We start from the raw sequence: 121,896 nt of genomic DNA on the forward strand, positions 1-121,896 counted from the left end.
CTTTTTCTGTCTGACTTATTTCACTTATTTTAATCTCAGGTCCATCCATGTTGTCACAATGGCAGTGTGTCATCTTTTCATATGGCTGAGCCAATTACACCTTTTAAGCAAGATATCACAGAACTGGTCCCGTACTCTTCTCATTGCATCCTGTGACATGACCCACGGTTTTGATGTGTGCAGTTACTGATGGTGTTAACATTGATTACTGCAGGCTGTATCAGCAGGGTTTCTCCTGTACGATGTTCCATATTAACTTTTGAATGAATTAGTCTTTTACAGTAAAATACTCTGACGATGTGAATATTTCTGTTCCTCATCAAATTTTTATTTCTTCATACACTTATCAATATGGATTTATGTATTTTTTTATTCAATGAGTCATAATTAGTTAATATTTAATTTTTTTCTTTTTCTTTTAGAAATATTCTGTAATGGCAATTTCAGACTTATAAATAAGTTGCAAGAATAATACAAAACATTTCTGGGGACCATTCCCCAAATGTTAACATTTTACTACATTTCTTTATGCTTTCTCCCTTCTCCTCTCTTTCTAGATAAATATCAATGCAAGTATATAATATGTATAACATATGAACCATTTTTTAGTGGCAGACATGATGCCTCTTTATTCTTAAATACTTTAGTGTATATTTCCTAAGAATAATAAAGTATCTTACATAACTACAGCATAATTATCAAAATCAGAAAATGAAAATAGGTTCAGTATTAATATTCAACCTGTGGACTCTATTCAGATTTTTTCAATTGTCTCAAATAGATAGGAAAAGAAATTCAAGGTGATGTGTTGAGTCCAGTTGTCCTACTTCTTTAGTCTCCTTTAACCTGGGACATTTCTCGAGTCTTCTTTTGCCTTTCATGACATGTACATTATGCCATCATCCCTAAATGATATGTACATTTTGAAGAGTATAGATCAGTTATTTGTAGACTTTCTCTGTTAAGGTTTGTAGTATGTTCCCTCATAAGTAGCTTCAGGTTATGTCATTCAAGCAGAAATGTCATCCAAGTGATGCAGAGATCTTGCCAGTGCAGCAAATCTGGAGGAACTTCCGTGGTTCCGCTACTGGCAATGTCGATGTTGATCATGTGATTGAGGAGTGTCTGCCAGGTTTGTCCACAGTAAAATCACTATTTACTCTTTGTATTTCACAAATGTCTCGTGTAGATTTATTTTGAGACTCTACATATTTGGTTAGTCTTCAAAAATTTCTCCCAATAGATTGAGCATTTATTGATGATTCTTGATTGAATTAATGATTACAATGATGGCCAAGTGATGATATTATTATTCCATTATTCCTTCTATATTGATAAACACATAAAATTAAACCAAACCAACAAACAAATGTGGGATAAGAGAAAGCATATATTTTTGTGTACTTAAATTATCCCAGATGTGGCCAGTGGTAGCCATTTTAAGCTGACTTCATGTCTTTTTGACATGTCCCCATTATTCTCTGAGCCCTTTCTTCCTCTCTAGTCAAGATGTTCCAAGCTCGTCTTGCAGTTTTTTGACCCAGCCCTGGAATCAGACATTTTCCATAGAAGCCCTGATTACTTTCATGGGACACAGATATTTAGAAACCAAGATCTGGGCACTAGTTGTGGTGGGCATGAGTATTGCTATTGGGGTTGTCATTGCTCATGGGCTCCCTCAGGGAACAGCAGGGAGTTATATGTGCATACATAAATACACATACAGACACGCACACATTCATCTATAGTTCTGTATCAGACTCTACTGGTAACCATGAATTGTTACTAATTATTGCAACTCTTTCTAGTTTTTTCTTGCAGAATTTGTTATCACCCTTTTCTGACAGTAAGCTGGTTCTCATCCTCAGTATCTTTACTTGTTTGTTCATTCTTCTTATGTAACCAGGCTCTGTTGTCCCTACCCCTTCACATATGTCCTCTTCACTGCAACTTGTATTCCAGCACCTCGCATTGGGTTGCCACCACTGTTGTCTCTCCCAATGTGTACCCTCTTTACTCCATCCTTTCTCAGAAACCCTGTGCCAGGGCACCTTTTCTGCAGATGATTTACTCTCATTGGGCTCTCAAAACCCATGCTGGGCTGTCCTTCTGTCCCTGTATAGGTGCCTCCTGATCTTTCTGAGTCTTTGATATGTCATCCTTTGATGCTCACCTTTCTGGGTTGCTCTGATTTGAGCTCTAACTCTGTGCAGTGTGGCCTTCCCACACTTATATCTTCCTCTTTCCATCCAGGCTCCAACACCTCATTCTGGGTCACCATAGAACCCTGTTTTTGTCCTCATGCTTTTGAACTGCAATATTTGAGAAGAAAAACAGAAAGAGTGTAAGGCTCTACATACCTTTAATAATTATCAATTTCTACGAATTTAAAGCAAGGATTTTGATTAGAATCGCATTGAGTCTATAAAGAAACTGGAGAAAAGCCATTTATAATATTGAGTTCTCCAAACGCAATAAATATTTTAATAGTCTGCCTGAATAACTCTTAATGTTAAAAATATTTCTCATAGAGGTCTTGCATCTATTTTTAGATTTATTCCCAGTTATTCGATACTTTTGATCCTACTATAATTTTTAAATAAAAATCAATTTTAAGACTTGTTTGTTGCCACCCTGTAGAAATAACATTGATATTTTACATTTTGAGCTTGGTTTCAGCTTCTTGCTAAATCTCATATTTTTTCTAACTTGATTGTTATATCTGCAGTTTCTTGTGGATTTTCTTCATGTACAGACATATAATCTCTACACAGTGACAATTTTTCACTTTCCAATTCCTAGAGTTTTAATTTCTTTTTCTTTCTTACTGCAATAACGTGTTTGAATAAAAGCGAGGATAGTAAGTATCCACATCTGTTGAATGCAAAGGAGAAGCAAAATATTTCTCCCTTATTATGTAAATAGTGGGTTTTAAAAGCAGATGTCCTGTATTAGTGTATTAGTTTTCTATTGCTGTGTAATAGACCACCACCAACTTAGCAACTTAAAACCACACATGTTTATTATGTCACAGTTTCATGGGTCAGAAGTCTGGGCATGGTTTAGCTGAGTCTTTTGCTCAGGGTCTCACAATTGTGGCTGTAGTCAAGGTGTCAACAGGGCTGCTTTGTCCTTTGGAGCCTCAAATGAGGAAGCAGCTGCTTCGAAGTTCATTTAGTTTGTTGGCAGAATTTATTTCCTTGTGATTGCATGACTAGCATTTATTTCTCAGTAATTTGCTGGCTCTCAGTTGGAGGCTACCCCCAGGTCCCAGTGGTGGCTGGCAGTTCTTACAAGGCTTGTCTTAGTCCAATTGGGCTGCTATAACAAAATTTGATAAAGTCATAAACAACAGAACTTAATGTATCACAGTTCTGGGGTCTGGAAAGTCTCATATCAAGGCAATGGCAAATTCACTGTTTGGTGATGGCCCACTTCCTGGTTCATAGAGTGTGGTCTTCCTGTGGCACATGGCAGAGAGGCAAGAAGTATGTCTCTGTTCTCTTTTATAAGGGCACTAATCCCATTTCTGAGAGCTTCATCCTCATGCTCTTTTATCTCCGAAAGTCTCCACTTTCAAATACAAACACACTGGGCATTCTCATTTAACATATGAATATGGGTAAGAGGGGAAAAAGCCAAAGCAAGGCCATTCATGGTTCTTGGCCCTGTGAGTCCACTCAATACTGCTGCTCGCTTCACGAGGCCAGCCAAGAGAATCTCTCACTCCAGGGAGGGCTCAAGTCTTCTTTTAAGGGTTTTCACCTGATTTAGTCAGGTTCACCCAAAATTATCCCCTTTTGATTAACTCAAAATTAACTGAATTAATTAGATCTGCAACATTCCTTTCCATTTGCCATATTCTAATGGCTAGGGGCAAATCACAAATCCTGCCCGCATTCAAGGGAAAAGGGTTATAAAAGGTGAAAACGCTCATAGGCAGATATTATGTCATCCTTGGGTCTGTCTGCTACAATTATTTTAGTATAACTTGTATAACTAGTATAAATTTCCCTTATACTAGTTATCAGAGTTTTATCATGAACGAATGTTGAATTTTAGTTGCTTATTTTGCATATACTGAGATGATAATTTTTTAAAAAATTGTTTATGTGAATCGCGTTGTTTGCTCTATTAAATCAATCTTGCATTTCTTAGATAATCTGAATCTGGTTATGATATTTTCTTTCTGGTTTGTTTTTTACACAGCTACTCTTGGTGTGCTAATGTTTTTGCTAGGACTTTTTCATCTCTGTTCATGAATAAAGAGAACAAAACATTTTTAAGTCTTTAAGTCCATTTACACTTCTCCAAACTTACATGTATTATTCCTTTCTGTTTGAATTCTGTCTTGTATTTTTTTTTGAAAAAAAAAAACAGTTATTTACTATAATATGTTCAAAATCATTATTCTATCAGAATATAAATTATAAATCAAATTATTAAATGTTTTATATATATGAATTAATAACACTGTGGCAAAACAGGAATGTTCACATAAAACTGGTGAGTAAAAATTAGGACGATTCTTAAGGCTAATTTGTGAAGTTGCAAATGGCAGAAACTCAGCTTGAACTAGCTTAAGCAAAACAGGATTTTCAGGTTCACTAACTGGATTGTTATTTAGTGTGATTCCGTAATCGAAGTTCTGAAATTGTCCATTCAGGCCATATTGCTGATTAGTTCCAGGAGTTGTTTTGGTGATTCTTTCAAATGTTCTCCATAGATGATCAAATCATTTATGAACTAAAACAGTTTTGTTTTGTTTTGTTTTTCTCAGTCTGTATATTTATTTCCTTTTTTTTTTCTTATTGCATTAGCTAGGATTTACAGTATGATGCTGAAAAGGAGTGGTGAGAGGGGATAACCTTGCCTTGTTTCTGATCTTAGTGGGGAAGCTTCTAGTTTCTCACTGTCAAGTGTCATTTAACTGTAGATTTTTGTAGATATTTTTTAACAAGTCAAGGAATCTTCCCTCTATTCCTAATTTACTGAGAGCTGTTATCATGCATGGGTGTTGATTTTTGTCATATGCTTTTTCTGCATCTATTGATAAGATCGGGTGATTTTTTTAGCCTGTTGATGTGATGAATTACATTAACTGATTTATTTTCTTTTATTTTATTAATTTCAAGTATACATTGATTAGACATTAATATAGTTTATAAAACAATCTCCCTAACTGCTATATCTCTCCTCTGACTCTCCACCTAGCCATTCCATTAATGCTAAATGCATTCTCTATGTCGTGCTCTCTATCCCTGTGACTATCTTTCAACTACTAACTTGTACTTCTTTAACCCTTCACACCAGCACAATTCCAGCCCCCCCCCCTTCGACACCCCTCCCCTCTGGCTGTAACCAGATTGTCCTCTATATTTGTGAGTCTGTTTTTAATTACTTTGTTCTTTTTGTTCCTCAGATTCTGCATAAAAGTGAGATCATATAATATTTATCTTTCTCTGACTTATTTAACTCAGCATAATAACCTCTAGGCCCATTCATGTCATTGCAAATGGTAGAATTTCATTTTATGTGTGTGTGACTGAGTAATATTCCATCGTATATATGAACTATAACTTTTTTATCCAGTTGTCTGTTGATGGGCATTTAGGTTGCTTCCATATCTTGGTTATTATAAATTGTGCTGCCAAGAACATAAGGGTGCATAGATCTTTACAAATTAGTGTTTTGGTTTGCTTTTGATAAATACCCAGAAGTGCAATTGCTGGGTCGAAAGGTAGATCCATTTTTAATTTTTTAAGAAATCTCCAGACTGTTTCCCATAGCGGCTATACTAATTTGTGACCCCACCAACAATGTATGAGAGTTCCCTTTTCTCCACATCCTCACTAACACTTGTTGTTCTTTGATTTGATGATAGACATTCTGACAGATTTCAGGTGATACCTTGTTGTGGTTTTAATTTGCATTTCTCTGATAATTAGTGACCTTGAGCATCTTTTCATATGTCTATTAGCCATCTGTATTTCTTCTTTGGAGAAATATCTGTTCAGATCTTCTGCCCATTTTTTAATTGGATTGTTTGTTTTTTAGTTGTTGAGTTGTATGAGTTCTTTATATATTTTGGATATTGACCTCTTATCAAATGTATCATAAGTAAATATCTTCTCCCAATCAGTTGATTGACTTTATTTTGTTGTTGATGGTTTCCTTTGCTGTACAGAAACTTTTTAGTTTGATGTAGTCCTAGTTGTTTATTTTTCCTTTTGTTTCCCTTGCCCAGGGAGATATATCTGAAAAGAAATTACTGTTAGCAAAATCAGAGAGTTTACTGTCTATGTTTTTTTCTACAAGTTTTATGGTTTCAGGTCATACATCTAAGTCTATAACCCATTTTGAATCTATTCTTCTATACAGTATAAGAAGGTGGTCCAGTTTCTTTCTTTTTTCTTTTTTTTTTCTTTTTTTGCATGTATCTGTCCAATTTTCCCAACACATTTATTGAAGAGACTGTCTTTACTCCATTGTATATTCTTTCCTCCTTTTTCATATATTAAGTGAGCATATAGGTGTGAATTAATTTCTGGGCTCTCTCTTCTGTTCCATTGATCAATGTATCTGTTTTTATGCCAGTATCATGATGTTTTGATTACTGTAGGCTTATAACATAGTTTGATATCAGGTAGTGTGACACCACCAACTTCGTTGTTCTTTCTCAAGATTGCCATGGCTATGCAGGGCTTTTTATGACTCCATATAAAGTTTATTTGGATTATTTGTTCTAGCTCTCTGAAAAATGCCATTGGTATTTTGATAGGGATTGCATTGAATCACTAGATTGCTTTGAGTAATATGGTCGTTTTAACAATGTTGATTCTTCCTACCCATAACAGGGTATATGCTTACATTTATTTGTATCTTCTTCAATTTCTTTTCTCAATGACTTATAATTTTCTAAAAACAGGTCTCTTACCTCCTTGGATACTTTTATTCCAAGATATTTTATTGTTTTCAATTCAATTGTAAATGGGATTGTTTTCTTAATTTCTCTTTCTGAAAGTTCATCATTGGTATATAAAAATGACACTGACTTCTGAATATTAATTTTGTAACCTACTACTTTACTGAATTCATTGATCAGTTCTAACAGTTTTTTGGTGGAATTTTTAGGGTTCTCTATATTTAGTAACATGTCATTGGCAAATAACGATAATTTTACTTCTCCCTTTCCAATTCAGATGCCTTTTATTTCTCTTTCCTGTCTTGTTGCTGTAGCTAAAACTTCTAATACAATGTTTAAGAGGAGTGGTGAAAGTGGGCATACTTATCTTGTTCCTGATTTTAATGAAAATGCTTTTAGCCTTTTTCCATTGAGCATGATGTTAGCTGTAGGTTTGTCATATATGGCCTTTATTATGTTGAGATATGTTCCCTCTTTTCCCACTTTACTGAGAGTTTTTATCATAAATGGATGCTGGATTTTGTTGAATGCTTTTTCTGCATCTATTGATATGATCGTGTTGTTTTTATCTTTCAATGTGTTAATGTTGTGTATCACATTAATTGATTTGTGGATATTGTACCAATTTTGCATCCCAGGAATAAATCCAACTTGATCACGATGTATGATATTTTTAATGTATTGCTGAATTCGACTTGCTAATATTTTGTTGAGGATTTTTGCATCAATGTTCATAAGAGATATTGGCCTATAGTTTTCTTTTTTTGTAACATCTTTGCTGGTTTTGGAATCGAGGTAATGGTGGCCTAATAAAAGGAGTTAGGGAGGCTTCCCTCTTCTTAAATTTTTTGGAATAGTTGAGAAGAATAGGTGTTAATTCTTCTTTGAATATTTGGTAAAACTCACCTGTAAGTTTTGAATATTTGGTAAAACTCATCTGGTCCAGGACTTTTGTTTTTTGGGAGGTTTTTGATTATTGATTCTATTTCATTGGTGGTAATCAGTCGGTTCAGATTTTGTTTCTTCTTGACTCAGTCTTGGAAAATTGTATGTTTCTAGGAATATATCCATTTCTTCCAGATTGTCCATTTTGTTGGTATATAATTGCTCATAGAATTTTCCTAAGATCTTTTGTATTTCTGTGGAGTCTGTAGATTTTTTTTCTCCTCTTTCATTTCTGATTTAAATAATTTGAGTCCTCTCTCTTTTTTCCTTGATGAGTCTCATTAAGAGTTTGTCGATTTTGTTTATCCTTTCAAAGAACCAGCTCTTGGTTTCATTAATCTTTACTATTGTTTTCCTAGACTCTGTTTCATTTATTTCCGCTCTGATCTTTATTATTTCCTCCCTTCCAGTCACTTTGGGCTTTGTTTACTATTCTTTTTCTAGTTCTTTTAAGTGTAACATTAAATTGTTTATTTGAGCTTTTTCTTGTTCCTTGAGTTAGGGCTATAATGCTATGAATTTCCCTCTTAGGACTGCTTTTGCTGTGTCCCATAGATTTTGAGTCATTATGTTTTCATTTTCATTTGCCTCTAGGTATCTTTTGATTTCTTCCTTGATCTCATTGATAACTCATTCATTGTTTAGTAACCTGTTATTTAGGCTCCATGTGTTTGTGTATTTTCCAGTTTTTTTCTTGTAGTTGATTTCTATTTTTATACCATTGTAATCAGAGAAGATGATTGATATGATTTCAGTCTTCTTAAAATTTATTGAGACTTGTTTGTGTCCTAACATGTGACCTATCTTGGAAAATATTCCATGTGCACTTAAGAAGAATGTACATTTGGCTGCTTTGGGGTAAAATGTTCTGAAAAAAACTATTAAATCCATCTGGTCTAATGTGTATTTTAGGCCCATTGTTTCTTTGTTGACTTTTTGCCTGGAAGATCTGTCCACTGGTGTCAATAAGGTGTTAAAGTTTCCTACTATGAGTGTTACTGTTGATATCTCCTTGTATGTCAGTCAATAATTGTTTTATGCATGTAAGTGCTCCTATGTTGGATCCATATGTGTTTACTAGGATTATGTCCTCTTGATTTATCAATCCTTTTATCATTATGTAATGCCCTTCTTTGTCTCTTATTATAGCCTTGTCTTGTATCTTTTAAAAACACTAGACATGTTTATAACTTCTACATGACACTGAAATGTTCATTTCAATGTACCTATGTATTTAACTCTTTCTTTCTACTATTTTTTCTTACATCTCAGAACATTCTTCTGGGGTCATTTTTCTGTTTGTAGTATACATTTTTTTAGAATTCTCATCAGTGAGAACTGCTTGAAAGTGAATCTCTGTTTAAAAAATATTTTTATTTCTTCTTACTCGTGGCACATATTTGTAGTGCATACAGAATCCTCAGTTGCTATTTACTGTCTTGATGACATGTAAAACATCATTTTGGCTGGTTATGGGCTTCTATAATTGCTGTTGAGAAATTTGTTCTCCAACTGTTCCTCCTTTGAACATAATATATTTCCCACCCTGTCCCTGTTCCCCGTAATTTTTGGTTACTTTTAAGACATTATTCTTCATTTTAGGTTCATGAATCAGAAGCAAAATAATATTCAGAGACTAGGGCTTTTGTAGAGCCAGGACAGGAGGGTTCATGTTCTTATAACTTTGCAATGGCCTATTTTGTGGCATGTGATTGTGGAGACTTTTTTTTTTTCAACTTGTACCCTCCCATGCTCCCTGACCAACACTTTACATCTCAGGCAATGTGAGATTTTATAACTGGTGAATCCCTGGGAAGTGACTGTTATTATACAATCAATGCTGGGACAAATGCTGGTCTTAAGCTACTTACTGGTATTTGATCACGGGGCCTAGCTTTAGAATTTGGACTACTACAGTTTTATTTTTTAGCTGCACTTGTATTTAACATGCTTCACAGAGTCTCTATGGACAGCAGGCCATTGGGGTCTGAGTAACAGGGGAAACTGAGGCAAGGATTCTTATTTTTAAAAGGGCATCTTGGTTAGGGATAATTATTTGCTACTTTTACATCTAAATTTTCAACAGGTCTACAGGCCAGAATTTTAGTGCAATAAATGCCATACCTGAGCTTAAGAATTAGTATGTAAGTAAACTTTAAATGTGTGTACAGGTGTGGGTGGCTGCTCCTCTTTTTAAAGTGTTTTCAACTGAATTCAGAGCCAAGTGAGTAATCTATGGGGGGTGGGAGCAACCCGTGGATACACATAGTTTATAAACAAGATTTTAAGAGTCATTCCCCACTTTTTAGTTTTAAGTTGGCTATAGATTTGTTAAGTTAGATAAACTCTGATCATGGTTTTAACTTCTGAGATTTAAAATGTGATTTTGGCCACAGAAAGGTGGTAGAATTTAAAAAATAAAAACCACATCAGTGAAGCTGCAATAGCCTGAAGGCCCAAAACAATTAATAAAGCCTGTGCCAGCAGGGCTCACTTTCAAAAAATCAGCTTTGCTTAGGAGAGCAAGGAGAAACAAGTGTGGTTTGTAAAGTGTACTCCAACCTTGCTATAAGAATAAGTGCAATAGAATAATAACAATAACAAAATTCAGTTTATTTTAGAAAGAGGAAGTAAAAGATTTCCTTATGAGAAAAGCTGGGATTTTGAGGTTAGACTCAACAGATGTGAAGGGCAGCTGGGCTCCGTAAGGTCAGGAAAGACAGATGTGGATGATCTTTCTGCTCTTAAGAGGGTGTCAGAAAAGGGGTTGTGTTTTCATTGTTACTAGATCAGAAAGAGTGACTGGGCCCCATACGATTTAGAAAGGAAGAGAGGCAGGATCTCAGCTGATAAGAGTGATCACGGAGAGGGTGGTCCAATAGCTCAGAAAGATCCCCGGTAAGAGCAAGGAGGAACTTCCAATCAAATATTAGAACAACAATGTGAATTGGTTAGAGTATTGAGACAGGTTTGAGAGGGGAAGTTGGGGCGGATCAGTGTAAAAACTCAAAAAAGTTAGTGACTTTTAAGGTGACCGCTTATTGAATGCTGTAACTTCATAAAATGAAGGTTAGGTTTTTTTGGGAAGGCACTGAAAAGATGAGCTGCATTGGACAGAGGAAGGTGGAAGGAAAGACTATACTATTAGCTGATTTTGTACTAGACGTTGGTCTATTGATGGAAAGATCCCTTCCGGGGGGGTGTGGAGGGATTATGTAACCCCGAAAGCCAAATGTGGACAAAATTTGTTTAAACAGCAGATGTGTTTGGCAGACCTCCAACTTGCTGTTTTTACATATCCCACTATGTAAATTGCATAAAACAAAATCTAGAGGAATATATTAGAAAATCCTATGTGGCAAAGAGCAATAGGAAAGAAAAAGAAAGTCCTTAGATCTGGTAAATATCATGGCCCTACTTAGTAGAGAAGAAAAGAAACCTCTCAGTTAGGTTAAACAGCTGCATCTTTCTGAAAATACTGGAATAGAAAGCTAAAACAGAGGCATATACCCTAAAACTAAATAGCGGCATATACTCTAAAGATGTAGCGGATAGAGGATGTCAGGGACATCCAAAACCACAAACTTTTCTCTTGAGTAGTAATGACACAGAAGGCCATTAGGGGCACAAAACCAGCTTTATTCCAGAACTTGCTGTGATCCTCCGGCTGAAACTGTTCTTGATACGAAGCTGTCAGGAGAATATTCCCTGAGAAGCAGGTGGCCCAGTCCTAAACAATTCCATCATGAATAGCAGCAGCCACTGTGGCTCAGAACCACAAATACTGGTTCAGAAAAGAGAGTGGAGACTGTGTCTCAAAGTGGAGCAGCACACAATGCAGGAATAGAATTATAAAAAGTGGGCAATGTGGAAGTCAAAAATGAGATACTGAGAAGCATGAAGGAGAGAGGGGTCCTCTTGATCTTTCTCTTTAAAATTTCGACAAATTAAAGAGCTATAAACCAATAGAAAACACCCAGCCTAACACACAATCACATCTGAGAAATCTGCATAGCAGAGCACCTGATGGCGGGACAAGTGGGCAAACAAGGGAGGAGACAAGGGAGAGGAGCAGAGACCTGTGCTGCGGACTTCCCCTGGTGCTCTCTGCAGGTCTCAGGTAAGGGAGAAATTAGGTGGTGGTGTGCACTCCCTGAGCCCAGAGCATTCCTGCCTAAGCGATCAGTATATACAACTTACACTACCTGATTTTAAAAATGAATATAAAGCTCCAATAATCAGGACAGTGTGATTTTGGCTTTAGCATAGACAAGCAGATTAATGAACAGAAATAAAGCCACACATAAACTGTCAATTGATCGTTGTCAGAAGTGGCAAGTTAATCCAAATTAATTAATGAAAGGATAATCGTTTCATTATTGATGCTGGGACAATCAGATAACTATTATGGAAAAGAAAATGAACTTCTTTCCATAGTTCCCAGTTTTATGGATCAAGAGTAAAGTTAAAACTATTAGCTTTGAGAAGAAAACAGCTGAATCTTTTTTTGTAATCTTGGAATAGGCAAAGTTTTCTTAAAGAGGACACAGAAACTACTAACCAAAAAACAACAACAAAAGAAGACAGAGGACGATACGGAAAAGGAGAGGAGAAGAAGAGGAAGAGGAAGAGGAAGAGGAAGAAGGAAGAGGAGGAGAATATAAATTGGATTTCAAAACTTTAAAAACTTCAGTCTATCAAAATACACAATTAAGAAAATGCACAGGAAAGCCCCAGACTGGGGGAATAAGTAAGTTGAACTTTCACATAATAATGCATATAGGAAGTACAATAAAAACAGTATTTCATTACTACTATAATAAACAGAATGCTTGAATTTAAAGCATAAGCTTATAATAATGAAATAAAAGAAAAAATATCTACAAAGTTACATTATATACTTGATCATGTAGACCATAATAAAGATAACATTTCCTAATTTAGTAAAGATATTTTAATGTAAGCCTAATTAATTTTTCTCAGGATATTTTAAATAAAAGTAAATACGAGATTTCTAAGCCAAGGAAACATGACTTTGTTTTCAGTTTATTGACGAATTTTAATCATGTATTTTTATCAAGTCAAATTGGGGTAATCAAGAATTCTATAAAAGGTTTAGAATACTGGAAAACAAGGTAGGCTATGAGCAGCCCTAAAGAACATAACGAGACACATAATCTTAAAAAATGTGCTGAAGATGCACACTTTAGCTGCAGAAAAAAGACACATCCCTATTATTATTGAAAATGCACTTTGTAACACTGGGTAGCCTAGAAGATACAATGTCTCACTTGCTTTTTGGCCGCCTGAAGGTTTAGAACTAGAAACAAATGCTTAGGAAATGTGTGCAGAAAAACAGAAAATCTACAAAAGGACAAGATTAATCATGGATATGTAATCAGGACTCATTACTCTTATAGTCACAGAAGCAATAGGAAAAGTTACCCACAAGGAACACAGTGGATGAAGAATTAACAATAAGGAAATAATGATCATAGATGATGATGAAACAATATTTTGAATAGTGTTTTCTAATACTGCAGAATACTGATCAAAATACAAGAATGCCTTTGTATACACCAGTAGGGGACTATAACACTTTTCAGCCAAGTCTGGTAATAGGAATAAGGCCATCTTCTTATTGGTTGAAGAAGAAACACCCATGGTCTGAATTAAGGCCCAGGAAGAAATAATTTCATGTGATAATGAAATATTATTATCATGCATAAAAAGTGGAAAATCCATAACATTGGAAATACTGTTCATAAAGCATTCTTTTACATCCATGTGGTCTATTATCTTTTACATGTTGCACATATTCTTGTGACCAAAATCCTGTGAGATGTGTATGTGCATAGTTTGCCAGACATTTTCCCAGTATTTGCCTAGCATCTTCATCCCAGCAGGCAAGGATTTCAGTAACAATAACAGTAGCCCTGGGACCATAATCTAAAAAATACTCTTCATTTCTATTAAAACATGATGCCATTTAGGGATCATCACTTGCCATATTCTAAACCTTCCTATCCATGGAAACACCTAGATATACTGCATAGGCTGTACAAGATGCCTAGAAGCACCTGCAAACACTTGGACTCTGCTTGTGACCAAAGGGCCAAAACGTTCTTCTAGAGCATCAGAAACACTCTTTCTTTTCTGTAATACATTTCTGAAAACTCACAAAACAGAATAGCAACAATTGGAATCTTTTCTTCACAAATGATAGATTGGAAAGGCAGTAGGTACTCTTTCCACTAGATGGAAAACTTATATTGTTATTAAGGAGAAATGATTCCTAGTTAATAGCATTTTAGATTCAGGTGTATATGAAACTTAAATGTATAAAACCCCAGTGGTTGTGTTCCTATGTTATAACGTGAGGGTTTCATCCCAAGAAATTTTCCAAATTTATTACTAATTGGTCCTTAATTTTTAAGTATAATCTTTCATGACTTATTTCAATATTATATACATATATATATCCTTTAATTTGATTATTTCACTTGTTATAAGGATTTTGTTCAGAATATCTAATGATGTCTATGTTTAATAATTGTATTATGTTAATATAATCTACACTACTTGGTGTTGGTAAATTCATTTTAACTTTTCCACCCAATTTTATAAGGGCAAAAATATGATTAGCCAAATATTGGCAAAACCATTATTCAGACAAATGTTGTGACACTGCTCCAAATGAACTGTTAGTAATATTGTTATTCTTGAACTGGTAAATGTCATCCAGACTCACCTTTGGAAAGACAATTGAAAGATTTGAGTGACAGATTCAAAGTGAATTACAAAATAAGTGTACTGAAAACGAGGATCAGCTATAATAATACTGTTACAGTTTTCACAAATTAACAAGTGAATACATTACCAAGTAAAAGAATAGAAAGACCCTTTTGGGCTATTCTGGATCAAATAAATTGGTGAAGGCAAAAGAAGCAAGCTTCCTTTCTTTATTTATATATACTGAATAGAGAAAAAGTTCTCTATGTTCACAGGCCTGATTTAAAAATCAGACAGGTGCAAAGTATATTTTAATATTTTCAATTTGTTTTTGGTCTAAGGTAACCACTGTTCTATGTGATGGATTTTGAGGTTAAAAATAGAACATTTTTAAAGTATAAAAGTTATCTTTGGAAACCAAGATTTTACATGCTTTTATATCTTATAAATAAAAATGAATAAATTTTGCTTCATTAGGGTAAGTAAAGTTTATTTTCTCATTTATGATTTTTGCTTCTCCTAAGATTTCTGCCTCTTATATATCTGGTTTTCTATTTCAGGGCTCATGTGAAAGAGTAAAAACTCGGCCAACTTCCAGGGATATCTGAAGGGAACCAGGTGCTGCCCACCAGCAACCTCTAAGGTTGGAGATGACTGGGCCTTGCACACGTGCTCTGTGTACTCTTGGTCGGTGGGCCTCTGTGCGCATGTGCAGTGACTTCACCCTCTGACAAGCACACATTCACTCCTGTCTAGACGCATTGCTTGGTAACATTTGTAGCTAAAAGATTCTAAACCTCCAAACTGCCCTGCTGGAATGTTGTGGCAAGAAACGGTTGGCTTATCTGGAAGCGCCTTTTGAGCTCCGGGGTGGAGAATAGGAGAAGAGGAGCTGAGGTGTATCTGAAGCTCATAGACTCGACAAAGACTGGGACATGAAGAAGATTTTTGGATTTGAGAGTTGGAAGGGCAAGTCACCCTTTGGATCCCTAACCAGCCAACAGAAGAACAACACAGGCCTCACTCCTGAGGCTTGTAATAGTATCACCTCTTGGAACCGGTACCACATCCGAGATAAAGATCTCAGAAAGATCCACAGAGTTGCCAGCGTAGGCGATGCGCAGGAAATGGAGGAGATTCTTTTGAAAAGTTTAAGGCACTTAAATGATAGAGACAAAAAGAACAGGTAATGGGGACTGTGAGACCAGTGGCCAGGGGTGGACCTGGGAGAAGGGCTTGCCTGCCCAGGCGCAGCCAGGTGGAGTCAGCCCTCCCATCATGGAGGGTGCTGGGCTGTCCTCCCTGCCCAGGCTCAGCCCCACAGTGCCTTGGCGGTAGGGACCTTACCTGGGGCCTAGCACCCAGGCGAACTTGATGAGCAGCAGTAAGGAAAACTTTAGGACGCACTCATAATTCCTTTATCGAGCACTTTACTGATGATTTTAAAGGAATTTAACTTAATGTGAATAATAGAGATAAAATTAAGTATACATGGCATTTTATTTTTGTTGTTCAGATTTTTATACTATAATGTTATGTAAAATAGAAAAGTGCATAATATAGAAAACAGATCCCATAATAGATCAACTCGCGGGCTAAAAGCTCTTCAGATAAAATCCAATGTCTATTTTATAGCAGTGCACACCTATGGATGTAGGGTCTTTATGGAGGGACCTTAGAAGGGAACTTTGAAGTGGGAAGATGGCTGTGGTCTTGAATAGAAAGACTCATTTTCTCAAAATGTGTGGTCATTCTACATTTATCATTCTTACATAAACCAATAATATCATGGTGTTAAATTTTTGGGGTTACACACACTGCGTTTTTTTTGTTGTGATGAAATTAAGACAAATTTTGTATAATAGACAGAAATTTGCACTTCTAGATACCAACATGTGCTTTAGATATCCAGAAATTAATTTGTTTACTAATAGCTGAAAGGACAGAAAAATGATTGGAACAGCCCAGAAAATGCCCAAACACCCAAATATATATATATATATATATATATATATATATATATATATATATATATATATATATATATATATATATGTAAGTCTTTAAAACTTGTTACTGATGATATTTCATGTTAGTAGAAAAGATGAATTACTCATAACTGGTAAATAAATAACTGTTAAGCATTTGGAGAAATCTAGCTCAATTTTTATACCACAAAAAATATGTTTCAAATAAAATATAGGTTAAAATTTTAAATATAGAAAATGAGAAAAGTTCTGGAAGAAAACACAGCTGCCTATTGATACTTTTTATGTTGACAAAGACTTCAAAAGCAAGAATTCGGAAGGTCAATTGAACAATACAAAAAGTCGAAATCCTCTGTATATCAAAAAATGATACTAACAAAATAAAAGAAAATGTTCTAGTGAAATATTTACCATATATATATATATATATATATATATATATATATATATATATATATATATATATATATCAAAGGGAAAGTATATCTTCATTTTCCAGAGAAATCTTTGAAATCATCAAAGAAAAAATCTATAATTTGAAAGTGAACAAAGCACTTTTTGTATACCTACATGTGACTAGTATACATAGGAAAAAATATTTAGTGTCTCTGGTAAGAAAAGAAATTTAAATTAAAAGAGAAATAAAATAATGTTTCTACCTACAACATTTGTGAAGACATGGGGTCATTGAAACATAGTGATCTTTCTAAATTACTTAAGTTCAAGTAGCTTTTCACTTTTCAAATAGGCAGTTTGGTGATAACTATCACATATTTAAAAATACATATTCCCTCTACCCATCAACTCTATTATTACTAAAGTATATTCATGAAATAATTAGATAAATTGCATACAATTGAGTTTTCTCAGCACTGCTTACCATAACAACGTAATAAGATGAACTCATAGAAATGAGTTTTATAAGTAAATTGGAGTGCATCCACAGGATGAGATAATATGTGACTATTAAAGGTGGTATAGACCACAGATGTATGTTGTCACGTAACGATGTACTTTGGTAGATCAGAAATGAAGGAAAGAATTGGTTTGATTATACATGCACCCTAACTGACCATGACCTTATGATAGCTGAAAATATGTACAAAATGGGATAAAATGTATTTCTGAGCAATTGTATTATAAGTGAAATTTTCTTTTTCTTTTTTAAAAATCTGAATTCTACAATGAACATATATATATATATATATATATATAATATATATCTCCTAGTAAGTTTATTATTAATGAAATAATTCTTGAGAAGAGCAGGAATATAAATCTTGCACAGATGAAAATGATTTCTCACTTTCTGTTTTTTGAAGTTTTTTGATGAATTAACATCTTCAGAAATAAAAAGAATCCTTTTATTGGTGCCTGTAGAGTTTGTGTATATATTTCAGCACACACATATTTGTTTTTTATTATATGTGGCCTTATTACAAATATGAAAACGATTATAGATTAATCATTTTAGTTGTGTCCTTATGACATAAAAATCAATAAGAGCAAATATAAGTGATTACCATTGTTTCAAAAGTATTGCTTTACATTTAAAAAAGTTTTATTTATGAATATTGAACTCTGCAACTATAGTTATCTATTCTGTCAATCCATTTATTCATCAAATATAATCTAAATACCTATTTCGTAGCAGACATAGTCTTCTCAAGACTTTTCAATCTGTCTCTCAGGCCCTATTCATCCTTCAAATTTTCATGCTGCTCAGTATAAACCAAATGAGAAATTTTAAATTATAGTATTAGGACCTAATCTCAACTTGACGCTTTTTCTCCCACCTTTGAAAGGTATTTCCGAAGGTAGATAATTATAAAAGATAACATTTACTGGCCCTTTTGAAAGTGTATAATCGTATTAAATACTAATGTTGATCATTGAAATTTTTGATTTTTATATAATCTATAAATCCAGTTATTGAATAAAATGAGCCATCCCTATTCATTTGAATTCTGGGCTCCCTTTCACTTAAAATTTATTGACAAAGTAAGAATTACTTGAAAAAAGTGCTTTCCCTCTTTTGTTGTTTTAGTCGTCTTTCCTCATAATGCTTTTAAGAACTAAAATTTACTTCAGTACCAACCAAATATCTGGAACTGCAATAGGTCTGTTGTATAAACCATTATTTCACTTAATGTAAGGCACAATGGATTATGGTATGATGCCCACTCTTTTATGCACTGGTAAGAGAGTGTTAGAAATGCTGCCAATTGTGGATGAAAGGCATCTAGAATTATAAATTGCGTCTTAGTGTCAGAGGTGTTAAAATGTAAGAAAATAAGCATCTTAGCATCATTGAAACATTGTGTTCTTTCTAATTTTTAAGACATAGCTGCAAATAAAGGCAGGATGATATCATGTTACTAAATTGAAATGTCTTTCTAAAGCAGTAGTAATGGTAATAATTATAATTTATCTAACAATTATTGAGCTGTATTTTTGTGCTAGGAACTGTAGCAAACACTTTGCATAGGTTTCATTTAAGCAAATAACAATGTCCTGTGAAATAACCACTATTTTTATCTCCTTTTTGTGGATGGGGAAATTGAGGCATAGAAAAGCTAAGTAACAAAGTTAAAACAGGATCAAAGGCAAGTTGAGCTGAATGCCCAGGTCATGCTCTCTCTATAGGCTGCTCTTTTATTAATGTGGTGAGTAACATGAGCTAATAAATATTGTACATTCTCCAGAAGAAAACTAAATACTTGTTTTGAAGGCATAGGAATAGCACTTAATAATTACAATTATATGAATAATTATATGTTTTGAGATAGTGCCCTCCAGTTTCCTAAAACATCCTCTCACTTTCATAGGACTGCTCTACATTTGGCCTGTGCCAATGGCCATCCGAAAGTGGTAGCTCTTCTAGCAGACAGTAAATGCCAGCTTAACCTCTGTGACAATGAAAGCAAGACAGCTCTGATTAAGGTACATACATAGTAGCCAACACTAAAATGTGAGATGGATTTGATTTAATTATGGATATTTAGAATGAATTTATCTCATTTAAATAGAACGACGTCATAAAACTAGTGTAAGTTTCACTTTGAATTCCTAACGCTTCCCATCTGTTTCTGGGGACAATACCGACAGGCCGTACAATGCCAAGAGGAGGAATGTGCAACTATTCTGCTGGAACATGGTGCTGATCCAAATATAATGGACATCTATGGCAACACGGCTCTGCACTATGCTGTCGCTGGCCATGATATGGATATGGCAGCAAAGCTGCTTTCATACAAGGCCAATATTGAAGCAAGGAACAAGGTATAGATCAACTAAATTTATTTACAAAATATTGGAAACATATGCTTTTTTGTTTATTTTTTCAGCTACAAGCATTATATTTCTAATACATATACTGCATATTATATACATCAGGCCCTGTCACCATAAAAAGAACTCCAAAGCCAAGTCGGAGAGGGATGGAGAGACGTGGTATCCACGGAATGAGCAAAGCTCTGTCTCCTGGCTACCACCCTTCCGCCCCAGAAGAAAGAACTTCCTGCTAGTACCTGGGAGCGGGTGATAGGCTCAGAGCCCACAAAGGACTGAGGGCCTGCGGGGAGTGAAGCGATGGCGGAGGATGGCTGCTGCGCAGGCAGGGGCCTAGGAAGTGGGTTCCTCTGGGCAGGGGGAGCTGTGTGAGTGCCAGTGGAAAGGGGAAGCAGCAGGCCACATGCCCTGAACAATCCCCCAAGGTTCTGAAGATTGGGGCAGGAGAGACAGGTCAAGTCTGGACCTCCAGCAAGGGCATTCATTTGTGCTCATAGCCTCTTTGCCAGCCATTTAGCACCTTGGGGTCTTCTACCTCACAGTGCTGCTCCTGCTCAGCCTCCCAGAGCTTATTCATGGGGTTGCAGTTGTACAGGGAGTGGGTGATGACAAAGCAGTCACCTGCTTTTTGCTTCTAGACACACTTTACCTCTAGTCACTGCAACACTGACAGGAAGGTCCTCGATTGACATAGGTCAGGTCAGTTTTACATATTAGGAAGCTCAAGCAATCTCTGAATGACAACATTTTGAAAGAACTTAATTGTCTAAGATTTTGGTTTACATAAGAATACTTCTAAAGAAGTAGTGGAGGGTACAGCTCTCTTTTATGCACTTACGGCAAATATTTATGAAAACATTTGTCAAAGGCAATTTTTTTTTAAATATATTTTCCATCCTAGTTTTTTCTCCTAATTAATGTAAATAATGCAGGAAAGCAAAAATTTTCCTTGAATATAGGCTTTACCTTAAAATATAAACAAAATAAAAATATATTTTCCATATAATAGAAATCTTGCTGCTGTTGATTAAGTCCCTATAACATAAAAAAAGTTACTTATCTGTCGTTGGCCAAAGTTTACAAGGAAAATAGGATCTGGGGGAGAAAAAAGAATGATTAATCAAAAATTCACAGGCCAATGTGAAAATTTGGTAATTGAGTGGAAATAATAGGTTTTTTGTTTTTGTTTCTTTTTTCTTCATTTTAGATATTTAGGGAAGGTGCTCTTCAAGTTTCAAGGATAGTAATTCTTTGTTTTGGAGAGAGAGTCAGGGAGTTGCAAACTTGCCTGGAGATCAGCTTGAGGAGGTCTCTGAGGCCACCAGATTGGCAGCGAACAGGTGGTGATAAGTAGGAAGAAGAAGAAAGGACATGTAACTGACTGACATTTTATTCTATCCTGGCAGAAACTGCCCCTTAGATACAAGGCTAAACTCTGCTCTGAAATCAAGAATGTCATGATGGTGTTTACAAATAATGAAATGAAGCGCATTTTGAATTTATTAGTCCCTCTTCCACCCCTACCCAGGAAGTTAAATGTAGTTTAGATAAGTGACTCATAGCTCTGACACTTTTATTTTTTGGCCAAATCCAAAGGAAATGACAAAGAAAATTGGCTCTTCCCTGAAGATTTTGCTTGAGTAAATCTAATAAGGCCTGGACATATGTTTTTAGAAGTATTTCCTTGAGATTCTGATACAACTCTTGGTTCTTGGTTAAGAACTACTGAATGGACAAGTGTTATGTGCAAAATCACAGATTACAAAAACTTCATAAATGTCCAGATGACTTGGAGTTTGGTAGGAGATACTCCCTCCAGCACTGTCCTTTCCAACACCATTAGCCTGAGTTTCAAAGGTCTCTACCCTAGCGCTCCAGGGGTTAAAGGGGATATCTTTGGCCATATCCGCTGTCTTAAAGAGGAACACCCCTTTTTTCCCACCATCGATCATTCACTGGCACTCAGAGAATCTTTTGAAACTTGCTTATGGGTAGTCTATAGATAAATAGAATTAGACCGTTTAAGAATTTTGCATATTTTCATCATGTTCAGGTCATTATAATAACACATGCTTACTACAAGCAGGGTTTCCCTGCAATAATAGTAAATAATCAAACTATAAAGTTGAAGCTGTGCGATAGACTCAGTATTTCTCAGTATGTCTGTTCAATTCATAGAACACTGGCTTAACCAAGACGGCAATTTTAAACCTTAGGATACCAAAAACCACAAAGTTAGTGATGAAGCCAATGAGAATTGTTTGAATAATTGAGTTCCAGCAGTCCTTTGAAGTAATTATCCATTTGATTAACAATCTGTGAGAAATAAATACAAATAGATTGTATTTTTATTAAGTTTTGGAAAAATTCTGTAGTATGAGTCTCAATAACGGTATTTTTTTTTATAAAACATATGATACTAAAGAAAAGAAAGATCTTACATTCTAATATTTGCTTTAAACACAACCATTCTGAAACACAGCAAGTAGAAAAACGCAAGTGGACTACAGACTAAATGTGGCCCCTGGATGTGTTTAATTTGCCTCCATGAATTGAGTCAACATTTAAAATTTAGGTGGCTCATGTAGAAATTTGGATTTCAAGCTTCTCTTAAAGAATCAAATCTGTACCCTTGAGCCCATCATACTGTTTGTGTGCTGTGCCGAGGCTATCCCTTACATATTAGACCTGTGTTCTCTAGTTTGCTACTGTCCCCACCTCGCTTCTTCCCTTACTTGGGTCACCTACTTACTTTGCTTCCGTAAGCAATGGAGTTCGCAATTTCTGTTTTATAGTATATTTTGGTAAAGATCTCAAGATTTTCAAGACAGTTTATATTAATTTATACTGTATATTTTATGTTTTGTTGAATCTCTGAAAAATAGGGTTGAATTTTTCAAGTTACAATTTATAAGTTGTTTTTTAAATATATATATGTCCTAAAAATAATTATATTCCCACTGAAATTTCTATAAGTCTAATGAAGTTAATTATGGTTTTAGTTGTCTAGGTTATGCATATTTCACACAGTTTTATATCTGTCTCCTCAACAATTACAGTATTAAATTTTCTCCTTATAAAAATGTAAATGATTTAGTTCCTTTCACTATGCTAAAAATAATTCAAATAAATCAGTACTGAAATATTTATTGATAAGTCATTATATTTTTACTTCTGAATTAGATTTTGCATAAGATATAAAATGTTCGTTAGTAGAATCGAAACGAAACCAGAATAAAACTGGTTTTAATAAAAGTAGATACTCATTTCGGTCCCAAGATTAGCCTTATAAATGAGAATAAAATTTCATACTGTGCTTTGTAACAGCTAAGATAAAAATCTATGATCTAATAATCGTAGAAAACCCATGGACCATTTAGTAATAAGCAATCAAAGTTTATTTGAAGCCCATGTCTGTTTAATTTAGAATCCATTTCCTCGGTGACTCTTTTGGAGCAGGGGTGCCTGAAGCTGACACCCGGGGTCCTGATAGCATTGATAGAAGAGAATCCAGCACATTTGATTAACCTGGGGAATCCTTCATATCTCTTGGAAAGCTCTCAAAACTGTATCCCCGAGATAACATTTTCTCAAAAACAAAAACACATTTCTTTAGTACTAGGCATATAAAGCACATTCTGTATTACTTCTCAAACACAGGTGATCTTTCTGGAATCTTTCTCTTGGGGCACAGTACTTCTGGTAGATATTCTTTGGACTATGATTTGAGAAACACTACACTTTTTAGAGAAACACTGTTTAGTATATTAATTCAGTAAAAGTACTTAAAATGTTTCCTGCTATGATTTAGTGCTTGGAGCTATAGAGATGAAAAAATAATAATAACCTCTGCCCTCAAGAAGCTCTCGGTTTAGATGGGGAGCAATACAATAACTACCAAATACTATGAGATACTGTGATAGGAGCCAGGATTCTTGGAACCAATACTATCAATGCTTGGAGTGAGTTTTGGAGAACAATGCTGCAGCAAATCTGTTGAAGTGTAGAGAAGGGTATTTTAAAGAGAAGGAGCAGCAGGGGAAAGCCCAGAGGGATATTTTTTTACTTTCTATATCACATGCTTAAATTCACATTATATTTTATAAGTTTTAAAACTCTATTTCAAAATATGTAATCTCATAAGTTATAAATGGTTTTTTCTCTTTTACAGGATGAACTCACACCACTTTTACTTGCTATCACTGAAAACAAACAGCAAATGGTGGAATTTTTAGTAAAGAAAAATGCAGATACATATGCAGTCGATAAGATGAAAAGGTATAGCTGTTCATTATTTTTTTTTAACCTTAATATTGTTCTAGAGTGGTAACAATCACTCAGTTTGGAAGTTTTAAATTAATAACAAGAGGATTAACTTGTAATCCTGTAGTGAAAGATATCAGCCCATCACCAGTTAAGTGGAAAAGCAATTCTTCTGACTGGGCAACTGAGAGAACAGTACACTGCAGTATTTACATTCATATTTATTTATAATACTGATAGATGCCTTTTGTAATTTGATTTTTTATCATATGCTCTTATATTAGTCAAAGGGTTTTGTATTAGTTTTATTAGTTTTATATTGTATGGACTCTAACTTTTACTTATGATACGATATTAAACTTAGTCTCTCTTATGGTAGTGTTAAACTTCTACTTTGTTTACTTTTTCCTTAAAAAGATGCATATTAAACATAAATAGGTGTTGGTTTTGTCTTTTGGATGGCTCTTTGCTTTATTGCTTTCTTTGAAGTATACTGATGTTATTAGTTTACCCCTAATTGACTATGAATTACTACCAGATACTATGGGATCATCAGTTTCTATTCTGTTTCATTTCTGGTATAGTTTGATTGGTATAGTAGAAGGAAGAAAGGTAACTTTAATGAATGGACTTTCCCTATAATGAAAACAAGTTATCAGTGAGTGATAAATAAAAAAAGAGATGGCCTTTCAATTCACACCAGATTGGGTGCGACGCCTAGCTTTCCTACATGCCAGATGTATGACCTTGGGAACATCACTTATCATCACCAAATATGTATCCTGATATGAAAATGAGGACAAGAACATATCCCGCAAGTGTAGTTCTGCGTAAGATTATCCAGCATTTAATTTAGTGCCCAACACATGCTTATCAGCATCATTAAGTCTATGACTATTATTATTATAATTATTAATATTATTGCTTTAAGCCTGCAAAACACCTTTTAGTCACCTGACTTCTAGCTGACTTTGAGGTACAATATATCAGACTAAGGATGAAACAAGAAGTTCTTCATTTAAATTTTCACCCACTTCAGATAAGGTTCTTCAGCATAGTTTCTTGTTTATTAAAGGACTTTAAATTTACAACTTCTATGTAAACCCCAAGAGGGGCCAGTGGCTTCCTTTTTGTCCCTTCCTTTTAGCCTTGGAGTTAATTTACAAAGATGAACATTTAAACACATAACCATGTAAACGGTCAATTCTACATAGACAAGGATGATATGAACTGGTAAATTAGCTGTTTAAATAACTTAATTGATGTTCCTAAGGGTGAAGTTATCCTTCTGTTACTTTAGAACAGCCCTCATACTTGCTGTAAATGATCCATCCTCAGATATAGTCAGGCTTCTTCTTCAGCAAGGCGTTGATGTCTTCGCTAAAGATAACAATGGATGGACTGCGAAAGAACATGCTTTAAAGAGAGGTTTTAATTTGTAAGTATTTACATTAAAAATGCCAGTTATCAAAAAAACTGATGTTTGCAATAATTTAACTGTTACTTCTTACATAACAGGCGAGATGTCACATTTCAGCTCAGGCAGTTGGGGAATGGCAGTGACTTAGTGACCATCCTCAAACAGAGACCAAGCAAAAGCCTGGACAAATTAGAAATAGCAATGGGCACAGTTTCCTTATTCTAAAACTTTTAAGAACTTTGTCTTTCATTCCAAGTACAAACCCTATGTATGGAAAACAAATAATATCTCTTCTCTGATTTTTCCAACTCTCTATTTTGAGTCTTGAAACGTCAGTTTAGCAGAAACTTCTGTATTTTCTGGGACTTATCTTTTATACTCTCCCCCTTGAATTATTCAAGAAGCTAAAGGGTTCCCTAAGTCCAAGGGAGACAATCTTCTCTCCTTTGTCAGATGGAGGGGTAAAGGAGGACATGCTGATCTATGGTTTACGTTGATTCTATTGCTGCACAGTGGCTGATTGAATCTGGTCCTGGGGTCATGATTGACCTTTGATCCCAGGTTGCCCTTGCTGATCCAGATTCCTCAGTCTTCATGGTGATCCACACCTGGACTTCCAAGTTACAACTATTTTTAGGTTATATACATATGCGTTTTTGCTCAGCCACTATTCCAAAGTATCAGCATCTGGCAGCTGGACCTCCTTCGCCCCACACTCAAAAATCTGGGTGCAGTCCACCTCTTAGCACAGGTCTTCAGGGTGAGTTACACTTTGAGCATCTTGTTTGAGTTTTCTGCTAGCACATGCTAGTTGAAACCACTTTAAGTTGTCAGAAAGGTTCAAATGATGCTGCAGGAAAAGATCAGGCTCCTTAATTACCAGATCGGCACCCCAAGGCCACTTGATGTCTTGTAGAGCATCTTTTCTTAAGTGATGAAAAGTCTCATAGCACCTTTCCCGGAGTAGACACCAACGTGCTTGAGATTTCATAATTAAAGTTGGCCTCTCAAATGGTCTATGAAAATATACCAAAAATAAGAACCGTATGATTATATCATAGATGAAGAAAAAGCTTTTGATAAGATACAGCATCCATTTATGATCAAAACACTTAACAAAATCGGTATAGAAGGAAAGTACCTTAACATAATAAAGGCCATATATGACAAACTCTCAGCCAACATTATACTTAATGGTGAAAAACTAAAAACCTTCTCTCTAAGATCAGGAAAAAGGCAAGGCTGTCCACTATCACCACAGTTGTTCAATATAACATTGGAGGACCTAGCAAGTGCAATCAGGCAAGAGAAAGATATAAAAGACATCCAAATAGGAAACGAAGAAATCAAACTGTCACTATTTGTGGATGACATGATTCTCTATATGGAAAACCCTATAATAGTAGTAACAATAAGCAAATACAGTAAAGTTTCTGGACACAAAATCAACATTCAAAAATCTATAGCGTTCCTTTACTCTAATAATGAAGTGTCAGAAAAAGAAATAGAAAAAATAATTCCTTTCGCAATTGCAACAAAAAGAATAGAATACCTAGGAATAAATTTTAATGATACATGAGAATGACCTATATAATGAAAACTATAAGACCCTATTAAAAGAAATTGAAGAGGATACAAAGAAATGGAAAGATATTCTGTGTTCATGGATTGGAAGAATCAACATAGTTAAAATGACTATATTGCTTAAAGCATTATACAGATTTAATGCAGTTCCCATCAAAATCTCATTGGCACTTTTTAAAGAAATAGAACAAAAAAATCATCAGATTTGTATGGAAGCACAAAAGACCCTGACTTGCCAAAGCAATCCTGAGAAAAAGAACAAGGCTGGAGGCATTAATCTGCCTGACTTCAAATTATACTACAAAGCAACAATAATCAAAAAAGCATGGTATGGCAGAAAAATAGACATATAGACCAGTGAAACTGAATCCAGCGTCCACAAGTAAACCCATATTTATATAGACAAATAATTTTTGACAAAAAGCCAAAAACATACAGTGTAAAAAGGGAAGCCTTTTCAATAAATGGTGCTGGGAAAACTGGAAAGAATGAAAGTAGATTGTTGTCTATCACCACACACCAAAATTAATTAAAAATGGATTAAGAACCTCAATATAAGACCTGAAACAATAAAATCCATAAAGGAAACTATTGAAACTAAACTCGTGGACCTTTGACTTAAAGAGGATTTTATGAATTTGACCTCAAAGGCAAGGGAAGGAAAAGCTAAAATAAATTATGGGACTACCTCAAACTAAAAGGCTTCTGCTCAACAAAAAAAATCATCAACAAAGTAAAGAGACAACCATCCGAATGTGAAAATATATTTGCAAGGAACACCTCAGATAAGGGCCTAATATCCAAAATATACAAAGAACTCATACAACTCAATAACAACAAAAAAACAAATGATGCAATCAAAAAATGGGCAGAAGGCCTGAACAGATACTTCTCCCTAGAGGACCTACAAATGGCCAACATTTGAAAAGATGTTCAACATCACTAGCTATTAGGGAAATGCAAATCAAAACCACAATGAGATACCATCTCATACCTGTTAGAATAGCTATAATCAACAGGACAAGTAATAACAACTGTTGGAGAGGATGTAGAGAAAAAAGAACCCTCATACACTGCTGGTGGGACTGCAACTTGGTACAGCCAATATGGAAAACAGTATGGAAGTTCCTCAAAAAACTAATTTTATTGATTTTGATCTACCATAAAATCCAGCAATCCCTCTACTGAGTATTTAACCCAAAGACTTGAAAACCCATATATGGAAAGATATTTGCACACTGATGATCATAGCAGCATTATTCACAGTGACCAGGACATGGAAGCAACCAAAGTGTCCTATGATAGATAATTAGCTAAAGAAGCTGTGGTACAGCTAATATTCCATATATACAATGGAATATTACTCAGGCATAAGAAGAGATAAAATACTGCCTTTTGCGACAACATGGACGGACCTCGAGATAATCATGCTAAATGAAATAAGCCAGACAGAAAAAGTTAAAAACCACATAATATCATTTATATGTGGGATATAAACCTAGAAGTAACAAATGAATAGGACAAACAAACAGAGACTCAGGAACATGGACAATAGACTAGTGATTACCAAAGAGTAGGGGGTAGGAGGAGGGGGAAGGTAGACAGGCTAAAAGGGGTCAAATATGTGATGACAGAAAGAAATTTCACACAGTGTAAATATATATATGCTTATTGTTAAAGTGTACAGCTGAAACTTATTGGATTTCTTTAACCAATATCACCATAAAAAAATAAATAAATGAAAATCTACCAAGTATCTTGAATCTACCTCAGGTTATAAAATATTTATAATTGTGCCTCCCATGGAAGCCATGCAACAGAAAGCTCTGAATCTAAAGTAGGTTGTTTGTCATCAGAGTAGCTAAGCCTCATGTATAACTCATCAATATCCATGTACAAATGCAGGATTATATCTTCCAAGTCAGTTAGGGAAGGACAGTGTCAGCATCCTTCTAAAAAGATCTGCTGTTTCAGAAATTGAGTACTCAGTAAAAGCGTAGTAGTAGTACAAGCCAGGTCTTGACCTCTATTAGGTTTCTGTCTTTAGTGTGGTTAGCTACAATCACAGGGGACACTTACGTCATCTGACTTAATGAGATAATATATTTATAAATATATTTAGTTACATATTATAAAACAGCCGAGATGCCCTGAATTACAAACCACATTGAAGGACAACTAATAACCTTCTTACTCTAATCATGTATAACTCATAATCAAAATTAACAATGTGTTTGTTTTTTCGGTTTTTTTTTTTTTTGTTGGTGAAGCAACCAAGTTGATCTCACAGATTACAAGGACCTTGTCAGCTTACGATCCCTTATTTTTTTTTATTTTTTATGCCTATAGCACCTGGTCTTCCTGGGTGGTCTCCCATCCAAGTACTAATCAGGCCCGACACTGCTTAGCTTCTGAGATAAGATGGGATCAGGCTTGTTCAGGGTGGCATGGCCGTAGACATTTATAACAAAAAAATTAATAACATTTTCAACCACTGTAACATTTGAATGTTAGCACCTATGAAAAATGCATGTTGAGGTTTATTGGGGATTCCAAAATAGTTTTAACAAATAAAGTTCAAGAAAATCTTATCCATTGCATTAATATTATTCTGGGCATCTTTTTGGTGTATTATCTCATTTAATTCTCCTAACAACCTTGTAAATAAGGCAGTAAGATCCTTGTTTTATAGAAGAGGACTTGTAGCCACAAAGAAGCGACTTGTTCCAGAACAAATTGCTGTTGCTCCTAGAGCTAGGATTTTGAAGTTTAAGACAGTCGCCATTATGTCAAAATATGTGTAATTAATTGACTGAAATCTACTGCTCTCAATTCATGACTGATTGATCTTCCTCTCTTTTTATCACAAAATTGAAGTGTACAGAATAATTAAAGTGTTATTATTACCTTTGATATCATCTGAGATACTCTAAGAATTTTATATATTTGGTAAATGTTTTTCATTTCAGTAAAGATAGTAATGTTATTTATCACCTTTTTATACACAGCAATTGCAAACTAATTTCTGAATATGAAGAACAAAGGAGATGTGAAGAGTCTTCTCAGAATAGCAATCCAGGTAAGACTTCTGATAGTTCCTTACTCTTGGTGGTTTTACTATAAAGTAAAAGGAAGGAAGTTTTACAAATGAAAGAGAAGTGAAAAAAAAAATAATGTTGAAATTACATGTTTATTTTCTTTCTTAATTAATTTCTTAATAGTCTAGCTTCTGAATGATTAAAGAAGATAATTGTATGTATTTAAAATCAGAGATGCAAATATGTGAAAAGAAATTCATTTATTTAGTCTTGACTGCTAAAATCCTATATATCTTTGTGTAAATAAATAAAAATTTTTTTAAGTTACTGTATTGTATGTTTCCTCTTTAATCACCATGCAACAAATTGGACTTGTTATAAAAATGAGTCTTTTGCAGAATTTTTACAGCAAATGCATCACATTTAGCAAATTAACATCTGTTATTATATAGTGATTTGCCTCACTAAAAATGTAATTAAAACTAGGAACTCAACAATACCTTCTCAGTACCGCAAACAAATGGCAAACAAATAGAACCACAAAACTTAGCCAGTGTACAGCAATCCCAATGAGATTGATTTTAAAAGATATCTAATGATAGTATAGAAGTCAGAAAAGCAATAGCTCATTGAAAAGCATAGATTATTTTACATATTTTAATAACAAAGTCTCACATGATAGTATTACCTTCATTCCTTGAATGGCCAGTGGGTAGGGGGCCAACACTAGTTACTGCAGGGATTCACTGGAGAGTTTTGAGCAGAAGTGTGAGAAGATTAAATTTGATTCGGACACTCTGGTATGGTGTAAAGCAGGGATCAGCAAGCTTTTTCTGTAAAGGTCCTGATTTTAGGCCATTTGGTCTCTGTCATTTCTAATCAAATCTGCCCTTAGAATGTGAAAGCAGTTACAGACAATATGTGGTGACAGAAAGTGAGTGAATAGGCATGACTGTGTTCCAGTGAGGCTTTATTTACAGATAGCAGGTTGGATGTGACCTGTGGGTGACAGTTTTCTGTCCTCTCACAGAAAGGAGAGATTGAACGAAAACACATAGACAGGCCGACAAAGGGAGCTTTTGCTTCCTTCTACTAGCATCGATACATTATCAAGTTGTCACCCATCCATGCTGAAATTAAAAAAAGGTTAAGAAGCTCAGTTTATTCCATTTAAAATGCTGGTCTTTTTCTAGAGTTATGTCTTTCTCATTTGTGTTGCTGAAAATAATCATATTCATTTAAGAAATAGCAATAATAGTTGGTGTTTCCTTTCTTTCCTGTGAAAATCATCTGTTAAGAGCTTGTATTTGACTACGGTAGTGGCATTGGCAAAATGAAGCAGAGACAGAAAAGAGGTACAGTTAATAAAATTTAGAGATGATGGAATGTAAAAAGTTAGCAGGGAGAGAGAAATCTAAGGTGATTCATAGGTGATTGAGTAGCACTTCACTTGGACATGAAGAATGAGAAGGACTTGTCAGATGAACAAGAAGAGCAGCAGGTCAACAGGGAAGACAAGGACGTTTTTCAATATACCTGTTAAGTTTGATGGGATATCCATAGATGACTCATCTCACATTTTGGATATAATTTTTTTTTATCTTGTTGCCTTGTTTAGTCAACTTCTGCCTTTTAATAGATGAGGCGTGTTTTTAGTTTTATAAGAAATTGAAAAAATATTAGAAACAAAAAGAATAATACCATCAGTAGTATATTATTATACTATATATGTAAATGCTGATTAATATTGTAGCTTGTTTTGCATTATTCTCTGACATCTTTGTTTTATTTATCTTGTTTATGTCTTTATTTAAATAGAAATAGAATTACAGGAATCTCCAAAACAAGTACCTAGAAAATCAACTTCAAGTACAGGTAATCTGCGAAATAACCTTCTGACTCTAATCATGTATAACTCATAACCCAAATAATAAAAAATTTATATAATTTAATTTTGTTTGAGGTTTCTAAAACCACACCTAGGTTTGGTTATTCACTAGAAAACTTGACAGGATTCAGTATATAGCTGTACTCATGGCTTCGATTTATTACAGTGAGAATCAGGGTAAATCGGAAAGAGAAGAGGGGTATGGGACAAAGTCTGGAGGAAACCAGGCTCAAGCTTTTAGGAGTCCTCTCTCTATGGAGTTCCCAGGATGCGCTTAATTCCACCCATGTCCAATCCTGACACCAAAAGTGAGACGTTGTCTACCAGGACTAGAGTCTTACTGGGCTCATTGCCTGAGGTTTTATGGCACGCTAGTCACATAGGCATCCTCCCCCTAGCATCGACCAAAATTCCAGACTCCCCAAAGAAAGCAGGTGCTCAGCATGAACCACGTTGTTTCTACAGGCAGTCGAGGCCCAGTGAGCCACTCTTGTCAGTTAAGGAGTGGTGGAACCCTCCCCCAACCAGGTTCCCAGGCACCGACCAAGGGTGAGCCATTCAAACGGGATATCTGAGGATAGCAGTCTTCGGCCAGAAAGTGTCTCTTTCCTATGTTTTGCCATGCTGCAGAGCGCAGCATGTATAGACCACGTTTCCTGAATAGGGTTTTTCATCCTAAACTGAACAGGCTTGACTAAAGAGGTGGAGAAAGTGCAATGTGTTACAGCACAATAAGTATACTCTCCCCTAAATGTTCTTCATGGCAGAAGTCCAGAGAAATCATGCTACTGAAATTGACATTGTTAGTTTATGATACTGATTCTACTAATGATACCATATTCTATCAGTTTGCTTCAGTTTGGTTAGGATTATCATCATTGTAAGTATTGAATTTGGAAAAACCCATTCCATTATGTGTGTGTGTGTGTGAGAGAGAGAGAGAGAGAGAGAGAGAGTGTGTGTATGTGTGTGTGTGTGTATTTTATTTATTTATTTATTTTTAACATTTTATTTTTTTAATTTTTTCCCCGATCCACCTCCCCTCTGGTAACCACTAGTCGATTGTCCATCTCCATGAGTCTCTGTTTGTTTGTCCTATTCATTTGTTGCTTTTAGGTTTATATCCCACATATAAGTGATATCAAGTGATTTTCAACCTTTTCTGTCTGGCTTATTTTGCTTAGTATGATTATTCCAAGGTCCATCCATGTTGTTGCAAATGGCAGTATTTCATCACTTCCTATGGCTGAGTAATATTCCCCATTCCATTTTTCTTACATTTGACATATATAAAGGAGAAGAAGTAAAAGTTAATATAGTAATTATCTGTCAATAGTATCATTAATATTTATTCAAAAATAGTCTTCAAGTGTGGTCTCAAAGGTATACCTCTTAACAAAATATCAGTCTGATACTTTTATAGTCATGTATTTTTCTATTCTTGATTTCAAATGTATTTTAATTTTTTTTCTTTAATAGGGAATGAGAGTTCTGAAGAAGACTCTGTAAGCAGGTAGAATTTTATGGATTTTTAAAAATTATATGTTTTCTAGGGGAATTCAGAGTAAAGGAAGTTACACTTGTTGGGTGTTCTATTGTGGGATAAACACTACATCTGTGCTTAATATTTGTTACTGCATAGTGTCATCACAATGAGTTTGCAAAGTAGCTATGCTATTATAGCCTGGTTTTTTTTATCAATTACGCAATTGTGGTTCAGGGCTGTTGATTCACTGACCTGTGATTCCATAGTGAACAAGTGGTGGGCACCTGATTTGGTCTTCAGCTTGCTTTGCTCCCAAATCCATCATTTTGTCCCTCAGTCTATACTGATAAGTTCTTTTGCAGCACTGGCATTAATATACAGATTCAAGTTGTATCATCTCAGAAAGTCTTCAACTTAATTACATGTTCAGAGAGTCAAATTTAGTTATGTGTTGACGCTGACTTAGAGTTTTCCCACAAAACCCAGTTAGTCTAAGTATTTATCTTAGTATACTGGACAGCTGAAGTGGTAACTAGGGCAAATCTCAGTCAGCTATGGCCACAGAACCCTAGGTTTTACATAAGCAAGGCCTAATCAGGCAAGTCTTTTTTAAGTGTAATGATGTCTAGTCTTCTTGAGGTGAATTATTACTCTGTAAGTGAAGAATATCTATGTATAGATTGTACTATGTTAATAAGTTCAGTATCTATTTAGAGGCTATTTGTAATTGACTTCTCTACTTACTGTCTTCCCAGTCTGGTTTTTTCCTCGGGCTAGTATCTCTGCTTACTTCTGTGAAGTTTCTTCTCTTTTTTTCTCTAGAACCTTATTTTCTTATTCTATGAGATTTCTTTTTTGATTGAGAATAATTATTTATTAGTCATGAGTTAATGAAAATGAGTGCACATCAACCTTTTTATTTATTTGAAAACAAACACCCAACTTCCTGTAAAAGATAACTAAGAAAATTTATTTTGGCTAAGTAACTTGTCTTTAAGGGTAGAAAGTATTTTTATTATCTCTTTGATATTTAGAATAATGCAATTGTTCAAGATTCTTTCCCAAATTATTCTTTTCTCAGAAATGACAGCTAGAGAGAAACACTTATTTTGCATTGTCATAGATCATTTTAGATGTTTTTCCTTCAGTAGAGTGAATCCTCGATGAAGGGAATTTACCACGTTGATCTCACTCTTCAACCGCCGTCTTTATCAGTGTGGTTTTGGCTACATCTTTGGGTGAATTCACTGAGCTTCCTGATCCAGAGCCCTTTGATTTAGAGCATGAGTTTCCATCTCCACCTAACAGGCATAGTAGGTCTCCATTTCTTTTTCCAGGAGGACCTGGATATCCAGGAGCTGCTCGTAGCCCAGTTTCTGGCCCTCGGTCTCAGTTCTGACCTGGTGCGGCTGCTCCTCCAGGGCCCGGATCTGAGCCTGGATCTGGGCCGGATCTGGACCGACTGTGCACAGTCGTTGCCTAGGTCTCTGACAAGGAGCGCTCCAGGGAGTGTTTCACTGCCAGGAGGGACCGCAGCGCCATCTCCAGGAGCTGTAGAGTGCGCTTCATTTCTGTCAGCTGTGTCCTGGCAGAGGTGGCTGCGCTAGTGTCCTTGAAGATCTGCCGCTGCGTCGTGAGAGTCTTCTCGTTGGACAGGGCCTTGAGTCCCATTGGTTCTGCTTTTGATTTTTTACCCTCTCTGCTCGTCTTGCTGTTTCTTTCATTCCGTTATTTTTTCCATTTCTGCCAGCTAAGAATTCTTCATTTTCTACAGACTCAAAAGCACACAGAATTTCAGAAATTTGAGGAATCTTAGCAATTAATTAATCAAAACACTCTATAGTACATCAACCTGTGTGTAATATCCTGGCCTAGTGGTTTTTCACATGGAGAATCTGAAACTCAAAGAGATTAAAGTGATTTATTCGGATACAGTAAGCGACAGAAATAAGATTTTAAAACCTCAGGTTTCTAAGCCCAGGATTCTTCTTTCTTTATCAACCTGCAGGTGAGCTTTTTAATATTAGCAAAGTGGGGACAGTAGGTCTAGTGAACACAGTGGAAGAGGGTAGGAATGAATTAGCAGGAAAATCCAAGTTTCCAGAGCAACAGCACTGGATTAGGATAGGAATAAGGACTTTAGAAAAGACATCAGAGATCAGATTAGGTAAAAGAGGTCAGAATATTGGCATTTATGACAAGTTAAAGATAAATTACAAAAAGGAAAGACATAGGATGTAAGGAGTGGCCTAGCAAGACAGATTAAAATAAAGGGTTCAAGGGAATCCTGAACAGGTTGCTGCTTTTTGGCTTGTTTTTGTATCCGAGGAAATAGAAAAATTCATTTCCATCAAAAGATATCAAATAATTTGAGACACTGGAAAAGATTCTCTTTAGAGCACATAGGAATGTGATATCATCTACCTGCATCTTGATTTACAGAGTGCGGCAGAGATATCCATTAGTCCTAGGGGATTGGAGGTTGCTGAACTACTTAGATCCATGGACCAAGCCAGGCGTCTCCTCACCTCCACCTCTTTCCTAATTCGCTTATGTCCTTCCCATGTACATGGGGGGTTGTGCAAGCTTGGGACTGACTGTCAAATCAGTAATGGAGTTGGGTAGCTGAAAATATGCTTGTGTAAGGGGTGGATGACTAAGACTCTATTTAGCTTATTTTCCAGAAGGAAGGAAATAGAGAGCTCCTGCTCTTGGTCATTCAAGTCCATCATTTTTTTCAGGCGTCTGTGCCTTCAGAGGCTGCAAATTTACAGGTTGGAGATTGCCATGGAGCCCTGCGGAAGAGGGATCTGGGAGTGGGAAGGGTAACAGCATATACATTTGTTCTTTGACTTTGTTACATTTAACTTTCCACCATTTCAAACATTTCAGGAAACTCTGCACTGTCTGAGTGTAAAAGGAAGGAATGGGATCACCTCATATAGTTAGTGGTTTTCATGCTAAAGAACCAAGGCTGTGATTTTTGACTGGCAGGGACAAACAATGGAGAAGGGGTCTTGGTTTAGGTCATCCAATTTGTTCTAATTCAGGTTACAGAAGTTACATCAACTATTATCTCAATTTGCAATTCAGGCTTCAGGACTTTTAGTGAAACCAATGTAATCTCAGGCTTGGACAATAATTGGATGTCTTTTTTGTAAGGGAACTGAGTGTATGTCTTCATAGAATATTTCGTAGGTGGGAAGAGGTGGAGGCAGAAATAGATAACAAAGTGTTTTTTAAAACACAGGTTAAATTTAATTATATCAAGAACCTTTATTTAATACACAGGTAGCTTATTATTCACCTCTTTTTATTGTTGTTCTTTAAAGAAATGAACAAACTTACTTATTTTGTTGTATACTTTTATCTAAACACTTTCCAGAAAACCTGGCCTTGATGATTCATGGCCTGAATCAGAGGACGAAGACTTCGGTTTTGCTTCCAAGGTAAAATGCTCCTGCATGAAGATAATTTTCCTGCTGTGCATTTAGTTTTGTGTAATACTTACTCTTAAAATTTAGTAGTGTTCTACCTAACATTGGTTGTGATAGGTAAAATAGAAAATTGGTCAGAGGAAACCATTTTATAAAAATATCACTAGTTGTGTGTGTACATGTGTGTTTGTTTACTTTAGTAAGTCCCGAAAGTGAGGGCTGAAGATAAGAATTGGTTAAAAAAAAAACATGGTGATAAAAAAATTATATTTGGGGAAAATTTTTCTCACCATGTTGGAGATATAATATTTAGTCAGCAACAAGAATTTTTAATGCGAATTTTAAATTATACTATCTTGACTTTTATAATACTCATATCTAAATAAAATTTTATTAAAATTATATTTATTGGATCTACGGCCATGCTACCATGAGCAAGCCCGATCTCGTCTGACCTCAGAAGCTAAGCAGGGTCGGGCCTGGTTAGTACTTGGATGGGAGACCACCTAGGAAGACCAGGTGCTGTAGGCATAAAAAAGAAAATAAATAAATAAAAAATAAGGGATTGTAAACTGACAAGGTCCTTGTAATCTGTGAAGTCAACCAAGGGTCGCCTTGCCAAATAAATAAATAAATAAATAAATAAATAAATAAATAAATAAATAAATAAATAAATAAAATGACAGCACTCTATAAAGCTATCTATATAGAAAAAAATTGTATTTATTGGGAGGACATTGGTTAAAATTATATGTTTTAAGTGTACAATTCAATAACACATCATTTGTATATGCATTGTATGTTCATCACCCAGAGTCAGATCTTTCATGGATCCAATTACGAATTGTAATAATCATAAGAATGTCTTAGTGCCTTCAGTTCCAAAATGATGTAGCATACAGTGCAGAGTTTGTTTGTTTGTTTATCTTCACATTTTTTATGTTGGTGTAACACAGTTAAATTTAGAAATTTAAGTTCTCTTTCACTAAATCTATGTTACAAAGAGATATAAAATATGTAAAACAGTGGCTTTTTATAATATATTCCTATTAATACTGATGTATTACTGATATAAATATATATATATATACTGAAATTATTTCTCCACATACATTTTGTAATTATGCTTTCCTCTCTTTTTATCTTAAACTTGTAGTTGATCTACTGTCTCATTTTTTTCTCTGTCTCCTCTCAACTTTTAATTTTTTGATTTCTAGCCTAATTTATTTTTACAGAAAACATTTCTTCAGTGACTGTTTTCAGTCCATCTCTCTCTGTCAACATTGTCAATATATGTGGTCAGGGTTTTCTACTTAGTATGTGCGTGGCTTTAATTCATGAATCTTTGCCCCACAAGTTTCTACTCTTTTCTCTCTTTTTTGGAAGAAAATGAATACAAACAATCATTTGTTTTTAGCTGTTTGACAGACAGAATGTTAATTATAATGAAAATGTCTGATATACATGAGGATCTTGATCTCTATTCATTAAATGAGAAAATAAATTTTAAGCTGCAACACTAAAAATATCCAGAAATTATTCTGTAGAAATTCTTTTTAAAATATCTATTGTGTGACTCCTTTTATATAAAATATGCAGAATAAATTAATCCATAGAGCCAAGGAACAGATAAGCGATTGCCTGGGGCTGATGGTTGCAAGAATGGGGTGTGACCGTTTAATGGCAATGGGGTTTCTTTTGGGGCAAAAAAATATATTTTGGAATTAGAGAAGATGGTTACACAACATTTAGGATGTACTAAATGATACTGAAGTTTTAACTTTAAAATGATTAATTTTATTATTTGTGGACTTATTCATTTCATATTACTCATGAGGAATTTTATTAACTTTGGTATTCATGATTGTTAAACCTAACCTGAAAATTCTTTCATATCTAGAACTCAGACATCCTGGTCACATGAGTTTTTAGTCTTTTTCTTCACTCAGCCTTGCTTGATAATCTTAGATCTATTGGAAGAGTCTTAAATCTTCAACTGAGATCACTGGGATAAGTATAGTTTTATTAGGTTTTTAACACAAGATGTTTTTCTGCAATCTTTATCTACCAAGCTAAATACAACAGATGGGAAATTAGAGCTATTAGTGTGCTGTTCATGGGGGAGTGAGAAACCATGTGTATTTTTAAATAGAGATTCATATTTCTTTAATGCAACATAGCAGTACTTAAAAAAGTCTCGTAATTCTCTTAGCATTTCTCTTCTAGAATTTAAAACCTGGCCTTTAACATTAATTTTTAATAAAGAATCTTCTTGTAGTATTGTGACTTGGTGTTTGACAACTAATGTTTTTCATTAAGCTTAAGATGCTTCTTACTATAATATCCCAGAAATAAACATTTGCCTATATCCATAAAAGAGTATTTTATATTGCTGAAACAGAATTTGAAATATATTTTTGAAAAATTGAATTTCATGTTTATAGTCTCTGCTCTTACTTTCATTTTCAAAATTTCACAAGTTCTGTGTAGGTTTGCATTGCTTAATTGTATCAGTTTAGTATATGTTACAAATATCTATCTTCTTAACATCCTACGCTTTTCCTGAGTAAGGTCACCTAGTCCTACTCCAAATGTGTTTATCCAGAACTTTCTTCTAAGTCCTCTGGGTGCTTCCAATTTGATATGTCCCAAACTGAAGACATTGCCCCTGGCACTTTCCGTTTTGCTAACTTTTGTAATCTCCTCTGTCATCTGTTTTCCCCATCCTAGTAAATCCACCACTGAAATATTGAAGCATGAAAAATCCTGGACTTCAGCCTTCCCTGAAATTATCATATCCAGTCAGTCACCAAGTTTAATATATTCTTCCTGCTTACCGATGTTACATCTTATTGTAATTCCCTTTCTCACCTTCATTTTTGAAACAGTAGCCTCTAGGTTTACTTCACTTATGTTCATGTTTACATTGTAGCCAAAGTGACTGTTGTAAAATATGTTTGTAATGATATAACTCCTCTGCATATTTAGTGGCTCTCCATTACCTGAGGGTGAAACTCGTATGCCAACATGACACTTGCTTTGTTCGCTGTGGCTGTGACTCTCCAGTTTTCTCTCTCCATCCCATTCCCCGTGTTCCAGTCTTGCCAAATTATTTTGGTGCCCTCACTTGCTGTGTTGTCTTATACTTCTTGTTGTGCTCATGCTTCCCTTTCATGCCCTTCATACCCTCTCTCTGCATTTATTTTTCATGATACAATCTTTGAGGCATTTCCTGAGCTTCCCAGGTACAAATTACTGATGTCTCTTTTGTGCCCTACTGTACTTTATTCACTTCAGTTATAGATATAGCAAATGTACTTTTCTATGCTTACTGTTTTCATATATCTCTACCCCCTACTACAATAAAGAACAAAATCTTTTATTTATATTTCTAGAATCTCGGGTGAGTGCCTGTGATTTGATAAACATAATAAATGTTTGTTGTCTTCCTGACTGAATGAGTGAGTGAGTGAACAAGTCAATGAATATCTAAAGTTGGGTTATTGTTTTGTTTTGTTTCTATAGAAAGAAGCTACAAAGCTAGCAATTGGAAACAAAGAAAATAGTATGTATATTAATGAAAGCGCTCCACGAAAGCCAACAAATAAGGACAATCTGACTTATGTTGATGGAGCACGTAAAAATAATACAAGTGGTAATTTAGCAAATATCTATATATTTTTTTCTCTGCTTACATGCTGGTCAAACAAATCTGAAGAGTGTAGATGCAAATGTGAGATCCATTTCCTTTAAGTATATATATATATACATATATATATATTTTTTGCTCTCATTCTTCAACAGTATCCCAGCTACTACCAACTTTTTCTTCTTGCATAAATTCAACACTCTGAAATATTTTTGTTATTACTCTTATTTTATTAAAGTATTAATGAATGGAAATAGACATATATGTATTTAAAACTCATAGTAATAAGTGTTCACATTAATGTGTCTGTAACTACATTTTATAGTTAAAATGTCGGCATTAGAATTAGGAGAAGAGGAAGAGGTAGAATCACCTTTGGATCCTGAGGTACTGTCTATTATTATTATTATTATTATTAATTATTATTATTTTAAACATCAGCATTGAGTGATGTTAATACATATAAGGCATGCTTTGACTTTACTTTCTCATGTCTGCGTTTGCTCATATAATTTCTCCTATGTTTTTTAAGCTATTAATAGAATAACTATGTGCTAAATATAATAATACTACATTGTACAGTTCTGCTCATTTGCAAGATTCCCTTAATGAAATCAGTATACTATAGTATAAGAAACTGAGGCTTCAAAATTTAAGGAATCGGTTTGAGTTCTGTAGTTACATTTATCTACAAACTAAAAACTGATTTCCTGTCAACCTATGACCATATGTATGATTCTATGGTATGTATGAGTGTGTTAAATTTCTAATTAGATTCAGAGAAAAAACAGCTTAGATTGTAGTATTATTTATAACGTGGAACTTGAAAAAACAATACCTGGGACATTGAAGTTTTATTTATTTAGATTGTCAAGTAGATCTGCAAAGGATATTTCCAAAGAAGAAATAGTATGGTGAATAGTGATAGATATGTAAGACTATACTAACAACAATTTGGTTCATGAAGTTTTGATAAGTAACCATGGTTTTGGACAGTTCAGGTAGCATGCATTGAGTACCTTTATGGCAACTATATTTGTAATATAAGTGTAAAGTAAAGATAAGCTAATCTACGGAGACAGCTGTAGCATAATCTCTTAGTTATAGGCATCTGATACCTAATGGTACAAACACTGCCTTTGAAGTCTAAGAACATGCTAGTATCCTGGATAAGTGACTTCCTAGCTATGAGATGTTGGGAAAACTTGTTTTAATTTGTTGCAATGTCAGTGACCTCATTCATAATAGGATATTAATTTCTACCTTTCTAGTAGATGTAGTGAACAAATGTGGTAACAATGTAAAAGCAATTTGTAAATGTTAAAGGGTCCTATGAAAATGGAAGATACAGTGATCACAGTGTATTTAGTGATTTACTGACTATCTAGAACATTTTTATGTACCCGAAAGACAATAAAATGGCAATAGTTTCAAGAAAATATTTCAAGAAAATATTGGGAAAGTTGGAATGAGCATGTAGATTTCTAATTTGGGGGATGTTATATTTCAGTAGACAGTTACTGGATATATCCTGTGGACATGTAGTCCTTTAGTACTTGAGGCCTTCTAGATAAGATCTTAAATGTTTTGACCTGAAGTAAATTTCTGTTATCAAATACCAACACTGTGCTGGACAGTTAGGTACTCAATCAGAAGTTAATGGGTTAGGCTGTAGTGGCAGGAGGTAAAAAAACAAGTAAACAACAATTCATTATAGTCACTATATGTGCTTCCTATAAAGAAAATTGAGAATGTTAAATTAGAGAATATTGGGAGAGTTTATAATTGGTATGGGACTGGGGATGGAGTTGAGGTGTTCAGAAAAGATTATAATGACTGTGACCAAAGCTGCCAAGTGATGCATGAGAAGGAGCCAGTCATGTGAATGTCTCCAAGAGGGACATTCTGGACAGAGAGAACAATGGATCAAGATACCGTGGTATCTTGGAATGACCAGGAAGCAGGAAGTGGAGTAACCACCATTATACCATTTGTATTATCATTGTTGCATATAAGAAAGAAATTAAAAATGCATAATATGTGCCTGGCACACTTTAGATGGTTAATAAATAAATGTTGCTATTCTTCTCTTATAAATACAAAACTTTTTAGAAGAGTTATATAACTATGTAAATTTTTTTGCTATTATTTAACATAATTTTGAGAAGGGTTTTATTTACTGCTTTGCCATTTTATTCAATCACTTGTTTATTCAACAATCTTATCAAACATTTTCAAAATAATAATTAGCTTTTTCCAAGTCCTCATTAATACAGTAGGTTCTACAATCTTGGTGAAGAATGCAAAGTAGAGTTAGGTGTTTGAAGATTGTTTCTTGTTGAAATGTACATACAAATCAGTATTTACTCTGCCATCCACTCACAATTTACGTTCAGTAGACAAATGAAGACAAAAAACAGGCTGATCTGGAGGGCATAATAAGAGCTTTTCTATTTAAATGTTCTGGTTTTCAATATATGCTTCTCTTGTTTTTAAGTCTAACTGCTTTTAATGTAGGAAATTCAGATATTTTATGATAAAAGGATTAGAAAATCTTCATGCATCTCATTATGGATATAAATTTTAACAGAGTTTTTCTGCAAGTCTACCACAGAAGCATATTGATCATTTCTCTGGAGCTGCAAATGGAACAGGAAAAAAGATACTGAATGAACAAGTAGAAGGTAAGACTGCATTTTGTAAAAAAAAACTCATTTGACAGTGTTGATTTAAAACATGAAGTTTGATAAAGTCTAACAGTGAACAAAAATCACTTATTATATTTATTGTAAAGAAAAAATGAGGTGAAAAAGAGATCAGTTGTATGTCTTATCAGAAAACAGAAAAGAAGAAAATAATTAAAGATGGAATGAAGAATGAGAAAGACGGAAATTTTAGGGAGTAAAGGAAGGAAAACGAAGCAGATATATGTAGTAGAAAATGGTAAAATAATTATTTCGAAACGAAAAGGGCAGATGATTTAAAATGTGAGAATATAAAGTGAGTTTCCAGTACCAGCACTTGTCAGAGAAGACAGTAAAGTGTACCCATTCTTACTCTTTTTCGTCACTGGTGGAAAAGACATGAAACAATAGAAATTATAGAAGTAAGATATTATAGCTTACAGAGAACAAAGAAAAATTATGGGAACAATCCACAAAAAGAATGGATAAAGGAAAGAATCTAGACCATAGGCCTAGAAATTTTGAAGCAGATAGGGGATAGTGAACAGAAAGAGGGAAGAAAGGTGTCAGCTAGGTAATTTTGGAGTTGATGAGGAATTTTGAGAGACCTCACTTTAGTCGCCTTAGTATATTTGCACTGAAACAGAAGATGAGATCATTGCTGCTCCAGAGAACACTGAAAGCAGTAGGGAGTGCAAGAACTGGGGTCAGCTATAGCTACTCACTTATTCTCCTCATGAGAACGTTAGGTTAGAAAATATTGAGAGAGTTTATAGTTATTCAGTCCCCAAAGACATGTGTTAAATTGTTATTTGTTACTCAAATTAGTTTAATTTGAATATAGAAGCACTGGCTGGTTTTGTTTTTTTTTTAAGGTAGCTAATTTCTTGACAAAATAGGTATAAACATCCTTTAATCCTTTAAAGCCTTACATGATATACCAAGCCCAACTACTTTTGAAAACAAAAGAAATTACATAGTTCATTTCCTTAGAGCTAAAATTATTTTCAGTAAATATTACAGTGATTTTGAAACATAAAAGGTTTTTTAATAATATTTTTTATTTTTAAATTATAGTTGGCATACAATATTATATTAGTTTCAGGTGTACAACATAGTGATAAGACATCTATATAAGGCATGAGGTGATCACCCCAATAAATCTAGGACCCCTCTGACACTGTACGTAGTTATTATAATATTATTGACTATATTCTTTATACTATACTTTATATCTCTATGACTTTTGTAACTGCCTATTTGTACTTTTTAACCCCTTCTCCCTTTTTCACCAACCCCCCAACCACTCCTATAAGTAACTATTATTTTACAAATGTATATCCAAGCTGAGTAAATAAAAACACTTACTCTATTGTTATGAATTATGCATTCAACTAAATTTTTATTATACCCATGTACTTGCTAAATTACAGGACCAAGTGAAATCCATTATAAATACTTGAGCATAATGGTATAAATGATTCTGATGTTTTGCATTAAGGATATGCCATCGCATGATCATTTTGTCCCACTGATCCTATCAAGGGCATGATTTGTTCCTCTAATGAACGTTCACTGTTCTCCCCAATAATCAGCAAGTTGACATTGGTGTATGCACACTTTTCTAGTTTAGCTATAGTCATTTGAAACAAAATGTTTTCAAATCTCAATGCTGTTTTGTTAAACCGATATTTCTATTATTTCTTTGGTATTTATAGTAGATTCATATTTCAGTCTTGTTGCTGTCCTAACACTCTCTCCCCTCAAAAAAGAAAACACTAACACATATGTGGTCATTTCCAAAGCCAAATATAAAGTTTCAGCTCCCTATCAAGACTAGGTGAATGTATAGTTGGTTTTCATATTTACCTGTAATCGAATACATGCCCCTTTGCTTTTTAGATTCTCCTGAAAAATATTCTCACTTGAAGGTAATAACTTCTATACTTTTTATCTTGAATTATTAAGCATACCTTGTATGAAATGTACATTATTTTTTAATCATCTTTTTTTCAAAACCCATTCAGCCTATCGTTGAAGTGAAAGATCCTGTTCCTAACAAAGCAGTAGAAATGAAGGCTACACAAACATCCAGATCAGGTAAACTTTGTAAAACAATTTTAACTCTGGAAAAGAGTACAAAACAATGTATGACATGCATAATCTTTTTATTTTTAATTTTTTAGCAATTAGTAGAAGGATATGACATGAATAATGTAAATATCATTTGTTGTATTTATTTTTTAAAAAAGATATTTTCAAATGGAAGAAAAAAACTTTTAATGTAACCTTTAACTCTGAAATTTCTAGTTTCATTTCAATAACCTAATTTTTCTATTTTGAAATCCCTGTACTTATTAAGGATACCCAGAGTCTGATTACTAGACTCTAAATTTTTTCCAGTGTTTTAAAATGCTTATTTGAATTCTGACCTTCACCTAGAGTAAAGCTTCAGTTGCTAACATGTTAATTGTTTTTTAACTTAATTCCTTTTAATGTTGTTGCATTGGTGAGCTTAAGCCAGCTAGATGTTCTGATTAGCAGACTGTGTTGTGGGTGTGTGTATGTGCGTGTTTATGGTGTTTTTGATTATTAAAAATGAGAGAAATATTCTGACATCAGAAGCATGATGACATGAGGAGTCCCCTTCTTCTCTCCCTTTGTAATTACAAAAAACTGAACAGCTACAATCCAAGGTAAAATACCCAGAGTAGCACACAAAGACGTCTTAAAACTCTGCATATCAGAGCATCTAAAGATGTGAAAATCAGGTGAGCAAGGGAGAAGGAAAGGGAATTGAGCAAAGATGGTACTGTGGTCACAGCCCTGAGCTCCCACCAGGACACAGGGAGAGGTAGGGAATTAGGTGGTGATACACACTTTCTGTAGTCCTGAACATTCCCACCTGAGTTATCAGCATATTCCACATGGCAGAGCCCAGAAACCAGGACAGAAACCATGTTCGACATAGAATACAGAGGCTGACAGCCGTATTTTAGCAACCACCATGGCCAGGCAGAAAGCTAAGCATGGAGCATGGTCACCTACCCCAATCCTCATGGAGTTCACCTCTTCATACCCTCCCAGAGCTACCAGCTAGTGCCCGAGGAAACTGCAGCACCAAGTATAAGAAAGAGTAGGGATCCTGGTACCCCAGGCACTGAGACACACACTGCAGCTGGTCCTAGCAACAGAAGTGAAGATGTAGAGAAAAGGCAGCTGAAACATGGAAGGCAGCGGAATTGAAAGGAAAAGAGCAACAGATGCACAGGCAACCTCTTTCAACCCACACCACCACCACCTACCTATAGGTTTCTTTGGGAGAAGATAGCACAGCACTATATCTGGCTCCTTGGGCAGTACTGTGACTTCACAGGCTCTTCAGAGGCTCAGATCCCATCATTATCACATTCACCCACAGGGGTTGAGTTCCTGGACCATGACAACCTGGTCACAGAAAGGACACACACCTCCCCAGGGAATAAAGGACTTTTGTTTGCTTGCTTGTTTTTTACCACAAAAGAGAGACTCCAGAGGCCTGGACAGTGCAGGAAGAGTGCGTGCTGCCTACTAGAAAACAAAAGAAGAATCTCTTCTTATCAATCTGCTAAAGAGAGACCACTATAAATAATAATAGTTATTTTTTAAAAGCAGAATACATTCCCATAAATACCTAGGTGCTGAAAACTTTATCAAATATCATGAACCACCAAGGTGATAAGGCAGCTCAGAAAGAAAATTAAAAATCTCCAGAAAGTAAACCTAAAGATATAGAAATTGTGACTTAAATGACAGAGAACTCAAGACTGCACTTTTGAAAAAATTCAAGGAGATGTAAGAAAGGTCTGATAGGCAGTTCAATGAACATGAAATAAAAATTGATGAACAACATAAATACTGTACCAAACAGATTGAAACTCAAAAAAGAACCAAAAAAAATTCTAAAGCTGAAGTGTTTAATAAAACAGATGAAAAATGAAACAGCAAGCTTAGGAAATGGAGATGACCAAATAGAGGAAAGAATTTGTGATATCAAAGACAGAATTCTGGATGTGATGCAGATGGAAAAAGAGAGAGACTTGAGACAAAATAAATAAATAAAAAATAAAAGAACTTTACAAGAACTACCTGACTCTCAACAGAAAAAGCAGTATAAGACTAATGAGTATACCAGAAGGAGAACAGAGGGAGAAGGGTACTGAAACCTTTTCAAACAAATAGTTGATGAGAACTTCCCAAATCTATGAAATGACCTCGATCCAAGAAGATAATAGAATACGTAATTGTGTCGGTTTAAAAAGGCTCTCTCCAAGACTTATTGATAGGGAAAATTTACCAGCCAAGAATACTATATCCAACAAAATTGTCCTTTAGATCTAAAGAAGAAATAAAGAACTTTCCAGACATGCAAGCTAAGGACATTTTCCACCACAAGGACTGCATTATAGGAAGTACTGAAGGTGGTCAATCTACTTGAAACAAAATAACGAAACACACGGAACTCTAATTAAGATGACTTACAGGCAGACATAAACAGGAAATTGCAAACCATACTAAGAACAGGTCATTATAAACTTAAATATTACATAATGGTTTAGGATCAAAAAATCATTTTAAAAAGAGAAGAAGACAACAGCTATTGCACCTCAAAAACAAACAGCACAAAATAGAAATAATTTGAAACAAACAAACAAACAAACAAAACAAAAAAGAGAGAGAGTGCAGGTATGAAAGGGAGTAGAGATAAGATGCTTACAGAAAAAAAAGTTCTACTGTATATATGAAACTTTTTATATAAACTTAATGGTAACCACACACTCACAAAAAAAATCCACATAACATAAACAAGAGAGAACAGAGTGGGGAAAATCATGGAATACCGCCAAATTAAAATAACAAACACAAGTTCAAAGAAACAATGGAGAAACTGGGATACCAGGACACAAAAGATAAAATGGCTATGAAAAAAAACTCATATTTCAATAATCATCAATAAAAATCCACGGAATAGCACATTGGATTAAAAAAAAATGCATTACACTACCATCAAGAGACACATCTCAGCTGGAAGGACAAATTTACACTCATAGTAAAAAGGTGGAAAATGACACTCTAAGCATATGGCATCCAGAAAAAAAGTTGGCATAGCCATAATTATCTCTTACAAAATAAACTTCGAGATAAAAAAGGTAACAAGAACAAAGATGGATACTTCATAATGACGAAGGGGACAAAACATCAAAGACATAACATTAATTAATATATATGCTCCCAATCAGGGAGCACCAATATATATAAAGCAACTACTAACAGAACAAAAGAGAGAAACTGATGAAAACACCATTATCTTGGTGCATATAAGAATACAACTATGAATAGATCGTCCAAACAGAAGATCGATATGGAAATATCAACCTTAAATTACACATTAGACCAATTGGACATAATTAACCTTTACAGAGTCTTTCATCCGAAAACATCAGATTAAATATTCTTCTCTCGTGCAAATGGAACATTCTTAAGGATGGACCAGATGTTGGGACACAGAATTAGCTTTAACAAATTTCAGAAGAGTGAAATCATACCAAGCATATTCTCGAACCATAATTCTTTGAAAGTGGAGATCAGCTGTAAAGAGAAAATAAGAAAATATGCAAACATGTGGAGAATAAACAACATGCTACTATAGGAAGATTGGGTCATAGAAGAAATAAAAGAAGAGTTGAAGAGATACATAGAAACAAATGAGAAGAAAAATACAACATATCAATACTTTTGGATACAGCAAAAGCAGTAATAAGATGGAAATTCATATCATTACAGGCCTATCTCAAGAAACAAGAAAGATATCAATTAAACAACTTAACATTACATTTTAAAAACAATCAAAAAAAGAACAAATATCGTCCAAAGTTGGCAGAAGGAAGAAAATAATAAAAATTAGAGGATAATTAAATGAAATTGAGAAAAGAAGATGGTAAAAAACATTAATGCAACAAAGAGTTGGTTCTTTAAAAAGATCAATATAATTTACAAACCCCTGGTGGACTCACTAAGGCAAAAAGAGAAAGGACACAATTAACAAAATCAAAACAAAAGTGGAGACATTACAACAGATACCACTGATATAGAAATGGTCATACAAGAATCCTATGAAGTATGACATGCCATGAAATTCAATATCCTAGAAGAATGGACAAGTTCTTAGAAATATACAGCCTTCCGAGACTAAATCACAAAGAACTGGAAAATCTGAATAGTCTGATCAACAGTATAGAAATTGAAGCAATCATTAAAACCTCCCAAAAAGTAAAAGCCCAGGACCAAATGGCTTCACTACTGAATTCTACCAAATATTCAAGGATTCTTTAATACCTGTTCTCTATAAATCAAAAAGAGGCAATACTTCCTAACTCATTTCTTGAGGCCAACATTACCCTGACACCAAAACCTGGTAAAGATAACATACACACACAACAACAACAACAACAACAACAACAACAACACTCTAATGAATACAGATTCAAAAATAAAAATCAAACTACTAAGAAGTTAAATAGCATAAGACGTTGAAAAGATTATACATCACGATCAAGTAAACTTCATTCCAGAGTCACAAATTGATCAATGTGATACACCAGAGAAATAAAATAAAGGATTAAAATCATATGATTACATCAGGAGATGTAGAAAAAGTAATTCACAAGATACAGCATTTATTTATGATTAAAATCTTAATAAAATGGGTAGAGATGAAAAGTACCTCAACATAATAAAGTCCATATATGACAAAACCTCAGCTACCGTTATACTAAATTTTGAAAAACTAAAAGTCTTCTCTTTAAGATCAGGAATTTAACAAGTCTGTCTGCTAGCACCACTATTATTCAAGATAGTGTTGGAAGTCCTAGCTAGAGCAATCAGGCAAGAGAAATAAAAGGCATTCAATATGGGAATGAAGAAGTCAAATTGTCACTTTTTGCAGATGACACAATTCTCTACATAGAAAACTCTAAAGACTTTACTAAAAAAACTATTAGAAACAATGCTCAAATACAGCCAAGTTATAAGATACAAAATTGATGTACAAAAATTCATAGCATTCTTATACATTAAGAATGAATGATTAGAAAAAGAAATGAAAAAAAAAACAGTTCCAATTGTGACAAAAAGAATAAAATACCTAGGAATCAACGTTACGAAGTATGTGAAGGACCTGCATACTGAAAACTATAAGATATTCTTCAAATAAATTGAAGAAGACACAAAGAAATAGAAAGATATTCTGTGTTCATAGATTGGCAGAATCAGCACAGTTAAAATGACCTTATTATCCAAAGCAATATGCAGATTTAATGCAATCCCCTTCAAAATCCCAATGGCATTTTAAAAGAAATAGAACGATAAAGCATCAGATTTGTATGAAATCACAAAAGACCCTGAAGAGCTAAAGCAACCCTGAAGAAAATGATCAAGACCAGAGGTATCACTGCCTGACTTCAAATTAGATTACAAAGTGACAGTAATCAAAACCGCAAGGTATTGGTGGGAAAACAGACACACAGACCAATGGAATAAAATTGAGATTCCAGAAATAAACTCTAATGTAAATGGACAAATAATTTTTGACAAAGGAGCCATATATCTACAATAAAGAAAAGAAAGCCTCTGAAGTAAATGGTATTGGGAATGTTGGAAAGCCACATGCTAAAGAATGAAACTAGACTGCTATCTTTTGACATCCACCAAATTGAACTCAAAATGAACCTAAGACCTAAATATAAGACCTGAAACAATAAATTGCATAGAAAAAACATAAGTATTAAACAAATGGAACTTTGACCCAGAGAAGACTTTATGAATTTGACCTCCAAGGCAAAGGGAGTAAAGCCAAAATAAACGAATGGGACTATATCAGAATAAAAGCTTCTGCACTTCAAAAGAAGCCATCAATAAATCAAAGGAAACCAAGTGAATGAATGAAGATATTTGCAAAGCAAACAAACAAACAGAAAAACCTGATATGGGCTATATTCAAAATATACAAATAATTCATAAAACAAAAAAAAATCCAATTAAAAAATGGGTAGAGGACCTGAACAGATACTTCTCCAAAAAGACATACAAATGGCCAATTGACGTATAAAGAATTTGTTCAACATCACTAGCTATTAGGAAAATACAAATCAAAACCACAATGAGATACCACATTACAGCTGTTAGAATATATATTATCAGTAGGACAAGTAACAACAAGTGCTGGAGAAGTTGTGGGAAAAAAGGAATCCTCATACACTGCTGGTGGGAATGCAAATTGGTACAGCCACTACGGAAAATAGTAAGGAGGTTCCTCAAATAAGAGTAGAATTACCATAGAATCCAGCAATCCCTCTTCTGGGTATCGCACAAAAATTTGAAAAAATTTTTCTGTGAAAATTGATGCACCCCAATGTTTATAGAAGCCTTATTCACTGTGTCCAAGATGTTGAAACAACCAAGATGCCTTTCTATAGATGATTGGATAAAGAAGATGTGAGATAGATAGATGATAGATAGATATAGATAGATAGATAGATAGATAGATAGATAGATAGATAGATAGATAGATAGATAGATAACAATGGAATATATATATAACACAATGGAATATATATATATTACAATGGATAAGCCATAAGAAAATGTAACATACTGCTATTTGCTAAAACATGGATGAATCTTGAGATTATCAGGTTAAGCAAAATATGACAGAAAAAGTTGAGAACTATATGATTTCATTCATATGTGGGATATAAAACTGAAAGTAACAGACAAACAAGACAGACAGAGACTCATGAACATGGTTTTGTGGTTACCTGAAGGGAGGAGAGAAGTGGGGAGGTAGATAAGGAAAAAGGGGTCAAATATATGGTGACAAGAGGAAATTTAACTTTGGTTGGTGAACACACAATGCAATATACATATGAAGTATATTTGAATCGTACACTGAAAACTTACATAAATTTATTAACCAATGCCATCCCAATAAATTTAATACAAATATATTAAAAATAATATTTTTTTATTTTTAGAGTAGTTTTAGGTTCACAGCAAAATTGTGCAGAAAATACAGAGAGTTCCCATAAACCCCATATTACAATACACACACAGTCTCCTTTATTGATGACAGCCTGCACCAGAAAGGTACATGTATTCCAATAAACCTGCATTGACTCGTCATTATCACCCAAAGTCCATAGTTTACATCAGAGTTCACTCTTGGAGGTTTGACAAATGAATGACATGTATCCATGATTACAATATCATATAAAATAGTTTCACTGCCCTAGAAATCCTGTGCTCAGCTTATCCAGCACTCCCTTCTTCCCAGTCCTCTGGAACACACTGATCTTTTACTGTCTCCATTGTATTGCCTTTTCCTGAATGTCCTATAGTAGGAATTACACACTGGATATCTCTTTGAATCTTTAAAAAAGTAAAATTCCAAAGTTATTGAATGTAGCTGTTTAAGATATTCTTTGTCCTTTGTGGGGTTTTATTTATGTTGATCTTCCCCAGTATAGGATCTGAGGACATAGGCCTTACAAGCTAAAAAAGCATGATTTCTATAGACATTTGCCACATAATGGAGATAGGGGCTGAGAAAAATGACATCATGCACAACTGTGCAGCTCTAACAGTTTGGACCCTCCTGCTCCGTGAGGTGGGTCCAGATGGACTTTCTAGCAATAGAAAAAAACAGATATAAGGGTTTTCCTTTATAAAACTGGAATCACAAAGTCTTTTATGCTTATTTTGCAACTGGAAACAGGGCCAGAAAGCATTTGTTTCCTATTTTGCTGTGCTGCAGAGTATTGTACCAATAGTACTGTATTTTCTGGATAAGGTGTTTCATCCGAAACTGAAGTCTTGACTGAAGACGTAGAGAAGGTGCACTGTGTTAAAGTACAATAAGTATACTCTCTTCTAACTGCTCTTCATGACAGAAGTCCAGAAAAATGAAAATATTTAAGTTTGACATTGTTAGTTTATGATACTGATTGTACTAATGATACCATATTCTGTCAGTTTGATTCAGTTTGATTAGGATTCTCATCATGATAAATAGCAGTTCACTTGTAAGTATTGAATTATGAAAAACCCATTCTGTTTTTCTTGCATTTAATATATATTGAAAGGAGGAGAAGTAAAAGTTGTTATTAATTGTCAGTCAATCAATAGTATTCTTAATATTTATTTATTCTAGGATAGTCTTCAGGCTTGATCCCAAATGAATACCTCTTAACATAACATCAGTGTGATACTTTTTATAGTCCTGTATTTTTCTGTTTTTGATTTCAAACCTATTTTCCTTTTTTGTTTAATAGTGGGTGAGAATTCTGAAGAAGACTCTATAAGCAGGTAGGATTTTAAGAATTTTTTAAAATTATATGCTAACTAAAAGAATGAAGAGAAAAGAAACTAACATTAGTTGAGTATTCTATTCTGAGCTAGACCCTATATTTTGTGCTTAACGTATATTATCTTATATAGATATCACAATTTTTTTTATTAATTAGACAACTGTGGTTCAGGGAGGTTGATTCATTAACCCATGATTCCATAGTGAGGGAGTGGCTGACTCTGATTTGACCTTCAGCCTGCTTCGCTCTCAAATCCATTGTCTAGTCCCTCTGCCTTTACTGTGCAGCACTGACATCAAGATACAGATTCAAGTCAGATCGACTCAGATAGTCCAATTTAATTATGTCTTAACTTAGACTTAGAGTTTTCATAAGAAGCCAAGTTTGTCCAAGCATTGTCTTCATATACGTGACAGTTGCAGCGATAACTAGTAATTCGATTTTACCATCAAAGGGTTTAGAGCATTTCTCTATTATCTATGGCCACAGAACCACAGGTTTTACATGAGCAAGGCCTAATCAGACAAGTGTTTTTTAGGTTTAATTATGTTTACTCTTCTCGATATGAATTGTTTTTCTGTAAGTGAAGAATAACTATGCATAGACCATGTTATGTTAATTAAATTCAGCATGTTTTAGAGGATATTTCTAATTGATTTCTCTACTTTCTGACTTTCCAGTCTTGTTTTAACTTCAAGGTAGTACCTTTGCATATTCTATAAAGTTTTTTTCTCTTTTTTTTCTAGAGTCTTTTTTTCTTATTTCATGAGTTTTCTTAATTTATTACTTTCTTCTCTGCTTTTTCTGGTATGTGTTTGATTTGGTTATATTTTCCACTTATGACAGCTAAGTATTCTCTATTTTTCTATATACAGAATCCACAGCACATAGAATTTCAGGAGTTTCAAAAGTTTTAGTGATTAATCAAAGCACCCTCTCATACTATAACCCATCTTTACTATCCTGGCCAAGTTGTTTATATGGAGAATGTGAAACTCAAAGAGATTTAAGGGACTTATTTAGATGTAGTAAGTGATGAAAATGAGATTTAAACTCAGGTTTTTGAGACCAATATTCAACCTTATCATCTTGCATTGAATGTTTTAAAATAGAAAGGTGGGAAGAGTGAGTCTAGTGAAGGCAGGGAAAGAGGATAAACATGAATTAACAGAGGAACCCAAGATTCAAGAGGAACAACACTGGCTGGAATAGGAATAAGGGTTTTAGAAAAAAGATGAGAGATCAGATTGGGGAAAGGAGATCAGAATATTGGGGTCTATGAATAATTAAAATAAATTGCAAGAAGGAAGAACAAAGGATATTGAGAATTATCTAGAAAGGCAGATTAAAATAAGTGGTTCAAGGGTGTCCTGAACAGCTTGCTGCTTTTGTTTCTTTTGGTTTGTTGAATTGGAAACTACCAAAATTTTCAAATGAATAAAATAAAAATAATTTGAGCCACTGGAAAAGATTGCTTTTAGAGCACATAGACATATATTATCATCTACCTGCGCTCCAGTTTACAGAGTGGGGCTTAGATATTCTCGAGTCCTAGAGGACTGGAGATTGTTGAACTCCATAAATTTATGGCCTAAATTCCAAATTTGCTGCTGTCCTTCCCATGTACATGGAAGATTGAGAAGGCTGTCAAATCCTAATGGAGTTTAGTGGCTGCTAACAAGACTATATTTGGAGTGAATGACCAAGACTCCATTTAGCTTGTTTTCCAGGAGCAGGGAAATAGAGAGCTCCTACTCTTAGTCATTTGAGTACATCCTTGTTTCAGGCGTCTATGCTTTTAGAGGCTGAATATTTAAGGGTTGGAGAGTGGAATGGAGTCCTGCAGAAGAAGGACCTGGGAGTGGGAAGGGTAACAACATATACATTTGTTCACTGACTTGTCCATTCTGCTTTCAAATATTTCTAACATTTCAGGGAACTCTCTACTGCTTGAGAGTCAAAGAAAGAAATGGGGTCTCCTTAAGTAGTGATTTCCATGCTAAAGAACTAAAACTGCCATTTTCGAGTAAAAGAATAGACTTTGAATCAGGGACAGACAGTGTACCTTTCTACCCTGAGTTAGGTCATCAGATTTTTTCTAGTTCAGGTTACAAAAGTTACATCAGCCATTACTTGGATTTCAGTTCAGCCTTCAGGACTTGTGGTAACAGCAATGTCATCTCAGGCGTGGCTAATGTATTGGCTATTACATTATCAGGAAACTTCATTTAATATATAGGCATATAACCTTTCACTCCATTTTTTTTGGTTGTTTTTTTTAAAGAAATTATTCACATATTTCTGTTGTATATTTTTAGTCTATATTTTTACTTTATATTTTTTAGCAAACTTGGAATTGATGATTCATGTCCTACATCAGATAATGAAGAATTTGGTTTTCATGCCAAGGTAAATAAAGTGCTCCTGAGTGAAATTATTTTTTCTGCTCTGAATTTAGTTTTGTGGAGTATTCTAAAATTAAGTAGTTGTCTACCTATCATTGTGTTTGTAATGGAAAATTGGTCAGCACAATTTATTTTATAGAAATATGACTACTTGAATCTTTTTTTGTTTGTTTGTTTAACTATGGTAAGTATTGAAGGTGGGGGCTGAAAAAAAGAATCAGCTGGAAAATATATAGTAGTAGGAATATTATAATGGAAAGATTTCCCACAATAAAGTAGATATAACATTTGGTCAAGGATACGGATTCTGAAGGTGACTTAAAACAACAATACTCATGCCTAAATGAAATCTTTAATGGATCCAATTACTTAGTGTAATAATTGTGAAATCTATTTGGTGCCTTTCATTTCCAAAACTGTACAGCATATTATATTTGGGTTTTTTGTTTTTTGTTTTTTATTTGTTTGTTGTTTGTTTTTCACTACAGTTTTATTTGGGTATAATACAATTGTTAGGAAGGAATGTTTTCTCTATATCTGCTCTGGGTTCTGTATTTAGACTAGTAGAAATTGTTGAAATTTGAAATTTAAGTTCTTTTTCTCAAAAGCTATATTACAAAGAGATTCCACTGTGTTCTAAATCATTATATTAAGATTAAATTTTAAAGTCTTTGTCTAATTGTAGAATGCATGCTTTGCTTAAAATAATAAAAAAAAAACAAAATTGGTAAAATGTCAGAATCAGAAATTTTGTTGTGGTGGTGATTGTTTAAATTTTTTATTTCAATTGCAGTTGACATTCAATGTTATGTCAGTTTCAGGTGTACACCACAGTGGTTTGACATTTATATAATTTATGAAGTGACCTCCCTAATTATTCTAGTACTCCCTGAGACCATACACAGTAGTTACTATATTTTTGTCTATACTCCCTATGCTATACTTTATATCTTCCTGACTACTTTATAACTGCCAATTTGTACTTCTTAATCCATTTAAATTTTTCAACCAGCCCTCCAACCCCCTTCCCATCCAGCAACCTTATATTTTTTGGATATTAACCCCTTATTGGATGTATCATTGGTGAATATCTTCTCCAATTTTTAGATTTTCTTTTCATATTGTTGATGGTTTTCTTTGCTACGCAAAACCCTTTTAGTTTAAATCATGCATATGGGTCTTTTTATCTTATCCATTCAGTCATCCTAAATCTTTTGATAGGAGCATTTAATCCATTTAAATGTAAAGTAATTGTTCATAGTGATGTAGTAACTGCTAATGTGTGGACTGATCTCACGGAGTGGGATTGGCTGGCGCAGGGCTCTGGGGCCTGCTGAGTCCATTCTTTCTATATATCATCTGTAGAACTAATTGGGTAATTCACTAGTGTGGTCTGGAGCTGTGGACTAGGTGTGTTGGTTTTGGGGCCTCTTGGGAAGGGCTCCAGTGCAGGCCCAGGTCAGCTTCTACTTGCGCTCGGCCCAGGGCCACCTAATAGGAGCTATAAAGTGATCTGGGGTTGGTAGCTGCCTGTGCTGGGCTTGGCAGACCCTGGGAGAGGCTATACTGTGAATTGAGGCTGGCTTCCCCTATTGCTGGACTGGTGGCCGCTTAGCAAGAGATACAGGGCACACTCAGTCCAAGTGATGCTTGTTTGGGCTTTGAATTTTTTGCTCAATTTTGCTGTGAACCTAAAACTGCTCTAAAATTACAGAATATTATTTTTTAATATTTTTAAATTTATCAGGATAACATTAGTTAATAAATTTATATAAACTTCCAGTGTACAGTTCAAATATACTTTATATGTATATTGCTTTATGTATTCACCAAAAACAAAGTTCGATTTCCTTCTCTCACGATATATTTGACTCCTTTACCCTTATCTATCTCTCCACTTCTCTCCTCCCCTCTGGTAACTAGAAAACCATTGGCCATGTCCATGAGTCTCTGTTTGTTTGTCTTGTTCATTTGTTACTTTCAGTTTTATATCCCACATGTGAGTGAAATCATATAGTTCTCAACTTTTTCTGTCTGACTTATTTCGCTTAACATGATAATCTCAAGATTCATCCATGTTTTTGCAAATAGCAGTATGTCACCACTTCTTTTGGCTGAGTAATATTCTATTGTATATATGTACCACCTCTTTATCCAGTCATTTATGGAAAGGCACTTCGGTTGTTTGAACAACTTGGTCACAGTGAAAAAATAGTCTATTGTTCACCATATATTCCTAATAATACTGATGTATTATTGATACATTACAAACATTTTTATATAAATTCCTACATATATTACTTACTTATGGTTTCCTTTATTCATCTCAAGCTTGTACTTGTTTGACTCTCTTATTTTTTTTCCTTGTCTTAAGCTTGTACTTGAGTGACTGTCTCATTTTTTTTATTTCTTTTTCCTCCTCAAACTTTTTTTATGTTTAATCTATTTTTTTCTTTGCAGAAAACATTTCTTCCATGTCTGCTTTTTCAGTCCACCTCTATCTGTCCTCATTGTCAACATATGAGGCCATGGTTTACTATTTTTTATGTGTCGGCTTTCATTTATTAATTATTGCCCCATTGGTTTAATCTTTTTTTTCTTTCTTAGGAGGAGCGAATTTAAACAAACATTGGATTTTAGCTTTTGACAAAGAGAAAGCTATTCCAACCCACCTATTATAAGATACTACTAAAAATTAAACTGTCATATTTCCCCCATAAGAGATAATTCATGTAAATGTAAAGCATGCAAATACATTTCAAAATATAACAAATAATTTAAATCTTTTAATGTTAGTTTTTGTTCCCTAGTACTCTAAGCTACCCAGGAGTAAAATTTATAATCTATTGAACTTTTGAATAATAATTATTTACAGGTCAGGAAAGTAACATTTTTGGGCTTACTATGTCCTCTCTCATAATCCTCACCCCATGAGAAGATGTAGGTTTGTAAGTAGCAGAACTGGGATACAAATCTACATATGAATGATTCCAAAGCTTTTGGCCTTTGAGTGAGAGTAATGGTGAATATTAACATACTTGTGATCAAATTTGATACTTAAAACTATAATTTTTTTCTAGAATGTCATGAATCCAAGCTTAGCAAAGAAAATGACTGCTGTTCACCAATCCCTAAAAAACAGTAAGCTACTTGAAGACTGTCTCTTCTTACATTAACACTGATTTGAAGTTACAGATATTTTCATGTACTCTTTACTTTGCTTTTACCATAGCAGAAGCAAACTATGCTATTGTGAGATCAGAAAATGGAACATTGTATAAGGACGATAAAATTCATATTGAAAATGAATCTGTGGTTGAAACCCTTCCCAAACCATCAACTACAGACCAGGGATGGTCTCGTCCTGATTTTCCATCACCTGAACCTCCTCTAAAACCTTCACTCATGTCTTTAGCAGTCCTTGGTCTTACAAAAGTGAGTTGTTTGTTTTGTTTTAAATGTTCTCCCTATGCTTTTTCATGTATCATCCCCCTGATCCTTGTAGTAATAAAAAGGATTCTAGAAAGAAATAGGAGTCTTCAAGATGATAATAGAAAACAAGTGTAATAACAAGAGACATTTATGTACAGGATTGGGATTTGTAAAGGTTCATCAAAGTAAACAATTCTTAGGTCTGCCATTATGGAAGGAGAGAAATAGAAAGCAACTAGAAAGAACAGCTAGATGAATGTGAAGATGAGGAGGTACAGGAAAAATTTATTTAAGAAGGGCCAGATAAACATCAAGTTTTAATGAGAGAGTTAAGATGAGGAGATTATTATAACAACACAACAGAATGAGGAGTGGGGTAACTAAGAGTAGGAACTCGCTATGTTATAAAATATAATAGAATTTATTTTAAATGCAAAACAAAGCCAGGTAAAGAAGAAAAAATGCTCAGACTTTTCTCAGTTACTTATTGCTGAATTGTATGAAGAATTGAAAGAGAATTTAATTCTCAGTTTTTTTTGCTTATTGAATATTTCATTTGAATTCTTTCTCTTTAATGCTCACTTTTAAGCTTAATTCAGTGATGTCTTATATTCATTTTGGCATAAGCTTTGTTCATAGATAATGCAAAGTGAAATCTCTTTTAGGTCTTATCAGATTTATTATAAATTGTAAATTGTTGTTCCTACATTTTCATGTGCTTTCTAGCTTATCTTACTGTATTGTACAAATCTAACTTGCTTAATTAACTTATCTTACCATTTGGTGTATTCTTCGTAGGTGTTTTAGATTTTGGTGGGTGAAATAAAGATAGAGGAAATAAATAAGTATGTTATTTAGTTTTTTCACTAATTAAAATTCAAGTATCTGATTATGTAATGAAGTTCTTAATCTCTAATCATTAAATGAGAAAATTAATTTTAAACTACAACCTTCTCAAAGGAAAAAATAGACTTTTTTTCTGTAGAGATTCTTTTTTAAAAATTTTTCTTGTATGTTTTTTTTATATGAAACATCAAGACTAAATTAAATTATAGAAACAGAAAGCAGATAAGTGATTGCCTAGGGATGGTGGTTGGGGAGTGAGGCGTGACTATTTAATAGGAATGGGATTTTCTTTTGGGGTGATGAGAATATTTTGGACCTAGAGTTGATGGTTGCACGACATTGTGAATGTCCTAAATGCTATGGAATCGTTCGCTTTGAAATAGTTATTTTATGTTTTGTGAACTTTTTCTTGCTAAAAAAAGAATACTGTCATAACAATAATCATTGAAATTAAGATATTACACATTTGAAAACAACCAAATGGGCTCACTAAATACAAGTCTTCAGTTCTCTCCTTCTTTACTTAACAGTATCTCTGAGATACTTGTTCTTTGCAACGGCTGCAGAGATTTTCATTGTGTAGAAGTTACATGAGTTATCTATTTGGTCACCTACGAGTGGACAGACAACAGTTTTGCCATTATACTGATGCAGGAAACATCTCCGAGGCTGTGTGCAGTTTACGAGCCCTTTGGAGCTAGAGATACTGATTGACCTTTTCCTACTAATACCACAATTAATAGACAAACATGCCCACATCAAGTGAATAAAATCACAATTTATGAATTTTTTCTAATAAAAATTACTTGTTATTTTAAAATTATAAGGAAAGGAAGATTACCAACAGGGTATACAAAATTATCTCTGCAAGATGATGTTTTACTTTTTAAGCTATCACCAACACTGGGTACATTTAATACTATTCTTAAAAATTTTAACTTTGGTAATCATAGTTGTTAACCTTAGAAGAAAATTCTTCCATATCTAAAAGTGTGACATCCTGGAGACTTGAGTTTTTAGTCTTTTTCTTCATTCACTCCAGCTTGGTAATCGTGGATATGTTTGAAGACTTTAAAATTTTCAATTGAGATAATCATAGTTTTATCATTTTTAATACTAGATTTTTTCTGTAGTCTTTATCTACATAATAAATAGAAGATATGGGAAATTAGTGCTATTAGTGTGCTGTTCACAGGGGAATAAGAAAACCATGTGAATTTAAAATTAGGGATTTATATTTCTCTCATACATCATAGTAGTACTTAAAAATGCCTCATATTCCATTTGCCTTTCTTGTAATTACATTACCATTTCTCTCCTAGAATTTAAAACTTGTCCTTTAAAATTAATTTTTAATAAAGGGTCATCCTGTAACATCATAAATTGATGTTTGACAATCAATGTTTTTTATTAAACTTAAAATGCTTCTCACTATAATAACTCAAAAATAAATATTTGCTCAGATCCTTAACAGAGTATTTTACATTGTTGAAACACAATTTGAAATATGTAATGGAACAATTGAATCCCATGTTTTTATTCCCCTGCTCTTGTTTTTATATTTAAAATTTCACATGTTCTGTGTAGGTTTGTATTATTTAATTACATCAGATTAATGTCTTTTTACAAACATCTATTTTCTTAATATCATATGCTTTCCCTGAGTAAGGTCACCTGTTTCTACTCCAAATGTATTTATCCAGATCTTTTTTCTAAGGCCCCTGTGTGCCTTAGAAACAGCATGTCCCAAACTAAAGATATTGCCCCTGGCCCTTTTCCTTTTCACTGACTCTTGTAATCTACTCTTTCATCTGTTCTCCCCATCCTAGTAAATCCACCACCGAAATACTGAAGAATAAAAAGTTCTGGACTCTAACGTTCCCTGGAATCACCACATCCAGTCACAAACTAAGTTAAATATTTTCTACCCATTGATGATTTTGTATATCTTATTACCATAATACATTTTCTCACCTTTAATTTTAAAATACTCTTTTCTAGTTTTGCATTTTTTATGATCACATTTACATTGCTGCCAGAGTGGCTATTCTAAATTATGTTTGTGACAATGTGTCCTCTTCTCATTTTTGCCTCCTCAATACGTGAAGGTAAAATTCATATGCCAGATGACACTTGCCTTGTTTGCTGTGGCTCTGATTCTCCCGTTTTCTCTCTCCATTCCATTCCCAGTGTTCCAGTCTTACCACATTACTTTGCTGCCCTCACTTACTGTGTTGTTATATACTTCATGCTTTTGCTTGTGCTGCCCTTTTTAGCATGCCCTTCACACCCTCTCCCTGCATGTATCTCTCAAGATACAGCCCTATCTTTGCAGCATTTCCTGAGCTCCCCAGACTTGTTCTTTTTCATGCCCTTACTATACATTTTTCACTTTAGTTGCGCATGTAGCAAATGATACTTTCCTGTTCTTATTGTTTTCATGTATCTCTACTGCTCTTAGCATATAGAATGAAATCTTTTACTTATATTTCCACTTTTCCCAGGTTAGTGCCTATGATTGGTAGATACAGTAAATGTTTATTTTCTTCCTGATTGATTGATTAAGCAAGTCAATAAACACGGTATTTTCTCAAGTTTGGTTTTTGTTTTCTTTTGTTTTCATAGGAAGATGTAACAAAGCCGGCAGTTGGAAACAAAGAAAGTATTATGAATATTAATGAAAGGACTCCACAGGAACAAAGAAATAAGGACAATTTGACTTATGTTGATGGAGCACATAAAAATAATACAAGTGGTAATGTAGTACCTATCTATATATATTTTCTCTTCTTACATGGTGGTATAAACCAATCTAAAATGTGATGATCCATTTCCTCTAAGTGTATATTTTTTGCTGTCTTTCTTCAAAAGTATCCCAGCTACAACTGACTTTTTTTCTTGCCAAAGTTTTAACATCCTGAATTTTTTTCTGCTATTACTTTTATATTATCAAAATATTTATAGATTTAGACTTGATATGTACCTTAAATTCTTACTAACAAATCACATTAATGTATCTATACTTACATTTTATTGTTAAACTGTTGGCATTAGGAATAGAAGAAGCGGAAGATGTAGAATCACCTTGGAATTATGAGGTACTGCCCATTTTTTTATTGTTACTATTATTATTTTAATAATAGCATTGAGTGATGTTAAAACATAAAGGTATGCTTTGACTTTAATTTCTCACCTGTGCATTTGCACATAAAAATATTTTCATGTTTTTAACCTATAACTAACTGATAAGATAACTTATAAATACAACAATACTGCATCAGACAATTCTGCTAATTTGCAAGATTCACTTAATGAATTCAATCCATACTTGTAGTAACTTAAGTATATAGTATGAGAAATAAAGGATTAAAAGTCATAAGGAATCAGTTTGGGTTCTGAAGTTAAGTTTACCTAAAAACGAAAGAGTTATTCCAGGTCAACCTGTGGCCAAATGTTAGATTCTACTTCTTTTTTTTTTTTTAATACCTTGGAACATGAGAAGATAATGCAGGGGATTTTGAAGTTATATTATATTTGTATTGTCAAGTAGAATCTGCAAAGAACAGCTTTTTTGGAAAGAAAAAATAGCATATTTTGAGTACCTTTATGGCAACCATATTTGTAGCAACTTAAGTATATAGCAGTGAGCTAATCTAAGGTGACAACTATAAAAAGAGATAAGAAAGGCATGATCTCTTAGACATAGGGATCTGATACCTAATGGTTCAAATACTATATTTGAAGTCTAAAAGTATGCTGGCATCCTGGTTCGGTCACTTATGAGCTATGAGATCTTGGAAAACTTGTATTTAACCTGTTGGAATGTCAGTGACCTCATTCATAAGAAGAATACTAATACCTACCTTTCAGGTATGTGCAATGAACAAATGTAAAAAATCTGAAATCACTTAGTAAACTGTAAAGGGTGCTAGGAAATGTAAAACACAATGATCACAGTGGTATTTAGTTACTTAACTAAATATTGAGAATGTTTTTTGTAAAGCCAAACAACAATGAAATGGCAGTATTGTCATAAAAGAATGGGAAAGTTAGAACGGGGATGTGGATTTCAAATTCTGGGGATGTTAAGTTATAATAGTTACTCGTGATATCCTATAGTGGGGATCCCCAACCCCTGGGCCATGGACCAGTACTGGTCCGTGGCCTGTTAGGAACTGGGCCACACAGCAGGAGATGAGGGGCAGGCAAGTGAGCAAAGCTTCATTTGTATTTGCAAGTGCTTCCCAGCAGTAGCATCACTGCCTCAGCTCCACCTCAGGTCATCAGGCGTTAGATTCTCATAGGAGCACCAGTCCCTTGGTGCCAAAAATGTTGGAGAGCTCTGTCCTATGGATATGTAGTGCTTTAGTACTTGAGGCCCTTTTAATGAGATCTTAAATGTTTAACCAGAAGTAAATTTCTGTTATGGAATACCAACTATGCGCTGAACAGATAGAACTAAGTCTAGAAGTTGAGGGGTTAGGCTGTAGCAATAGGAGCAGAAAAACATGCAAACAATAATCCAGTATAAGTCACCATAAGTGCTTCATGTAGAGAAAATAAACAATGTTAGGTTAGAGATATTGGGGCAGCTTATACTTGGAATATGGAAATGGGAGTATAATTTACTTGGTCAGTAAAATTCTTTCTGAATGTGTGACAAAAACCACCCGAGTGATGTATGAAAAGGAACCAGTCACATGAAATTATAGGAAAAGGACATGGTAGACAGAGAGAACAATGGATCACATCTGTTCTTCATTCTACCCTATTATCTTGGAATGACTAGGAAACAGAAAGTGGGGTAACTACCATCATACAATTTGGATTATTGTTGTATATAAAAAATAAACAAATGTGTATAAATAGTGCCTGGCACAGTTACATGATTAATAAATACTGTCATTCTTCCTTTATTAAAGCTTACTAATCTTTTTAGAAGAGTTGCATAACTATGTAATTTTTTGCTATTCTTATCATAATTTCAAGAAAAGTTTTACTTACTGCTCTGCCATTTTATTCAATAATTTTTCCTATCAAAAATTAATCCAAAAATAGCTTTTACAAGCCCTTCTTTACTAAGTGAAACGGGTCCTACAATGATCTATTTATACTCAACATGCATACTCCAAGGTTAAAATCAGTATCTGATTTTAACACTAACAAAATTTTGATATTAGAAATATTTTAAATTTAGACCAAGTACACTTATTAAAGAATTTATTTAAATACGTATATTTCAGAATGTTCTTTTATCTTGTCAGGAATGCAAAGTAGAATAGATATTTTGAAGTTAGTTCCCTGTTAATGTGTGCATATAATCAGAATTTTGTCTATGAAAGTATTTACTCTGGCCTTCCATGCTGAATTATCTGAGAGTATCCAAATGAAGACCAAAGATGGACTTGATCTAGAGAGCATAATATGAAGTTTTCTATTTAATATTTTGGTTTTCAATACATGCTTCTCTTATTTTTAAGTCTAATGGCTTTTAATGTAGAGAATTTAGATATTTTCTTAGAAAGAACTTAGAAATGTTAATTCAACTTATTATTGATGTAAATTTTAACAGAATTTTTTTGCCAATACACCAAAGGAGTATGTTGATCACTTATCTGGAGCTGCAGATCAAAGAAGAAAACGTATAGTATATGGGCGAATAAGAGGTAAGGACTGCATTTTGTAAAAAAGTAATTGACAGAATGTTAGCTTAAAACGTGACTCCTCATATAGTCTAATAGCCAAAGAAAATCACCTATTAAATGCAGAGTAAGAAAACAGAAACGGGGGCGGGAAAATGGCGTAAATGATAGAGGTTCTGTTCATTCCTCTGGCGACCAAATCAAAGTTTTGACAAAATCAAGGAGAAAACAGCAAGGAAAAATCACCTGGGATCTAGATGAACAAGCCATACAACTAGGGAGAAATCCAAAAAAGCACCCTGCAACGGCAGAGGTAGGACAAGGTGAGAACACGAGGCTGCCTGGTCCTGAGCGGCTGAGTGGGACCGAGGCTACAGCAGCAGTAGCTGCGGCAGACACTTCTTAAAGGTGCCGTGTCCACGAGTGGACTTTCATGATAACAGAGCTGCTTGCCCTGAGCACCAATGCCAGTTCAGCTGCACAGGGACTTATAAAGGGACTCTGAGTTGTCAGAGTGAGGGCTGAGGAGAGACTGACTCTGTACAGAAATGCCAGTGGTATCCGCTGTTCCTCCGTTGAGCCCTCCCTCCTCCCAGTGCACAGACACAGCGCTGCCATAGCCCTGATATCATCAAACTGGATAACGGAGGTCTCCGCCCAGCTGATTCCCTGAAACCCTGCCTACCTCAGCTCACAGCCCCACCCAAGCCACATCCAGGTGTATCCTCTGCAAGTCAGGTGCTCCTTGCAAAGCAGCGCCTAGACTCACTCTTGTGGCAGCTGGCTTCGGTTTCTGGTGTGGCCTTTTGAGGCATCTACAAGCACAGCATCTGTGAGTTGCTTGCTGAATCTTAATAGATGGCCCTGGAGGGGCACAGACTTGGGCTAAATTTGGCCTGCAGCTGAACCCCTCTCAGGACTGCGCCACTGGACACCCACTACACAAATCCACACTAATAAGATGGGGAGACTTAACAGCTTTGCTTGGTACATAGAAACAGACACAGAAAGGCAGCCAAAATGGAAAGACAAAGAAGCAGAAACCATATGAGAGAACAGAACAGAGATCTAGAAATAATGAAGTCAAGCAATCTAACAGATGCAGAGTTCAAAACACTGGTTATAAAGATACTCGGTAAACTTATGGTAAGTGTAGATGAATTCAGTGAGAACTTCAATAATGATAAAAAAATAAATAAATAAAAATGGAAATGGAAATTATAAAAGAGAACCAGTCAGAAATGAAGAACACATTATCTGAGATGAGAAGTATATTAAATGGAATAAACAAAGTGAATAAAGAAGAAGATCAAATGACCTATATAGAGAATGAGAAAGCCAAGGGCACTCAATCAGAATGGCAAGAAAAAAGAAGTCAAGACTATAACAATAATGTAAGGAGCTTATGGGACATTATTAAAGAAAATAATCCATGTCATAGCAGTACCTAAATGAAAACAGGGTGTCGAAGAGCTATTTGAATAAATAATGATGGAGAACTTTCCTAACCTGGTAAAGGAAATAGACATAAAACTCCAGGATGCTCAGGGAATCCCCAAAACTAGGAAACCAAAGAGGCTCACACCAAGGCACATTTTAATTAAAATACCAAAGTTTAAATACAAGGAGAGAATCTTAAAAGCAGCAAGAGACAAGCAGTTACCTACAAGGGAGCACCCATAAGACTGGCAGTTGATTTCTGAAAAGAAGCTATGCAGGACAGAAAGGCTTGGCCCAAAATATTTGACATGCTGAAGACCCAGGATCTACAACCAAGATTACTTTATCCAGCAAAGCTATCATTTAGAGTTGAAGGACAGATAAAGAGCTTCCCAGACAAAAATAAGCTAAAGGAACTTATCATCACCAAGCCAGCATTAAAGGAAATGTTGGAGGACTTCTTTAAGAAGAAAAAACATATATCAAAAACAGGAATAAGGAATGGTAATAACTACCTTCCTATCAACAAGTACCTCAAATAGAAAAGAATTAAGTGCTCCAACCAAAAGATAGAGTGGCTGAATGGATAAGAAAACAAGACCCCTACATATGTTGCCTACAAGAGACTCACTTCAAATTAAAAGACACACACAGACTAAAAGGAAGGGGATGGAAAAAGACATTGCCTTCATGGATCTAGAGGGTATTGCACTGAATGAAATGGGTCAGATAGAGAAAGACAAATGTCACATGATTCATGTAAATGTGGAATCTAAAAAACAAAATCAAGAACAATTAAAGCAGAAATAAACTCAGATACAGAGAATATTTAGAGGTACTAGATGGGATGGGGGTTCGCAGGGACAAAAAAAAATGGCAAAGGGATTAACAGCTACAAATGGATAGTTGCAGAATAGACTTAGAGATGTAGAGTGTAGCATGGGGAAGATGGTTAATAATGTAATAAATATGTAAGGAGAAAAAGAAGTACTAGATATAGTGCGGTAATCACTTTGCAAGTTATGTGGATCTCTGATCACTACGCTGTACAACTGAAACTGATATATTATCATATGCCAACCATCTGAAAAAAAAATCATTGAATTGTATAATGTAAATACAAGGAACTAATTGTCTATTATATTTCAATAAAGATGAAAAAAAGAAAACATAGAAAAGAGAAATGATCAGTAGTATTTTATATCTGGTATCAGCAACAGATTAAACTGATAGTGTCACTAAAGGACCTACATTATTTGTTCTGCTTCATGATACTCTAAGACCTAAGGAAACTCAGGAAATAAAAAACAGGGAAAGAATAAAAAAGCAAATGAAGACTAAGAAAGGCAAAAATTAGAGGAAGTTAATGAAACAACAAAAGCAGATATATGCACTGGAAGTTGGTAAAATAATTCTTTAGAAAAAGTCATATCAGAGTATTAGAAATACAGAAAAAAAATATATAAAGTAAGCTTCCAGTACCAAAACTTGTCAGAGACGTACAGCAAAATGTCCTAACTCTTCCTCTTTTCCTCACTGTTGGGAAGGCATTACAGATTGAGGTACCTGATTACATAGAACTCTATTTTTGGTATCTATGTTTGAGGAAAATGTTGATACAAATAATAAACCAAAATTTAAAAAATGTAAGATTTAACTCTAATGGGTTTTTGTTGTTGTTGTTTTGGTTTGGTTTGTTGTTTGTTTGTTTGTTGTTGTTTTTTTTTTTGATACCCTAAATTTTCCAGTTTGGAATCTGTGTACTGATTATGGATTTATTTGACCCTAATATTTTTCTAATATTGCTGGTCTTCAGACTGTGCTCAGAGAAAGCGGAAAGAAAAGGCATTGGATAGTTCAAGATGTGCGAGGGACAAGAAACAGCATTATCTTGTTTTTATTTCTGAGCATGTTTATAGCAAAAGGGAAGCAAGGAGTTGAAGCAGTAGAAATAATAGATGTCAGATACTGCTGCTAAAAAGAGAGAGAAAAGGGAGTTGGGAACAATCCACAAAGGGAATGGAAAAGGAGGAAATATGAAGACCTCAGGTCTAGAAATTATTTTGAATAGGAAGGTGTATAATGAAAGGAAGAAAGGAGGAAAGGATGGCATTAGTTAGGTAATTTTGGAGTTGATGAGGAAATTTGAGAGACCTCAGTTTAGCTGGCTTTAGAATATTTGCACTGAAACAGAAGATGAGATCATGGATGCTCCAGACAACACTAGAAGCAGAAGTGCAAGAATTGGAGTAAATTGTAGCCACTCAGTTATCCTCCTCCTGCTTATCAGGTATCAAAGATATATGTTACATTGGTATTTGTTATTTGAAGGAGATTCATTTGAATATAGAAGCATTGACTCTTTAATATTAAAGTAGCTAATAATTGAATAAAATAGCTTGTTCATAAAATAGCCTCTTCAAAGGCCAGCATGATATACCATTCTAACTAATTCTGGAAACAAAAGAAATTATAGAGTTCATTACCTAAGTGCTAACATTGTTATTTTCAGAAAATATTATACTGATGTTGAAACATACAAGATTTTAACATCTAAAATGTCTTTGGCCATTTAATAAATTTTTCTCTTTTTAATGATACTATTTCAATATCAAACGCTGATTATGCATTATTTCTTCAATGTGTTTTATGTATCTTTTTGCATGAGTGGATCATGAAAGTTTAAAAGATGGCTAAACTAGAGAATACAAGTAATGTAGGCATAACAGTAGCCTACATTTGCATGGAAAAAATAAATATTTCTCCTATTATTGTACAAGTAGATATCCTAGCTAGTTAATTCATAATCCTTTCTCAGGTGATACATGACTTATGCACTTGCCTGAACTCTCATGACAACTGTATACTTGCTAAATTACAGGACAAATTGAAGATCATGATGAATACTTGTAGCATAATGGTATAAATGATTCTGATGTACTGCATGACATATAGGCTGTTGCATTCTATCATCAGGTTTCACATGGATCCTGTCAGGGTCATGATTTGTTGCTCAAAAAAAAGATTACTTTTCACCCATCAATCAGCATGTTGATGTTGGTATATGCACACTGATCTAGTGGAAATATAACCTTTCTTTTGAAAGCTCAGCTGCATGTTTTGTTAAACCTATATTTCCGTTTTTTCTTCAGTATTCATAATGGATTTGCATTTATGTCTTGTTGCTGTCCTAATACTCCCTTCACTCTCTCCCCCCCAAAAATATAAACACCTAATATAGTCATTTCCCAAATCAAATATGAGTATCAGCTCTATACTAACTGAGTGCGAATGTACGGTTGGCTTTCATATTCACATATCACTGAGTATATGTCCCTTTGCATTTTTAGATTCTCTTGAAAAATATCCTCACTTGAAGGTAATAACTTTTATACTTTTTATCTTGAATAATGAAGTACAGATTGTATGAAATGTACATTAGTTTTTAATCATTTGTTTCAAAACCCATTCAGCCTACCATTGAAGTGAAAGATGCTGTGGTTAAAAAAGCAGTAGAAATAAAGGATACACTAACATCCAGATCAGGTAAATTTTGTAAAACAATATTAACTCTGGAAGAAAGTACAGAAGATATTTGACATGCTCATAGTCTTCATATTCCTAATTCCTTTCTCTTTCCCTCTCTTTTCCAAGCATGATTATAGCTAAATAGAAGCAAGGGGAGGAAGCAGCAGAGATGATAGATGTAAGGTACTACTGCTAAAGAAAGAGAGGTTGGGCGGGGGGCGGGAAGAAGTGGTGAGACAATCTACAAAAAGAATGGGAAAAGGGGAAGTATCTAGACCAAAAGTATATAAATTACTTTTGGAGAAGAAAGAAGATAGTGAACAAAAGGAGGGAAGAAAGGAAGATATTAGCTAGGTAAATATAGAGTTGATGAGGAAATTTGAGAGGCCTCACTTTAGAAGGCTTTAGAATATTTGCAATGAAACAGAAGATGAGATCATTCCAGAGAACACTGGTAGCAGAAAGAAGTTCAAAAATTGGGATGAACTGTAGCCACTCACTGATCCATCTTAAGATAATCAGGCATCAAAGGTATATGTTACACTGGTTTGTGTTATTCAAAGGAGATTAGTTTGAATACAGAAGTATTGGCTGACTTTTTAAGATAGTTAATTTTTGATCAGTTAGCTGGTTCATAAAAATTTTTTAAAGACCAGCATGATATATGAAGCCCAGCTAAGTATGAAATAAAAAGAAAAGAAATTCTAGCATTTATTCCCTAAATGATAAATATTTACTTTTAATAATATTACACTGATTTTTAAACATAAAAGATTTTACTATATATTTCTCTTTCAATTAATTTTTCTTATATTAATAACCATATTTCAATGTTGTAAGCTCATTACACATTACTTCTTAGATATATTTTCTGTACATTTTGCTGAAGTGGTTTAAGATCTTTGAGGTGGCCAAATTAGAGGACAGAAGAAATTTAAGCATAGCATTTGGGGACATTAGTATGGACAAAATGAATAGTTTTATTAAGTATTGTTCTACAAGTGTATATCCAAACTGGTCAATTCATATAACTTTCTCAGTTGCTAAATCAATTATGCATTCAACCGAATTCTCATGACAACTGTGTACTTGCTAAATCAAAGGGCACATTGATGACCATGATTAAAACTTGTAGCATAATGATATAAATGACTCTGGTGATCTCAATTCAAGATATTCTGTTGTATTCTATCATCAGGTTTCACATGGATCCTATCTGGGTCATGCTTTATTCCTCTCATGAAAGATCATGTTTCACCTCATTAATCAGCATGTTGACATTGGTATAGGAAGAATGATCTTGTTTAGTGAGAATCATTGAAACATAACCTTACTTTTGAAAGCTCAACTCTCCCTTTCATTAGATTATACTTCTTTGCAGTATATATAGTGGATTTATATTTCTGTCATGTTGCTCTTCTATACTCTTTCACTACCCCCCAAAAAACACTAACCGCTACTACAGTCATTTCCAAAGCCAAACATGAGGATTCAGCTCCACACTAATTCTGCATGAATGTGTAGATGGCTTTCCTAGTCACATATAATTGAGTACATGTCCCTTTGCATTTTTAGATTCCCTTGAGAAATATCCTCACTTGAAGGTAATAACTTCTATATTTTTATCTTGAATAATTAAGTATAAATTATATGAAATGTACATTAGTTATTAATCATCTTGTTTCAAAATCCATTCAGCATCCCATTGAAGTGAAAGATTCTAATCCCAAGAAAGCAATAGAAATGAAGGATATACAAACATCCAGATCAGGTAAATTTTGTGAATCAAATTGAACTCTCGAAAGGAGTACACAAAAATATTTGACATGCTCATTGTTTTTCTATTTCTTCTTTTACAAATTTATTTGACAGATTTGAGATAAAGTAGATGTCATTTTGGTATCCATGTTTGAGAAAAAAAGTTATTTACAAAAATAAGTAAAGTAAAATTTTAAAATGTAATCTTTAACTCTGATCTGTTTTGTTTTGGTTCAGTACTCTAAATTTTTCATGCTGGAATTTTTGTACTTATTTGAATTTCCCAGAAGTTGATGATAAAGTTTCTTCTCACTATTTTAAAATATTTATTGAGTTCCAACCTTTACTTAGAGTAAAGCTTCAGTTTCTAATATATCACTGTGTTTTAAAAGTATATCATCTAAATGTTGTCATACTGATGAGCTTATTACAACCAGTTTTTCTGATTAGCTGACTCTGTGGGTGGGGGGGAGGAGAGAGGGTGTTGTTTATGATGTCTTTGATGATTGAAAATAAAGAAGAAATTCATCATAATGAATATTTGGTAGACACAATCTTTTTAAAAAAGTAATTCTGATACTTTTAGCCTTAGGATCTTTTTTATTATATTAATAGTTTTTGAGAATATTAAATAATTTTTAAAATTAGGTTTGATATATATATAGAGAGAGACAATATTTTAAATTAAAACTGAAAATTTTCAAATACAAACACACATAGTCATACATTCCATTAGCCAGTAGAAGTATGACCTCTTAATCATAGAGTTGTGATGTTACCACATTTCATGTCTGTGGAAAACTCTACTGTACACTTATACTAGAATGAGAGTGAAAAGAGCAAATAACATTTAGCATTCCTGTGAAAATAGTTTGACCTCTTGGACTCCCTAAAACAATGGATATTTGGACTCTAGGCATTCTCAGATGATACCAAGAAACACCGTTTTATAACTTATATGAGGTTCGTGGATATGAAATTATAAAGAAACCCCCCATGATAAAGCAGGCTTTTAAGCTTTACTTCTACATTTGTTGCTTTTTTATTTCACTTGTCTTAAAAAGTTTGAATCTAAGAAATTTGATTTTTTTAGAAAAGGAAAATGTGTGTGTTGTATGCTCATTTTCTGTCACATGACACTCTTGGTGGATTGTGGTTGACCTAGATGTACTTACGTTTACATGAAACAATAAGGTCGCCCAAGATTGTCATTGTCATATGAATTTCTGTCTATCTAAGGCTTAGGAAGTAAATTCTGAAGATATTGGTGGATTTTAAAAAGACCATTTTATTGTAATTAAGTAGTTTCTTATTAAAGGTAGTATCATTCATTAAAAGTTTTTTCAACTTAAACTTAGAATAAATGGTTAGACAGAAATTTTGATAATAACAAAAATTTCGTACCCTGAAGAATCTTAATTACTAATAAGCAAAGGTTTTCTGGAAAATACCCCATGTGATAAAAATTGCTGAGTGACAATCATTTATTAAACTTATCTATGTGAATGACAAGTATAGGACATATAAAATAAAATATGTTGTGAAGGAGCAGTGTCCTTGGGGGTTGACAGGGACGTGGCACTGCTGCTCTGGAGACAGAACTTTTACAGGTTAGTGAAATTAGTATTGCTTACATTCTAATTAATGAAAACTTCATTTTCAGATTCTTCAGATTGGGAATGTCCTAGTTTGCCCCTCTATCATGAGACCTGTCAAAGACCTGGGGATTTGAATGTTGACAATAAATGTCCATTTGTATCACAATCGATGACCCCACATCAGTCAGCATCCACAGACTTTGGACAGATGACCTTGATACATAAAGACAAGACTAATATTGAAGCTGTGTTTCTAATAGGGAAGGATAGGCTCCATGACCTGCATGGATCACAGCTACCAGAAAACAGAGAGAGCAAAGAAGGTAATAAAGAAACAAAAAGAGTTCAAACCTAGACCACCACTGGGGGCTTCACCATACTTCTGAGTTTTCAAAAATCATTTTGTGGCAAAATCTAGTTTTCTTTTGTCTGTGCAACACACATCATAACATAGCAAACTCTTGGCATTTTTCCTATAACCAAGGTGACATATACCTATATAAGAAGGAAAATTGGGGAGAATAATTTCATTTAGATCAGTATTTAGCATGTGTTTGGCATTGGGTACCAAGATTTTATTTAGAACTCTAAGACTAGATGGAAAAACTAGGTAGAGATTTAAAGATTGCCAACAGACACAAAACATAGTTTCTTAGCTTTTTTTTATAGCTCTGAATTCACAAATATTAGTTATCACAATATTCAGTGTAACTGAAAAAGCACCTTTTGAAGCCAAATATTAAATTTCTTGTGTGTTTTATGATTTTATATATTTTAGAATAAGCTTTTCTAGCAGTAATGGGTATCTTTGAGAATTTGCTGTATAGTACTTCCTCTAAGTTGTATTCATAGAGTGTGTCACCTTAAAAATTTTTTTGATGAATAAATAGTTCACAAGAAATGTTGTTTTAAAGGAGAGCTGTATCACTTAAAAACAACATATGGAAAACCAATTTTAATTTTGCTATGATACTCATTCTATGGACTGACTATATCTAATATGTGTTTCACTTAATGAATCATTAATTTAGGGCCCTTTATCAGTCATATGATCAGGTCTGCAGTTATAAAACATACAGTATTTTTTCACCTCTATAGTTTCACATTCTTTCCTTTTCTTAACTCTGGAATTAACATTGTCTTTACAAAAAGACTTTCAATTATCTCCTAAAGTAGTGGCTGCAAGCTATAAATTTAAAGTTACTTACATATGTATACAAGTGTTTTATTTCTTTAGGTGCTTGGTAAACACATACCCAAGGTCCCTTAACACAGAAATATGTAAAACATAAAAACTACAAAAGGAATTGAAGCAACTTAACAGAGTTCACATAGTTCATTTCACTTCTTAGTTGATAACTCTGTAAAGCCATGAGCAGAGCCTAGTTTTCCAGGTACCCGGGATTTATTCATCTAGTCATAGAATAAAGATTTATTCTGCAGTGGGTGCATCTTAAATATTTACATCTTAAATATTTCTAGAACATTGCCTTAGGCCTGGCCTGTATCATCTATATTTTACATTATTGCCTGCTAAATTGTCTCCTATTTATTCATATGCCCCTCCAATTCATCACTACCACAGCATTTAGAATGATCAACTTCCAAAGTATATTTGACCGTGAGCCACTGGTTGAACCATATTGCTGTCCAGGCATCCTAAAATTACATATATGTCTTTTATGATCTGACTTCTACCTAACTTTCCATCTGTAGAGCTTTCTACGATCTGCCTTTCCTCTAGAATTACTGAACTGCTGGTCATGCCTGCCTCACCATCTATGTTAGACAAACTTTATGCTGTTGTATGCTTCTCCCCCTGTCTTCATAGCACAGCCTTGCATGCTCTCTGCCTTTCCTGCCCTCTACCCCTTTGATTCTGGCTAACCTCATAGTTTAAGTCTCAGCAGAGGCATTATCTCTAAAAAAGCCATTTTTGACACCTCCTGTCTTTAAACCCCAGTGCTGAGTCCTAAAAGATGAAAGATATTTGTCAAAATACTAGGAAAAACATTTCCAATATAAAGAAGGGTGTACACTGATAAAAACATTAAAATTAACAGTAATTTTGGAAACCATAAATAATGATGCAGTTGAAGCTTAGAGTGTTTTAAAAATAAATGAGCAGTTATATTGTGACTTTATATATTGTACTGTTTCCAAATTTTGTTTTATTTTTGATTGTTTTTTTTATTGATGTTGCATGAATATGAATTTGTGAATGAGTTTCTGAGGTGTTTGTATGCCTTGAACATTATGACATCTATTATTTCCTAAATAGTTTGTTAAAGTTTTAGATAATTAGAAGTATCTTTTTAAAGAGGTAAATATTCAGCTAAGGGTTAAGTTTAACTTAATTTCTCAATTCATAAAATGTTATTTTCTATTTTTCATAAAGATTTATAAATTTAACTAATATATAGATTTGTCAGCAGAACTAGACTTATCAATAACATCAGAGGAAGAGCAAGAAAGACTTGATGGAAGCCAACATAACTACCCACAGGTACATAAAAATTTAATTTGAATTTTTTGGTATAATATCATTTTCTAGGATTTCATAAGGAATCATAATTCAATTGAAATTAACTTTCAAGCTACCCATTTAGAGTTAATAAATCATAATTGATGATTTAGTTTTATAACATTTTACCTAGTTATAAACTTAAAATAATGTTTGAATTTATAGTAACTTAGAGCTAAGCTTTTTCCTTGGAATTGTTCTGAATATTGTTGGCTTCTGTCATTTTTATAACTTCCATATAAGATAAAGAAGGTAACATCAAATATCGAATCATATGGTTAAAAGATGAAATTATGAACAATATAAAAATGATGGCCTTTAGGTTAGATACATGTGAAAGGAGTCATCATCCTCAGTGATTCCAAATTTGTAGGTTGATATTGCTAGTCACTAATGTCACGGTTAAAATTTATTCTGTCTTGTGATCTCTGTGTAATTGACTTCATAATCTATAGTCACGGAGAAAATGGGGTCATAAAATCAACTCAACTGACTCTTAAGAGAATCACAGCTTCCAGGATGGAATCTTTTTTTTTTTTAGAGTATAAACATTTTATTACAGTATAGGAAATTAGTAATATTATAAAAAATTTTATCCACTCTTATTTGTAGATGTTAGAATATATTAGAATTGGATACAACAGATAAGTATATCAGTAAATAACACTATCATAGTATATAATTGAATTAAAATTGAGGAACTTGCTTTTCTTTCTGATCAATGTTAATAATAATTTAAAGTTTGCTCCTTCTCCATATCTTAAGATATGGTGAGGTAAAATGTTTTAAATGAGGACGCTTTTGTAACATTAATAATCATTGACTCATTTTTGGTGGATTTAATATATAATAAGTTGTTTAGTTCAAATAGGGACAAAATTAGGCGTGCCAGTTCATGATTTTGTCCTAATTTAGACTAAGGCAGGTTATTTTTCACTTCTTAGTTACAATCCAGTGATTTGGGAGTACCTAAACATGGTTTTAAAAATTTAACTGTTAAATTTTAAAGATATTCTAATATTCCTTTGTCCATTCACGATTCCTCAAGGATCAAGTCATTTCACAAACATGTACCCCAGCAGGAAAGACATTTGAAAATCAAACCAAGCAAATTAGTCTTCCACTTTTGCATCTGCAAAAAATGTCTCAAAGATCAGACATGAATAAGGAATGTGATAAAGATGATATGTCTGCATATTCAGGACATCTTTATGTGCAAAGGATTGAGGAAATGTGGATCAAACAAGGTAACTTAGAGTGGAAAAATCAGTCAAAACTCATCCCAAATGAGTTAAAGCAGACTTCTGGTGAAATTTGTGGAAAATACAAAACTACTGGTTGTCCTGAGGAAGAGCCAACACATGACAACTCTAAAGAAGGAGCAAGCTTAAGAGAAATACCTTCTAATTTGCCAAATAATATACTTCATTGTGAGGGAAGAGATGCATTTGGAGAGTCCATCTCTGCAGCATTCCAGGCATTTCCTGAACAAGAAGAACCCCATGTCGAAAATGTCTTTCCATCTCATTCAGGCTCTGGGTCCCTGGGATATGCTTTCCAGTCATCTTCTAAGCTTTGTTTAAATGAAAATAAACTACAGCTTGAGAATGAGAACAAATCAGACTCTGAGCATGTTTTTAATGAAAATAAGGAGAATTTCTACAGTGATTCAGAAAATAAAAATAGGAACCCAGGGGTTACACTGGAAGTGAAAGAGGACCAAGAGTTTGATATGCAGATGACAAAAGACATGAACCCAAACATCACTGACTGGAAATTCAGCGTCAAACACACTCATCAATCTAGTGATCCACAAAATCTTCTAGATTTGGGTTTTGCTGACTTCAATGAAGTGAAACACACAATTCAAATTAAAAGGCACACTATTTCTGCTGTTACAAATACTTGTAAGGAAACAAAACCTAATCAAGAACTGCTCCAGAAGCCATCACTTGCAGATAATTGCAGCGCTAATGGCTGTAAAAGCTTGGAAACTGAATTAGAAAATGTAAGTTATGTGCTACAGTAGCACTCTACTTTGTTATCATCAAAATTACTAGTTATTAGATTTCATGTTTTGTTCCTAATGCATGCATGCTCAAATATTGGACCCTCAAATTAATCTGAAATCCGAAGTATTTCATCACATGGCAATTTGTTCCACATCCTATATAAACATTTCAGTATATTGAGTAAAACCTATTATATATGTATATAATTTTATCAACACTCTCAGTTGTTTTTGTTAAGTCAAATCTATATATTATGTTGTTTAATAAAGTATGGTGCATTTTGACATGCATGATTTTATCAGAGAGGAAGCATAAACCCTATGCAAAATTTTCAGTATTTAGCTCTAAAGGAGAAAACTGAGTTTTGTGGTGCATTGACTTTTTAAGACAGACAAATTTGAGATATTCTCCTTCCAAAGACAAAGTGGATGAGCTCTCCCCACTACACTAAGGCATTAAATGACTTTGCAAAAGTCACACTTTTAATTATCTCATTCAGCATTGGAGAGTTGTATTACCTCTCTCGGTGCCATTAAATGCTAGGCAATGTATCTTTAGTAGCTTTGGACGAATTATGTATGCTTTCTTGATTTCATTCCCATTATTGGTAAATATGGCCTGAAGTAGATACTTACTTCTAGACCCTCTTTCTATATAATTTTATGGCATTGAATGTGAATTTGGGGGAGCATTACTCATTTTCCAGAATTCTACATTAGCTAACAACTTATCAGATTCACTCAGCTTCTGTGTTATGGTAAACTTTGGATCATCTATTTTATGAATAACACCACGTCTTTGATCTTCCCACAAACTAAAAGAAAAACTAATTGGAAAAGGCAGAAAGAGGAAGCACAATATCACAGCCCCTAAATCTGGCTGTCTAATGCAGAATCAAGGTGGTGAAAACAGAAGAGAACAAATTTTGTGCCTCTGTCTTTTCATTTCTCTGTCTCTGCTAGTCAAATATGGGGTGTGTGTGGATGTTATGCATCACTGAGTAAATGTGAACAAGAGCACAAAGTTAAGAAAGCCTTTTCTGACATGTTGGAAAATTCTGCTTCCTTTACTGAAATAGAAAACGTCAATGATATGTAATAATAAAGTAAGCACAAAAATGTTTCTATTGATGAAAGTCATGACAATGAAACTCAGAGCCAAATGATAAAATTAATGAAAATAGAAAGGGTCTTTATAATGAAGAAAGTAATAGCAATTATTCTTAATATCAATCTTTCATTGAAGCTTGTAGAAGAAAGGAAGAAGCACAAAAATAGTGACATGGAAGTAACAGAAAACATACGTAATGCTGCTGCTAAAGACAGCGAGGGATTAATTCAACACAGAAAGAATGGGAAAACTGATAACGAGCAATTTTCTATTATGGAAAAAGAAGATTCTGATAGGTAAGCCTATAACAATAGGTAACAGTCAATAATTGTTATTTTCCTATAAAACAAATTTTAATTTGAGTTCATATTCATAATTAACAAATTTTACATTTTTACTAGGGACATTCAGCCTTGTCTGGTAATTAGAAACATGTAAATTAACAATGAAATGCCATTTTGAAGTCAAAATGATAAATGTTTTTGAAAAATAACAGCCAGGGTTGGCAAATGGGAGAAAAGGGCATTCTCATATACTGTTGGTAGATGAAATTGATACATCTTTTTGGAAATACCAGTAATTTAGCAGTGTGTTTCAAAATTTCAAATATGTCATCCCTTCAACTGAACAGCTTCATTTCTGGAACTAGATCCTACAGGAAAACAGGATTTGTGTAAACACACACACACACAATCTAAGGGAATTTCTTATATATTATTATGCACATAAAGCATACAGTAGGTCATTATACATACTCTACAGTTTGACATAAGTTAAGGATATATAATATGTATATATGCATTAAGGATATTTATATAAATATGTTACATCTATATATGTTAAGAATATTTATTATAAACTATGTTTCAAAAAGTTGAAGGTGTCTAAATACCTATCAATAAGGAAATGAACTATTATAACCATAAGATAATGTAGTATACAACCATTGGGAAAAAATGAAGTTAAGTCTACAGTATGCTAATCATTTCACAATTAAAGTATATTTAAGGCATTTGGTTTTATGTCCTGTCCTAACCAAATTTTGTTGGAATACCTTTAATATCTGCTGAGTTTCAACAGTAAGTTATTTGCTATAGTAGCGCTCTTCTTTGATACCATCAAAATTGCTAGTTATTAGATTTTTGTGTTTTGTTCCTAATGCGTGCGTGCTCAAATATTGGACCTTCAAATTAATCTGAAATCCAAAGAATTTTACATGGCAACCTGTTCCACATCCTATGTAAACATTTCAGTATATTGAGTAAAATCTATTAAAGCACATCAAGGGATCGATCTGCTACATCAGGTTTTGAGATACTTTTCTGTGAAAAGCCAGATAAATATTTTAGGCTTTGTGGACCATCTGGTCCCTTTTCTTGCAGTCTGAAATCTGTTATAAACAATAGGTAGATTAATGTCTCTTCACTGCCATATCCTCAGTGCCGTGAAGAAGGCCTAAAGTACTCAAATATTTACTGAGTAAAAGAAGTTAAACATATGTGTATTGTTTTACATGTTATGCTAATTCTCACTTAAACAAGACACAAGTTTGATGTGGGCTCATTTTGACAATTTTACCTGTCAATTATGTGCATTTTATAAATTCTTTTTGGCTCTTTCTAATAAGCTATATTCCCTCCTTGACTGGTTTCCCATTTAGGGAGAAAAGCCCAAGACTGTTTACTCACCTATTCTTTTACTGGTATTTATAATAGTTTTAATTACTGAAAAAATGGATCAAAGTAGTAGCATTATTTTTTCTTTTTTTATTAATTATTTTATTTTTATTATGGTGACATTGATTAATGAAATTCAGTAACTTTCACTTGTAAAATTCAACAGTAAAGCATATATATATTGCATTGTGTTCACCGCCCATCTATTTCATTCTGTTACCACATATTTGACCCCTTCTACCATGTCTACCTCCCCTCAAACCCCCTAATCCCAGTTAATCACTAGTCTATTGTCCATGTCCATGAGTCTCTATTTGTTTGCCCTGTTTGTTTGATGCTTTTAGGTTTATATCCCACATATAAGTGACATCACATGGTTTTCAACTTTTTCTATCTGACTTATTTCACTTAGCATGATTATCTCGAGATCCATTCACGTTGTCACAAATGGTAGTATTTCATTTCTTCTTATGGCTGAGTAATATTCCATTGTATATGTACCACAGCTTCTTTATTCAATCTTCTATTGTAGGACACTTCGGATGCTTTCATGTCCTGGCCACTGTGAATAATGCTGCTACGAACATCAGTGTGCAAATATCTTTTCATATATGGGTTTGGAGTAAATACCCAGTAGAGGGATTGCTGGATCATATGGGTAGATCAATTCTTAGTTTTTCGAGGAACCTCCATACTGTTTTCCATAGTAGTTGTACCAATTTGCAGTCCCGCCAGCAGTGTATGAGAGTTCCTTTTTCTCTACATCCTCTCCAACATTTGTATGACTTGTTCTGTTGATTATAGCTATTCTAACAGGTGTGAGATGGCATCCCATTGTGGTTTTGATTTGCATTTTCCTAATTGCTAATGATGTTCAACATCTTTTCACATGTTTGTTGATCATTTGTATGTCTTCTTGGGAGAAGTGTCTGTTCAGGTTCTCTGAATTTTTTTACATTGAATTGTTTGGTTTTTTTGTTTTGAGTTGTATGTGTTCTTTCTATATTTTGTACATTAGAGACATTGTTTGCAAATATATTTACTCATTCAGATGATTGCCTCTTTACCTTGTTGATGGTTTCTTTTGCTGAGCAGAAGCTTTTTAGTTTGATGCAGACTCATTCATTTATTTTTGTTTTTGCTTTCCTTGTCGTTGAGGTCAAATCATAAAATCCTCTTTATGTCCAATGTTCATCAGTTTAGTTCCTATGTTTTCTTCTATGCAATCTATTGTTTCAGGCCTCATATTCAGGTCCTTAATCCATTTTGAGTTCATTTTGATGTGTGGTTATAGATAACAGTCTAGTTTCATTTTATATAGGTAGCTTTCCAGTTTTCCAAACACCATTTATTGAAGAGGCTCTTCTTTCTCCACTGTATGTTCTTTTGTCGAAAATTATTTGCCCACATAAATATAGATTTACTTCCGGACGCTTAATACCATTTCACTGGTCCATGTGTCTGTTTTCCTGCCAATACCATGCCATTTTGATTACTGTCTCTTTGTAGTATAATTTAAAGTCGGGCAGAGTAATTCCAACAGCCTTGTTCTTTATTCTCAGGATGACTTTGGCAATTCGGAGTCTTTTGTGCTTCCATACAAATCTGATGATTTTTTTTTTCTATTTCTTTTAAAAATGCTGATGGGATTTTGATGGGGATTGCATTAAATTTGTATAATGCTTTCAGTAATATGGTTATTTTAACTATGCTGATTCTTCCAATCCAAGAACACGGAATATCTTTCCATTTCGTTGTATCTTCTTCAATTTTTCTAACAAGGTCTTATAGTTTTCATTATATAGGTCCTTCACATGTTTCATTAGATTTATTCCTAAGTATTTTATTCTTTTTGTTGCAATTGCAAAAGGAATTATTTTTTCCACTTCTTTTTCTGACACTTCATTCTTAGAGCATAGGAACGCTATGGATTTTTGAACACAGATTTTTGTACTCAGAAACTTTATTTGCTTATTGTTTCTAGTAGTGTTCTTGTGGAGCCTTTAAGGTTTTCCATATAGAGAATCATGTCATCCACAAATAGTGACAGTTTGATTTCTTTGTTTCCTATTTGGATGTCTTTTATATCTTTCTCTTGCTTGATTGCACTTGCCAGGTCCTCCAATGTTAAATTGAACAAACGTGGCGATAGTGGACAGCCTTGTCTTTTTCCTGATCTTAGAGGGAAGGTTTTTAGTTTTTCAACATTAAGTATTGTATTGGCTGAGGGTTTTTCATCTATGGCCTTTATTATGTTAAGGTACTTTCCTTCTATACCAATTTTGTTAAGAATTTTGATCATAAATGGATGCTATGTCTTGTCAAAGTCTTTTTCTACATCTATTGATATGATCATATAATTCTTATTATTCAACTTGTTTATGTGATGTATGATATTAATTGATTTGTGTATGTTGAACTATACCTGTGTCCCTGTAATTGAGCCAATTTGATCATGGTTTATAATCTTTTTAATATGTTGCTGTATTTGGTTCACTAGCATCTTATTTAGGATTTTTGCATCTCTGTTCATGAGAGATATTTGTCTATAGTTTTCTTATTTGTGTTATCTTTATCAGGTTTTGGTATCAAGGTAATATTTCTCTTATAAAATGAGTCAGGAAATATTGCCTCCTCTTCAACTTTTTGGAACAGTTGGAGAAGAACAGGTATTAAATCTTTGAATGTTTGGTAGAATTCACTGGTGAAGCCATCTGGTCCTGGACTTTTTACCTTTTGGTAGGTTTTTGATGATTGTTTCCATTTCCATACTGCTGATTAGTCTATTTAAATTTTCTAGTTCTTTTGATTTAGTCTAGAAAGGTTTTATCTTTCTAAGTACTTGTCCATTTCTTCTAGGTTATTAAATTTGGTGTTATATACTTTTTTCATAGTATTCTCGTATGATCCTTTGTATTTCTGTGATGTCAGTCATAATTTCCCCTCTTTCATCCCTGATTTCGTTTGTGTCCTTTCTCTGTTTTCTTTAGTGAGTCTAGCCAGGAGTTTGTCAATCATATTAACCTTCTCAAAGAATCAACTCTTTGTTGCATTTATTTTTTTCTATTGTGTTTTTGTTTCAATTTCATTTATTTCTTCTATAATTTTGATTATTTCTTTCCTTCTGCTGATTTTAGGCTTCATTTGTTCCACTTTTCTAGTTTTTTAAGGTGAAGAGTTAGATTGGTTTTGGGGGGCTCATTTTTGTTTTTGGAGATAGGCCTGTAATGGTATGAACTTTTCTCTTATGACTACTATTGCTGTGTTCCAAAAGTTTTGATATGTTGTACTATCATTATCATTCATTTCTATGTATCTCTTGATCTCTCTTTTTATTTGTTCTCTGACCGGTTATTCTTCAGTAGCATGTTGTTTAATCTCCATGTATTTGTGGTTCTTCCTGCTTTCTCTTTGCATTTGATTTCTAGTTTCAAAGCATTATGATTAGAGAATATAGTTGATATAATTTCAACCCTCTTTGAGGTTATCACTGTGTCCGAGTATGTGGTCAATCCTTGAGAATGTTCCATGTGCACTGGAGAAGAATGTATAAGCAGCTGTTTGGGGATGGAAGGCTCTGTAAATGTCAATTATGGCCAGTTGTTCTAATATATCATTTAAGGATGCTATTTCCTAATTGATTTTCTGTTTAGATGATCTGTCCATATCTGACAGTGGGGTATTTAGGTCCCTTAACTAAGATAATATTTTGGTCTGTCTCTCCCTTTAGTTCTGTTAGTAATTGCTTTACATATTTCAGGGCTCCCTGATTGGGAGCATTGATATTAATAAGTGTTATGTCTTCTTGGTGCATAATTCCCTTTAACATTATGAAGTGTCCCTCGGTATCTTTCTTTGTCTTTTTTATTTTTGAAGTCTATTTTGTCCGATATTAGTATCGCTACTCCCGCTTTTCTCTGAATGCCTTTTGCTTGGAATATCATATTTCACCCTTTCACTTTGAGTCTATATTTGTCTTTCGAACTGAGATGTGTCTCCTGGAGGCAGCATATGGTTGGGTTTTGTTTTTTGATCCATTCTGCAACTCTGTGTCTTTTTATTGATGAGTTCAGTACACTTACATTTAAGGTGATTATTGAAATATGAGGTCTTCTTATAGCCATTTTATCTTCTGCTTTCTGGTAGCTCGGTGTTTCCATTGCTTCCTTATCCTCGTGATTCTGTTTTCTTCATTTTGGTTGACTTTTGTGGCTTTTGCCTCTGGTTCTTCTTGTTTTATGTTATGTACTTTGCTTCTGACTCTTTGGCATGTAGTTACCATTATGAATATGTAAGAGATAGTTTACATATATATAATATATATATATATTATATATAACATATATACAGTATATATAATATACATACAGTAGTTCCTTTTCTTCTCCATTTGCCGTATCTCCATTCCCCTTTTCCAATTTGGATCTTTGAATTCTCCCCTTTTCTGTTATTGTTGTCTCAATTTGTCCCTATATGTTCTTAACATTCCTAAGTACCTTGCAATAGCAAATCTCATCTTATGTTTAAGCTTATAAGGCCCTGTTCTTAGTAAGGGTTGCACTCCTCTACTATCTGTCTACTAGTCGCTTTACTCATGGTTATGTATTTTTTGTCATTTTAGGTGAGCTGACCCCTTTCGGTATTTCCTATAATGTGGGTCTCGTACTGGAGAATTACTTCAATTTTTGTATGTCTGGAAAGGTCTTAATTTCTCCTTCATATCTAAAGGAGAGCTTTGCTGGATACATTATTCATGGCTGGTTGTTCCTTTCATTTAAAAGTTTGAATATTTGATTCTACTCCTTTCTGGCTTGTAAGGTTTGTGCTGAGAAATCTGACAATAATCTAATGGGTTTTCCTTTATAGGTGACCGTCTCCTTTTCCCTGGCTGCCTGAGAATTATTTCTTTGTTGTTGATTTTTGATAATTTTAATACAACGTGTCCTGGAGAAGGCCTTTTTGGTTGAGATAATTGGGCGTTCTGTTGACTTCTTGAATTCCAAGCTCCAGCTCATTCCTTAGATTTGGGAAATTCTCATCAACTATTTGTCTGAAAATGCTTTCTAATCCCTGCTCCTTTTCCTCACCTTTGATAATGCCCATTATTCTTATGTTTCATCTCCTGATGGTATCAGCTAGTTCTTCTATTTCTCTTTCATTATTTTTCATTCTTTGGTCTCTCTCTTCTTACTTCTGATTTATTTCTAGATTTCTGTCTTCAATATCACTGATCCTTTCCTCCATTTGGTTGACTCTATTTCCCAAGCTTGCTATTTCATTCTTCATCTCTTTTAATGTGTTCTTCATCTCCAGAAGTTCTGTTTGGTTCTTTTTGAGGGTTTCAGTCTCCTTGCTGAAAAACTCATTCTGCTGATCTATTTGTTTCTCCAATTCCTTGTATTGTTGATATGAATTATTTTGGATCTAATTGAGTTTTTTCAGAAGTATTCAGAAGAATTCTCTTGTTATTTAAGTTTCATATTTCTATGTCTGTAAGCTTATTTTCTGGAGATTTTTCTCTTTCTTTCTGAGATTCCTTGTAACCTTGATTGTTCATGGTATTTAATGGACTATTTCTCCATCTGGGCATTAAAGGATGCATATTCTGCTTTTTTCCAAAAAGATTTATTATATAGTGGTCTCTTTTTAGCCTGTTGCTAAGAAGGCATTTTTCTTTTGGTTTCCAGTAGTTGGCATTTAAGCCTCTTGGGTCCTTGCTTTATATAAAGCTTAATAATACCTTTTTTTCTCATAGATATTCAATCACACTTGTTACCCTTAGTCTCAGTCCCCTTCGTTGTTTACGACAGTTTTGGTAGCATTTGCTCAGATTCCCCTGGTGCTACACGGTGTTAGGTCTTGGAGAATATGGAGGGAGGTGCCTCTGGTGGGGGGTTAGGGGCTGTGGCTCAGCCTCGCATCTTGCAACCCTGGATTGTAGTAATCAACTATTGCTCCCCTGCCTTCACCACTTCTCTGCTTTCTGCCCTGATCCCTGGGCACTACTGCTATGTGGAGCTCACAGCTCTCCCAGGCAGCACTGCTCAGGGAACCCACTACACCTTCTCTCCTCCTTACCTTCTCCCATACCCCTCCTCCTGCTGAGAGTTTCAGTTGTGAAAGGCAGCTACTTTGTTTCTTTCAGTCTACCACCTGACTCCTGCTGTTCTGACCTGCGGTAGCTCTTATTCACAGATCTCTCCCTCTACATGGTTTTGTGCAGGTTGGGTGTTTTTTGTTGAGTTTTAGATGTTCAGCTTATTGTTGTCTCAAAGGGAGGGATCTGGGCACATCTCTTACTCCACCATGTTCCTGACATTACTCTTATATTAGCATTAGATACAAGACTAAAAGTATACAAAAATTATCTGATCACATCATTTATAAACAAAATCATAACAAATGAAATTATTGCTATTTTTGAACTATATGTAATGACATATGGCTATATCAAAAATTTGGAACTTAACTTTTTTCCAGCTTTATCGAGATATGATTGACATATACCCTTGTCTTATATGTTTAAGTCATACAGTATGTTCACTTGATGCACTTATGTTGCTAAATGGTTACCACAGTAACATTAGTTAACATTTCCATCACTTCACATAATTATCATTCCTTTTTTGTGGTGAGAACATTGAGATCTACTCTCATAGCAACTTTCAAGTATATAATATATAATATTGTTAACTATAAACACTATGCAGTACATTAGATTCCCCAGAACTTATCATCTTATAACTGGAAGTTTATACCCTTTGACCAACATTTCCACATTTCCCCTATGCTTCCGGTCCCCAGCTACCACCATTCTACTCTCTGATTCTATGAGTTCAGCTTTTTTCAATTCCACATACAAGCGAGATCATACACTATTTGTCTTTCTCCATGTGACTTATTTACTTAGTATAATGCCCTCGAATTTTATCCCTATTGTTGTAAATGGCAGGATTTCCTTCTTCATGGCTGAAAAAGATTCCATCAAATCTGTGTGAATGTGTATATATACACACAGACAGACTATATCTTCTTTATTCATTCATGTATCAATATATACTTATTTTTAACATGTCTTGGCTATTGTGGATAATATTGCAGTAAACATAGGAGTGTAGATATCTCTTTGAGATCCTGATAAGAGAGAGATGGAATGTTCTGTAAGTGTCAGGTCCATGTGGTCTAACGTATGATTCAAGTTTGACAATGTGCTTGTTTTATGTCTGGTTGATCTATCCATTGCTGAATGTGGGGTACTGAGATCTACTTTTATTGTATTGTTGTCTATTTCTACCTTTAGATTGGTTAGTATATGGGATAAGCAATAGAGAAATGGATGATGACTAAGGAAGAATGTGGAGTTTAAAGGAGGTTTATTCATTTGTTTTTCTTATTTAAGATGAGAGCTTTTAGACTGTGTTTATATATTGTTGGAAATGATCCAGTAGAGTTCATGTTTACTAAATTTAATTTTGTTTGCATTTTCAAGTATTAGAGAACTGGTTGATTGAATTATATTATCTTGCAAATATTATATCAAACTAATTGTCGTACTTTTATTCATATAGAAGTAGATTCTGTTCATATAGAAGTATAGAAGTAGATTCTGGGGAAAAGAGGAAGATTTTATTTACATACAATAGAAACATAAACTATTAACAATCTATTCTTGATTGTTATTTTTGGCTTATCAATTTCTAAAGTATAAAAACCACACTTTCTCTACCAACAGTGTTAGTAACACATATTGTGTGCTCAATAAGTATATGTCAAATGTGTGAATAAACAGTTGAATAGATGAATGAATGCCCATTGGGGAATTTGTTTAGAAAAAAAAGCATTTTTAGTTTATTGAAATAATATGTCGATATTGCCCACATATAAAACCTTTTAATTTTTCTTTTAAAAGAGTGTAATATTCAGAAATTGTTATTTATAATTATAGCTAGAAATGGAATAATGCTATTGATTCATTTGCTATCATAGTCCTTCAAAAATACTTTAAAATAAATAGTACTTTCCAAGCATAATGTGAAACATATGTTTTGAAGCCAGATGTCCTTGGTTTGAATTCTTGTTCTGCTATCAACCAGCTGTATGGACTTGGAAAAGTTCTTTAGCCTTTCTGTGCCTTATTTTCTTACTTTGTAAAGTACCGAAACTATTGCCTACCTCCCAGAATTTTTTTAGGATTAACATGTCCTTAAAACATGTAAAGTGCCCATAATAATGCCTACTAGTTGCCTGATAAGTCCTCAAAATCTAATATCATAATTATTAAAAGAATTTACTTCATATAAGTAGTTAAGTAATATTTTCCAAATAGGAGTTAGTACCAGTAAATGTATTTTCTTAAAAAAATGAAAATGATAATAAAATACACTGGTATAGTGCTTCTTCTTATCTAACAATGCAAGTAACAACCATTATGTTTTTCCTTTGGCTTTGTCTGTCAGCTTGATCTAAATTTAATATTTTGTGTTACTATTATTAGCAGTATATTTTCTTTGTCCCTTAATGTTATTCTTTTAATATATTGTTTATCCCCCTTAGAGAAAATTAGCTACAAATGCAGAGATTTTATATAAGGAACAATAGGTTTAGATAGTCTTTATATTTTAAGTATTTAATATTTGCTTGAAAAGAATTATTTATTTCTCTAGGTCTGCAAAGAAAACATCTAATGAAGAGAACAAGGTATTGTAAAATATAAATTATCAAAAATATTACCTGTAGCAAAAAATATATATTGTAAAAGACATAGCAAAAAATAGAAAATCTTTCTTTGTTGTAGAGACATTTACTTTGAAAAAGTAATTTAGTACACTCATTATTGATAAAGGTCTCTTTTTGCTAAAAATCAGTTCTTTTAAGAATGCCTGTGTTTTTGATTTTATAAAAAGGTGGATATTTATCACCTCTGTACACTTAGTATATATTGTCAACATTTTGGGGACATTTCGAATAACAGTATTATTTATTTGTAGGTCAAAGAGCAAATTAATTCCGTGGATGACCTCCAAGATTTAACTCAGTGTTTTGAAACAGTAGCAGAATATTGCAAGTTGCCTTACTTTAATTATCAGAAATCTGAACAACTTGGCACAGATTATAAAGGTAGGACCATACTATAAATATAAAGCTTTGGTATGTATTCGGTAGTAATATAAGCACACCTTGTCTGCTATTGCACCATAAATCATGGATGTGTTGTAGAGCTTTTTATCTTTTGTATTTTTTAGAAACATGTTTTCTATTAAAATAAAATGAGAGCAATTATATACGATCAGCCTAGGAGCTATGAGCATCTCCACTGCACTTTTCTCAGTGTGAATGGCCATGCTTAGTGTGTTCATTGACTCTGCTTCTCTCCTATGCCTTCACTCAAGGTCAGGTTTCAATGATTTATACCCTAGAATACTGAAATAACCTGAGAACAGTTTTCCCTGACATTCTGCCTTCTAGAACCTTGGTCTACATTGCAAGCAGCATTATTAAATATTTTTAAAATTTCAGATCTCAAATCGTTACCCCATTGCTTAAAACCCAGCTATTACTCCCCTTTGCTATAAGCAAAGTTAAAGGTCACAACTCTTTATTTTCATTTTGTATCATTTCATAACCTTCTTTCTAGTTGTGTCTTAGCCATTGTCTGATATGCTTTTTCTTGTTATAGAGCTTTTTTGTTATCAACAGCTTTGGTTAGGTAAACTACATGTATATGAAGTGTATATTTCAATAGCTTTGATGTTTGTATACACATATGAATCCATCACCACAATCCAAATAGTTAACCTTTCCATCACCCCAAATGTCTCCTCATACCTCTTTATATTCCTTATTAAGAGACTGACTAATGGTTTTCTAAAATAATTATACTACTTTCCATTCCCATCAGCAGTACATGAGTTCCAATTCCTTCATATCTTCACGAAATTTCGTATTGTCAGTTTTTAAAATCTTAGCCATTCTGATGGCTGTGTATACAATTACAGTTTTTGTATGCATTTTCCTAATAATGATGATAATTTTGAGCGTTTCATGTGTGTATTTGTCATCTGTCTTCTCTATACTGTCTCTCTAAACTTTTGCCATCTTAAAAATTAGGTTAGAGCATTCTTTATATATTCTGGATACAATTCCTTTATCACCTATATTTTTTGCAAGGACTTCCTCCCAGTCTGTGGCTTGTCTTTTCATTCTCTTAACAGCGTCTTTCATAGAGTGGAAGTTTTATTTTTCTTTTGATGAATTCCAATTTATCCTTTTGTTTTATTATGAATTTTGTTTTTGGTGTTCATATTGAAGAAATCTTTGCCTAGCACAAGGTTGCAAAATTTTGCTCCTATGTTTTTTGTAGACTTTTATGGTTTTAGGTTTTTCATTTATATTTATGATCCATTTTGTGTTCTCTTTTACATGTGATGCAAGATATGGATCCAAGTTCATTCTTTTGGGTATGAATATCTAATATTTCCAGCACCAATTGATGAAAGGCTCTATTTTCTCCCACTTCATGCCACTGTGCCTTTGTCAAAATCAGTTAACCATATATGTGCGTGTTAATTTCTGTCTTATCGATGTATTTGGCCATCTTTACATCAACTGCATGGTGTTTTAATGACTTTAGGTTTATAATAGTTCTTGCAATTAGGTAGTGTTAGTCCTTCAATATTCTTTTTCATAGTTATTTTGCTCTTCTAGATTCTTTGTATTTCCACATGAATTTTAAATCAGGTTATCAATTTCTAAAAAAGAAAATCTGCTGGTGTTTTTGCAATTAGATTTGAATTATGAGATCTGATGACTCTCCAGATTAATTTGGGGGAGAATTGACTTCTTAACAATATTGAATTTTCAACTGCCAAACAAAGTATATGCCTCCATTTATATAGACATATACATAATTTTTAATTTTCTTTAATTTTTAATTTTCTCAGTAAAATTTTGTATTTTTTAGTGTATAGGTCTTTCCACCTTTTGTGATATTACTCTTATTTTTTTACTTTTTCAGTGAAGTTGTAGACAATATATCTCAAATTTTAATTTCTGATTGTTCTCTGCTAATAAAGAAATACAGTTGATTTTTTTTATATTGATGCTCTATTCTTCAACTTACTGAAATCAGTTATTAGTTCCAGCTGCTTTTTTGTAGATTTTGTCAAAATTTCTACCTAACCAAAGGTTGTCAATCTTTCTTTCTAAAATGACTGTTTTACTAAAGATTTGTAAGCATTTAAGACTTGTGTCCATTTTATTCTCTGTCACAACTAATCAGCTCTGCCATTGTACCATTAAAGTAGCCAAAGACAATACATAAGTTAATGTACATAACTGTATTTTTGTCCAACTGTGTTTACTAAAACAAGCAACCTGATCCACTGGTTAGAGTGTGCTGATTCCTATTGTGTGATCATGTTTTCTGCTAACAAAGACAGCTTTCTTCATCCTTTCCCAGATGGATGTCTTTTGTTTCTTTATCTTGCCTAATTACACTGAGTAGAATCTCTAGTATGGTGCTGTAAAAAAGGAGGAAAAGCATTTATTCCCTTCTTGTTCCTGATCCTTTGGAGAGAGAATTGTCTTTCACTACACATAGGTTGTTAGCTATAGAGTTACATAGATCATCTTATCAAACTGAAGAAGTTCCCTTGTATTCCTAGTTTGCTGAAAGTTTTATCAGAAATAGATGTTGAATTTTGTCGAGTGTCTTTGTTTCACTCTACTGAATATGGTTTTTCTTTTTCAGTTTTTTTAACATAAAGAGTAACATTAACTGCTTTTTTACTTTGAATAAATGACAGCTTAATTGTGTTATAATTCATATATCATACAATTCATCAATTTAAGGAGTGCAATTGAGTAATTGAGTATTTAGTGTTTTCACAGAGTTGTACAACCATCACCACAATTAATGTTAGGACATTTTCATCACCCTCAAAAGAAACCCCAAACTCACTTGCAATTACTTTTTAAGACAAATTTAGGACTTTACTGCTAAAAAGAAATACATTTTTTCCTCACCGGGGGAGAAGGCAGGATTCAGTCTTACATTTCTACTTTGAGAGAGTTCACATTAAACAAAAGAAAAAGCTTCATTGCTTATAGTTTTTGAATATGTGTTTAGCAAAATTTGACTTTGCCAGTGGGTGCCACAAACATATCCATCTAGTTGTACGCTTAGCGAAATAATCAGTAAAATTTATAGACTCTTACAATGAAATATGAGTGATATTACAAATAGATGAGGCAGCTGACGATGTACTCCTCCCTCTCCACTGGAAAAATTTCCCTCCCCATGATTATAGAATTTGTTTCTATCTTTTAATTAAAAATTATTTCAAGCTGTTGTGGAAAGATTTTTTTATTCATTAAATTTCTTAGTAACTGTTTAGTAACATAACACAAAGTTCAAGTGTACAACTTTATAATACGACCTCTGTATATTCTATTGGGTGCGCACCACTTGACATCTAGTCTCCTTCATCAGCATGTATTTGACCCTCTTTAATTGATTTTTAAGTGTTAAAACAACCCTGCATTCCTGGGATAAACCCAATTTGGTCATGACAATTTGTTCTTTTAATGGATTCTTGGATTTGATTTGCTAATGTTTTATTTAAAATTTTTACCTCCAGGCTCATGAGGTATTTTTCTTTCTTATAATATCTCCATCTGTTTTTGATTTCAGGGTAACATTATCCTTATAGAATGTGTAGAGTTACATTTCTCAAAGTCTTCCTTTTTTTTTTTTTTTTTTTTTTTGGAGTTTGCATGGAACTGGTATCATTTCCTGCTAAAATGTTTGGTAGAATTCACCAGTGTAGCCTTTGGGCCTGAAATTTTATTTATGGAGCAGTATTTAAGTAAGACTTCTGTTTCTTTTACAGCTCTAGGGCTGTTTATCTTATCTGTTCTTTCTTGATAGAGCTTTGATAATTTCTGTCTTTCAAAAAATTTACACACTTCATCTGAGTTGTCAAATTTATTTACATCCAGTTTATAAAATTGCTCCATTATTCTTTTAATATTTGTAGAACCTGTAGTAATGTCACTCTACTCATTTCTGATATGGGTAATTTGTGTTTTTTTTCCTCTTTTTCTTTATCAGCCAAGATAGAGATTTGTTACTTTTATTGATCTCCTGAAAGCATTTGGTTTCATTGATTTTTGACTATTTTTTTTTGCCTTATCGATTTCAACATTAATGTTTATTATTTTTTTTCTTCTGTTTCCTTTGGGTTTAATCTGCTCTTCTTTTTAAAAATAGTTTCATAGATCAAAGCCAAGGTCATTGATTTGAGACTTCTTGTCTAATATAGTTATTCAATGTTATAAATTTCCATGTAAGTAGTACTGTAGCAGCATTCCACAAAATGTAATATGTTTTCATTTCCGTTCAGTTCAAAATCCTTTCTAATTTCTCTTTTCATTATTTCTTTGATCTAAGGGTTACTTAGATGTGTGTATTTAGTTTCCAAATATTTGAGTATTTTCCAGAGATATTTTTGTTCATGAGTTCCAGTTTGTATGACTAAAACCTTTTGACATACCCCTTATATTAAGATTGATTTTATAATACAGAATATACTCTTTCAGTAAATGTTCCATGAGTACTTGATAAGAATGGTGGTGTTCAAGTCTACTATCTTCTTGATGATTTTCTGCTACTTGTTGTATCACTAATTAAATGAATTGTATTAAAATATCAGGCTGTAATTGTGAATTTGTCTATTTCTCTTTGCAATTCTATCAATTTTTGTGTCATATATTTTGAAGCTGTGATTAGGTGCATAATCATTTAGGATTGTTAATGCCACTTATTAATTTATCATTATGAAATAATTTCATTAATTGCTGGTAATATTTTTTGCTCTGAAATATACTTTGGTATTAATAATGCCACTTTAGCTCAGCCTTCTTCTGTCAAGCATTAGTGTAGTATATCTTATATCTAACCTTAAAAATATTGTCTTTATATTTAAAGTGCATTTTTTTCTGGTGGCATATAATTGGGTCTTGCTTTTTGACTCAGTCAGACAACTTGTCTTTTAAGTAAGGTTTTTAGACTATTTTCATTTAATGTGATTATTAATCTATAGTAGACTTGAATCTGTCATCATGTAGTTTGATTTCTCTTTGTCCTGTCTGATCCTTGTTCCCATTTTCTTCTTTTGCTGTGTTCTTTTAGATTAATCGAGTAATTTTTTATGATTTAGTTCTATTTCATTTTCGTTTTTGTTTTTGTTTCTGTTTTTTTGGCTTATTAGCTATAACTGTTTTTGCTATTTTATCAGTTACTTAAGGTTGGTTTATGCTGAATGACTTTATCACAGTCTATCTTCAAGTAACATTATACCACATCATATATACTACAAGAAAATCACAGTAGTTTACTTCTATTTCTGGATCTCTGGCATTGTATTTGTCGTAAAGTCTAAACAACCTTGGCCAATTTTTCTTCAAACATTTTTCTGTCCCTCACCCCTGCTGTTGTAACTATTTGAAATTTTCTCACAATTCACAGATGTCAAACTTCCTAATCTTTTATTTTGTGATGTCTAATATGCATTTATTCTCACCAGGTGTATTTTTAATCTCTGATGTTATATTTTCATCTGTATAAGAGCTATTTGGTTTTTAATAAATAGCTTTTATGCCTCTACTTAACTTTTTGAGCTTTGTTTTGGGATATAGTTAAATTACTTGAAATGATCTTGCTCTTATAATTTGTTAGGTGAATCCAGAGCAGTGCTTGGCTGAGGGCTAACTCCTCCCCACTACTGAGGCAAGGCACTTCTCGCTACTCTGTTCATTGTCTTCTTTATTATAAGTCTATTCATCCTGGCTGCTGGGAATAGACACTATTCCTGGTACTCTGTAAGCACCAAGGACTGTTTCTCATACTCTATTCAGATTTTTTTTCCTTCCTGGTCTCCGGTAATTTCCCTATGTGTATGCACTGTTCCTTACTCAGTTGAATACTCTCTGAAGATCTCCAGAGTTCTTCATCTGTTTCACCCTCTCCTCTCCAGTGTTCTAAACTGTGATCTCTACTTGCCTTGGTTTCACCTGCCACTCAGGTTCATCACCTAACTCAGGGAGTCTAGTGGAATCTACCTCAGTTCCTTCCCCTGGTGTTGTGGCCTGGCATTTCCTTTAAATCAGTGAGCTGGGACATTCCTTAGGGTAACTCCATTTGTTTCCAGAATCATTGTCCTCATTGCCTAAAGTCATTGTCTTGAAAAAAATTTTAATAATTTTGTCTGTTTTGTTTTTGCTTTTTTCATGTATGAAGGTATGCTTTCTTGCTAGAAGCAGATTGCAATGGAACATTGGCATATGCTGTAGACTGAGTCGAATGCCCTTCTTCCTCCATTGTCTAATTGTTTTCTGCTCATTCCATGTTTCTCGGTGTAGTCAACTCTTCCTCAGGGAAGTCTTGCCTGGGCCCAACCCAAATTAAGTTCTGTTATGTGATTGTACAATTCTGTTTTTTTATTGTATCTCTCTGAATTTATCTGTCATTCTCCTCTACTAGACTTAAAGCTAAACAAGAGCCAGGAGTCATATCTGTTTTATCTGCAGAGCTTAGTCTGATGTCTTCCACATTGTATGTGCATAGTGCTTTATACACAAAAAGGATTCATATATTTTATTTCTATTCTTGTTTTCTCACTGATGTAGATTCTCCTAGTTTATTGAATATCCAAGATGCAGTTATGTCATATGAAAGACTGAAAGAGTTTAGAAACAATCACTGTGAACTGCATTCAGAAAAAATTAAAAAAATGAACACTCAGATAACTGAACTACAAAGGGATCTATCAGAAATGAAAGAAATGAAATCACAGTTAGAGCATCAAAAACTGCAATGGGAACAAGAACTCTGCAATTTGAGGTATTGAACATCTTGGTTTCAAAGAAACATTTGAATATTTACTATTTAAAAACACTTTTAATTTTTGAATTATAGGTGACATACATTATTTTTTAATCTGTTGAAGTGACATTGGTTAATAAAATTATATAGATTTCAAGTGTAAATTTAATAATACATCATCTCTATTGGCCTATTAGCTATAACTGTTTTTTGCTATTTTATCAGTTATATTGTGTGTTCACCACATCATGTCAAATCTCCTTCAGTCACCATATATTTCACCCTCTTCACTTTATGTACCTCTACCTTATGTTCCTTTTTCTTTGGTAACCAGTAAACTGTTGTCTGTGTCCATGATTTTTGTTCGTTTATCTGTCTGTTTGTTTGTTACTTTCAGTTGTATATTCCATATATATGTGAAATCATATGGTTCTCGACTTTTACTGACTTAATTTGCTTAGCATAATTATCTTAAGCTTTATCTATGTTGTCACAAATAGCAATATTTCATGTTTTATAAAGCTGACTGAATAATATATCATTGTATATATGTACTAGGTCTTCTTTATTCTGTCAGCCATTGGTGAACACCGAGGTTGCCTCCATGTCTTGGCTATTGTAAATAATGCTACAATGTATATATGGATGCACAAGCCCCTTCTAAGCAGTGTTTTTGGGTTTCTCTGAATAGCCAGAAATGGGATTATTGGGTCGTTCTTCACAACATGTTTTTGTTTAGCCTTTGTTTTAAAGTCTATTTAGTTTGATATGAGTTATTGCTACGCCAGATTCTTTTTTAATCTTCATTTTCATGAAACATCTTTTCCCACCCCTTTACTTTGAGTCTGTGTGTTTTTTTCAGTCTGAAGTGATTCTCTTGTAGACAGTACATATAAGGGTTTTGTTATCCATTCATCCATCCCATATCTTTTGATTGGAGCATTTTATTCATTTACATTTAAAGCAATTATTTATAGTTATGAAGTTATTGCAATTTTAGTGTTCACATTTTTGCTCTCTTTTCTTCTCTTTTTTCTTAAAAAAAAAAGGTCTCTCTGACATTTCTTGTATACCTGTTTAGAGATGATGAACTCTTTCAGCTTTCTCTTGTCTGGAAAGGTCGTTATCTGTCCTTCAATTCTAAATGAGAGCTTTACTTGGTAGAGTAATCTTGGCCATAGGTCCTTGCTTCTCATCACTTTGAATATTTCATGGAAGCCCTTCTGGCCTGCAAAGTTTCTGTGGAGACATCAGATGACAGTCTAATGAGAACTTCCGTGTAGATAATGAACTGCTTTTCTCTTGCTGATTTTAAGATTCTCTTTGTCTTCAATCTTTGGCATTTTAATTATGATGTGTCCTGGTGTAGGCTTCTTTGGATTCATCTTATTTGAGACTCTGTACTTCTCAGGCTTGTACGTCTACTTTCTTCATCAGATTAGGTAAGTTTCTTTAGATAAGTTTTCAATTCCTTGCTCTCACTCTTCTTATTTTGATACCCCTGTTGTGTGAATATTGGTACACTTGTTGTCCTAGTGGCCACTTCAACTATTATCATTTTTTTCTATTCATTTTTCTATTTCTGTTCTGACTGGATGTTTCCTGCTCCTTTGTCTTTCAAATCTCTGATTCAATCCTCTGCTTCATCTCACCTACTGTTGGTTCTTCCTAAAGTATTCTTTATTTCAGTTACTGTATTCTTCATTTCTGACTAGTTCCTCTTTGTGTTTTCTATCCCAATTTTTGTATTTTCTATCTCTTTTTATAGTTCTCAGTGAGTTTATCTACTCTTCTCCTAAGATCATTGAGCATTCTTACAATCAATGTTTCAGACCTTGCATCTGGTACATGGCTTTTCTCCTTTTTGTAGAGTTCTTTTTCTGGAGTTTGTTCTATTCATTCATTAGGGAAATATTTCTTTGTCTCTCCTTTTGTCTGCCTCCCTTTTTTTGTTTCTATGTATTAGGTAGAGCTGCTGTGTTTCTCAATTATAGTAGAGTGATCTAATATAGTAGGTTTCCTATAGGGACCAGTAACATAGTCTCCGTGGTGACCTGAGCCCAGTACTCTGGGTGTGTCCTTTGTATGGACTGAGTGCACCCTCCTGCTGTTGTTAAACCTTGGTTGTAAATGAGAAGGATTGATCTTCAATCTGATAGGTTGTGAGAACTGGCTGCTACTACAGTGGAGGTGCTGTTATGCAGGGGCTGACCCTTCAGAAAAGGATTTCATTTTAGCAGGGTTCAGGTGGTTGCCAAGTCTTCTCACTGTGTGTGTCTTTTTGCATGGTGCCCTGGTGTGGCCTGAAGCTGGCCACCAGGCAGATTTGTTCTGGAGCCCTTTGTGCAGGAATCTGTTTCAAGCTAAAATCAGCCACTGCTTGTGCCCTGCTTGGGACCAGTTGCTATGAGCTACAAAATCATCTGCAGATGGTTGTCACTCATTCTTGGGTCAGAGGTACCTGGGATAGGCTAAGCATCGTTGAGAGGCCAGTTAACACAAGTGCAGGGCTTGGGGCTGCTTAACAAGAGGTACAGTGTATGCTGAGGGCAAATGTTACTTGTTTGGGTTTGAGAACCTTTGAGAGATTTTTGGAAAATCTAGAAGCAACTTGGGTGGGCCCAGAATTTAGGTGGGGTAGGGTCTCAGGGAATCACCAGAGCAGTGCAAACAGTGTTTGTCAGGTCAATGGAGATTCAGATATGGTGACCACTGTGTCTCCAGGCTGGGAGAGGGGAAGACTCAACAAAGAAACAATGGCTTCTGCCAACACTTCTGTCTGTGGAAATCTTCCCCTCCAGTCTTCGCCCTAAATCTGGATCATTCAGTTCCTCCCCAAATGTCCAGACATATTTCAAGGTGCTACCTCAGTGCTAGAGCTCAAAGTAAGTGATTCTGTCAGCAAGTAAGTCCATACTTGGATGCTTTAAGAGGAACACCTGGGACTCTAGTAACCCTCCATCTCACTCAGGCACAATCTTCATCGGTTTTCACAGCCAGAATTAGTGGGGACTTCTCTTCCTGGAACTGGAACCTCGAGCTGGGGAGCCCAGTGCGGGCTGGGACACCTCACTCTTCAGCGGAGACCTCCTCAGCCAAGATATCCCTCTTGAATTTGAACTGCCACACATGGTTGTTGGACCAGTCTGCCATTTCTGACTCTCCTACTAGTCTTGACGTGGCATCTTTTATATATCCTTAGTTGTAGGAGTTTTGTTCAACTAGACTTCAAGCGATTCTCAATGATGTTTGTTCTGTAGTTTAGTTGTAATTTTGATGTAATCATGAGAGGAGGTAGGTACAACATTGACCTACTCTCCCACTTTGACTGGAAGTTGAAGATTAACTTTTATACTACAGGTATACAAGAGAAGTTTTTTAATTGCTAATATGCTTTCTGGGATTTTATAGGGAAGAAAACTTTATGATAGTGTAGTATAAAATTCGTGAAAATAATATATCAAGTTTTTAACAGTGTACACTTCTAATAATAAGTTCATGTATCTTCTTTCAAATCATCGTATAAATACTTCATTCTTCAACAAATTGAATTTGGGTTGTTATTTTTCTATAGTATAATTAATGCTGCAAGGACTATCTCTTATATAAATCTGTTTCAACATTCCTGATTATGTACTTTGAATAAATTCTTTAATAGAGTATTTTTTGGTTGAAGTATAAGTACTTTTTTAAAAAGATCTTTAATACATATTTCCAAACATTCTCAAGAAAGTTGAAGTTCACTTACATTCCTACCAACAGAGTCTGAAATGGCTATTTTTCTCAAGACAGGAAAAATTCCTTAAAGAAACTTGTGCAGTTCTAGTCTTAGTATGTGATTGGAATGAAAGTGAAATGGAAATTAATGACTGATTAGTTTATTCAGTATTGATAAAATTAATTCAAAGGTCTATGTTAAAAGCACATATTACACTTTCTTGTTGACTTAATTAATATGAATTCTGTCTTTTTCCAAAAGGGATTTTAAAGTCATTTATAAAATAGTCAATAATCAACAAGATAAGTTGAAAGTGTTACAAAAGAAGAAACATGAAAAATGTAGAGTGACAGTTATTTGACTCCTTAGCCTAGTCTTGGATTATAGTAGTCAGCAGATGTGTTGTGTAAAAGTCATCTGCAGGTGTTGTCTTACACTATAAATATTTTTTAGGGGTAACTGTTATATTTTGTAAAATGGAAGTTTTATTTCCAGTGAATTTGTAAACTTGTTTATAAATATGACTTCTCTTTTTTAATGTGTAACTGAATTAATTATCTGTCCTAATATAGAAGTAATTACGACTGTGGAAACAGAGATAATTTTCCACATTACCTTTACTGAATAATTTCAAAACTCCTTTTCTACAATATTTACCAGAGTTACTACTGACTAAAAATAAGTAACAGTTTTCAATGCTACCTTTCAGATTATATATATGTATATAATCTTTGGAAGAGATTGAATTCAGAAATAAAAACATGATCTCCATATAGGAAAAAACTCTGAGAACTTAGAAATTTTATTAGGCTAATGATCCAACATATGTAGAACCAGATCATGGTATAAACTTTTTATTTTCTAACCAAATGAATTTTAAGATAAGTTTATTTAACTACAGATTTGCCTTACAACAAGAAAAGGAAAAAACAAAAAATACTGAGATGTTCTATAAAAGAATTAGGGAACAGTTAAGAACAAAAGAAGAGCAATATTGTAAAGAAGTTGAAATAAAACAACAACTTGAAATCTCTCTTAGAACACTAGACTTAGAATTGAAGACTGTAAGAAACAATTTCAATCAGGTAAATTCATCTTTGCTAAAAAATTTATATTTTATCAATATTTTTAATTTCTTTTGATTTAAGGTTTATTGTTTAAGTTTAAAACAAACCAAAATGTTGTCTCATTCAAAATGTGAATGTGACATTTGCAACAAAAATGATTAATTTGTTATAATTCTTGGCATCCAATAGGGCTCTGTATATATTCTCTAAATAACAAAATGGAAGATAAATTTAGCTTAATCATTAACATACACGTTAATTTGGGCTTTTTTTAAATGATGACATACAGATTAACTTGCCTTGAGACTGTGATGGAACTAGTCGAATCTTCCATAAAGAGGCTTTATTTCATAATACTATAGCTGCCTGTATTTTTGCTGTATGACAAATATAGCTGTCATTTAAATTCAAATTTGAGTTTTTCATGGAGGATAAAGATCCTTGTGCTTAAAATGACTTCATTCTTTAAATATTTTTTAATGTTCTGATTTTGAGCTTTTGACTTTTTTCTAACTTTATGAAACTAAGAACCTAATGACATGTATCTCTAGGTTGTAGAAGTGCAAAATACCACTCAGAGGCAACTTTCTCGAGAACAGAACGCCAGAATATCACAAGATGCAATCCTGACCAATCACCTTTGCAAACTAAAGGAGATAGAAATAGCTCTTAAGAAAATTAATTCTAAGGTATTTTGTTTAGTCATTTTCAAATGCATGTGTGTATGTATTTGTGTGTTTATATATTTAAAACCCAACACTGTACATATGGGAAATATAGTGGATTTTAAATGCATACATATGTATGTATATATGTGCGTCTATATATGTGTGTGTATCATATATACACATACAACATATATGTGTACATATTTTTTTAAGGGGTGATATTTTTGGTCTATTGATTAAATAATATAGTCTTAATTCAAATCCATTTATTTCTAGCAGTCAAGTGTTGACATTCCCAATGGCTTCATCTAAAGCAGAGGTTTTTACTATTTTCCATAGGAATCGATGAGCTTTCAGAATCTCAAAACTATTTGTACTAACAATAGATGTCCTAGATTTGGGCAATGATTTTATTCCCTGGCTATATTAATAAGGAGGCAAGCTTTCACTTCTACTGATAATAAGGAAAAAAAGTATAGCCAGTTCAGAGACCATATTTTAGATATCATTCTCCTACTTTTGAGAAAATAACAATTTGCTCAATATTCCTATTTCAGTCTAAGAAGTAATATTCCTATTTCAGTCCAAGAAGCTTATGAAAACAATATGACATAATATATTCTTAGTGATAATATATTGATAACTTTTATTTGTAGTAAAAAATAAGTCAGTGTATTTTCCCCTATTTCACATTTATTACCACTTTAAGTATTATAAAGAGGAAATTAAATTTATTGTAGCTGCAGATAATTTCATGATTTTCTAAGAGGAGCTCTATGAATTTTACCTTATTTACCATGAGCTTTTTTGAAATATACGCTTCTTCATATTTATATATTTACACTAGAGAAGTATCTGTGGTTTGGTGCAAGAGCACTAATTGTAGAGTCAAAAGACATGGGAAAAATCTTGAACTGTCTTATCTTTTTAACCTCTCCATTCCAGATTATGCTAACTGAGTTCTTTGATGTATATAGAAGTGCTTAGTGCAATGCCAAGATTTATCAGTTGTTAATAGATGTGATTTTTATAATTGACTAAAAGCATTAGAAAAGTAGAATGTGTATGGAATAGTCCTAGGGGAAAAAAAAATTAAGAAATAAGATCTGCAGAGTTAATATGTTTACTGTAGGGTAGCTGTATATCGAGACTATAAACTCCATTTTTAAGTGTAGTCAGATTTATTAACCTTTTATTTTAGGCCTTCTAGGTTTTTTGTCTTTCCAATTATGAGACATAAAAATTCTCCTATGATTTCCTTTTTACATTCATAGATTCAGTGTCTTATGTTAAATTTTTAAACTTTGGGTATTTTATGCTTATATTAAGTTAGAGGTTTTGAACCAACTTAGTTTCCCCAGCACCACCAATCTCCCCCCCCCCCTGCCAATGATATATCTGTATACTAAAGCCTTTTTATGATATAAATATATAGGTTCTTCTTTAATTTCAGGGAATACCATGATATATCATTTCATTGAGTGCTGGCTACAAGTTGTCTTTTTGTTTTCCTTAGGTTTCTGATACTCATGAAAAAGAAAAAGATATGTCACATAAAAAGCACATGTTGCTGGATGAAATTGCCATGCTAAGACTGGAAATAGACACAGTAAAAAATCAGAAGCAGGAGGTGGAAAAAAAGTGTTTGGGGGACATTGCAATTGTACAAAAAAAGAACGACCATCTTCAAAAGACCATAAAACTGTATGAGAAAACACTAACAAAAACAATATTTCAATATAATAGTCTGCTTAATGTTCAGAAAGCTGAGAATACTACACTAAACTCTCAACTTGAGGATGAGAAACAAAACAAAGAAAGACTGGAAACGGAAGTTGAATCCTACCGTTCTAAACTGGCTAGTGCTATACATGATTATGAGCAAAGTCAGATGTCAAAAAGTGACCTAGAACTTACTTTCCAGAGAGCAAGACATGAATGGTTTCATTTTCGGGACAAAATGAATTTTGATATGTCTCACCTGAAAGATAAAAACGAGATTCTTACTCAACAACTTTCTAAAGCTGAAAGTAAATTGAATATGCTAGAAACTGAGCTCCATCACACAAGAGATGCTCTCAGAGAAAGGACTGTAGTTTTAGAACATGTACAAACAGACTTAAGCCAAACACAGTGTCAGAAGAAGGAAATTGAACAAGATAAAGTGAATAAATGCACTGGAAAGCAGGAATCCTTAGAGGAGAAATTATATCAGCTACACAGCAAAAATGCAATACTTCGACAGCAACTGGATGATGCTCACAGCAAAGCCGACAATAAAGAAAAGATAATAATTAATTTCCAAGAACAGTTTCAGGATACGATAAAAAGACTTCAGGCCAAAAGTGAAAAACAAAGTCATATACTAGAAGAAAAAAATCAGGAGTTAATCAATGAATTGCGTCATTTGAAAGAAAGAATGTATCAGCATGAAAATGATGAAGAAAGAGAGGTAATTATCCAAAAGATAAATATTTTTCAAAATTTCTGAAAGAAAATTCCAAGTAATATTTTATTATATCTAAATGGTGAATCTAGTTGAATTTTCACCATATACAGACTGTAAATGTATTTCTAAGCAGGACAGGATTCCCCTGTCATTCATACTCTCCTCTGTGAGAGATGCTACCAATAATTTAAGGTCAGAAGAGTGCATTGTGAATCCTAAAGTTGGAACATTGAGATAGATGCACCTACCAACTAGTTCTTTTCAGTCACAGTAGCTAGGTCCATGCAATTTCATTTTACAGATATACCTATAAGAGGAAATGAAAGATTGTGTTGATGGCCCTACTTGTTGCTGAAGAAACTCTGAAAATTATTGTTTTTCTAAACTTCGTATAAATTAGTCGCATTGTGTTAGTATACTTTTCATACAGTATGGACAATATGTTGCTAAGGAGTCTTTCTTGACTGCGAGTGCCAGGAGTTGTCATCTTACAGTTTCATAAAGAAATCTACTAAGATATCAAAAATTTTAAATTAGTAAGAATGCCCAAAACTGCTTAAGCTTATATAAAAAACAATGAGGGATTTTCTGTAGAGCCCTATAGAAATGAGTTATGATTATGACACAGATTTATTAACCACTATAAAGTCTACCCTGTGGATCAAAAAATTTTAATTAGAGACAGATTTTACCAGTTCAATCAATAGCCCTAAAAGGTCTAGATGTTCTCATCTATGTCTCTGCAGGCCAGATCCGACCTGGGTTAAGATATTTGACCCATGCAATGTTGAGGTGAGGAATCTGGATTAGGAAGAGGAGAGATCTCTAGCTGACTCAAGCCTTCAAACAATGTAGTTGAATATACATCTGAAAGGAACTTGAGAAGAAGACTTCAATAGGTCAGGTCAGGTCTCTATGTAATAATAGAAAATAATTCAATAAAAAGTAATGATAGTAATTGATAATCTGACTCTTGTGAAAAGCTTTTGAATTCTAAGAGAAAAACAGGGCAAAGTATGCTGGTCAACTTCCTGAGGGGGAAGGTGGCCCCATGATCAGAAAATAACAGTACACTCAAAGCAATACCAATAAAATTCAAAATAAAATGTATAAGATTAGCTAATCCACACCAAGTGATGATTTAAGAGTGTATGGTTGAGGATATTGTTTATGAGGAATTACAAGGAAGAAAGAAAGTACAGAAGACTTCAATGACAGGGTCATGTTATTTAGGGAATCTGATTTGAAGCATTGAGATGTAAAGAACTCTGAGAGAATGTGAAGGAGAAATAGAGAGGGTCCAAGACTGAACATCAAGGTGGCTGTTGTTTAGAAATGACTTGGAATTAGAGGAGCAGAGGCTGAGCGTGTGGTCATTGCTGTCAATTGCTGCTGAGAAGTTAAACAAGATAAAGATGAAGAAGAAGTCAACCTCAAAGAATTTGTAGTGCAATTATAGGATTGAAAATCAGACTCATGTAAAAGAGAGTAAGTGATATAAATATGAATATGTAGATGAGACCATTTAAGAATGTTAGAGTCCAATGGAAGGGGAGAAACAGGATGATAGAAAAGCTACAAGAATCAAGAAAAAGTTATGTATTTATATAATATAGTGAAGACAAAACTTTATTTAAAGAGAAAACTATTAAATAAAAAAGGAAATTGAAACATAAATGAATACTTACAGAGAATGGCAGTTTTTATCTCATCTGAAAGTCATATTATCATCATAATGGGATAGGAACAGATTTGCATTATTAAACCGACTACTTACAGTTTTTCAACTATTAAAGTTCAAATCATATGTCTCCTTGTCAATCTTTCTCATCTCCTAAGTAGAGCAACCATTTAAAATATGATACCTACCTTGTTGTAATTGAAGGGAACCCAAGAAAAAAATTTATGTTTTTGTCCTAGTTATCTGCTTCTCATTAGCATTGTTTATCATTATTAAATTGATCTTAACATCTATTAGATTCTTCTTTAAAGGGGACTACAGGCATACAGAGAGATTGCAGATGTGGTTCCAGACCCAAGCAATAAAGTGCAATCACAAGAACTTTTTGTTGCCCAGTGCATATAAAAGTTATGTTTACACTATAAAGTAGTCTACTGAGTGTGCAATAGCATCATGTCTTAAAAAACAATGTACATACTTTAATTAAAAAACACATTACTGCTCAAAAATGCCAACCATCACTCTAACCTGTTGGAAAAATGGCTCCGATAGACTTGCCAGATGCAGGGTTGCCACACACATTCAATAGGTAGAGTAATGCAATATCTGTGATGCACAATAAGAAAAGTGCAATAAAACAATGTATGTCAATAATTTCTGCTGTATGAGTTATGTTTCTTAGTATCTCTTTTTTAATCCTAAAAAGGTTTACCTGTTTTTTTCCTAACTGCCCAAAGGTTAGTGCCTTAAATAAACAACATTTACTTTGTTCACAAATTGACACTTAGGTATAAGTGCAGCCAGTCTCTGTGCCCCTCAGCTTCAACTGGGGCAGCTGGCTGGTGCCTGAAATCATTTGAAGGTTTGTTCACCAACATGTCTGGTGGTTGATGCTGACCATTGGTTGGAACTTTGAGGAAGACAGTTGGAAGGCCTACTCTCGAACACCTGGGCTGTCATTGTGGCCCGAAGTTCCTCACTACATGGCGGCTGGGTGCCAAGGTTAAGCAGCCTGAGATACAAGACCAGGCAGAAGCTATGTTGCTTTTTCTAAACTGGCTTAGGAATTCACACAGCATCATTTTCACCACATTCTGTTCTTTAGGAGCAAGTCACTAAAGTTGACTCATATTCTACCTATGTATGGAATGAATATTTCAAAAATGTAAGGACACATTTAACAACCAGCTTAATCTAACCACTGGCCATCATTGTTTCTATGCCTCTCATGTGAAAAAATACACCAATCCCTACCTAATTCCCCTACAAGTCTCAATTAGTATGATGTCAGGCTCAGGCCCAAGTCCAAGATTTTACCATCTTAATTGGGTACAAACAGAGATGAAATGCCTGGGGTGTGGCCGCTGAAGTAAAGCTCCTTGAGGACAATTCATTTCAATATGAAGACTTGAGAACCAAAGAAACAAGTTATCTGCCACCCACCACACGATATTCTGCTAAATGGCTAAAGACTCACATTCAGAAATGGAAAATGGGAGGCATAATTGTCCATAGCAATTCTGAAATAAAGTCTGAGGTGCGCCTATAGTACTTTGATGAGGACTTAGTCTTAGCCTCAGGTTAACCTCTAGGCTAGAATCCTCTAAAGGTTGGTCATGCACATGTTTGGCACCTAAAGCTGGCTCTTGTCTGGGACGTTAGCTGAGGCCATCTCAGTTGGAACATCTATAGGAGGACTGACTGTGTGCCCTGGGTTTCTTCATTCTTCACAACATGGTAGCTGGGTTCTCAGGGTGAGCTTCTCTAGAGATAGAAAGTCAGATGGAAGTTGTATCACATTTTCTAACCCAGATATAGAAGTCACACAGCAGATCTGCCATATTCTATTCACTAGAAACCAGTTACTTATTAAGGCTATCATGCATTTAATAGAAGGAAATTTTATAAGTTATCAAAGGATTTGCAGACTCGTTTTAAAAATACCACATCCACTCACATTTTTTTACAAAATAAGCATTGTATCTAAAGGCAAGTAGTTCTTTTCAACTCAGTATCACTGAATTTATAGCAGGATTGTTGTTGTTGTCATCACTTTTCTTTAGTATGTTCACTTATTTTGTGGAATGTAATAAAGGATTACAAGATAACGCTATTGAATTCAGGCATTTTTTTGTGTTCAGCAATATGTGGGAGTCATCCCACTAAATTTTTACTCTGGGAAATATGATTCTTTCATAATACTGGAAATCATGTCTGCATGGAATCAAATTTCAAATTAGCACAAAACATTTGTAGTTCAGTAAATGGCTTGTAGCAGAGAATCTGTATTTATAAGATTCATTAGAGTCTTATTTTAAAAATCTTAGCGTGAGAGGCTTTTATTGACTGAGGCCTAAATTACTCCATATGATAACTCTAAACTTCTTTTAAAATTATGGACAGTTGGATGGAGGAAGAGATGAGAGACTTTCTACTAAAATGTGATTCAAAGTCATTTTATGGAGGAAAGATGTGATAAGCTCAGACAAGAAATTATGGAAAATCAAGTATGGATGTTTTATGACAAAGACAGTGTGACAGGAAAGGATGTGTTTTTGTGACTCCTGGTGGTCTTAACGTTGTTTCTGATTCTGTGTAATTCAAGGTTCCACATTCTAAGACTCCAGCACAGTACAAATCACATTTTATTGCAACTGAATTTATTTCATAACTTAATACTTGTTTTGAGTTATCTCATAACCAAATTCTATTATCTTATTCATGCAGACTGGTGATCTTCCAGCAAAACTGGAAACTGCATCTTCAAAATGTTTACGTCTAGATGAAGAAAATCAGTTTCTCCAACAGCGGTTATTATCCATGAAAGAAATACAAAAGAAATGTGAAAAACTAGAGAATGAAAACAAGAAGTTGAAACAAGAATTAGTAAACCTCAAGAGTCACATAAAAAAGAATATGGTAAAATACAGTGAAGTTGAACAGTATAAACAGGAGATTGAAGAAAGAGCAAGACAAGAAATACTAGAAAAATTAAAAGAAGTCAATCTATTTTTACAGGTTAATTTTTGCCCTTTAATGTGTTTTAATTCATTTCACTGCACATTACATTTTGGGTACACACACTGTATGTGTTTCCTGTACTTCCCTTAATAGCAATTTGTTTTGCAGATTTTTGGAAGAACGATGGCATTTGTTTCGCCCTTTAAATATTTCATTTTCTTCATTTCACCAAAAAAAAATTGATCTCTGAGCAAGTTTCTTCCTGAGGAATCATTTTATTTTTCAGACCTGTTGATATAAAACAAGAGTATTAGAAATAAAAGAACATTTGTGATTTAAAAATTGTACCATTCTCTTTGTTTATTAAATATTATTGTTCAATTTTTAACATTTAAAATTGATGCTATGCTGTTCTTTGAATTATCAGGGAGCTGGATACTAAAAGGAGAATATTTGACTTTATTTTCATAATTCAGATTTAATTCAGTTGACATTGTTGATACATATTTTAAACTTAGGCTCTTTACCATTTCTAGTTTCTCTGAATCAACTCAAAACCAAAGGAAATGAATATACTATAATTATTCAGGTTATAATTATTACAAAAATATGTCCTTTTTATTTGCTTTAGGCACAAGCAGCATCTCAAGAAAACTCAGAGTGGTTAAGAGAGAATAATTCTACAATAAGAAGTCAAATGGAACTCAGAATTAAAGATCTGGAATCTGAACTCTCCAAAGTAAAATCTTCTCAAGAAGATTCTAATAAAATGCAATTGGAAACATATAAGCAACTCTACTTAGAGGAATTGAAAGTTAGAATGTCATTGGAAAATAAACTAAATGAGTAAGTCAAAGCATAGAATTGGAGAAAATAAATTTAGCTCATAATTTGCCTCTAAAGCATAATTTTTAACAAGTCAAATTCACGAGATTAGTAGAAAACGAAAGCTAACTAAATATAATAACTTTGGAAAATGATGTCAGAAAACAAACTTGCCTTTAAATGTTAGTTCAATAAGATTTGCATTTCTTCCCCATTTTTGTTTCGACATTATTATTTCCTCCCCCTTTTATATTTTCATATTGTAAATGTGATCAACCAATCTTTAAGCTAAGTATTTTTGAAGATTTATAATTTATATGGCAATATTATTATAAAATTTTCTGTTTGAATTTTGCTAAGTTGCAATCTTAACAAGTTTAACTATTTTTTGAAAGATAACAGCTTAAACCCAAAGTGTTAAGTGCTCTGAACATTCTAGCTCTTGGTAAATGTACAAAGATTGTGATCTTTGTTATTATCACTAGAGGGTGCCTTGAGACAACTGATCCTTTCTAGTTTTTCTGGCAGACCTCAAGGCATACACAAGAAATAGAGAAAGATGAGCACAGGGATAAAGCACACTATAATTGACAAAATAACTAAAAATAACAAAGTGGCCTGCCTAAGTTGGTGGGGAGTGGCGGTGTGTAGAGGACAGAAAGGGCAGATCCCACCGCCAATTCTTTGGTAAAGATGTGATAAGCTAATTGCCTCTGGAGTTGTTTTGGTTCATTTTGATCTCCAACTAGGCTATCTGGTCTCCCCTAGAGGCTGTTGCTCTAAATTATGTCCAGTCCAAATGGTTAATTTCTCCAAGATAATGAGTATATGGTACAAGGGTGGGGAAAACACATGTTTGGAAATGCCTTAGAGGGATTTTTTAAAAATCTCTAAACTGGTTTATTACATATGCCTAATGGTACACTCAAGAATCTCTTAAGTACAGCCATTCCTGAAGGCACCAAGTATCACCTGAAAAGCTGTCTGCATCACTGATCGCCATTCCTCTCCCCTCCCTACTTTGAATTGATTATTAGTTAGTAATCCCCCTGGAAACCTATGTACTTGTTCAGAACAATTGTAAACCTATACAGGTATATAGGGGTCTGCTCTGATATATTTTCAGTATTAAAATTCTGTTAGGTAAGAAATTTCACTTACTATTATGGCAACTTAAAAAAAAAATGCAGGTCATTAGGGAAGAATGAAATACTAAGCCTGTGTTTTTTACAATCTTCACAGGAAAAATGAAAAGCTAGCAGAGGTCAGTTCCGAACTTCTAGAGAAACAGCAGAGCAGAACTTTACTCTGCACTGATATTACAAGGCCAGTCCTGGAGCCACCAGGTGTTGGAAGTCTTAATCATAGTCTCATAAGCCATAGAAATCTTGCTCCAAGAGTAAACTTGGTGACTTCTGCCTCAACCCCATGGACTTCAAATAATAGCATGGACGCTTACTTTACCAAGGTTGGTTATATTACCTTCTTTCCCTTGGGTTTCAGATTTCTGATTATGTTTTGTTGATAATTTGGTGAAATTCTGAGTTGTTTCCTTGATGAATGCACACTAAGTAAAAGTCATAATTATGTGTGCTAATAAAGAAAGGAGACAGAAACTTTGTAATATTTCTGAAGTCCCTGAATCTCTCATGTTCAAGAGGTACCTATCATTAACTATTCAGTAAACATAACTAATCAGACACACTTTCAGTTTCATGAAAAGCTGTCTTTATATTCAGTTTTAGAAATTACAATAGAGTAAAATGGAATACTTGGTGATGCTTTGGGTTATTTTCTAAGTGATTTTAATTTGGTGATGGTTCAAAACAATTTTAAAATCCTGGTGCACCCCAGGTACTCCACCCTTAAGCATTAATGAATAATTGACTTGCACACCCTTAACCATATATGGTCTTTCTTTTGTTTTCCAAAGGTTGGTGGTTTAGGCCAGTTTTTGTTTTCTCTCACCTGTGCTACCTGAGCCTCCTGGGTCCAGGTGTGAGGGCTTAGTAGTGGGCTTGGGAGCCCTGGTTTGAGTAACCAGGGTGGTGGGTATCGCTGCTGTATCCAGGTCCCCAGGGTCTCTGGGCACCACCACTGGGGGTGGTGATGGAAGATGGGGCTGTGACAGAAGATGGTTAATAAGCCCCTATGAGCTGCTACATGGTTCTCTATGGCCACTGGGAGAACTGTGCTCTGGCCTGGAGCCTGAGGACTTGTCTCTGCTACTGCTACTAGTCTCTCTAGTGATGCAAACACTGCTGTAACTGGGGAGGGATCTGGGTTCCTGGGGAGGCAGGGGATGCTGTGGCCACCCCCTTTGACCCTCTGGTGGGCTGTGTTGTGAGAGAAGCACCCCAACTCCTCTACCAATATTGCCTTTCTTAAGGCTGCAAGCTCAGACTTGTCTGCCTGGAACTGCAGTTATGGGCCTGTCCCTGTCCTTCCCCCATCCTGCCTCCCTACACATTCCAATATACCCACCTTCCCACCTCCTGATGTGTGGATTTTTTAGGCATCCTAGTGTGCTGAGCAGAGGAGCCTTTGTTGGGTTATAGATGTCTGACTAGTTGCAGATTTAAGGGAAGTACAAGTGGTTGTCTCAATTGCCATGGTGCTGATATCACTTTCTAAAATATCCATTTCAATCAGTGCCATTGGTTTATGATTTGGATGCTGTTTTGAGGGTCTTCTCAATTCAAAGAAAAGTAGCATAGGACTGTGCTAAATGAGACTTCAGCCCTGTTTTTGGATTGGGCTGCATCATAATAAATCACAGGAGAGTAAAGCTAAGGATTTTTGACAGCCTTTGGCCAAATAGGGTCTACGTGCTTTGAAGTGGTGAAACTGGACTACTGGGTACCAAAGAAAACGAATGTCAGATACCGCTCTAAATTGTTAGGCATGATGCACACTTAAAAGGTTCTCATTAGTTCTCACCAGAAAAATTAGATATAGCATTATTTTACTAGGTGAAGATGAAAGAGTATGTAAATATAAAAGCAATTTAAGAGAAGATTTTTTGCGGAAATATTTCCTTATTAATTTTTTGTTCGAAATTATGTGTTTATTATTTTTTTAAATATTTCTAGATCAGTTAAGACATAGTTTATTTTAAACTTGATGTTGTAGTTCCAAGAGATACAGAGTTCCCTTGTGGGGCATTGGTTGCCTGATCATGCCAGGTTTAGACAGAGATTAAAAGCAGCACTCTGTCAATATCCAGACATGGGTCTCCAACATCACTACAGAATACGTGGAAGGACTTTTTATATAGCTGGTCTTTACAGAATTCTTAGATGTGCAGAAAGAAGGTGTCTTCTAGAGATGCCTGTATTTTAATGAATGCTACTAGGAAAACATCATACTTTGAGAGAGGGAGTAACATCCCATCTAAATATGATAGAAAGGGGTGAGATTCTTTAATAGAGCACTATAAAACAACCTCTTTCTGAAGATTTTTAGCTAAGATTCTCGAGAGTCAAATATTAAAAATATTAAAAATACCATTAATATTAAATGTATTTATCAATCACCTTTATTTGCAAGGTTTTAGCATTTTGGACTATTTCTACTATGAAGTTTTAACTTATTCAGCATTGTATTTCTAAATTTCATGACAGTAATGATAATAAAGTATTGCTCTAAGTCTGTGATTTCAGTTGTACTGGTAGTCAAAGCAAGTTTTCTCCACATTCATAACACTTAGGTGTATGGCCTCTGTCACCAGTGCATGAAGTTCAGTCTTGCCCATGCAAAGCCATTGTAGTGGCACAGGTCACTACTTACCTGTTTTGCTAACTTTAACCTTCATTTTTCACATTCTAGTTAAATCTAGTTAAATCTATATTTCAGAAGTAATTTTATACTTTAATTCTATTGTGTAATTTAATTGTACTGTTATAAAAAAAAAAAATTAGCCTGAACAGATATATCACTAGTTATTTTATCACTAGTGATATATTACTAGTTATTTAGATTTTTCTTACATATAGAATATTTTTCTAAGAACTGAAAATTTACTCCAGACAACTTTACAACAGATAAAATTTCTCTGGTTTCAAAAGTTTTTATGTTCAAGACTTTTTAGTATTTATGTGCCTAACGCCATGTATGGCCAAAATATTTACTCAATAAATAGGTTTTAAATAGGAAAATTCAATTTTACGCTGATTGATTCTGGACTTTTCATCTATTACTGACACTTTGAGAAATTTTCTAGTGAGATTTTCTTTTATGTCTCAAATGTTATATAAATACATCAAAACTAAAACAGTTAATAATTAAGACTCTAAGACATCAGAAGCATGGCGGTGTGAGGGGTTCCCTTGATCTCTCCCCTTGAGGTGATAACAAGGTGAATAGCTATAATCCAAGGGAAGATTTCCAGCCTAACACATGAACACTTCTGAGAGATATGCACATCAGAGCATCCGAAGTGGGTGAATTGGGCCATCAATTCCACAGGTCAATACTTCATTTTACCACTTCAGCAAATGCTCCACAGTTATTTCATCTTTGAAAGATACAAATAATTGATCAACTTCTTCCTATTCTTCATTCATTCATTATCTCTGGACTCAATTTTTCAGCTCCTTGATCAACCAACTTTTCCTCGGTTCTTGGCTTTGCTGCAAAATACATGTTTTTAATATACACAAACAGACAAGTGCATTTCCTTCATATATTAACCTATTTACAAATGGATAATCAATTGCAATGATTTATATGGGTAAAGTTGCTTGATTTTATGTCATTATATTTATTTTTATAACATTTACCATAAGAATGAATCAAATTTTAACTGAAAAGTATCAATAGTTATTGGAAATATATTAACTTAGGAAATGTGTATGTGTGTAGTGGTATGTATGTGTTTATTGAATTGGTTTCAAAAGAAGAATTGAACATTATTTTTCAACCTGTAGTGTAAATCTAATAGAAAGGTAGCCATTCAGTAAATTCTCATTGAATGAATGAACATATATTTGTATTTTATTGTGCTTTGCTATTGTTAGTGTCTCACTCTGTTTCTTTTTCTAAAATGTTCCTTTCAACTTTTCCCTCTTTAAAGTAGGAGTTGCTTTGAACAAGGTACGTGAATTATAAAGTCAAGGAAGAAGAAAATATTTCTATATGTGTTGTGTAGTTATCTTTTTTGTTGGAGCCTTTGTGGAGTAGATGGCAAATGACACTCCTCTTCCCCTTCTGAGCCAGAACATAGGAGTCAGGAAGGTGGAGATCACTTTACTTGCTTTGTTACCCACACATACTAAGAATGTGGAGGGTGTGGTTTAGATGTGTGGCCACAATGGGCTTCCAAACACTGACTCCCGAATCAAGAATTTCCCCACACAGTTGTCAGCAGAAGAAATAATGCTTGACACCTGTCTCAGGGGTAGTCTGCTTACTGCGGAGATGAGGGCAGATTCAACTACACATTACTGTGGGAAAACAAATCCTTTCAAAAAAGAGATCTAAAAGTAAGCAAGCATTTCTTAAAGGTTCCATCTCTCAGATTCACCCATTTGGAAAATTTTCCCTCCTCTCATGAGGAAGGTATAGAGTGTGTAAGTCCTCATGTGGAAAATTGAGGCCTGAGAAATGAGGTACTTCTGTGATTTCTGACTGAGCTGGAACTGTAGTTGAAATTAAGCTCATGTCTTTTGTATATACCAATTAATGAAGAGAGTTTGGACAGAAGTATGCTAGATAGTAAAGAGAAGTCTATTTTGTGTTTTCGATTTTGCTATAGATACTCCGCAACATGGATAATTATTTGTTAATTAATTTTCGTAAAGCAAGGTCTCTTAGGAGGGAAATAAGTGTTCTTTAAAGAGTCAAATTCCTCAATTTAAGCCTGCTTTGTTTACCAAAAGATATTTCCCTTCAATTTCTCACTCCTGTGGTTTAAAAAATGTGTGCTCTATAAATTGAGTGTATATACTGCTCATACTAGGAGTTACAGTATTAATTTCTGGTCCATTATTTTTATTCATGACTTTAAAACTTATAATTTAGTTAGAAAGCTATTAATTGTGTCTTATGGCTAAACATTTTGAGCTACATGACCAAGTATTACATATTCATTTTCTCTGAGTTACAGTTAAAAATCTATGTAATTTTCCTGATTACAGGGAAGTAGATAGCATAGAACTCTAGGTTTATTAAGAAGACCTAAAGCCCATTCCTGGACTGCTGCTAATAGGTTTTTTGACCATAGGCAATCTATAATTTCTCTGAGCCTTGTTGCCTTTCATGTAAAATTAGAGACTTTGACTAAATCATGGACTATCATTCTTAAATAAAAATTATTTTCAAATACTTGAACTGTTCTTTGTTTTAAAATTTTTGCATGAAATTTTATTATATAAAATAAAGACAAATGGAGCTGCCTAGCTAAAGAAGGGAGAGACTCTGACGCTGTGTAATCTTGCACGTATCCCCAGTGGAAACTTAGATTTCTATGGGACATAGTGGAGAACAACCAGCTATAAGAAAATCCTCTCAGTAAAACTTCTTGAAGTAAAATTGCTAACAAATTGTTTTCCTTTATATGATTTTCTCACCTTTCTATATTTTTGATAAATGGAGAAGTATAAATCAAATTGCAGATGTGTTCTCTGCATTAATGTTGGACTTCCAGCTCCTTCCACCATCTGAACACAAATCCTTACCTAGAAGTAAACATAAAGGTCACAATAGTAAATATTTAGGAAGAGCGCTTTTTGGGGAAAAGGTAATAAAGTTACATCAGTGGTTTCTTAATGTAATTCATGAAAAATGTGATTTACATTTTATATATTGTTTTTGAATGGTAACACAAAATTGTTTCAATAAAGGCCTCTCCCTTTGTCTGGTACTGAGTTGCTGATTTTATAAGGTCTTTCTAGTAATGATGTCACATTATTCATTTTATAAGCCCCGCCCTTCATGCCATTGTCAAAAATGGTGTTATGGAAAACAGTCTGAAAATAATGGGAAACACGTTAGCCAATAAATTTGTCTTCACATCTAAACTTTGGAGAGGCACAGTCATTGTCACTACAGTATTTATTATCTTCAGAATACTAGTTTAAACCCTATTTGGGGCATTTAGTGAGAAGATACCTTTTATAAGAAAGGTCTGAAAGAGAATACTCTAGATGGGGACACTTGTAACATAGTTTGAAATACTTGTAACATAGTTTGAAATATTCTGACACATCTCATAATTAAGTAAATGATGGCTACAATTAATTGAATGTTTCAAAAATTGGCCCTAATTTGTAGAGAGGAAACATAGTTGCAATTAAATGATCATATATTATTGTTTGTTGTTTCTAACTCTACAAAGTCATCAATCAGAAAGTAAGTTTGAAAACTGGCTTTAACCGTTATGTCTCCCTTATTCAAGCAGATTTTCTGAAATCTTTGGTTCCATATAAATAAATGTTTCAGTTACAGTATACACAGCAAAATAGTTTTACATATTTTTTGTGAGTAGAATTTTCATGTAACATAACATTACCACTTTCATCATTTTACTTTCAAAATTTAATAGCACAGAACACACTTTATGATTTTAATTTTCTAAAAGTGTAAGGATAGAAAGATTATATTATGGAAAACTGCATTAAAATGAAAAAAACTAATTAAACATATAAAGCGCAGCATTTCTAAGAACTGCAAAACAATGCATTCTGTGTAAAGTAAGACTTCACCTATTTAAACTTCTTTGTTCCAACCAGAGATCGAATGAAACATTGCCCTTCTAAACTTATGTTTACTCAATAGACCATATCGATTGTACTTTCATCAGATGAATTTAAATAGCATTATGTACATATGTTCTCTATTATCTAAAATTTAAGAAGTAGAAATTTATTTTATTTACATGATAATTCTATGTATGTAATCCCCAAGTTAGGTGTAGTCTCTCAAAGTATTATTTAAAGAGCATATTACATAAATTATATATTATTCCTACAATAATATCTGTTTAAGTTAAATACTTAATTATATTTGCTTTATTTCAGATGCAGCAGGAGATGGATAAAATGATAACTAAAGAATTCAAAGAAGGTATGTTGCCAAAATTTATTAATTCAGTTTTGATATCATTGAGTTCTAATATGAACTATAAATAGTAAATGGCATCCCATATATGTTTGGATAATAGATACTACATTAAGTATTTTCTTCCACACAGCAAATGGAAAATGTGACAGCATAAACATTCATAATGAAAAATACACTCATTCCTCATTTATTTATCATGTTCCATAGCTTGTTAAAAATCTCAAAGTTCGTGTATCTCTTTTTATTTCTGGCTCCCCTTTTCCTTTCCTCTACCATCTCTATGGAACTGTCAACCTGCACACTGAAACTACTGTCAGAAACTGGGCTTCATCAACTTCTCATGTTTTTCCTAGTGATAGATAAGGCCCAATAACCAGACTCATCTAGTAATACTTAGCCAAGCCATTACAGTTTCTATAGCTGTCACCTGCTGGGTGACATTTCCATCTCCAGTCATTGACTATCCTTGGTTTACATTTTTCCCTGAAGAGAGCAACTCCAAATTCCTTTACATGAAATAAAAACACTAAGATCAATTTAGTTCTTACCTAATAATTCAGCCTTATTATCTCTTGCTCCTTACCTTATTCTGCTCCTTTGCTCTAGCATCTAGCCAAACTGGACTACTTCTAATTCCACAAATGTTTTCCCTCATCACTCATCTTTGCATCTACCTCTTCCCTCTATCTTACATACTATTTCTTGTCCTTCAGGTATCAACTTATATATCACCTCCACCAAAAAGCTGGCACAATACTGGAATGTTTTTTCTGTTTGTTGCAATAGTGTCTTGTTTATATTTGTCATGGCATATATATCTCTGAATGAAAATTGTCTGGTCATCTGTTTTTTCAGTTGATAGTATATGATTGTTTAGGGGTGAACCATGTCATCATCTTGTAACTCCAGTATTTGTCGTACTACCTTAGCACATGGTTGTTGAAAAAATGAATGACGATGAAGAAACCAGAAGCTCTGACACTTAGCCACAGAGCAATTAATTCAGTATGCAACCAGGAGCAAATTATATTTAATAGTAACCTCATACTGTGTATTTTTTCATTGTTCTTAACATTTATTTTTAGTCATATGTTAGATAATGAATATAATTCTTTCTTTTTCTTTCCAGCAACTGCTGAATTTGAATCTGAGTCCCATAAACCTTCTCCTCTACATTCTACTGATGATCTACTTTTGAAAGCCTCACAAGAACATACACAGATTTTGAAGAAAAATTATATGATCTAAAACATAAATAATAAAAATGTATTTACTGATCTATTTATATAACACTTTGTTTCCCATTAACCATATGACACATCTTTATTAAAGGAAAATATTTGTGTATCATATGTGGATGATGTAAATTTATACAGTATTTTAAACTGTTTCTTGGCATCTAACTAGCTTTTCAGCAGATTTTGTGAATGAAAACAAACACTATTGAGTTTTAAATACGCAAACTGCCCAAACACCTGCTATTTAAACAAGACCCATACAACCAAGTTTTCATTGATGTTAGTGGTGTTCATTGAGAGCTCTTTTTGTATTTTTCAATATTTTAATTTTTTATTAAATTTATTGATATGACATTGGTTAATAAAAGTATATAGGTTTCAAAAACACTGTTCAATAATACATCATACATATATCGCATTGTGTGTTCATCACTCAAAATAAAGTTTTCTTCCATCCCCATATATTTGACCCATGTTACCCTTATCTACCTCTCCCCACTCTCTTTTCCTTCTGATAACTACTAAACTGTCATCTGTGTCCATGAGTCCCTACTTGTTTCTCTTGTTTGTTTAATGCTTTCAGTTTATATCACACTTATGAGTGACATCCTGTGGTTCTCAGTGTTTTCTGTCTGACTTATCTTGCTTAGCATGATCATCCCAAGATCCAACCATGTTATTGCAAATGGCACTATTTCATCTTTTCTGATGGCTGAGTGTTATTCCATTCTATATATGCCCCACATCTTCCTTATCCACTCATCTATTGGAGAACACTTCAGTTGTTTCCATGTTTTGGCCACTGTGAATAATGCTGCTAGGAAGATTGGGGTGCATATATTTTTATGAATATTTTCAAAATTTTGGGATAAATACCCAGAATAGAGATTGCTAGGTCATATGGTAGTTCTATTCTTAGATTTCTGTGGAACCTCCATGCTTTTTCCAATAGTGGCTGTACCAATTTACATTCCCAGGAGCAGTACATGAGGGTTCCAATTTCCCTATAACTTCTCCAAAATTGTTATTGTTCATCCTGTTGATGATCGCCACTCTAATAGGTGTGAGGCGATAGCTCATTATGGTTTTGATTTGCATTTCCCTAATAGCTAGTGAGGCTGAGCATCTTTTCATATGTCTGTGGCCATTTGTATGACTTCTTGGAAGAAATGTTTCTTCAGGTCCTCTATCTATTTTTTTTTTTTTTTGGATTGTTTGCTTTTATTGTTGTTGACTTGTATGAGTTCTTTGTTTATTTTGGCCATTAGGGCCTTATCAGAGATGTTGATTGCAAATATATTCTTCCATTTAGTTGGTTTCCTCTTTGTCTTGTTGATTTTTTTTTCTTTTTTCTGTGCAAATGCTTTTTTAGATTGATATAGTCCCATTCAGTTATTTTGGCTTTACTTCCCTTACTTTTGAAATCAAATTCATAAAATCTTCTCTAAATCTAAGGTCCATGAGGTTAGTGCCTATGTTTTCTTCTATGTGATTTATTGTTTCAGGTATTATATTCAGGACTTTGATCCATTTTGAGTTCATTTTGGTGTATGGTGACAGAGAGTCTAGTTTCATTCTTTTGCATGTGACCTCCCAATTTTTTAGCACCATTTATTGAAGAGGCTTTCCTTTCTCCATTGT

The 121,896-nt window shown here is 33.9% G+C and overlaps 1 protein-coding gene and 2 pseudogenes across 1 annotated transcript; 2 read left to right on the forward strand and 1 right to left on the reverse strand.

The window, feature by feature from the left end:
* Positions 1-15,480: 15,480 nt before the first annotated feature.
* LOC120593752 (ankyrin repeat domain-containing protein 26-like) lies at positions 15,481-105,504 on the forward strand (the record flags this gene model as incomplete). Its single annotated transcript, XM_039851660.1, is given in 27 exon segments — positions 15,481-15,788; positions 19,419-19,533; positions 19,699-19,872; positions 24,053-24,159; positions 30,157-30,227; positions 32,011-32,061; positions 33,554-33,587; positions 35,199-35,207; positions 36,946-37,009; positions 59,219-59,279; positions 59,371-59,573; positions 63,042-63,172; positions 63,454-63,514; positions 65,989-66,082; positions 70,139-70,182; positions 70,185-70,239; positions 70,849-70,877; positions 70,972-71,044; positions 74,643-74,705; positions 76,806-76,888; positions 80,164-80,324; positions 90,368-90,401; positions 90,692-90,821; positions 97,392-97,605; positions 102,207-102,390; positions 102,924-103,061; positions 104,557-105,504. Coding segments are annotated over 27 exon segments (3,582 nt in total), but the record flags the coding sequence as incomplete, so codon positions are not given.
* Positions 29,489-29,607, reverse strand: LOC120593823 (uncharacterized; annotated as a pseudogene).
* On the forward strand, positions 37,410-37,528 carry LOC120593827 (uncharacterized; annotated as a pseudogene).
* Positions 105,505-121,896: the final 16,392 nt, after the last annotated feature.

This window comes from Pteropus medius, unplaced genomic scaffold, assembly GCF_902729225.1.
Source record: "Pteropus medius unplaced genomic scaffold, Ma_sr-lr_union100, whole genome shotgun sequence".
In the NCBI taxonomy this organism is placed as follows: Eukaryota; Metazoa; Chordata; class Mammalia; order Chiroptera; family Pteropodidae; genus Pteropus; species Pteropus medius.